Source organism: Acipenser ruthenus, chromosome 5 (genome assembly GCF_902713425.1).
Source record: "Acipenser ruthenus chromosome 5, fAciRut3.2 maternal haplotype, whole genome shotgun sequence".
Taxonomy (NCBI): Eukaryota; Metazoa; Chordata; class Actinopteri; order Acipenseriformes; family Acipenseridae; genus Acipenser; species Acipenser ruthenus.
This window is the reverse complement of record NC_081193.1, coordinates 24,584,158-24,707,211: the sequence shown is the minus strand read 5'-3', so window position 1 is coordinate 24,707,211 and position 123,054 is coordinate 24,584,158. Positions and strand designations below refer to the sequence as shown.

Genomic DNA, 123,054 nt, shown 5'->3' with positions numbered 1-123,054 from the left:
TATTTTATTCCCAATTCACTATGTACACGTCCGTCATGTGCGATGTTAACAAACAGCAATACACAAACATACCATAATTCCTGAATAAAACGTTTTCATGTATTTAATGTCATTAGGGTACATTTATAACGTTTTATGGTAATAATAATAATAAAATAATAAGTTAAAAAACTGAAAAGGTGAAAATATAGAACACAGAAAACAGATTTATCATTTTTCATCATCTTGTAGGTGACCCAATTTACCACTAGGTGGAGCCTTACACCACATATTTCAATAAGGAAGACAAGCAAAAAAGGATTAAAGTCAGTGTTGACACGACAGCTGCTGCTCTTCCCTTGTGCATTGTAATAAAGCTTCTTGAACTGCTGCCGATTGGAGTCATCAGACATTTCATATGACCGGGGTTTTACCTACTACAGAGCTCAGTTTGACTACTTCAAGAACATTGTGCTCACAGAATGAACATTAATATAAACCTGGCCTGGACACTTAGCACAGTCAGTTACTGTATCTAACAAAAATGCCTGCTGAAGAAAAATATTCTATGGAGCGTATTCACAATTAAAAAGTACAAGTAACATTACAGAAATTGTGTGATCTGCCTGCCTTTTGTTAAAACAGGCTGTACATTTAGTTTAAAGGACAGCAGATCCGTATAGTAAAACATTTTGGACAATTATTAATTTGACCTAAATTATTACAATTACATTTCGAATCAATAAAAGAAAAAAGAACACACCAATATTGGTCCCACAATTCTATGTGTAAAAAAGTGCTACCTATTTTCTGTTCTGAATGCCCCTTTCTAATCTCCATTTGTCATCCCTGGTCCTTGTTTCTTTTTTCAGGTCGAAAAAGTCCCCTGGCTTGACATTGTCTAAACCTTTTAGAATTTTGAATGCTTGAATTAGATCGCCGCGTAGTCTTCTTTGTTCAAGTCTGAATAGATTCAATTATTTTAGCCTGTTTGCATACAACATGTCTTTTAAACCCGGGATAATTCTGGTTGCTCTTCTTTGCACTCTTTCTAGAGCAGCAATATCCTTTTTGTAACGAGGTGACCAGAACTGAACACAATATTCTAGGTGAAGTCTTACTAATGCATTGTAAAGTTTTAACATTACTTTCCACTTCTCACAATATATCTGAGCATCTTGTTGGCCTTTTTTTGTAGCTTCCCCACATTGTCTAGAATGCTCTGTCCCCTCACCTCCCGACCTGCTCGCCCCTCCCCTCCCCATCCCTGGCTCTCCTCTGCGCTCCGCTCTGCAAGAATCACACTGCGATCTGCTGAAAAGAAATGGAAGAGAACCAAACTCCCTGCTGCTCTAGACCTTTACCGCACTCTCCTCTCCTCCTTCTCCTCTACTCTCTCCTCTGCTAAATGTGCTTATTTCCAATCTGTTATCCAAGCCTCCACTAACAACCCACGTAAACTATTCTCTACCTTCTCCTCCCTCCTAAACCCTCCCGCCCTCCTCCTCCCTCCTCTATCTCCCCTGATGACTTTGCCTCCTTCTTCTCTTCTAAGATCTCAGATATCCGCAAACTCTTTAACACCTCTCCCTCCCCCGCACCCCCTCCTGCTCCAACCCCTACACCCACTACATCCCCTACTAACTCGCCCTCCTTCTCCACCTTCTTGCCCCTCTCAGACTCTGACCTCTCCTCCCTGCTCCAGGGTCACAAACCCACCACGTGTGCCTTGGACCCCCTCCCCACTCACCTCTTTCAAGCTGCTGCTCCTGCTCTACTCCCCTTCATCTCCTCCCTCCTCAACACCTCTCTACTTTCTGGTATCTTTCCCTCTGCCTTCAAAAAAGCCTCTATCACTCCCCTCCTCAAAAATCCTACCCTCGACCCCACCTCCCTCCAGAGATACCGTCCTGTCTCCCTCCTACCCTTCCTCTCCAAAACCCTCCTATGGTTTCTCATACCATTTCTATGCTGATGATGCTCAGATTTTCCTCTCCTTCCCCACCTCTGACTCCACCATCTCCTTCCGTATCTCTACCTGTCTGTCTGCTATTTCCTCCTGGATGCACTCGCATCACCTCAAACTCAACCTCTCTAAATCTGACCTCCTTTTCTTTCCCTCCTCCTCCCCCTCCTCTGATCTCTCTATCTCTGTTCCTCTGGAATCTACCACACTCTCTCCCTCTTCCTCCGCTAAGAACCTTGGAGTCACCCTGTACCCCTGCCTCTCTTATTCCCAGCACATCTCCACTCTGGCACGCACTTGCCGATTCTTCCTGAGCAACATCCGAAGAATCCGACCCTTCTTCACCAACTACGCTACCCAGCTCCTGGTCCAGGCCCTGGTACTCTCCCGCCTAGACTACTGCAACTCCCTCCTGGCTGGCCTCCCTGCGTCCGCCACCCGTCTGCTCCAGCTCATCCAGAACTCTGCTGCCCGCCTGGTGTTCGCTCTGCCTCGCTTCGCACATGCTACTCCACTACTCCGCTCGCTCCACTGGCTCCCGATCACCACTCGCATCAAGTTCAAGACTCTTGTACTAGCCTACAGATGCCTTGACCAGACTGCACCCAGCTACCTCCAGACCCTCATCTCTCCCTACACCCCCACTCGACCTCTCCGCTCCGCCTGCACTAGAAGACTGGCTCTACCTCCTCTACGCTCCCCTGCCTCCAGAGCCCGCTCCTTCTCCACCCTTGCTCCGCAGTGGTGGAATGACCTTCCTACAGATGTCAGGACTGCCCAGTCCCTGACCACATTCCGGCACCTCCTTAAGACTCACCTCTTCAAACAGCACCTGTAGAACTCCTCTGTTTGTATCCTGGGACACTATCACCCTTCATGTAAATGTGCTTTATTTTGCTCTTATCAGCCCCCTATTTTACTGCATTTAATCCTGTACTTCAGAATACTGTAATCTGCCAAGTGTTTAACCTGTAGTGTTTTGTATTTAATCATATCCTGATGTAACTATCACTATTTAATCATATCCTGATGTAACTATCACTATTATCTGCTGTATTATTGAATTGTGGTTTGTCACACTTGAACAAAAGTTATTGTATTTCTTGCTCTTATTGTATTACTTGTATTGTAACACTTGAAATGTATTTGCTTACGATTGTAAGTCGCCCTGGATAAGGGTGTCTGCTAAGAAATAAATAATAATAATAATAATAATAATAATAATAATAATAATAATAATAATAATGAAGACATTTCTGAGGCAACATAAACTTCTAGGTCTTTTTCATAGATCCCTTCAATTTCAGTATCTCCCATATGATATTTGTAATGCACATTTTTATTGCCTGCGTGCAATACTTCACACTTTTCTCTATTAAATGTCATTTGCCATGTGTCTGTACAATTGTAAAAAATATAGGTTGTAACAGTGAGGAAACTACAAAAAAGGTGTGAGCTCTTTAAAGACACAAAGGTGTGAGCTCTTTAAAGACACAAAGGTGTGAGCTCTTTAAAGACACAAAGGTGTGAGCTCTTTAAAGACACAAAGGTGTGAGCTCTTTAAAGACACAAAGGTGTGAGCTCTTTAAAGACACAAAGGTGTGAGCTCTTTAAAGACACAAAGGTGTGAGCTCTTTAAAGACACAAAGGTGTGAGCTCTTTAAAGACACAAAGGTGTGAGCTCTTTAAAGACACAAAGGTGTGAGCTCTTTAAAGACACTGCCTCTTTCTGATAACGATCTTGCTTTGATATGGTTGGGAATTTCTAATCTTGAGAGATGTAGTAAACTATGTACAATGACAGTTCTCACAAACTGTACTATACTTGTACTGAAATACACCGGATAAGATGTAGTGGAATTTTGACAAATACTTCACTGTGATTGGTTGATTTTTGATATGTGATTTAGAATGAAATGTAAAATGTTCTTACCTTGTGTGCCATTTTACCAAGTGGATGTATTCAATCTTTGGGCCCAGTGATTCTTCAGAGACAGCAAAAGTGTAATCTGCTGAATTTCACAGGATATTGGCTTGAGCCCACACCTTCAGCCCAGTCTGTCTACTTTGCTGTTTGTTTTGAGGACCCTGATTTCATTTTGTTTTAGTTTCAACAGTAAAGAGCTGTGATGAGTGTCCTCACATAAGGGAAGCATTTATATACCGTGCAGTTGCTGTAATGGTATACTTGTGTTGACTTTCTTGGCTTACACTCTCCATTCTAATACAGAAAGAAAAACCTGTATTAATGTTAACCTGGACTAGGGCACCTGAACCACGCAGCCACTAAACTGCAGAGAGGATTTTGTAATTTATTTTATAATAACTAGAATACTGTGTCTGTTAAGGTGCTTTGTCTTCAGTTTTAGGCTAGATCAGCTAAATGTTTTTTTTTGGGGGGGGGGGGGGGGGGAGTTGGCACAATCATTCTAGGGCACATCCAATGTCCTTTTGTTCTGTTGCCAATGCACTGCGGTGCACTGGATGGAGCTGGTGCTCACTTACATACAATTTGGCTGAGATAGACTATTTTACACAAGTCTGCATCTAGCAGGCAACTAAAACTGGTACACCATATAGCAAACAGTGACAATGGGGTGCATTCCTCCAACTAAAAAAACAAGTTAACTAACAAGATAGTTACAACCTCTCATTACATGATATACTGCACATCTGGTATGCTCAATTGAATTCAGCTCACAGTACTTGACGTTTGCTTTGCCTTCTAAAATATGCATCTTTGCCAGTGCCTTTAATAAATCCCCACAGAGGGAGGGACTTCTGTGACGAAAATGTCTCTGCAGATAGTGCGTCACAGACTTTATAACTATGGCCATCATAAATACCTCTAAGCAAACAGTATAGCCTATAGGCATGACAACGCCAACAATAAAGAAATACTTACATTCTCTAGGTTTGGTTTTCATAGCTACAAAAAGTCATTCTTTTTACATACTGTATATGTCAGAGCAATGTGTCAAAGTACAGTGTTTGACCTTTTTGTGTTAACGTTTGAGCCAACAGTAACATGAAAATGTTGATCACCAAGACCTGTACAGTTTCCACTGCATGCAAAATTGACGTACAGACAGGGTTTCTACTTATGACCCCAGATTCTGAAACTTAGCCTAATAAATGTTTTCTCTAATGGAAAACGGATTCTCCTTATATTGGCATCCATATACACCAATATATGGATCAATTCTAAAATAGTGGCAGATTGTATCAACTCAAATAACTGTAGTGATGAGCTCAGTACAATTTTTCTATGTTTTAAAAGTACTGCCTCAAATGTCAGACCACCATGTATAGATCCCATACTGTACAATGCAAAAACAAATACTACTGTTAATACAAACAATGATGCACCATATAACTAAATAGTAAGAATCACACCAGATAAATGTTCATTCAAAATTTATTTCTAGTAAACAAAAGGAAAAACAGAAAGGAGTGCAGAATTCCAGTCTTCAAATCAAAACATGAATGTTATTGTTAGCACAAATCTTGCCACCAGCAGCCTTACCAACGGTCAATTCCACAAGCATAGTACAGTTTAACCAATTGAAAAGAATAAGGAATCTCCTTTGTTGAGCAAGTATAAAAGTTTACTTTGAAAATAAATGTACCAAAAATAAGAACATAAGAAAGTTTACAAACGAGAGGAGGCCATTCAGCCCATCTTGCTCTTTTGGTTGTTAGTAGCTTATTGATCCCAGAATCCCATCAAGCAGCTTCTTGAAGGATCCCAGGGTGTCCGCTTCAACAACATTTAAGACATGTGTCTTAATAAACATGTTAATGATAATTCTCTACCACCCCCTCCCCGTTTAAAAAGATAAAGGAGAGAAGTGTCTACAAGGTGCTCAGAAGAGATCGTCTCCAAAAGCCACAGTTAAATTGCAAGGGACAGCCACTGTGGGAAGAATAAATTGTATTAGATTAATGCAGTAACTGTTTGACTGTACAGAGACATTACTATCTATCACATGAACATAGAATATAGTGCTCCATTTATTGCAAAATGTATTGCATAATGGAATAAATGTGTTATTGGTAATTGTATTTAGCGATAGTTTTAGTGCTAAATGGAAAATGCCTAAATAAATACCCCTGTTGAAGCCAAGTTTGATTGAGCACAGCCATGGATTCATTTTCTCCAATTCCGGTTATTGAAATGTGATGCGGTTTAGGTGTAAAAGGACATGTCTCAACTTTTTTTTTTTTTTTTTAGTTCCATTCGCACAAGTGTTGAAACATATAAATAGCAAGCATGACAGAGAAAGTTGAAAAGAAAAGCTTTTATTTTGTCATTTACATACCTGGTTAATATTGAGTTCCACAGTCCCACTTTCATTATGATCAACAGTCTTAAACATTTCTGTTAATGAAAACATGTATTTATTATATGTATTTAATATAAATCTCCATCTGCAGCCAAGTAACACATTTGTATCAATGATGAGATAAAACATTTACATTGATGTTTTAACATTAGTTAGAATGATTGTGCCAGATGCAATTCTTTCCAAATATTATTTAGTAAATATTAGCTTTTTGAAAATGTAAGTAAGGTTAGCCCAAGGTATTTGACTATGGATCATCAGTGTAAACCTGTACCATTTGAGGTAGGAGATAATGACTGTGTTCACATAGATACTGTTTACATGATATCCGTACAGAACTGGAATTCTAATTCATCTGTGTTTACACGATGCATTTTGGTATTCTGAATACTCAGCACTAGATACAATAATGAGCATGTTTAATGACTTAACCCCCATTAAAGTCATAGTTCTGGTAGACTTTGGCATTTAGAGACATTTAACAAACTGCTTATATCAGGTGAAATGGTATTTATGGCCAATTGTTGCAGATGTGAGCTTTAGTGGGGAAAGAAAAACTTAAAGTGTTTTAGGGGCTCCTGAGTGGCACATCCAGTAAAAGCGCTCTGCGTGGAGTGCAGGATGCAAAGTATAGCCTGGAGATCGCAGGTTTGAATCCAGGCTATGGCACAGTCGACCGTGACCGGGGGTTCCTAGGGGGCGGTGCACAATTGGCCGAGCGCCGCCCGGGTAGGGAGGGCTTAGGTCGGCAGGGGAATCCACTGCTCACCGCGCATCAGCGACCCCTGTGGCCGATAGGGCGCCTGTGGTTTTGCAGTGGAGCCATCAGATCTGTGTTGTCCTCCTGCACTATGGGTCTGGTGGCCTTGCTGTGGATCCGCAGTGTGAAAAATGACGGATTGGCAGCAGCACGTTTCAGAGGACGCATGTTCCATTTTAGCTCTGTGAAGATGTGCCCACTGATTGCCATTACATTATTTTGGTTTACAACATTTAGGAAGCAAGTAGTATCCTCATTGCTCCAGTAGTAACCCTTATTTCTGTCACTGTCATGATGCTCAGCTTGTTGCTAAACAACCCAAATGCTGGTGGGTGTCGGGACTCAAGAATAAGCAAAACGCGAGCACCGATTCAATACCAGATTTACATGGGTTTCACTTTCGGTATCGAATCAGAATTGAGTTGGGTATATTCCATCCTATGGATTCCAACACCACAGATTCTGAATTGAGCTCCTGGATGCTGAATACCTGATTTACATCCCTGGTATTGGAATTCAGAATACTTAATATTCTAAATCCAGATCGGTGTTGGCCTGCATGTATACAAACTCAGTTCTGGAGGGGATTTCCCTGCCTTGTAGTGTGCAGACCAACAGGTGAAACATGAGCTAATTGACTGTTCAGATTCCAGCTGCTGGGGATTCTCCCCAGTCAATAATCTCATTAACTGGGTCTTTAAGGCACCTGGAGCCACTGCCCAGGACTTCAGCCTGAACTCCATGGGGGTAACGTCAGGGCACTCTGGCAGCCAAGATATATTGTGATGGTTATATATTCTCATGCAAGAATCAGGAAGAACGTAGAGCAAAATGTATTGGTATCAAATTAACACTTAGACTCCCTTAACTGGGCCCCTAGTCCAGTATTGTTCTGTTCATCAAGTTGGAGCCAAAAAAAAATGTTTCAATAAAAATAAAATAAAACTTACTGAACAGCATTTCCAGTCGAATAAAGCATGCCACGAAGTTGTCAAAATCGATGGCAAAGCGGTCATCTGCATAGCGACTTACAATAAGCTGAATCAAAGAGTTGTTTAGACGGAAACCTAGAGGAATAATTACATTTTTATAAAGTATTAGTTTGTATATTGTTCTATATATTTAAAAAGTAGAGAGAGAATTAAAAGCAGCTCTATATCCAAGGAGAATAAGGATACTCAATCACTATAAATACTTGATGAAGACAAAAAGTAATTAATACATAAAAAAAGGTTATGATAAATATTTAACTACAAGTTTCAGCTTCCACCTTCAGATAGTGTGGTAGAAATAGCTCGGTTGACTGACGTTGTTCAAACTTAAATGACACCAGTCCACCTATATCTAGTGACAAAAGTCCTCCATTTGTAGTAATAGTGCCATTTTCTGGGATCTTTTCCACCATCTTCTAGTGCAGTGGTACCCTATCCTGGTTCTGGGGGACCACTGCCCTGCTGGTTTTTGTTCCAACCAAGCGCTCAATTACATAATTGAACTAAATTTGCCTAATCTGAGCTTTTTAAAATTTTAAGCAGATGGAGATTTCAATTTAGGTATAGCATTGTATAAGGAACAAATTCTCCAACTTTTTACAAGCTACGCTACTCAAAAAGTCAAGTTAAGCTCATTATTAGTTCAGTTAAGGGTTCAATTAAGTAATTGAGAGCTCGGTTGGAACAAAAACCAGCAGGGCAGTGGTCGCCCAGGACCAGGATTGAGAAATAACAGCACTCCACAAGCACAGGTAAGTTTTGAACAGGGTGGTACCTGTATGTTTATTTTTACACCAAAATAAATCAAACAAAACAAAAAGCCAAACTCCTTCCAGGAGTGCTAAAACGAAACTTTTCTTCAGTTCTAACTATAGCGGATGGCTAAGCAGTTTACTGGTCACAAAACCCTAACACTTACCCAAGTAGAAGTATTAAATACCTTTTATTTCAGGTCTGCACACACCCAGACTTCACACAGGCCTTCGCCTCCACACTACACCCAAACAACAACCCCTCTCTATGGCATTTCCCTTCCTTTTATGCAGGGCTAAGTGTGCCCAGGTGTTTCCATTACTAATTAGCCCCTTAGCTAATTACCCAATTACATTCCCAAGATGGCTGCCTCTTGCAGCCACCCTCACCAAGATGGAGTAGATCTCCCAACCCCCCCAGGATTCTAAAGCCTCCAAATTATGTTATGTTTATATATATATATATATATATATATATATATATATATATATATACACACACACACACTATATTTTGAGGCAGTAAACATTATATTCTGCATTTACACACAGCACTTCAAGGCAAGTTCAAGAGGTCTATGTGAGATTGCAACATATCTGTTTTCCAGAATATTTTTACCTGCTTCTGCCAGAGCTCCTCGCATCTCATGGGAATTCATGGTGCCAGATCCATCGGAATCAAACTGCTTGAAGATTTTCTGCACACATGAAAACGGTTTAGTGTTGTCATCACTTATGCAGTTGGATTAGGTCTTCAAATTGTACTTGCTTGAACCAAAGTCATTGTATTTATCTTGCTCTTATTGTATTACTTGTACTGTAACACTTGAAATGTATTTGCTTACGATTGTAAGTCGCCCTGGATAAGGGCGTCTGCTAAGAAATAAATAATAATAATAATTGCATAATAGCAGGTCAGACTATGATAATGTTGATATGACTTTTTATTGAAAACCACCGATATATACAGAACTGTTTAACCCTGAAAAAGCTGGACTACTGCAAGCATCAGGGAATTCCCAGGTTGAAACATTCAGTTTTGTTTGTTGTTGCTGACCCTTGACCCTGTATAGATAACTTACTGGCCTACTACATGCAAGGGCCATCCAATTAGAGAAAGGCCACGTGATTATTTTTTTTTTTCTTGGCCAGGATTTCAAAACAAAGATGGAAATAAGAATCACATTCCTGGTTTTACTAGGAGTTTAATAAGACACACCTGGGCATGTTACCTACTGTAGAGTATACACTGTGGCTGATCAAGCGTATATTAAAACCTGGAAGGGGTACAAATGCTATGCAATAGGAGTCTTTTTTTCCATCCCTGCAAAATGACCGTCTATAATATATTTACTGTACAGTAAGTGCTTCTCTCTTAGGTGCTGTGCAGTTTAGCTATGGAAACCTGGAAGACCCTGAGTGAACAGTGGGTCTCAACATTTTCCTTACCAGGTATTTAATAATCTTCTCCCACAGGATGGCGAATTCCACCAGGCCTAGCTTACCAGTTCCATCTTTCTGAAGACTGTTAAGGTCAGTGTGATTAGCTAGGATAAGCATTTAAAATTGATCTGATCACAAATTAATTAATTGTCTGCAAATAAAAGTATTAATTTAGGAACTACGCCATACATAACTGAATGTCCAATGTTTTAGGGGCATATACAAGCTTGTACATTCACTGGAGTACCGGTAGTTTATTTCAGGTTTGCAACATTGTTTTCATGCACAAAATAACCAAACAGTACATGAGTTATTGCACAGGCCCTTTAGCTTACGAAGTCTGAGACAAATGGTATTGGATGGGCACAAACTGCTCCCTCCCTTATGACAGTGGTTCCCCCGGGGCAAACAGGAGGCACTTTTGAGGGCCAATGTGAATGTGGGGAAGCTCATAATACCACTGTTAGCACTGTTCAGCAGATGCAGAGAGAAGACCTCAGTCTCCAAGGCTGCCAATCAATCACCTTTTGAGCATAAAAAGGAAACTATCATATATATATATATATATATATATATATATATATATATATATATATATATAATATTTTGAATTTTAAAATGCACCAGGGTCAAAGTGATGCTCCCTGTGGGATCCCCAGAGATGCTGCCAACTTGGCATAGCCAAGAACTTAAACCTGAACCCCCCCCTCTTCAGGGACTCCTTTATCGTATTTTATAAATACAAACAAAAGAAAGAGAAAGAAAGAAAGTCCTCAAGCTGAAAAAAGGATACATCGAGCAGGCTGACTATGTGGCGGCAGGTCTCCACGCTGAAACCATCAGTCTTGACGTCAGATCCTGAAAAAACAAAAACAGAACTTCATTGATTTTGCCTTCCACATCTGTATTTGAGATACTACTGTTGACTGTCCCATAGTTCTCAAAGCGTTTGTTTTAATTAGTTATCAGTAAAAAGCAAAGTGCTGGTGGATCTGCACTGTTCCTACCTATTTCCACTCTCTGACCACATCTCCTCTCTAGGATTGAGCTCCTTAAATAATCAACTTTGATATTTAAACCCTCCCAAAAAAGTTGTTAAAGAAGCTAACAAAAATCTACAACTGGTTTAGAACAGTATCAAAAATGACAAAAAAACTCTATAAATACTGTCAACAGGTCCCTGTGCTTCTAAATTTACAAAGTAATGTTCTCAGTTGAGGAATGGGGGTAACCAAGCAAATGATGACCAGTTAAAAGCCCAAATATGTTGTACTTACTCTGTGCTATTACTTTGTTCAGAACTGTAACAAGTTCAAAGACAGACACCTCTGAATCCTGTCAAGAAATAAAAAAATATGTAATTGTAATATGAATCCCTATCACTGGGTGAGACCATTTAGACAAGGTCATTCCTAGGGGTCTGCTGATACTCCTACTCGTAATTGCAGGTGTTAAATAAATCCATTCATTAATGTGTTAATTTCAAAACAACAAAAGCTGTCCTTCCCTCACCTTTACACCTGAGTACCAATCAATAGCAATTAAGTCCTGCATTGTTTAAAAGCAAAAATTCCTCTCAACCAGGGTGCTGACATTTTTACTACTGTACCAAAAATATTAATTGGCAACTTACAGCCTTGGTATGCATTTTGGCAGTAAAAATGTCAGTGCCCCGGATGAGAGGAAATGCTGAAGTTAATTGCCATTGATTGGTACTCTGTTGTAAAAGTGAGGGAAGGATAACACATTAATTAATGGATATATTTAATACTTGCCAATAAATACTTCTTAAAGGCAATTATGAAGGCAAGTATGAGTATCAGCACACCCCTAGATGAAGAATTTTGCAGTTGCTGTCATACAATTATCTGCCTCTAGTGAACATCACACCTCCTTGCTAACCAGAGAAGGACTGCCAGCTGGCTGAATATCAGCAGCCACCAGAAATACCTCAGTACAAGTTCTTTATGTGACTCACACTTCCTGATATCTGTACAAACAGTTTTCTGAATTGGGGGTCGATTCCCTTTTCATCCACTTCAGGCTGTGGAGACAAAAGGCTGTGATTTATAAGAACAAAACAACTGTCTTGGACAGTACATACACTACATAAACACACATGACCATATTGCTAAGAGAGGTCCTGCTTTGAAGCTGGCACAATACTCGGCCACAAGCACAAAGGCTATTTGCACCTTATCATCCAAAAGCAGGCAAAACAATACCTATATGTTTTGCTGCAAGAATTATTGAACTACAGGGCAGTGGTCTGAACAACTGCATGTTAAAGTGGAGCTAAGCAATCCTTTAAAATACATTTCTGCCCCCATCCCTTTTTTCTATAGTTAAAAACTATTTGATTTGTTTGTTTTGTTATACTTGATTTCAGGCTTCCTTAGTTCTAATCACTACTACACAGGTACCAAGACGCAGCAGTAGCGATGAATTTGAAATATATAATATCCTGAATTAAGTGAAGGAACAACAGATTTTTATCACAATACAATGGGAACCAAAAATTTTCATTATGACCTACTATGAGCTAAATACCCATGGTCAACTGGTTTTACTAACTCCAGCCATTACAAATCTTCATCCCTGGACTTTTTGGGGAGATCATCATCTTTCTTAAACAGCTGCAAAGCCCTTGAAGTTGAAGCCCAAACCGTTCTGTCCCTCACGCTATCATCTACGTCCTGTAATACAGCTATATACAGCTATATTGTTGTTTACTTGGTCGTTGTATGACATTATGTGGTAAAACTTTGGTTATTTCATTTTTCATTCCTAAACTGTGCCTTAGTGAATTTGCCCATTTTCACAGGGCTGATCCTTTTTTTTCTAAACTTCTGTAACCTGTATTCTGGTACTTGTAGTCCTGCTTCTCTTAAAGAAAAGAGGTAAAAGCTCCCTAAATCCAACAGGATATGAGCTAAACACTAACTGTGCCAAACTGTCCCAGGGAAGCCGTATGATCAACTTAACAAATGGGAGACATGACTATACCACAATACATCTGGTTCTGCAGCACAGAGGGCTGCTTTTAACGAGGATACAGTTATTGTGATGTATATTACAAAATACAGCTGCATGTGGTTTATGGGTCTCTTGGCACTTCAAAGAGTTTTAACCAATTCATAGTTTAATAAGAAAAAGAACAAAATGCATTCTTTACCTCATGCACATGTGCCTCAATAGCATGATCCATGGGACTGTAAAAAAGGTGGACAAATTGATTATTTAATTATAAATATATCCTTTTTTCAATGAATCTGTGTATAGGGGGCGACGGACTCAAGATGAAGCACTTTCTATTGCCATTCAATAAGTGCAGAATTAAGAGCCGGTTTGGTGGAATTAGATTTCCAAATTCATTTGAATGGGGAATACATCCCAGGCCCCACAGGTAACACCTGAGTACATTAACCCACTGCCTGACCTAAACCACCTTAAAATAATAGTAGCTAACAAAATAATGACAGAAATCTCACCTATGTTGCACTTACATTAGCTACAGAGGTCTCAAATGCTCAAGCAAAAATCTATTTCTATTTTAAAACATGACATCTGGTACGATTAAATAAATGTCTGCTTGCAAGCAATGCCATCCAGGAAGTCTGTTACTGATTAACTTCCTTGATCATTTCACCAGAGCAATGTCTTCTGGGTAAAAGCCTGTTACTGGCTGAAAACATGTCAGTCAATAGGAGAAGCAGCTGACGGTTACTGACAGAAAAGGAGCCAGTGAAGAGGTGGGGACAATTTCCACATCCAAGTGAATTGACCCAGGAAGTGCAAGACAGTCTAAAAGCATAGCTTGCAAACAGATTTATTTAAACCTGAACAGTACCAGATATCATGTTTTAAAATGAAAATAGATGTTTACTAAAATATGTGTTTCTCTCAAAACTGCAGTTTTGAGGCCTATATAATGAGTGGACAAATTAATTAATATGCATGGCAGAGAAAATATACAGAACTATTTTGTTAGCTTGTCTACAAGTACTGTAAACCCCAGTCTTGTTGACACCCACCTTGCTTCAGCCTGCTTCTCAGAAAAGACCCGCATGACGAAGTTTCCAACTTTGTGCGGTTCGAAGGTGGACGGTATGATGACGTACTCGCCGGGCGGGAGGGTGAAGCGGGTGCACAGCTCCCTGAGGTTAATGAAGGTGTCGCTCATGCCTACAGCACGCTGCCTCAAGAGGACGTCAGGACCCAGGCGGATGTTGCTGCGGCCCTTGTACTGGGGGGGGGGGGGGGGGGGGGGGGTATTGTATCTTTTTCAGATTTATTGCATCTGTGCTCTCCCCACTACTTTTTAAAAATACTTAAGTGAGAGAAAGTAGAGCATTGTGCTGAAGAATATGTAACACATCTTTTTAACTCTTTCAACGCTGCAGACATGATTGCAGATATCTGAAGCTTATCTGTTGTTAAAGCTGCTTTGTGCTAAAAACGGAACAGGACAACGTGAAGGTTTGTTCAAGCTATAAAAACAATCTTTTCAATTTAAAAGAAATACATGACCAGGTATGAGTTTGTAAAATTGCTTTGTCTAAATACTTCTGTAAACATTCAAAACCACTGATAGATAAGAGGTTTTACACGTAACTTAGAATTTAAAAAAATCATAATTTTGCTGCACTTTAATAATGTTAAATGGTGCCTTTGATTTAAAACTCAATTTTTACATCAGTGTCAGCTAGCTTGGTATAATAACATTGCACTACAGTTGTTTTCCATGTTTTAATTTCAATATATTAGTTATCTATCATAGACATGCAGTTAGCAAGGTCCTGGGATCCAACTTAAAAAACCACAAATCTCCACATTTTATAGCACATTCACACAGATAAATGTAGATTTCTTATGAAAGTCAGCATCTATATTGCTAAATTGTTAAACTGTTGCTAACTGTTGCTTCCTGTTTTACCTTCCTGTCCTGGCTAATTGCCATATTCTAGTCTTTTGAGCCTTCATCACTTTACATACCTCATCGGGAACCTGGAAGATAAAAATAAATGTGTTCAGTGTTATGATATTAAATATCACACAAACATTACTTTATAGTTCAGTATTTTTCAATTGCCATATGTGGGCAGAGATGTCATTTCCAGTCCAGCTCTTTGTTTCAACCACATTTTAAATTGTTTAAATGCTCTGAATAAACCAGGCCTCAATGTAGTTGATTTCATTTCAACTGTTAAACCTGCAGTGCAATGGCTCTCCAGGACTGTGATTGGACAGCCCTGATCTAAACTATAGCACATCTAAATACTGACACCCATTTTCATACCAAGTTTATGAAAATCAAACATCTAACAGTGTGTGCAAGTCTCTGTAGTGCATTTCTGTCTGTAAAAATATGGAACACTCCTATTTGGTTGATAAAAAAAAGGTGGTGCTTATTTATATCAATTAAATGTGACCCTCATACATTCCCATTTCCTATAACCCTGTAACAATACCGCATAAACAGCGAAGCCGATGGTGTTCAGGTCCCGCCCCAATCTCATATCCTTCCTGCAGTTCTTCTGCATCAGTCCCACCAGGAAGGTGCAGCCAACCTCATTATCATGAGGGTCATCGTCTACCTCCAGCAGCTTGATGGCAAACTGAGGGTTGGAGCAGAAGGTGGCTGGAGGAAGGCAATAGATATCAGGAGTCAATTACCTCTCTTGAAGAAAATAATCACACCCAGTAATGTTTTTTTTATTTTTAATTGTGAAGCTGCATGGTGTTGCTGTTTACTCATATACAACAATCAGGAGGTTTTACTCAACGTCACCGGTTAAGGGAATATTTGATGAGGTTCTTGAACAATACTGTACCAGTGTTGTTCCTGCACCCCCCAGCGGTGGAGCCGACCCTCCACTGCCCCTCAAACTGGGACAGACTCCACTTGTGGACTTCATCGCTGCTCAGGGTATCAGGGGTCAGGTTACAGATCTCCAGCTTTGAATAACGGCTCACAAAATCCTTATAGGACATCCTAAACAAAACCAGAGAAAGAAGCATAATAAACAAGACCACAGGAAATACAAGAGAATCGAATTTCACTTTCTCCTTTTTCTGAACATCAGATGTGGTTTTTTAATGTTTATTCTTGATACAAACCATGCTAACCTTTGAGCAAAGAATGCTTCCTAACTTCTTATGTTGGTGCATTGGTTACTTTCCAGAAAATACAACTTGAGACAGAACAGTTTTAGTTTGGAAGTAGTTTTACCCATTGGTTCAAACAATCTTTCTTAATTACTGACCAATTTTAAAACTAGTGTACCGTGACAGGCACACTGACGCTTAATGTTTTTTTTGTTGTCCTTTATCACAGTGGATTTCCTGGTATTGCTGTCTTTTTTACATTTTCCTTGGTTTGCATCATAAATAAATTAAGTATGCTACTGAAGATCCCACATGGTTTTCAGCAGCTCACCCTCAAGCGCAATGCACCATTGCACGCCACCCTTTGTAGCTTAATTATTAAATAATTCCGTACTGTACATGAGCAATAGGAACAAATAACAAAACACAATGCAAAGATGCGTGCCAACCAGTATACATGAAATAAAAAAACCTTTTTGGACATAGCAGTGTTGCAGTAAATCTGCAGTAGGAATCCAGTTTAGCAACTGCATTAGCAAGTTTTGTTTAAATTACAGCAGACAGACTATACAAAAGTTTGTTGTAATATTGCAAAGCAGTTATTGGTAGGGCAAATATAAAAAATGGACTGTATATTGATCTAATAGGAACTTTAACATTTTTGGACTGGCTAAAGCAGCGTGGGGTGTTAACTGCAGCACTCAGTGTGGCAAGCACTGTCCCTTATTATTTGTCTAATTATCAACTACAACAAACGGTTCATTAAAGTTAACAGGATCTTAAACCAGCTAAACAGGATGTACGAGGTTGGGAAATAATGTTAGAATGTGTAAGTTATTTATTTACATATATTTATATACTGTGACAACTCTTCAGTGCTTTCATTTCTATCTATGAAAATGGAACCAGGAATAGATTTAGAAAGGATTTTTTTTTTTTAAATAAACAAAACACATCTTACCAGAATTCTCCATCTTCTGCTTTATTATCCAGCTTCAGCTTCTCATCGGGTGAAATACAGTCCCACTCCCCTGAGCTAACAGAGAAAGGGTCTTCAGTTCAATGCTGTTCAAGGGGCTATGGCTATTTGACAATCATACAGTGATGCCAGTTCAAAGTCCTGCACATAAATTTTAAATATCTCAGTGATTTAGATTTTTCCTAACTAAGCAATGGTAATATGCATACAGTGTAGTTACAGTAAAATAACCTAAAATGCTTTTCCAATGACAAGCAAAGTTTGAAATTCTCATTATAAGTCACCTCCCCATTGTAACCAATTAGCAGCAACGACACCTATAATTTCACCGACAGTATAGCGCTCACACTTCAAATGTCAATGGCAAAGCAATTGAAACGTTGAAATCACAACTGGTTTTATAAAAACAGATTAGGTATGTTAATATCAGGTTTTCGTCTGTTTTCTATTCAGAGTTAATCACTTATAATAAGTTTGGTAGCTACCTCTGATGAAGCTGATCGTGTATTTTGTCTTGCACTTTCGCTCACAGTCTGACACTGATTAGAGGTGGCCACCGAACACTTTGAAACATACATTAGAACTCTTCTTTACTAGGCTGCTGATAATGCATTCCACTTTGTAGGCCTACACTTAATCTGCAGGGAAACCCCCTACTTGGTGAAAGCATATCAAACTGTAGTTAAGCAGTGTAAATGATAAGTTTCCATGGTAAACTGTTATAAGGGGACAGTGATGCACACATTAATTCATTAGAAACTCAGGCTGTCTTCCCTCCCCTCTAAATGATATTGTTTGATAACAGTTGTGTTTGTGTTTTTCCTCGTCTTTCTTTAAAACCAAATTTATCATCATCATCGTCATAACAATTTATGACTGTGTAAAACCTACTTGTCGCTCCAGGCTCCTGTCCACTCCACCTGACCCCAAGGATTTCTGATCCGGACAAGCCTCTCTGTCTGTCCTTTATAGATGACCTGTTTGAGACACAATGCAGTACTGCAGTGAGCCCCATACCTGAGGTGTCAGCTACTAGCAGACTAAGGACCAGGTGTGTTTTATTAAAAAAAAAATTGGAAATGAATTTGTATCAAATTCTGTTCCTACTTCAAGTATTGTTGGTATTATGTTTCAAGGTGACATGGTTTTTTCTCCACGCTATGAGAAATCTGATACTGTGTAATAAGAATTACAGGCAAGACAGCAAATCAGTCTTCTATGTCAGTACACACCTCGAAGAATTACTGCAGATTAAATTGCAGTCTTACCTCTTCGGCTCCAGTCATGGAGTAAGCGTGGCCCTTCACCAGTTTCTCGGAGGTGACAGCTTCAGAATCGTATGCACTGGTGATCTGCAAACAAAACGCACAGTTTGTAAGCTCGACAAGCTTCAGGTGGCAAAATCTATCCTCCAGATTGTCCACGGCAAGCCATTTAACTATTATTGTTCAGCAAGTTTGAACTACAACAAAAGAAAACACTCTTTAAAACCTAGGTTTGCAGCACTCCTTTAAATCATTGAAAGTTAATGGAGGGCTTGATTTGCTAAACAGCTGAATGATTGATTGTTTCTGAAACGAGAGGGAGTCCATTTTTACAGGCGCCACACTGTAAAACGTCATTCAGGCATTTGGCATCTCTAATCTCCATTACGAAGTCTTATTTCTCTTACATCAATCGAGCATCCGAGAAGGGATCCTGATTTCAAGGCTTTCTGGATGATTTTGAAGAGGGTTGGCGGGGCTTTCTTCAGCTCGTACATCTCCGCAATGCCACCGGTGAAGTCCTCAAAGCCTTCAGTGGTGGACCCGCCAGACAGAGCCTCGTAGCAGCCATTGACCCTGAGCACAAACCAAACAAGTGTAAATCACTATTGCTTTCTACATCTCATACCAGCAAGAGCTTTGCCTTTACCCATCTAAACAAGACCTACCAGAAGATAATACAATACTAGTGTTAAAAACACAACATTTCCTGCAACCATTCTGGTATTTTACCAATGTGACATTAACTGGCACCTCAAAGATTGCCCGTATACGGTGAGCTCTGGCTCCGGTCAACGAGAGTTCACACACTACCTATTGAGTTTTTGGGTGAGTGTGGGCATTGATTTAACACACTTGACTCCTAACACACCGGTGTAACTGTGATAAACTCTGTACATTTGTTGTTGTTGTAGCACAATCGTTCCAGCTACAGGGGTGGCTAATTTCTGAAAAAAACTTGTTGTCCAAGGGACAAAATGCTAGAAAAATCTGCTTGTCCTTCTTAAAAATCTACTTGTCCTTCTTAAAAATCTACTTGTCCTTCTTAAAAATACTTGCCCCCTCCCCGTCGCACAAAATACACACAAAAAAAGTAGTATATAACTACAGCATGAGCCATATTGCAGCAGTGATGAAGAAACGTTTGCTCTAATCAACATTTGGGCCGACAGTTCAATCCAGAGAAGCTTGGATGGAAGCGTCTGTAACAAACTGCTTCTGGGGCATTGATATGTGCATTGTTTACTTGCGTCTGTCACCCAGGTCAACCCTGCTTTATCAAAAGCAGTGTGAAATCGCGTACCCGACCCGCATGACACCGGGTCCTTCCCAGGTAGGTTCTGACCCGGGTAGATCATGCTAGTGTGAAAGGGTTTTTTTTTTTATATGTCTGTACTGTACAACAATGACACAAATGACACACCAGTGAGGCCTACTTACTTGGCGTAAGCCTTCTCCAGCAGGGCGCTCCAAAACTCTGACCCCTCGGCTGAGTGGACAAACAGCAGCTCTCCGTCCCTTGTGGGCAGCCTGTCATCAACCACCACGTCAACCCACTCTCCATACTGCCAGAACTGAAAGTAGGAAACATATGAGTAAACTATTAGTATGTTAGACATATCTATTACAATATTTATTTAGGTAAACTTCCTTGTTTTATATTATATATGTTTTGGCTATGTAAGAACCTGTCTGGTTTTAGAAATAGATCTGTTGACTATTTATTATTGTCAATGACCTGTTAAATTATTATTAATCTAATACACAATGTGATCTTTCAAGAAAAAGGCACTGGATGCTACAATAAAATGTATTCCAGCTGTCTAGTAACCCCCCCCCCCCCCCCCCCCTTTACATCATCTGACCTGGAAGTGAAAGATTCCAGCGTAGTCCTCTTGAAAGCTCTGCCCGCTGGGAACAACTCGGGCCAGGATCTCCTCCTGCAGAGTCAGAGAGGCAATGGCTGCCAGGAGCCAGCAGTCACCTGAAGGAGGCACACATGAATGAATAGTCAAATATTAAACAAATGTTAAAACATGAAACATGAGAAACATTTTCAAATAAAAGTTTACTAAAAAAAATATACATTCCATCAAAATGACTGCATTGATTTTATACATAGTACATGTATACTTTTTAGACACAAACATTTGTTGTATTTAATACAGTTTATGTCCATAGTGAGACCTTTCCGGTTTTACAGTTTGTGTGTTCTGTACGATTCTCTTCTGTTATTTCTGCTTAGATGCAGCAGTTTAACTGCAGCGTTGTCTAGTTACTAACGCTTCCATCAGGAATGGCTTATGAAATGACTCTTCACGGCTAATTGTGAGCAAGTGAAGTAGGGAAGTGCATTAGTGTTGCAGAAGTTTCAGTACACAGTGCTTCACCTATGGGCTTCAGTGCACACAGTGCAACGATAATATGCTTCCTCATCACACCTCACCACAATTAGCCTTTTGCTGCAATTGTTAGTAAACATGGCAACAGAGAAATAGAAAATCATGCATAACACACATAATAGGAGACTAAACAGGTAAGAAATTAAATAGTAAAGAGATGTATATATAAACTATCCCTTTAATATTCAGTACAATCATGGGCTGTTAACTTCAAATCTTAAACTACTTTTAAGTAGTCCTCAATTGAACCTAGTGTTTTTAGTTCACTTTGCACTACTCATCTTTTTAACCCTACCCCAAATATTTCCATGCATGTTTACACAGCAAATATTTATTTTATTGTACGTGTATTATAGTACCATTAAAGAATCAGTATGCAGGGACAGTTTCAAAATAAGCTGTAACTGGAAACAGAAGGCAGAAAGTACTTGTCACAACCGGACAAACAGGCTTTGTTATTTTAAGTACTTTGGTGTCGTATTGTTAAAAAAAGATTAGTACTGGTTGGGGAGAATTACTTTATGGAAACAATTAGAGTCTGCATTAGACTAACACTGATGAATGTTTCTATCTCTTTTGGAAGTTGAGTCACTTGCATGAAATAGGACTCACCTAACCCCTGGGGGAGGGAGGTGAAACTTTGTGGAAGAAGAGATTAAGCAACACTAATATAGCAAAAACCCTATGATTCAGAGGAAGATAGAACAGGTATTTACACATAACCAAACAACAGAGTAACAAAGGCTCACAGTCAGTCGTTGTTTGTTGTTCTGTGCAATGCAGTCACACTGTTGTTACTCCATGCCCTAAACCCACCCAAGGTCACACTGACAGTAGGAATGTTGTCAAAAAGGGACATTTAACTGAGAACACTTTTATATTGTGTATTCTGCTGCCAGAACATGAGAGTCTGGACAGTAATGTCTGAAATTAATTAGCTCAGAGGAACATTTCATATGCACAAACCACCCTCCCTTGCATCCATTTTGTAGAGGCATGGTACATAACGTATGGGGTGTATTTGGGGTGTCCACCTGTGTCTGGAGAATTGATTGAATAGCATCATAAAACTGGTACATAGTGCAAGTAAAAACAAAGTGTTTTATGATTAAATCTAAAATGGGGGGAGGGGGTTACAGTAAACAAGGTAATAACACCGTCTCCTGAAGCTAATGCCAACAACATTCACTTTCTGACGAACAGCAAAGAAAGCTGACCTGTGGATTAATGCAACAAACAGTCATCAAGGAAAGACTTCATTTTTGTGTAAAATTTTTACCATCTTTTGCAATCCACAGAGAGTTAGGGTTTTTCATGTACTGCTATGTTTTGCGTTTTTCACTTTCTTTCATTAAAATGTCCCATTTAAGGTGCATACTGTATGCCATTAAGGTATACATTTCATAAAAGGAAAATATGAAAATAGTGCATCCTCATAATCTAGTAATAAACGTAGGCTACAGTGCTTGAAAGGTTCATTTATTTATTTGTAATAAAACTGAGAGCTTATCGGATTATAGCCAAATGCAATCTGTATCATCTATAAACGTCCAGGAGTGTATGATAAAAGTTTAGTGATGATTTGAGCTGATTCAAGGGAGTTATGATGTCCACCCTGTAGAGTATAACAAATGGACAGACAGACGAACACGGTCAGTGCATGAGGGTCCCTATTTTTTTTAATGAGGACCCTAAAGAGGTGTAATTAAAAATGTCATGATTTGTAATAAAAAAACTATAATTTTATTCTAAAATTACTTCCGGTTTGCACCCAGGTGCAGGTGGAAGCTGAAGAAAGGCATATTCCGAACCGAGGGGAGAGAGCTTTTTCACGGAAAGGGTGGTAAACCATTGGAAAAGGCTGCTGTACAGAGTTGTTGAAGCACAGACTATTGGATCCTTTAAGAACAGACTGGATGCTGTCATGAACAATACTGTATGACCCTCTCTGTGACCATAATAAGACCTTTAGCTAGCCACCTGGAGGCAGGGTGGTCCCCTACTAACTTGGTTAGGGTTGTTTGTTTTTCCTCTCCTGAGTGTTAAAGGACCACGCTTGCATTAAGCGAGCGAGCAAAGGTGGGCCGAATGGCTTTTCTCATTCTAAAATTTCTTATGTTCTTATGTTCTTATGTTCTAAAAGGGGATTACAAAATTATAATATTGGTACGGCTTCTATGTGTTACAAACAATGTTGAATCAATTTATATAGCAATGCAGCTTTCAGATAGTTAGCTAAGGAGCTAATTCATATAAAACATGCAGGTGTGATTTACACCTCTGCTTTCCTTGTTTCCATTTACACAGCAAGATAAGGTTTCCTTTTGTAAACTCATATGCACCTTCCATGTCACCTGATACAGTAGGTTTGACAAAACATGGACTCCCAGTGTTTACAAGATTGCTGACTAGGCTGAGACAGCAAAGTCAACACAGGAAGTCAACCGATCAGAGTATTCGATTTATACTACATACACATTAAATATCTACACACTTCTTGTAGACTCACTGTTTGGTTTTCTCTCCCTAAAGCTCACGCCACATAGGCTTTTGCACTCTCCCTACTGCCCCTGTTTCCTGGATTAAATATCGTCCTTAAACATAGATCCTAAATTACTTCACGTGTTTCTCATGAAGTACCAATTACCAGGAATCTTATAAGTCAATGCTCAATCTCTATGCCTCTTGTTGTCAATCCAGGAACTACAGGCACCTGAGCAAAGCCTAAACTGGGCTGCCACACCACACAGGATAATGATGAGTTCATCTTTTCTGATTATTATGAATAACAGCAGCGAGTGGCAAAGAGAATAGTTTTATCTTTAACAGATTTTCTCAGCTGAAGAAGGGAGAAGCGGTGGTCACACAAGTTTGTTTATGTGACAATGTTGTGCCAAAAAAAGTTTTGCAAAAAATAACTAATTTCAACTACTTTGGTCTAAAAAAAAAAACTATTTAGTTTGACAATTTAAAAAAAAAGAGTGTGATCAAGTTTGGAAGCAGCACATTTTCATGACTGCACCAAGCACAATGTGAGCAATTCAATACTTGGATCCCAGTGTACTCTTTTTTATCAATGTAGCTAGTGGTACAGTAAACATCACCAACACACATACTTCTATTCCAATCCACATAATAATAATTCACAACATAAGAATAGATTCAGCAGCATTGTTAGATGAAAACTGGGACTTTACAGCTGTAGTTCCCTGATCACATTGAGGTAAATATTGGCAATGGTACAAAGTACATCACAATGGCACGGCTAACAATGCATGCCTAGATTATAATTAAAACCTTGATAATTCTCATAAGAGCTACCATATGGCAACATGTACAGGAGTAACTATGTTTGATTGACAAGGACTAGCTGAAGATAGGATTAGATTTACCCAAGGCTCCTTGGCAGATGTCAGTCCTTGTGGCCCCTCCAACAATAAACTGGGGATTGGAGCACAGCTCCTAAAAAAAAAAAAGAAAAAAGAAAGCTTTACTCCATATGGAGTTACTCCATAACAATCTGTCTCTGCAAAATGCTTTGAGGAAGTGACCCTAAGAGTCCATTTGAAATATAAAAGGCAATATGAAATATGAAAAAAAAACCCTGAAAAATAAATATAAATAAATACATAAAAAAGCTTGATATTAGCAACCAATGACTATCAATATCGTCAGTTGTTTTATTTACATACAGTATAAGGGTCATTCAAGCTCAAGCGCACCTGTTTGAATGGAGGAGTTTCCTCTATTTGTGGTTGATGTCACATAAACCCACGTAGGATTGAGCAAAAGGGGTGCCACGAGCCCCACATGGTGAGAAGGTGTCTGAATATGTCCCCTTTTTATGACCACATTTATATAATCTTAAAGCACGTCTCAATGGCTTGACAACAAAAAAAAATGGATTGATGTACGAGGTCAAGTCACCGCTGATCTTTGACGTGTGTGACCAGAGTGGTTTACCTGTGCAGATGGAATATGTGGCATCCCCAATTCAATACTGAAACAGTGTAAGGGAACTTTTTACAGCTCAGTTTTATGGTGGAGATGGAAACACAGCCCAACCATTTGGCACTTAAAAGAGAACTTTTCGAACAAATTATTTTTAATGATTGTATTTTCTTAAGAGCATTCCTTTTTGTGTGCAATTAGTGGGAGGTACTTGTTTCAGGCAATGGTAGACTAAAACATTTAACAATATTATTGTGATACACAGTGGGTGTCAGAATCTGGTGCAATGTATAATTGCTTCATATTGGTTAAAAAAAAGACCTTCTCTATGACAATGACTCACATAGTTTAAGGTTTCCACTTTTTGTATGTTACTCATCCTTAAGATATGTAATTTACCTCCATACAACACCACAGGAAAAGCACATCACTGGGTAGTAAGTCAGCTGCAGGATTCTCCATAGACTCCATGTCAGAGAAGCACAGTGATCCACTTCGTGTTTTCTAACAACCCCATACTAGGTAAGGCTGATGTAACCAGACTTTCCGGTGGCAAATAAGCACACCTTCAGGTACTGCCATCAGTCACACTTGGTTAGAGGCTGTTAGAAAACAGTAAAGGGAGTGAGTTTCTCCTTCCCTGACATGGGTGGTGTATTCATTTGAACTCAACCCCCAATAATCAATGGGAAATTATTTTGTTCCCTCTCACATTAGAGAAGTTGGTTTAAAGTTAAATATAGTGCACTTTGAGATGCACTTTTGGTGTTTGGTATTAAGCCCAAACCTCAGCTGCTGCATGTTATTTTGCAATTGAGTCATGCCTAGCAGCCAGAAGCTTCTCATAGCGTGCACATTAAAACACACCCACAGTCCAGGGGGAACCTATAAGTTTATAGGGATATTGGCTCCTTATACCCCAAAGCGATCCTTAAAAATTATTTTAAGTAAGCAAAAAACATCCAAAAGGCACAAATGTTGAAGTCTAATAATGTTTTTATTTATTTATTTTATTTTATTTTGTTTATTTACCAGCTTTGTTGAACCAGGTAATTAAGAAATCTAAATGCCTCAGGCTCCATAGCCCATTGAAACCTGGGAACACCATCAGATTCAATCTGGAGTCACCTCACAGGTGCATTCTAAAGAAGGACTTCTATACTGTTGACCTTGCAACAAAAGCCAACCCAATTAACCAACAATCCCTATGGAAGCCTCAAAGGGACCAGAAAGAAGAAAAACAAGTTACAGCTAGCGGTAGGTACTGTAACAAAACAGGACAGAACTGCCTCAATAGGACTTGTATGCTTTTTTATATGCATTCGACTGAAGCATCTTAAACAGCTGCAGCTGTAAAGAATATTCTTTCACCATGTCCTTCTAAATGCAATAAAAAACTAAAAAGCAAAGGAACTTCTTTGATGTGAAAGGTATAAATATACAATGTATATACATTTTGTTTAGCAGGTAAATATGTGGCACACAGTGGTTTCAAGGAGGTGAGTTTTCAACAAAGAGCTTATAAAGTTATAAAATCACTAAATCAGGGGTGTGTGTCCTCCTATTTGTCAGTTTGATTGAATAGTGCCTTACATCCCACCTCATAATCATTTTAAAATACAGGAATACAGGAAACCTGGGCCACGTGCTGAAATAGAAAACTCTTAATTGTTCCAGTAATAAAGAAACTGCATTTCACATCAAACCTGAATATTCAAGAGGTACAATCTCACTGTTTATTCATCATTCATCATTCCCAGTTTCCTAAATAAAGAAAGGGTCTATAGTGGTCCCTTCTTTTTAAACAAAGGGATCTGGGCCTGGACCTATACATTACAAACCATATTGGATATCACCGTTAAAATGAATTATAAACTAGTTCAATTTTAACATTCAGGAACGTCATCTTGTTTTTGCGGCACACTACACCATCAATAAGAGGCGAAGGTCATTGTCGCTCAACTGTGTACTGAAATAACAGGTGGTAACTCCCTCTGGAATGCAAGGTGTGCCCAATACAAGACCACTGTAGGAGTTGCACAGTCAGTACTGTACAGAAAACACAAAGGCAGCAATCCCCTCCTCCAGGAACCTCTCCAGCAGCTTCTAATGAATTTCAAACAATCATATTGAGACTTACAGGTAGTCAACACCTTACAGTTGACTGCTTTTGTGATTGTTTATTTGCCTGGTAATTTCCCAGTTGCAGTTTTTCAGTGCCCAATAAAACATGCGTTTTCCATTATTTTGTGTGTATTGGGTGGAATCATATCAATTATAACTTCTGCATCATATAAACATATGCGAATATTCAGTACACAGGGAAGGCTTACGCCAATCCCCTGTACTCCCACTAAACAGATGTAACAGTTTCTTACCTTTGGCCTCATCCACTTCACTCCCCGGGTCTTTGCTGAATATGGCCCCAGCTCATTGAAACCCAGAGACTCTGGACGAGCAGGGAAGGTATCATCGCTGAAGAGAGATCCAGACTCAAGACACCGCTTCTTGATCACTTGATAGTCCTGCTTTAGGTACTTCACTGCCTGTTCGTTTGTGCCATGGCCGTCCTCTCGAGCCTTACAACTGGCAATATGACATGCAATCCCTGACATGCTGGTTTCTCACGCTGGCTGTTGACTAACAGTGTGTGTATGTTTGTGTGTTGTATCTAAGCTAGGCTATCCCCTGCTAGTGTACCTGTTCACTTATACTGCTTCAGGACTAACAGTAAGCACAGGGGGTGGAGCCAGTCAGGTAAACTGAAAGGTCAAGGAGAGGCTTCTGCTGTTTAGCTACAGGGCTGTCAATCTGTAAAAGCCAAGCTGGAAGACAACAGTGTTAATCTTGTTATTAGTAAATTGTATATCTACCTTGTGAGGTGCTTTACCACAATACATCACAGTACATTCTTGGCACATGAGTCTTTCGTTTGGGGAGGCTATTCCACACTTTTACCCCTGCATTTATTCAACCCATAGATGTACAGTAAGATACACACACATTATATATAACGTCCTGATAATTGATTTGTAATCAATTATTCTACCTTTTTTAAGTACCTGAAATATCCTTTTCTCTTTTTTATATTTAAGACTTGAATTTTTTTATTATTATCATTATTACTCTGTTACTAGTGAGTTAGAATACTAAGTTTTATTCATTGTGTTGAGTAATCCGGATTCATTCTCCTGCGTCTTTTTGAGAAGTTGTATAATAATTTATAGCACAAAACAGACCTCAAAACCACTCAGGGATGCTCCATATATATTTGACATGTTTTTTTTTTCCAACATATGGCGGCCAAATAAATGAAGTTTAACATAGCACTAGCGTGTACTTTAAAACATGTTATGCCTATTTAAGCAAATTAGAAAAAGTCAGGGTAACAAGCTGCACTGTTTTTTTAAACCTTTAAATCCGTTAACCTGTTCTGCAGTCCTACAGTACCCACACCAATTTCGAACACCATTTCCATCACTTCACATCTGGCGGTTGCGCAGTAGGAGAACGAGAAATATGTTTATTAGGCCTGCTTTTGCTTTGTGTTGGTCAGAACAATTTTTTGTGAGGTTTTGGGCAATTTATTTAAGTCTCTAATGCCCTGTTCACACTAGCATTTTATACCGGTATTGTTGCGGAACCATACCGAAACAGTACCGAAACGCAGTATGGATTGGCTGAGCTTTATAGCAAAGCTGCCGATAGGCCTCTGCGCGAACTGCTGCGTAAGCCTGCCCCCCTGGGAGCTTCACGTAAGCCTGCCCCCCTGGGAGCTTTACTATACGCAGCGCGCAGAGACTCTCTTCCTCTTTTGTCTTCAGCATCGGTAGCGGTAGGTAATAGAGCTGTTAACTGATTGTACTCGCTAAGCTTAGGCTTGAGAAGCTGGTTATTGCCCCTTCTCTGAGTTTATTTCAGTTATACTTTGTTATTAAGGATTATATAAATTGTTTTACACTTATATATTTCCTTCACGCTTTGCTTCGGCATCGTGTTTGTCTCGTGATCTCCGTCTTTCCTGTGTCAATAATTATTTTATAATTATTAGTGTTGTGTTTTGGGTTTTTTTGTAAATAAATTGTATATATTGTGTATATATATTTTGTAAAGGACGCGCGTTGCGTTGGCCTTGGCCGCGTGCGTATCTGCAGCCCCGGTCTTGCCTTGGCTAGACCACGTGTGTGGAGCCTGCACTGCAGTCTCCCACATACTACCTCTGTGGTGTGTTCCACCAACCGCGTGGTAGCTGTACTGTGCCCACATATCATTGTACCCCAGTCACATATCACTATCATATAGTGCTGCTGCAGCGTCCCAAAAAAAAAAAAAAAAAAAAAAAAAAATCCCACTCACTGCACAGAGGAAGACACGCTCCGGCGTGCTGCGCTTCGGCGCTTTGGTGTCAGCGCTTTGCCGCTTGGTGCAGCACTTCGGCGCTTTGTGCAGCGCTTGGTGCTAGCGCGTCTGCGCTTGGGGACTCGATGCTCGACAATTCGAGGCTCAACGCGCTTCCCTCGACGCACGCACCGTCGATGCTCGAAGCTCGGTGCTCGACACGTTGGTGCTCGGTGCTTGACGCGTCGGCGCTCGGTGCTCGACGCTCGATGCTCGACGCTCGATGCTCGGTGCTCGACGCATCGGTGCTTGACGCATCAGCGCTCGACGCACGCACTTCGGTGCTCGACGCTTGGCGCTCGATGCGTCGGTGCTTAATGCGTCGGCGCTCGACACACGCACTTCGGTGCTCGGCGCTCGACGCATGCACTTCGGCGCTTGACGCATCGGCGCTCGACGCATCGGCGCTCGACGCACGCACTTCGGTGCTCGGCGCGTGGCGCTTCGGCGCTCGACGCACATACTGTCGGTGCTCGACGCTTCGGAGTTCGACGCACGCACATCGGTGCTCTTCGCTTCGCTCCGCTGCTCGACAGTGCTTGCAAATTTCAAGGCACTATGTCGGGCTTTCACCGATGTGTGACCTGCCAGGCCAAGTTGCCTGCCAGCGATCCGCACGATGACTGCGTAGCGTGTTTGGGGCCGGAGCACGCCGCATCTGTCTTTGCGGATAAGGCATACTGCCATCTATGTGTGGGGTTCCAGACATGCACCCTTCGCCAGAGAGCAAGGAGGGCGGTTGGGGGTCATTCTCCATCCTCGGGGTTGTCCCATACTATCTTGGCCCCGCTGTCATCTGTTATGACGCCGCCGGTGACGTTGCAGCTCTCCAGAACTCCCAGCTTACAGCTGGTCAGAGGTCCCCAACCAGGCGTGCTTGGGAACATTCCCGCAACCCCTCCTCTCGCGGGGCACGTCCCCGTCGGGAGCCCAGGTCGAGATCTCGATCGCCTCGCTGTAGAAGGCACTCTCGCTCCCCTCGACGGGGCAGGCGACATCAGGACAGATTTGGAGTGGCTGAGCTCACCTCTAAAATGTCACAGTTTATGGAGGTCATGATGGGACATCAATCCCTCCTCATGACCCTAGTGAACGTGGCGCCTCGGGTTCCAGAACAAACAACCGGGCCCATCGCTAATCAGCCGGTGGCTCTTCCACCAGTGGCTCACGGCCAACCCCAGGAAGTGTGGGACGTCGATGCGGTCTCAAGGGACGCATCCGACGTAGAGCCCTTATTGGAGGAGGAGAGCACAGAGGCCGAGGTGGCATCCCAGCACTCTGGGCAGGACGACCCTGAAGTGCTGGACACTAATGACCCTATGTAGTCAGTGGTGGAGAGGGCAACCCGTCACTTGGGCGTGGACTGGCCCATGTTAGAACCAACACGACGCTCCCTATTTGAGTCGCCGTCAGCCCAGCCCCTTCAGTCCAGGATGCTACCGGCATTCCTGGATTTTATTAAGGAGGTGCAGTCCACCTGGGGGGCCCCGGCCTCCGCCCCTGCAACTTCTCGCAAGGCTTCGGTCTTCACCATGCAAGGGGCGAGCGAAGTTGGGTTAGCGTTCTTCCCACCGGTGGGTGCTGCGTTCGTCGCATTGGTGAAGGCGCCAACATTATCGGGGCTGAATAAGGACCGTTCGTGCCCTAACAGGCAATGTAAGATTACGAAGGCCCACCTACAAAAGGGGTACGCCGCGGCTACAGAGGCAGTCAGACTGTCTGACGTGGCCAGCCTCCTGACGGTCTACCAGGCGGCGCTCATCCGGGATCTGCCTGAGTGCCCCTCCGTTGCCCTTAGGACCGAGCTGGGCACAATTGCTCAGCTGTTGGTGAAGCTGGCTCAATTGAATACGTGAGCGCAGGGCAGGAGCATCCCTTCTCTTGTAGTGGCAAGAAGGCAGCTCTGGCTCTCGCAGGCAAGGGTACAGGAGCCTGATAAGGTCCCATTGCTGGATGCTCCAATATCACCGGGGCACACGTTTGGCCCAGCGGTCGAGGAGATGCTGCAACGCTCCGTCAAGGCGCGTGAGGCATCGCAGCAGTTGGCAAAGATGTGGCCAAACAAACCTTTCCAGCCAAAGCAGCCACAGGAGCGCCGGTGGCGCAGGGCACCGCGACAGCAGCAGGCACAACCACGGGGCAATAAAATCGCCCCTTCTGGTGCATCAGCACGCAGCCAACCCGCGTTTGCAAGACCGCATCACGGAGGGTGGCGCCCTAGAGGAGCTGTCCCACAGCTCCAGTTCTGGCAACATTGCACCGACAACATCTGGGTGCACAAAACTATACTCACCGGGTACACCCTTCAGTTCCGGTTACCCCCCCCCCCCCTTCCGGGGAGTGGTGGTAACTGCAGTGAAGGGCTTGGTTCAGTCCTCGGCTCTGAATGTGGAAATACAGGCATTGCTCAGGAAGCGTGCCATCCAACAAGTAGACCCTGCTCTGACCGACCAGGGGTTCTATTCCAAATACTTCCTGGTGCCCAAGAAGGATGGTGGGCTCCGTCCTATTTTAGATCTGCAGCTACTGAACAAAGTGTTATCGTTCAGGATGCTTACGCACAGGCACATCATCCAGTCTGTCCGACAAGGCGACTGGTTCACCACCGTGGACCTGACAGATGCGTACTTTCACGTTCCCATCTGCACGGGTCACAGGAAGTATCTGCGGTTCGCATTTCAGAGCAGGGTATACGAGTTTTGTGTCCTTCCATTCGGCCTGTCACTAGCTCCTCGAACCTTTTCGAAATGTATGGATGCTATCCTAGCCCCTTTGCGGGCCCTAGGTATCCGACTGCTGAATTATCTGGACGACTGGCTTGTCTGCACGCAGTCGAGGGAGCAGGCGGCACAGCACACAGTGATGGTTACAGATCATCTTCAGCGGCTAGGTCTGAAGGTCAATTCAGAAAAGAGCCGCCTCGTGCCAAGCCAACAGACCGAATTCTTGGGTCTACATCTGTACTCAGTGTCCATGGAAGCGACCCTGTTGACACAAAGAGTTGTCTCAATGGAGCGGTGTCTCTCCCTATTCAGGTTGAGAGAAACATAGTCAGCATGGAGCTGTGTCAGCGCATACTGGGGTTGATGGCTGTCGCCTCGCAAGCCCTTCCTTTGGGCTTACTACACCAGAGACCTCTGCAGGCCTGGTTCAATGCCTTCGCGCTGCATGTGTGGAGAGACAAACACCGAAGGTTGAGGGTATCCCGAACCTGCTGGGAAGCACTGCGCTGGTGGAAAGTTCCGTCGAACATCCGCCAGGGAGTACGCTTGGGTCCCATCTTCCGAAGGAAGGTTATCACGACCGACGCTTCCAACCAAGGTTGGGGAGCAGTCTGGAATGGGTCAGGGACCCGCGGAGTGTGGTCAGGACCTTGGAGGTCAGCCCACATCAATGCTCTGGAACTCAGAGCGGTGGACCTCGCCCTCCGGCACTTCTTGCCAGTGCTTCTAGGCAAGCACTTGTTAGTGTGGTCAGACAACACCACAGTTGTGGCATATATCAACCGCCAGGGCGGCCTACGGTCCTTCGGTCTTCACCGGATGGTAACACGGATGTTGCTATGGGCACAACCGCGTTTAACCTCTCTGCGTGCAGTTCACCTACCGGGCAGAGTCAATTACGCAGCGGATCGCCTATCTAGAGGAGGCCCTCTTGCGGGCGAATGGCGTCTTCGCCCTCAGGTGGTGGAGCGCGTTTGGAAATGGTTCGGCACAGCGCAAGTAAATCTCTTCGCTTCGCGAGAGGCCACGCACTGCCCCCTATGGTTCTCGGTGAAGGACCTCGACAGCCCCCTAGGAGTCAATGCACTAGCTCACGAATGGCCGCCAGGGCTCCTATATGTGTTCCCACTGATTCCCATGCTCCCCGCCTTCTTAGAGAAGGTCAGGGTGGAGCAAGCGACAGTGATTCTGATCGCTCCTCGGTGGCCTCAGAGGATATGGTTCCCGAGCCTGGTGAGGTTGCTGCACGGTCGCCTGAGAGAGCTTCCCCTGCGAGCGGACTTATTGTCCCAGGCCCAAGGAGGGCTTTGACACCCGAACCCCAAGCTCATGCAGCTATGGGCTGGCCCCTGAGCGGGAGCGCCTGTCAGCCTTAGGGCTTCAGCGGCGGTGATTTTGACCATTCAGAGCGCCAGGGCGCCCTCTACTAGGTCGCAATATACGTACAAGTGGCAGTTGTTTCAAGATTGGTGTCTGGTTGAGGACCCAATATCCTGCCCTATGACGGAGATTTTGCAGTTTCTACAGAAACTGTTAGATGAGGGGAAATCTCCCTCTACACTTAAGGTGTATTTAGCCACCATATCGGCTTGCCATGTATGCATTAACGGTTTGTCACCAGGTTGCCATTTTCTGGCATCTCAGTTCCTGAAAGGCGCAAGATGCTTGCGGCCTCCAAGGATGACCAGTTTACCGTCATGGAGCCTTGACGTGGTGTTAGAAGCCTGTTCAAGCCTCTCCACAGCGTGGATATGAAGTTTGTGTCTATAAAAACCGTGTTTTTGCTATCAGTGGTATCAGCCAAACGCATGGGCGAGTTACATGAACTATCAGTACATTCATCATGTACTCGTTTCGCAGGAGACGGTTCTAAGGTCTCCATGCGTCCAAATCCGGCCTTTTTACCCAAGGTCATATCCCTGTTTCATTTGGACCAATCAGTCGAGTTGATGGCGTTCCATCCTCCTCCTTTTTCTTCCCCAGAGGAAGAACGGTTACACATGCTCTGCCCCGTGCGGGCATTGAGGTGTTATATTGACCGTACAACGATTGTGAGGCAAACAGAACAGTTGTTCATATGCCATGGTTCTAGGACTTTCGGTCAGCCGTTGTCTAAACAATGCCTTTCCCATTGGATAGTGGATGCTATTAAATAGGCATATGAATCTGCATGCCTTCCACCACCAGGGCAGTTGATGGCAAATTCCGCTAGGGGTATGGCAACACCCTGGGCCCTCTTTAGAGGGGTGCCAGTGTCTGACATTTGTGCTGCAGCCAGTTGGGCTACACCGCATACTTTTATGAGGTTCTACCGTTTAAATGTACTGGAATCCTCTGCTCAGTCATTCGGAGCATCTGTGTTACACTCTATGACTCCCTAGTTGGCGGTCATATTGAGTATTGTCTCGATATGGTGTTGATTATTCCACCTTAGGACAGGTGTCACTGCGAGCATAGACGCTGAGGCGCAGATGTGCTGCCTACGCAATTGCGTTATGACGTAAGTCTGACCTACTGCCGAGAATCCTCCCTCGCGACGGCTTGGGTACACTGTTCTCATACTTGATGGTTATTTTCGACTTGAAAGGGAACGATAGGTTGCTGATGCAACCCCGGTTCCCTGAAAGAGAAAATAACCCTCAAGCCACGAGGTCGCTCCGGAAGCCTTCATGGCCTGAAGAGCAAAAGAGGAAGAGAGTCTCTGCGCACTGCGTATAGTAAGCTCCCAGGGGGGCGGGCTTACGTGGCAGCTCGCGCAGAGGCCTATCGGCAGCTTTGCTATAAAGCTCAGCCAATCCCTACTGCCTGACGGCAATATCCCATACTTGATGGTTATTTTCTCTTTCAGGGAACCGGGGTTGCATCCGCAACCTATCGTTCTTATTGGTGACGTTGCGATACTGTATCGGTACGAAACGAAAGAAAGAGCAGGTTTCGTACCGGTGCTGTTTCGATACGACTCGGAACAGCTTAAGTGTAGACAGGTAAACCGACACGTTATCGATACAGTTAAGTCAATATTCAGAAGCACGCGGATGTCTTGTTTTACAGTTTAAATACTTTAAACAGCTTTAAATTTTACGATGAGCAGTGCCTTTATCATGGCTACACCAAAAAATGCTAAAATAAGTGACAAAATATTCTCCACAAAATTAGTGATGATGACTATGAGGTCAAACGAGGGAATATCAAAAAGCAAAAGGAAAACACAAAACATGCTTTCCCAAAGCCGTGATGCAAGCCTGCTGTCTTTGCAACTTCATGCTTTTAAAGACAGCTACTTGTTTTCGCCTTTTTGTTCGTCTCATCCCGTTCTGCTCTAAACAAAATACTGTACATGGACAGGACGTCAAAATATGCTGTACATAACAGTGAATCCATTTCTACAGATGTGACTGCGGTCGTCATGGAATCGAGTTCAAAATCCGAACACTGTTGATTTAAAACATACATGAATGTGGACAGGTATATCGCAACTGTAGCGGTACTGTACCGGTATTGAAAAGTGAGTTAGGACAGAAAGTGGTTTCGTACCGGAATATTCTATACCGAAACAAACTGTGCTAGTATTGTACCGATACAAGGTGAACAGGGCTTTGTAGGCTGTTTGGAACTGCCGTTCCTGATCACTAAATTCTATCTTGTGAATACATAACAATGACATCTAAGCAAAGCATTGAGTGGTATTTCTTTACCAAGCAGGAGAAGACAGAATTTACAAACTCTGCCAAGGAAATTCAAAGGAGGAAGCAAGAAGGAATATTTGCTTATTTATTTTCAAATAAAGGTTACTTATTTTATCTTTTTGGTAAGAAACAATATCTGCGCAATAACTGTAGATAAAGCATTCCGTATTGGAAGCCACAGGATTATTATTAATGGATCACAGAGTTATCACTGACATAAACCAACACGTTGTTGTTATGTTGTTTTTGTTCCGATTTAGTTCCTGAGAAGTATAGTCGCTGCAGTTATTATTATTGAGGTGTACTTGCCGCTCGCTGTGTGTTATTGTTTTCTGTAAAACATTGATATCCTGTCAGTTAAGAAAAGGCTTAATGCAAAGCTTGTTTTAAAGTTATCTTTATTACAACGGCCAGAGACCCGCACTTACAACTGTATTCTCATATTTTCTACATTTTCGTTAAACTCTCAGATTAATAAATCTAAACCTGGGTAATAAAAAGAGACCCGGGTTGGGTAATTTAAAACCAGACGGGTACCCGGGTTTTCGAGTACCCGTGCTGACCTCTAATTTAAATAGTAGATTTGTGTAATGTTACTGTCTGAGAATGTAGAACTGTATACCTTTGTGATGATTGCTATTTGAGGACTACTTTTTATATATTACCTCCTACCACTGTCAATTGTACTTAAGTATAGCATTTAAAACTCCTCATCATTTTCTGGTAGCAGCTGAAAACACCTGTATACAGTGTCTCTGTATGTATGGATTGTATTAAACATTTATCAATCCATTATGTCTCAAGGCACAGTGACTGTATATGCTTTTAGACCTCTTTGTATTAGTGCTTCATTATTGAGACAGCCCTCTGTAGCCTTGATAATTGTAGCTAGAAACATCCAAAAAGGTGTGGTGGAGTTGAGCATTTCTAGTTGTTTGGTAAATATTACTGGAATGTGATCTATGGTGTCCAGTGTTTGTAGTTTATACTGTATTCTGTTGTTAGGCTTAACTGAGCCCATGCAGTTCATAAGAATTAGAAATGGAATTGTCCCAACTGTCATTTTATTGCTGCATGTCCCACTGCCTGGCAGCCAGCGGAGTGGGGACCCTTCTACCCCACCTGGGGGCCGACCTTGGTTTTCATTGTCGTGCAGGGAGGCCGCCCATTGGGATTCAAGGGGGTGCAGGTCCGGAGGTGGTAGGTGGCCAGGGGTAAGAGGTCCTCAGGGCTCGGGTTTTAGGGGGAGCACTGTGCATAGTGCACAGAAGTAGTGGCAATGGTAGTCTGCATTCACTAGCAATTTTTGTAATGGCTGTTGAAAGTGGTTACCAGTTATGTTTAGGGAGTCATATACACTGGGACAGCTATCATACAGCCAATAATACCCTCTTCAAAATGTAAATATGTCCTGTTTACATTTTAAATATACAGTGTATCAGCGCTGCATTCAAATAAATGAAAGTTTGCCGAACTACAGCTATGTCCAAAAGTTTTGCATCACCTAGAATTTTAGGTTAGAGACATAAGTAAGAAAAAGTCTGCTGGAAGCCATACCAGTAGTACTGTATTTCATGTTAGATTTAAAAACGTCAATTTTTTTCGTTAAGTATATGGAAAACTGCAAAGCGATATGTAATTCAATATGTTAACTTAATATTATTCAGCAGGTTTCATTCGACTTTATGAAGCAAATTAATTAATTCTATAGGGTGATGCAAACCTTTTGCCATAGCTGTACCTCCCCAGTATGTTAGACTAGAACATTTCAGAAATGTTCAGGAATGCATGCTAGGTAAGCCACTGATACGTGTTGTCTTGTTTACTAGGAGAAAAAACAGAGACGGATGGAGAAATTAGATAATTCAGAGGATTAAAATTGTGTCTAGCTGCCCAAACAAACTGTGCATTGCTGTGCACTTAAAAAAAACAAACAAGTTAAAACATGCTTACAGAGCTCAAAGAAGTGTTACTTGTAGCAGTTCTGAAATAGTTAATAAAACTGTTTTTAGGAGGTGTAATCAAGTTGTAGACGATCTGGAGTAGATTATTTATTTATTTATTTATTTATTTATTATATATAAGCAACAAAGTAATTTTCCAGTATTTGTATCTATCAATAGCAAAGAATGATTGTGGGGGGTTGAGGGTTCTTCTGTTGTTGACAGACATGCGTTTTTTTTGTTTTGTTTATTAGTATTATTTTTATTTGATCTGTTTTGTATGTTTTAAACAGTCAGTCACTTCATCACCTTTGTTATCCCCTTTTGAAGTTCGTTTTTTTCTAGACAGTGGTTCCCAATTTCACTTTGACTTGCAGCCTTTGTTCATAAGCCTCACACCTGCCTAAAAGGAGCACCAGGTACAAACATCCAAACATCTAAATACAGGCTACAGAATACACCATTTCCAATTCATTTGCATGCATTATAATAATACTCAGACTTCTAAATCCAATCGTTTCTACATGAACATCTACAAACGTATTGCTTGTATGTGCATAATAGCAATAGCCATAGTATTGCTGTGTACATTTTGTGTACATCATCCCCATGCATGCTTCCTTTATTTAGTAAGGTGCTCAAATTAAAGTGATCACACACTTTACAATACAGTACATTGTTTATTCACTGAGCATGCAGGGCACGGTGAGAGTAGTAATATGAATTATAAATGCTAAATGTTCCTACTCGACAGGTCTCTTGAGAGCGACTGTATTTACCATGGCAATGGAAGTAATCATTAGGGCATCAAAATGGGTAGTAGGAGGAGAGCGCTTGGCTTCTGGAATGCGACTACCACCAATTCGAGCATACATGGATGACATGACAACCATGACTACAACAGTAGCCTGCACTAATCGATTATTGGGCAAATTAACCAATAACATTGAATGGGCACGAATGCAATTCAAGCCCACTAAATCAAGGAGCATCTCTATAATTAAAGGCAAAGTAGTAGATAAAACATTCTTCATTAATGGTGAGGCAATACCAACAGTGTCTGAGAAGCCAGTGAAGAGTCTTGGGAGATGGTACGACGGGGATCTAAAGGACACAGTTCGTGTGGGAGAAGTTAGACAACAAGCAGTGGAAGGGTTGAAGAGCATAGACAGCTGCGATCTACCAGGTAAACTAAAACTCTGGTGCTTTCAGTTTGGTCTACTGCCGAGGTTGCTGTGGCCACTGACTGTGTACGAGGTTTCTTTGACAACAGTAGAGAAGCTGGAAGCTTTAATCAGTTCATACATCAGGAAATGGTTGGGAGTTCCACGCTGCCTCAGCAGAGTGGGACTTTATGGTAAAGGAATACTGCAGCTACCAGTCTCTGCTCCAACCGAGGAGTTTAAGTGCGCCAAGGTCAGACTGGAAATGACATTAGTAGAGTCACGCGATAAATGCGTAAGGGAGGCAGCACCTGTGTTGAAAACTGGAAGAAAGTGGGCGGCAAAGAAAGCTGTGGAAGATGCAAAGGCTGCCCTTCGAATTGGTGATATCATGGGGCAAGTTCAGCAGGAAGAGGGGGTCTTGGTTTCAGTTCAACTCCTCCTACATGGCACAAGGCGGCCCCAGCTCAAAGGAGGAAGATGGTAGTCAACGAGGTGCAAAAGCAGGAGGAGAGGATGAGGTGTATAAAGGCCATTTCCCAGGCCAAACAGGGAGAATGGATGAGATGGGAGAGTGTGGAACAACGCAAGATTGGCTGGCAAGACCTATGGTCAATGGAACAGAGCAGGATCAGTTTCCTCATCAGGTCAACATATGATGTTCTCCCATCACCACAGAACCTAAACCTCTGGGTAGGAGAGGATCCCTCATGTCCTTTGTGTTCATCACCTGCAACATTAAGGCACATTTTGACAGGATGTAAGGTGGCTCTTAGCCAAGGACGGTTTACTTGGCGCCATGACCAGGTGCTGCAATGTTTGGCCTTAGCATTGGAAGACAAGCGTAACATGACCAATAAGTTGCCACCTGTTCCATCAAAACATTACACACAAAAGACAACATTCCTCCGCCCAGGAGAGCAACCACCAAGAAAAGGTGTTAAAACCAATCCTCGCCCAGGACAACTGGAAGCTGCTAGAGACTGGAATATGCTGGCAGATGTTGGTCAACGGCTTATTTTTCCACCTGAGATTGCCACCACTAACCTTCGACCAGATATTGTCTTGTGGTCTGGATCAGCACGCCTTGTTCACCTGGTAGAGTTAACAGTGCCATGGGAGGATGCTGTAGATGAGGCGTATGAGAGGAAGAAACTGCGGTATGCTCAACTAGCCACTGAAGCGGAACAGCGAGGATGGAGAGTTCGGGTTTACCCAGTGGAAGTGGGTTGTCGAGGATTTGTGGCACACTCTACAACCCGGTTTCTCAGAGACGTCGGATTCAGTGGCCAAGAGTTGCGTCGCACAGTGAAGAACTTATCTGAAGCAGCAGAGAGGAGCAGCAACTGGCTGTGGTTGAGACGGAAAGATTCTGGCTGGGGACAGGTAAGTAAGCTGGGCTGAGTTGAGTGGGGGACGGAGGGGGGTGATGCTGGGACGCCAGAATCACCGTCGAGCCCTCTTGAGGTGTCGTGGGCTAGTCGACGAAACACTGAGGATGGAAGGTGCCCACTTGAAAACCCCAGAGATGTACCCTACTTAGCTCAATCCAGACGGTTGTCATGCTGATGCGCTGGGGAGGCCGCACTTTGGTTGATCCCCGGAGCCAGCATCGCAGCCGTTGTGTGTGCTGATGCGCCAGGGAGGCAAAATAAGCTGATCCCTGGAGCCAGCATTACACTTCAGCCATTAACACCAGACAGAAGGATATCTACATCATCATATGGAAGGAAACGTAAATGGAGGGAGACACATATGGATCACATTAGTTTACTGTAAAGCTACGTCTTAGTTGGTGCTTATCTTGGCGAGAGCCGAGTTCAAATCAGCATGAAGTTTTAACATCTACTCTCGTGTAATGGAAATCAAAACAGACACACCTTGAGCACAGTTGTACTGTAGCTGAAGTTAAGAGATCTCAGGGCTATGAGTTGTTATATACTATTGAAGAGATTAGAAAACATAACTATTTTATTGATTCTCTTACAGAATTGTAATACTTTTCCTAATAGGTACACAATGGATCACAGTGATTAAAATTCATATTAGGGTATTAGGTTCAGACTGACAGATACTGTCCAAATGACTTGCATGCAGACAGTAATTACTTCAGTTGCTTGTTGCCGTTTGTGGGTTATTGCTTCACCACAAATGGTTTATTTATTCTGGCAAATAACCACCTGCTCTGTGCCTGAGCTTGTTATGCAGTTAACATTAAGTGTGTTTCTGCTGTGGGGGCGTCGGAAATTCTGGTAATGCTTCATGTTTGTGCTCACTATACATTGCATGGTACAGTACAGTACATTGGGGTTATTGGGTAGTATGTGGTTCTCCCTAGAATGTATGCTAGCTCTAACATTTGAATTTAAAGAAGCACATCATTAATACATTGTGGCAGAGTGGTTAACAGTGTGCAGGTGCAGGTGATCAATAAACAGACAGACAATTATAATCCAGGTGCAATGTTGTTTAATGGTTGTATTTTGTAATCCAAATGCCTGATGGCGAACAAAGTAAATAATGACATTGTCAATGAGAAGCAATACAGCAGCTTGTATTGCTTATTTGTAATCCGCGGGTTGGCCCCGAAATAATAAGCCCTGTTTAATTCACCCACACATAACACATACACAAACACAAATATCAGTCCACAGTGCATGCTCTAGTGCTCGTGGTGAAAATGCAGTTCTTTAGTGAAAACAAAGTGAAGTGTTGTCCAGGTTCATACTGGCCTTTAGCGACAGCTCCTGGATTGTGTTTAGCCGTCTAAATAATAACACACAAGTATAATTCAGATATGACAATAAACAAACAAAACACGATTTTCTTACACAAATCACAGGTCCTTTCAGGTTGTTCTCTAACCAAAACGAAGGAACAGATTACGTTGCTTCGTCCCCTATTTATACCGTCACACGTGACCCCTTGGTAAACGACTGCAGTCGCTCCTCCAATCCGCGTCTGCCACATCATTTCCCTTCCGGGTCGATGAGTTAGTGCACCGAAGCCCTGCCGCCTTTCTAGATGACCGACCTCCTTTTAACCCTGGGAATGAAGTGTCAGGCCAAACAGTCCAGGGTACTCTGTTCCCATTACTTAGCACCCTCACAGGTCGGGAGGGAGATTTACCACCAAGAATCATTGTCTTTCTGTCACATATTCCACTGTTCAGAGTGGAGTTGAAGGAACACTCAGCTGAATCTACCTTTCCCATTACTCCCCCCTCCTGGGAAAAATAATCCACATTTTGGTGGTCTTTCACCGTATTTTTAATATGTTATACACTTGCTGTAAAGTATTAGACAAAAAGTTGTTTCCATGAGCAGTCAAAATCTCCTTGGGGATCCCTACATAATCGGCACTAATTCTGTAGCTATCGCAGCGGCACTAGTGGACCTCAATGGATCTGCTTCCGGGTATCGTGTTGCATAATCTACCACCACTAATATATGCGTATACCCAGAATCAGAAGGTTGCAAAGAGCCCACTATGTCCATTCTAATGCATTCAAAGGGAGTGGAAATAATCGGCAGTGGGACCAAAGGGGCAGGGCGCACTCGACCTGGCGCTACTCGCTGGCAGTCTGGGCATGTGGCTACATATCTCGACACATCAGTATGAAGTCCTACCCAATAGAATCGAGCCAATATCTGTTCCCTTGTCTTGTCAGCTCCGAGGTGCCCCGAAAAAGGGATATCATGCGCCAGCCTCACGACCTCGGACCGACAAGATGGGGGAACCAATAATTGTGTTACAGGCTGTCCTATGCCTGCAGTTAGGTTTACCCTATACATTAATTGCCCCTGTATACTGAAATGTGGAAATACTAGCGCCCCGGGGCCGTCAACATCCTTACCTTCAATAGACCGGACCTGTCCCCAAGCGTGCACTAGTGACGGTTCATTATGTTGGCTCCACACTATGTCCGCACTTGAGTGCCACATGTCCGGTATATTGAGAGGGGCGGGAGTAGCATCTGCCCTAGAAGGCCCAATAACCTCGCCCTCTTGGTCACAATGCGTTCCGACCCCCTTTGACTGTCATTTGTTACCACTGGAGCAGTCTCCCACCAAACCTCATAGTACATTTCCCCGCCCTCAGCTGACTGGGTTCAGCTAGCTCTCTTTCTATGAGCTTTTGACATTGTGTTTTTAACTTGACCTTGTTTTTGTAGTTTCACTGTTTTTCCCAGGATATCTTGTGACTCTCCCCCTCTCCCTGCACCTGGCAGTTTACCTTATGCAAGCATATTCTGGTTTTGCTCTTAATATAATTTTAACCCTTCAGCCTTCTGTAGATACAGTACTTCTTTAGATACAACTATTTTGACTTTTTTCCTTTAAAAGTCTGTTTTTTAAAATACATCTCCTTGCATTTGCCACAGACATTAACATTACTTTTAATAATCATTTTTCATGGTACTGTACACAAGGGTTGAGTTTCTCTGGCTGTTTCATTATAAAAACATCCGCTTGAAACAAAGACAGGTGTACATGTGATTGCTTCTGTACAGTATTGTAAGCGACTAACTGCCTGACAGCAGCCTGAAACCCAGGCATAACAGGGAAATATAGTGAGCACCACTTTCCTAAGTCCAAAGCCACACTGAGCAAAGCATTTTGAATGCAGGCTATAAGGTAAGTCTTGTTTCAGAAACGTGTCAATCTTTTTTTCAAACGCCATGTGTCTTGACCATTCAAATGACATTTTCCTTGCCTGTTATACTGTCCCTGTGGCAGGGCAGAAGCCCTGCCAGTATAAATAGTGTGGATGGTGTGTTTTGCATTTGTTTGGCAGGGATTGGGTTAATTCCATCCCTGCCGAATACACATGTGGAATGTGGCTTGGTCTTTATTGAATAATTGATCATCAATCAAGACCAAACCACAGGGTATAAAAAGGGGAGAAAGCCTTTGTTTGGTGAAGGGAGTTTAGGTTAGTCTATATAAGATGTGTACGATGTGTAGTGAAGGCGGCTGCCCAGCCTGCAAGTGTGTATTCTTTTCTTTGAACATTTTATTTTGGCCCTTGTTTCTTTGTGTTTTGTGTATAATAAACATGTGCAACAGTGCTTAAAACTGCAGCTTTCTGACTCTGGATTTGCTTTCCTGCCGCTGACCAGCCTTAAGAACATAAGAACATAATAAAGTTTACAAACGAGAGGAGGCCATTCAGCCCATCTTGCTCGTTTGGTTGTTAGTAGCTTATTGATCCCCGAATCTCATCAAGCAGCTTCTTGAAGGATCCCAGGGTGTCAGCTTCAACAACATTACTGGGGAGTTGGCTCCAGACCCTCACAATTCTCTGTGTAAAAAAGTGCCTCCTATTTTCTGTTCTGAATTGCCCCTTTATCTAATCTCCATTTGTGACCCCTGGTCCTTGTTTCTTTTTTCAGGTCAAAGAAGTCCCCTGGGTCGACATTGTCTATACCTTTTAGATTTTGAATGTTTGAGTCAGATCGCTGCGTAGTCTTCTTTGTTCAAGACTGAATAGATTCAATTCTTTTAGCTTGTCTGCATACGACATGCCTTTTAAACCCGGGATAATTCTGGTTGATCTTCTTTGCACTCTTTCTAGAGCAGCAATATCCTTTTTGTAACGAGGTGACCAGAACTGAACACAATAGGTCTTACTAATGCATTGTAAAGTTTTAACATTACTTCCCTTGATTTAAATTCAACACTTCTCACAATATATCCGAGCATCTTGTTGGCCTTTTTTATAGCTTCCCCACATTGTCTAGATGAAGACATTTCTGAGTCAACATAAACTACTAGGTCTTTTTCATAGTTCCCTTCTTCAATTTCAGTATCTCCCATATGATATTTATAATGCACATTTTTATTGCCTGCATGCAATACTTTACATTTTTCTCTATTAAATTTAATTTGCCATGTGTCTGCCTAGTTCTGACTGCTGTCTAGATAATTTTGATTGACTTTTGCTGCTGCAACAGTGTTTGCCACTCCTCCTATTTTTGTGTAGTCTGCGAATTTAACGAGTTTGCTTACTATACCAGAATCTAAATCATTAACCCTTTGCGGTCCATTGTCGGACCTGGTCCGACATTGCAATTATTCCTATCCGGTCCATTGTCGGACCCTGTCCGACATCATCAAAAAAACGCAAAAAACGTGTTTCTAGTCGTTTTTTCTCCGGAAAAAGCAGAGAAAACCATTCAATGGCCAAGTGGGAGCGACAGGAGCCGAGACAAGCTGATAAAAAAAAATAAAAATAAAAAAAAGGCGTACCTCATGAATAGTCATACTTGCCATTGGCATCCCATATGGGCGGTCATAAGGAAACAAGCTGGATGTTACTGTATCAGCGCACAGAGACTATTACGGACATTTGCAGAGCTTTTTTGAGATGTTATAGTAATAAAATAATGTTTTGGATTGCATTATTGAGGAGTTTGGTGATAAAACGAGTGATCAGGAGATGATTGATTGGTATGTACGACTATTAGTATTATTATTATTATTATTTATTTCTTAGCATATGTGAAAGCGATAGCAAACGAAAGGGTGGGGCAGGGCTGGAGATGCCAAGTGAGATCTTTGTTGATATGCAGGGCCTTTTAAACCTGTTTGACTTTGAAAAAAAAATACTTTTAAACAGCGCATCTAAAATTAACTGCATGTGTGAAAATAAATTGGACCTGATGCGCACTTAATAAATGGACTGCAAAGGGTTAATGTAGATTAGGAATAGCAGAGGACCTAATACTGATCCCTGTGGTACACCACTGGTTACCTCGCTCCATTTTGAGGTTTCTCCTCTAATCAGTACTTTCTGTTTTCTACATGTTAACCACTCCGTAATCCATGTGCATGCATTTCCTTGAATCCCTACTGCGTTCAGTTTGAGAATTAATCTTTTATGCGGGACTTTTGTCAAAAGCTTTCTGGAAATCTAAATAAACCTTGTTGTATTCTTTGCAATTATCCATTTTCAATGTTGCATCCTCAAAAAAGTCAAGTAGGTTAGTTAGACATGATCTCCCTTTCCTAAAACCATGCTGACTGTCTCCCAGGATACTGTTACCATATAGGTAATTTTCCATTTTGGGTCTTATTATAGTTTCCATAAGTTTACATTTAATAGAAGTCAGGCTTATTGGTCTGTAGTTACCTGGTTCGGTTTTGTCTCCCTTTTTGTGGATCGGTATTACGTTTACTATTTTCCAGTCTGTCGGTACAACCCCTGTGTCAAGAGACTGTTGCATGATCTTGGTTAGCAGTTTGTAAATAACTTCTTTCATTTCTTTGAGTACTATTGGGAGGATCTCATCCGGTCCAGGGGATTTGTTTATTTTAAGAGCTCCTAGTCCCTTTAACACTTCTACCTCTGTTATGCTAAAGTTATTTAAAATTGGATAGGACTGGTCGACATGTGGGGCATGTTGTCCGTGTCCTCCTTTGTAAAAACCTGTGAAAAGTAATGATTTAATATATTTGCTTTTTTTGTTTTCTTCATCTATGATTTTGCCATTTGTGTCTCTTAGACATTTAACCTCCTCTTTGAATGTTCTCTTGCTGTTGGAATTGGTTTTAGCCCCCTTAGCAACATTGATTTACATCTCTCTCTTGGCCTTTCTAACTTCCTTTTTGACTTGTGTTTGCAGTTCCAAGTACTCTTTCTGTGTACTTTGTTTTTGGTCCCTTTTAAACGCTCTGTAAAGTGCCTTTTTTCGCTGAATATTTTTTTTAATTGATCTATTAAACCATTTTGGCCATTTTGTTTTAGATTTAGATTTGTCTACTTTTGGGATGTAATTGTTTTGCGCATCTAGTACTACATTTTTAAAAAACAGCCATCCTTTTTCTGTGGATGTTTTTTCTATTTTACTCCAATCTACTTCTGTTAGTCTCTGTTTCATACCTTCATAGTTTGCTTTTCTAAAATTGTAAACCTTGGCTTTAGTCATTACTTTTGAGGGTTTAAAAAATACTTCAAATGAGACCATGTTGTGGTCTGAGTTTGCCAATAACTCTCTGACCTCTGTTTTAGTTATTCTGTCTTCATTATTTGAAAAGACTAAATCAAGGCATAGCTCCCGTCTAGTCGGTGCCTTGACAAATTGCATTAGGAAGCAGTCATTTGTCATTTCCACCATTTCAATTTCGTCCGTCGTGCTCCCCACCGGGTTCTCCCATTTTATACGGGGGAAGTTGAAATACTCCATTAGTATGGCTTCTCCTTTTCTACACGCATTGCGAATGTCATTGTATAACAGATTATTTTGCTCAGCGTCTGAATTTGGATGTCTATGGCATGCTCCTATTATTATGCCCTTTGAATTTTTGTCCATTATTCTGACCTATATTGATTCTGCATTGTTTTCTTTGTCCTGATTTAACACCTGGGCTTCAAGACTATTTCTTATGTATAGCGCTACCCCTTCACCTCTTCTGTCCTGCCTGTCTTTCCTATACAGTGTGTACCCACTAATATTATATTTGTCTCCATCACTCTCAGACAACCAAGTGTCTGTAACACCTATCACATCATAGTTACTTGTTAGTGCAGTAGCTTCAAGTTCTAACATTTTGTTTCGGAGACTTCTAGCATTAAGATAAATACATTTAATAGTTGTCTTACGTGAGTTGTTGCCCTTGTTTTGTTGTGGTCTCCCTTCTGTTTTTTTGTTTTCTCCCCCCCTTGACCACAACGCTACTCTGCTACAGTCCCCTTTACCTTTTTTTTTACATTTTTGGTAAGTCTATGTTAAGGTACTTGACTATGAATTCAGAAACGGTGAATGTCGTTAACAAAGCAGATGCGTTATTATTTGTGTTAAAGCGGTTGCTGTGGTGGTTTGATTTCTCATCTTTCAGATGGTAACACCCTAAACTTAAATATGCTCAAATAAACCTATTGGGGTGTACCTGTAAATGATACACCTTTACAACCAATCACATCGCTCCTTTGCCATAAGATATGGCACGATACACTACAACTTTTTGATTTCTGTAGTGTGAAATAGAAAATAAGTTGAAAGTTGAAAAAAAAATGTTTCCATCAGTACAGCAACCATGTATGTGTATTCAGGTATTGTGCTATACAGTAACGGTGTATTATAGCGATGATTTGTTTGTTTTTTTAAAGTATGAGATGGGGCTCGTCGCTGATTAGAATTCAGAATGTTTACCTCCTTGTACACTACACTACACTACACCACTTAAAAACAAATTATCGCTTAAATATAATTGAAGCGCAATAGCTCAGCAGCTATTGCACAATATTTTGCAACATTATTATCAACATGCGGCCACCAACAGCTGGGCGAGTCATTTAATTATTTAAGCCTCCATCTGACAAATTGCATACAAGACATACCAGACTATATCATGTTCATTTTGGTTTTCAATGCTAATACTATGCATTTGCATTGATTCTGTGCTTTATCCTGCCTTCACTTTGCATTTACTGTGACTTATTGTAGTTTTGGTACTAAAAAATATTTTATACTGTACATTCTGATTGTATGGCTAACCCCACATAATACTCTGAATATCTAACAGCCGAATGGAATTTTTTAAACTGGGGTTGAACCCAATTTTATCTGAAAAAATAGAGTTAACTGGATAGAAATTTCAGAAGAAGGATACACCAGAATCAAGGTATTTTTTAAAATCATTACACCTATTTACTACGTTACACCACTGTCAACTTTTAAAAGGGTCTTTCTATGAGTACAGGAAATATATTTCAGTATCTTTTTATTTGGTATTTTATGCTAATCTTACATTACAAAATGTTGGGCAGATACTGGTAATTGCTGAGCCTTTCTAACAATGTACATCCCAAAGTACAATAGGTGGCTAAAAACTGTCCCCTTTATAAAAAACGTAATTGTGTTTATGGCTATTGCATGGTTATAAACCATCTATAATGCTTTATTGACACTTTATAACTTAGTTATTTAGCATATATTATATATTTATAAAACATTAATAAGCAACACCTTAATATAAAGTGTTACCAGTGTATTTATTTTTCGTGTTTCAATGGCCAGTTTGTAGCAGTGATATCACACTAGCAGCTACGCCAAGCTTTGAATTCAGCTCCCCCACAGCATAACGAGTCCCTATGACAAAAATTAATTACTAAATGAAATCTATCATCATAAGTAAATGATATTATTTGATGTATTGAGTGAATCCCGTCAGGCATTCTCAGTGCAGCATTTTTGCATACAGGAGCTTATCTATATAAATAATTGCAGAGCCCAGACAAGGAAGTAGCATGCTTTGTATGCTTTAGGGACTTTGCATGAGAGGAAGAGAAACTATCTGCAATGTATAAAAACAGCAGAACAAATAGCTTGTAGCTTATCCTGGTTATAATGCATTAAAGCACAGTAATATGTATCTCTGTATAAATGAAATTCCCTTTTATCAGTCCATATGATGGATAAAAACATGCCTTTGGAAATAAGATATGTAACCGTAGTGCCATCTGCTGGTGACAAAATGGTTGCAATATGTTATCTGGTGTAGCATATAATTAAAACCATTATATAGAGCAGGCATGGCCAACCCTGTTCTGGGAGAGCCACAGTCTAGCTGGTTTTATAGTACCCCTTAAATCATCAATTGAAGAATGTAAGATGTTGATCAATTCATTAAGTTAATTTGTTCAATTAAATCAGGGGTGGTCAGCGCTGGTCCAGGAGAGCTGCTAGGTGCTCAGGTTTTAATTCCAGATTATCTCTTAATTACTTAATTGAACAAATGTAAATGAAAATGTAACTGTTCCAAGTCTTTAGAAATTGATGATTAAGGGTAACCTATAAAGCCTGCTGAATTGTGCTCTCCAGGACCAGGGTTGGCCACCCCTGATATAGAGAATAATCAATACATGGGATAGTGTGTGATATGAGAATTTAATGCTATCCAAGCATCCCACCCCGAGGGTGGGCATTACATTCTCATTTATCACACACTACCCCATGCAGTATTTTTTATAATCCCTGGTGGGCAATTTTTTTCCCCCAACTGAGAAGCAAGCGAGAGAAGACAGCAACTATGTGAGATATGGTTGGAATTCCTTTCAGTTTGGCAGCTCGCGCTGGGGTCGCACTCTGTTACCGGGGTTAATGAGCGTGTGTTTCTCATAACAACCAGCTGTGTATTACGGGAAATATCAACTGTATGATTGGTTAGTGGAGTCAGAAATGCTGACAAATAACCACATTCTGTTGTAAAACAAAACTACTGCGAATGTGAAATTTGATTCGTATTCTTTGCACAAGATCGTTCAAGGTAAATCTAGCGCCCCACTGGCAGCTACACTGGGACAGTACTGTGCAATTATCATTCCAGTCACATTTACCCGTTGGGCAGATCCATGGTGGTAAATATGCATATAGATCCCATATGTTCAAAGATGGATTATACTGTATAAAGTTACCAGTTGCTATAAAGATAAAACCAAAGTTGTCCCCTGCCTGGTTTTCCTTTGCCTTTCACTTTAGTTTTTGAGGAACAGAATTGGTGTCTCTCAATGTAAACTACTGCCTCTCCTCTCCAAGCCTTAGTTTCTCAGATACACTTTCCCTGCCATCTTAACGGAGTGCAAGACACGGCTAACCTGGCGCTAATAAACACAACATTATATCAAGAAGAATACAGTAACTACACCTTTAAACAAAATAAATAATAAAGAGTGGTCATGAACACTATTTGTTTTTACTAGATCTAAAAAGAGGCCTGGTATTATTAACTTCCTGTTATGCAATAATGAGCTTTGACCAGTTTGGACCAAAGGTGTTTTGAAGAACAAATATGGATAGGATGTTTTTAGGATTGAAGCTTTAAAGAAATACACATATTTATTTGTTTTCGTAATGGTCATAGATTTTTTGATGTCAGTAAAAATAGTACGGGTTGGCAGCCCTGGGGACTAAAATTAAGTTGTTTCTTTCTATCCACAGAGCCTCCCCACTTTGACTCACAACCTGTCCTGCATGGACCCAGGGAATGGGATTGAGGGAGTAACGGAGTTACCATGGATACAAGTTATTTTCAAGAAATCAGCCCCTAGATAAACTTATCCAAGTATCTTCAGAACCACTTGAACAGATAAAATTATTATTTAGTTTTTATTTAGTTTTTTTTTTTTTTTAAATAAAGCCGAATTACAGTATGCAGACTTGCTCACTTTTGAATAATCCTATCTAAATTACAGTATGTTTGTCCATTGGTTACAATTTATGCTTTTAATAAAAAAAACATTGTTTATAGGCACGAAAGCATGATCTTAATTACTGTAGAATACTTGTGGTCTCAGTTTCTCAGATAATTATGAATCTGCTTGACACTGTAATGTAACCCATGTGTTTACAAAGCCTTGCCAGTCCTCACAGCCATGTGGAGAGTTCTCATGTTGGTCTACAGCAGGGCCACTATCTTAATACTTCAGTACTGTGTGTAAAGTGACTCATCCTGTCCAAAACTTCCACAACAATGTGGCATTACAACGTTATTCATTACACTGCACATATGTGGCGGATCAATAATAACACTGTCAGTAACATTTCATTGTCAACGATCTTCTATTTTAAGTGAACACACTATTGCTGTATATAAACACATGTTATCAACCAATCTGAATTTCTAAGCAATGTTGATGCTGAAATTGTAATAGAAATGCTTATTTTTCACTATGTGTGTGACACAGACTTTCCTGTAGAATACTTTGCTATGTGTGAGTCTGGGAACATGTCTACCACAGATTTGCTGAATAGTCACACATACATGCCAACAGTCCCTATATCGTTGGGAAAGTCCCGATTTCCTAGCAAATGTCCCCCGATGCATAGGAAGAAAGTCCCGATATTTACACATAGAAAAAAATTAATTTATTTTGCACAATAGACACCGTGAAAACCACACGCCACGCTGTGCTCTTCGTGCGGCTGACACATCTGCTGATCACTAACTTACCTGTATACAAAGGTAAGAACGCTTAATTGTGTCTGTTTTTACTGCCATGCCGGTCGTGCGGTGTTGATGGGATAGGTCTATTATTATATGATAGAGTATATTTTTTGCGTATGACCCCTCCCATGTGTATGATGCGTATAACACCCCCCCCCCCCCCCCCCCCCGTCTTTGCATGCAATATGAAATTTAAAACGTCTTTACTATTTTTGCTGTTTATATCTGTTTATATTATATCAAAAAACTTGTCATGAACAGCACAGCAAAGTACTAAGAGAACATGACAGGGATGGCATCCAAATTAGCCGAAAGAGAGAGCGGCGGCCGCTGGCTTTAGAAGCAATTCGAACGCAGTAAAATACCTGAATCAAGACGTTGAAGCGCTCCGAAACCAGCGCCTTCAAACTGGGATATATATATATATATATATATATATATATATATATATATATATATATATATATATATATATAAACACACACACATATGTGTTGTCCATACTTGCTCTAAACAAGATTATTGGTTTGTAGTGTATGAAACATTTTTGTTCTATTATTGTTCAAAAAACTATTTTGTCTACATCAGTCTTTTTTTCCCGTATCTTTTACAGTACATTCACAAATATATGTCCTACTGCTGATTAGCTTAGATTACTTATCGTACAATGAAAACGATTCTGCTACAGGGTACTGGGGTGAGAATTGGCACGGCTAATGTTCACCCTCGCAGAAGAGTACTGGGTGAGAATTAGCCTGACAGAACTGTACATGACTTTTGTAGAAATTAAAGGTCTAACAGTAGTTTTTAGCAAAATACGTGAGAAAATCTGGCCCAGCAGTTGTCCGGGAGAAGTATTCAAAAACGGGAGTCACGGCAAATAAGTGAGAGCTGACAGTACTGCAACATACAAGTTCAGTCTTCCTGTATTGTTTTGAAGACATTATTGCAGTGTTGAAAAGTAAATTAGCGGTTCAGGTGTACCTTCTTAACCGACGCTGTATAGTAAAACGGGTACGGTTATGACATTTGCTAGAAGGTTACTACAAAATAATGTGCAATTAAACAGCAGGCGAGCCAGCAGTACAAACTTGCTTAATGACCACGCCTATACTTGCATTAAGGGCGGTGAAGAATGTAGCTTTAGGCTCATTTAGTTGTTTGTATTTTGCAGAAGTGCTGAAAGAGACGTGGACTTCATTTTACTTTTACAGGTAAGTGTAGTGAACACAGTACTAAGAGAACATGACAGGGATGGCATCCAAATTAGCCAAAGAGAGAGCGGCGGCCGCTGGCTTTGGAAGCAATTCGAACGCAGTAAAATACCTGAATCAAGACTTTGAAGCGCTCCGAAACCAGTGCCTTCAAGCTGGAAAACTGTTTGTAGACAACACTTTTCCTGCAGTACCCGAGTCCTTGGGATTCAAAGAACTTGGACCTAATTCCTCCAAAACCCGTGGAATCCAATGGAAAAGACCCGGAGTAAGTAATATTTGGCTATAGAGTCGTAGTAAGCGGCTAGTGGTTTACTGGGGTTATTTCAACGTCAAGCTGTATCAACATTATGGATCTGTACTGTCATCTGTGCATACAAAATATAATTACTTACAAAGAAAGGAATGCTGTAAAATACACTGGGCATCAAAATCCTGGATTTTTTTTTTTTTTTTTTAGTGGGGGTGATGCGGTTTACAGTAATGTTTAAAACATGCATATAAAATGACCTAAAAGGCCCGTCAGTGAGCATGTATAGGCTATGTTATTCAAGAATATTCTTTTTTTTTTTAATGTTTATAATTAATTATATTTATTTTACATATACAATCTAATAACAATATACAGTTAATCTGCCTGCATGCAATCAATACACATTAGTGTGTCACAGTCAACAGATAGGCCTACATATTTTAACTCCGTATGCTCCTGTCCTGGTATGTTGGAACAGGAGAAAAGTGAAATGATACAATACCTTCGGGTAGCTCATATATAAATACATATAGGTACAGTGTATTTATAATGCGTCATCAATTTAAAACAAAAATAATAATTAACAGTCTAAATGATTTTTTTTTATAAATTGAAGACGCCCTTTCAAGTTATTGGGCAGCAATGGGGTTAAAAAGTTTCTCTGGCACTGGTAATATAGTCCGCTAGAATGGAATTGAAACCAGGCCAAGTTTATTAGTTGTCAGCTCAATATATTTCTAATTCCTTGCGAAGTGGAAAGGTCTTCACATTGAACGCATGTGTTAAGTATTTATGCTTATAGAAATTACAACAACCTTTACAGTTGCTTTTTGACGTATACGCCCTGTGACCGCCGGATAACTAACGCGTAGCTGTTGGGTACAGATACCAAGTACCGCCTGCTGATGATGTTTACGATAAAGAGCAGAACAGAACAGGAAGCAAAGCCGCATTAGCTACTCTCGCATTTGACTACCAGATTCAAGTCCTGGATTAAGCGTGAAAACAGTACACACGGCACTGTATACTCAAATTGAGGCATCACTGTATTGCATATACTTATCTTGCAAGTTCAACATGGTTGATTAAAGAGGCACACTTTTTATTATCTCATGCATGCTTGTGTTGTATTTTGAGTTTGCTTATGTCACAAAGCAGTCATGTGCATTTTAGTTAAACTAGAATGCTAATAATAACATTTTGAATTTTGCGTGTTTTCCAGGACTCCTTAACAGTGTAGTGTCCCGCTTTAAACTTTTTAAAAGTCAGACTCTTGTTGCATGAGAAGCCCATGTTGAAATATGAATTTGATGTCAGCATTGTAAACACACTGGACTATCAATAATGGCCTTTCTGACAACTATGTTGTAAACAACCACCAGTGAATTAAGGAGGATTATGGGACACTGCCGCTTCAATTTATCATTAATTAATTTTTTTTTTTTGTGGTTCCCTCCAGTGTTGTCACTGTTGATTTTTTCTACATTGTAACAGCAGATTTCTAATACCCTAGCGTCTATGTAGCTGTAACTGTGTTCCTTTGTGGTCTTTTATCCAGCATCAGTCTGATGTTTTGTATTTCTATCTTTTTGTTTGTTTATCAACAGTTTTTTACATTTTACATGCCAAAATTAGTTTTATTTTAACAGTAATCTTTTACTGTTGCACTGGACACTCATTACTAGCCTACTGTCTATACTACCAGATCTGACCAGCAGCACACACATACACAAATGGGCTTTTGAGACTTGGCTTGTAAACACAAAAGAGATGCAGATGCTTATCATGAGCGGACTAGGCTGATCAAATCAACCCTATATAAAAACACAATTAGAGCAACCTTGAAAAGCCATGAAAAGGCACATCAGCACACATTACTTTCACAGTGGACCTCTAGATGTTTGTGAAACTTGCATAGAACAATGACAGGGTATCCACGAGGGATCCGCTATATACAGTATTTTACATAAGATGTTTAACATACAAGAAAAAAAAGCTATGCATTGTTATTAGGAAAAAAGGTAGATTTTCATGTCTTAATCTAATGTATTTAATTTTTAGCATTGTACAGAATGTGTCCATCACGACACCACCAGAATCTTCACCCTGTTTACTCCCAGTATGCAATGAAATATATATTGAAACTTGTTTATTTGCCATTTGTTAGGAGGTGTGTTCCAGTCCCAAGTTCATTGATGCTGGTGCCACAAGAACGGACATCTGCCAAGGAGCCCTGGGTAAGTCAAATGATTCACTTGATGTACTGTAGGATGCTGTGACGGGCTTACTGTCCTTGAATATAATGGCATTAACATGAGTGATATTAAGCAGGTTTGACTGCATAGAAAACCCAGTGTGACAACATGCCCTGCCTGTTTTAGATGTTGCATGAGTATATTTATTTTTCAAATAAACACTCTCTATTAAATCTGCCCATTCTCACATCACAAAATTCTTTTATGTGATCAATGATACAGATGTTTTAAATACGCTAGGGGCAGCAGTTAGAAAAGGAAATGGTAGCACAAGGGTAGCTAATTGATAAAATGGTAACGCAGTGGTAAAATGTTCACATTACAAAGGAATCATAATGGTACAAATTAGGGGTTTTAATCTAGGCATTTTCTTTGAATCGATTAATCACCCCATCTGGATGATGAATTGATCGATTAATCTCACCCGTTTGCTATAACATGCAATTGTAGTGAAAGATAACTAAAAGTAACACTTGGTATTAATGCTATCTTTTCCAAGCATTAATTAATGACACCTAACGTTTTACAGGCAACTTTAATTTAACAATTTGACAATAAATGAAAATGTTTACTTGCATGTAATCTGAAGTTAACAGAAGCAAGTCTTTTAATATAATACATAAATACTGTGCCATGCATTACTGTACATTAGCAGCTGTACTACAACCAATACTGTGTTGGATATGTTGGGCCGTTGTTGTAATTTATTGAATTGAGTGCTGTTTTGTTTTAGTTTAATTTAGTTAGTTGAATATGTCATAATTAAGACTTCGACTTAGGCTATAGCTGTAAATGTACTGCTATGGTACAGATTCAAACTAATAGAATACATTGTTTAAAAGAAAAATCAACTTACTTGCAACTCAGATGATAAGATAAACTTGTAGTACTGCCGTGAAAGGAAAGCCCCGAAGAGCAAATCTTGCAAGTTGTCTTTTTTCCTTCCTTCTGAGCCAGTGGTTCCCAGCCTTTTTTTATGCACCCCCCCCCCTTTAGAGATATTTTATTTTACAGTTATGTAACCCTCGTTTTTACAGTAAGCAATAGAACCATATTACAGTGACAGCATGCAATGTCATAACCAGTTTACACTGTACAGCAATGTCATAACCTGTTTACACTGTACAGCAATGTCATAACCCGTTTACATCTTAATGTGTCTGACTGTTGCCATGGTTAGTTACTGTACATGTTTAATTGTCACCAGAGCAGGACAATAATGACAGGTTCACCATGGTGGGGGAAGAGTAGCATTATGCTAATTTAACTTGAATTAATTTTATTGCTTGTATGTGTTGCACCAATGGCAAATAATTTAAACGGCCTGCGCTTGAGAATAGGGTTAGAATATGGCATGAAGGCAGTCTATTGTTCTCTGGGTGAATAACTTTTACTACATCCTGCTAGAAGAATGAGTCAGACATGAGTTACCAAAAAAAAAAAAAAGACTGGGTGGGGCTTGTTTTCAAGCTAAACAGATATACACTCTTGAGTTACTCCTGGAACACAAGGTTATGAAACAAGGCAAAGATTGATATGAATTATTTGTATTCTAGTGGGGGATGAATATCCCTACAACAGTGTGGCCTACCTTACAGTGGGGCAGTTTACAAGCAAAAACTGAAAAGCGTGACAACGATCTCTCGCGCTTTTATGGTCATGACAGTTCTGCTTCCACGTTTACGTGAGAGTTTATTTTAGAGAGAGAATTTAGTCGTCCAAATACAAACACAAAAATATTGGGAGGGTTTATTTAAATATCACCAAACACGCTGAAAAGAGATGCTGTGCGATAAAGGATATCGTTCAAATAATGCATAGGGGTTTACATGAGGCTTTACGCGCTAGGCAGAGATGAAGAGAAGGTTACCCCCATCTGTCTAGAATGCAAAGGGCTTGCAGTTAAAACGGTTCATGCTGCCAAGAAGAAGAAAATAATAATAGTTATTACTATTATTGTTTAGAATTAGTTGTTCTAGAAATGGTAGAAGTAGCATGTGTACAAAAACCAACAGCACTCACCAATTCCCATTACTGCTTTTCTTATGCTTCTTAAGCCCGCTGCACACAGCCCGACTCAAGCCATCCCAACTCATCTCATCTGAGTATGCACAGATTCTGCGATCAGTTGTGCTCAGTTTTGGTTTGGTGTCACAATTGAGTTTTTCCCGACTGGGTGTCGCACACTGCTAAGACTGAATTAGACGGACCACAACTAGATCCTGGTGATTACTATGTATACAAATGCAATTAATACTGCCCTGTACACATTTTTGTATTAACTTAGCCCAACATAGCAACCCTAACATTATGCATGGCATCGTATGCTGATTAGACAGCGGAGACAGCGCCGCGAGGCAACCAAAAGAAGCGCTTAGCCTATTAATTAATTTACTATTTACACCGTGCAAACGTTTCAGGCAGTGTTTGACTTTTTGTATAGCTTGTCTACTACACTTTTTTGATTGTTGATTTTTTATTTGACTTTGGTGTTTTTTTCTCAGCGTGTGGATCTTGGAGCTTGTGATTTGTGACCTATTGGAGATCGACGCACCGGTAACTTCTGTTTTAGCGCAGTAAGAAAATATAGGCTGCCAGTAGATTGATAATAAAATGGTAAATTGATATTTTACCTTTGATTAGTAAACGCCTAAAAAAAACACTATTCAAATGTGCACATATCTGGTATTTTTTAATTCGGGGCACTCGGAGCAATTCAAGACTAATGTATTTTTACCTGTGGAACTAAAGCTGTCAATATTCCGCCATCTTGTATGACAAGTTATATGACAAGCTACGTCACTTAAACCTGCTTCACCATTGGTTGACACCCTTATGACTAATCGGTCTCAGTCAGTCTTGGTCGGCAACCACCACACACAGACAGACTGATCACATCTGAACGAAACTGCGTCTGAAAAAGATTCAACATGTTCAATCTTCAAATCTGAAGACATCTGAAGACTGAAATCTGCATAATCTTTGTTTTAAGTGCACACACACTGATACAATTCATCCAGACTGTGTACGGCCAGTTGAGATGAGATGAGTCGGGACGGCTTGAGTCGGGCTGTGTGCGGCGGGCTTTAGGCTACTGATGTCCTTTCACACACCCATATATATTAGTCTTAGCCAACTGCGTAACTGTTAATGTGCTAAACAAAAGTATCATGCGTTCAGTAATCACAAATATGCCTTAATGTGGAACAAATATATTAAAAACAACTAATGATGTGTTGGTTTCAAACACAGGTACTTTGTTGAAATATTAAAATTAATTATGCAGAAACTGTGGAAACTTACACAAACGCTGTTAATATAATAAATACATAATTTGTGTGTATTTGCTAATTAGTTATAAGGGTATATAAAACCATAGGCCTACTTACAACGTAGTTGCAACAAAAATGGATGGAGAAGATGCAGAGAAACACTGGCTAGATTAAGTCTTGTATGGGAAGAACTCCTTCAGTCCCATGCAATGGGTTTCCAGGAAAGGAATCGTGCATCTATTGCTTTCTTATCTAGAGCTTTCTTTCCAGCAGACACCCTCATCCACTTCGTCCCTATGTACAGACCTATATTTGTGCATCTGCACGAAAAACCAATGCGGGCGCATCATCGTCCCTCTGTTTGGTGGGAGGAGGTTGTGCTTCACGAGTCTTTCTCTGACAAACAATGGATTAAAACATTTCTAGTCATCCGAGCTACGTTTGACCACCTGCTGGAACTTGTACGGGTGGACAAGGAGCAGTCACCAATACATGTCCGTACACCTGTGCCTCTGCAGAAGCGAGTGGGTATTGCTCTGTACAAACTTCTCGGACTGCTGCTTCTGCAGAACTGTGCACAGCAGAACGGGTGTCCACCTCAGCGGGAGCTGGGGTAGGCACTTGCAGTTCTCTTGTAATTGTGCTCAGAAATTCGGCGTGCAACGCAAGCACCTCTTGGTGCTGTTGATCAGCGTGGTCCAGCCTTTCCAAGCAGTGGCTGTATTGCCGATCCTGCCTGGCAGCGGTGCGTTCAATCAGACGGTACATCCTTCTCTACTCCAGGTGCATCAGACGATGCTCCTCAGCAGCTACAGCAGCTACAGCGTTCAAACCAACTTTAATTTAAAGAACAACAGTTGTGAATTGGTTCACAGCTTTTGTTTTACATGTGAATCCTAAGAATAATGTGTGAAAAACAAAACATATTGCATATGCGCACACACTTAGTCTGACATGCGTAAAATGGCTTGATATCCCCAACCATTTGTTTTTTCACAAATTATTATTAGGATTCACATGTAAAACAGAAGCTGTGAAACAATTCACAACTGGTCTTTAAATTAAAGTTGTTTTGAAAATGCTAGCTGCTGTGGGTGGGGATATCGAGCACTTTTAATTGACGCTGGGACGGTGTTGTGTATATGCGATATGTTATTGTATTCACAAATTATTCTTAGGCTTCACAGGTAAAACACAGACTGTGAAACAATTCACATTTGGCATCCTTTAAATTAAAGTTGGTTTGAGCGCTGTAGCTGCTGTGTATAAAGTGTTGTTACGCGTGTCAGGTAGGCTGTGTGTGTATATGCGGTATGTTATTGTTTTTCACAATTTATTTGTTTGATTTACATGTAAAGGAGAGCTTGTGAAACAATTCACAATTGGTCTTCTTCACATTAAAGTTGGTTTGGACGCTCTAGCTACTGTGGTTGGGGAGATAAAGCACTTTTACGGGTGGCTGAGGCTAATGGGCGTATGTGCGGTATGTTATTATTTTCCAGAAATTATTCTTAGGATTCACATGTAAAGCAGAGACTGTGAAACAATTCACAATTGGTCTCCTTTAAATTAAAGTTGGTTTGAGCACTCTAGCTTCTGTGGTTGGCGAGATACAGCCATTTTCATTCATGTCGGGTTAGCTTCAGTCGAATATCAAACGAATATCAAACGTCAAGCTATATTTACCGCGGTAGCAACATTATTCGTAGTATTATTATTATGATAATAATGGTGGTCATAACGATCTAGTAGTTCTCATGCATTGTTCATAATACACTGAAATGAATAAATAATGGTATAAATCAACATCTCTATATGCAATTTATATATGGATGGATGGATATTTAACTGATTTGTATTAGAAAGACTGGGATAAGGAAAATCTTACTTACGCTACAGAGGAGGACAGAAAGACCGTATCCCAGAGAAGAGCGTTCTTTTACATAGGGGAAGTGGAGGAGGTATCGTGTTATTTCATGAAAGTCTATCGTTAAGTATTTTGCACGACTGTGGAGTTTGTTGCTATGGGACTAATTAGGCCAATTAGCGCGCACTTTACCGTGCTTTACCAAAGTGTAATGACACTTAAGTCACACACTTTTTTTGCCGTGCACTTTTGGAACAAGCACAATCATGCGTCATTTGCACGTGACACGTCATGCATGCACTATAGTAGCGCGATTAAAACTGTAGCATGTAAACACCGCCAGTGTAGTTGCATCTATATTCAAGCACAACTTCAAAAAGTCAAAATACTGTATAGTTTGAGACTGTAATATGACATAATTCAGAAAGGAACCGGATGTAGGGAGGAAAGCTGGTTTACAGAAGTATGACTATTTTGACAGAAGTCTTATCTGTGGGTAAGCAGTGCCAATTTCATGTCATGTTTTTCCTCCCTCTGCGTTCACGGTACACTATATGACCTATGGTTACTATTATTTCCTTCAGTATTCTATACTATTCTGTTGTAAACTCTTGTAAAATGCACGAATTATGTGCTGTAATTATGTGCTTTAAATACTGCAAAGTGGTTATTGCATTCTTCAGTATTTACTATGGGTACTATACAATACTTCAGTATTTCAAAGTATACACCAGTAAACTGTGGTATACTGAAGTAGAAACTGCAATACTGAAATTAGCAGCAGGATCAATGGAACTGCCACCCCAGTAGAGCTAAGGACAGCCCTTTAGTAAACATTTAGAGATTCACATGAACAATTTCTGGTTCTGATCCTACCTTTTGTTTGTGTGATTTCTGTTTCCCGTTCATTAGTACCAGACCAACACAAGATGAGGTTGATGTCTGTAATTCAACAGAGACGGCATGTGGGCTTCCAGGATAAAAGGGGTTATACAAAGTGGGTTGTGCCAGGAACGTTTAATTGCGGATAAGTTTAAAAAGCTTAAATTTGTTCCAGATGCAGCCTGGCACGAAAGGATGCGTGTCTCCATTTTTGACTATTGCTTTATGCGTTAAGTGACATGTTTCTCAGGGACACGCCTGTTGTCTGGAGAAAAGACAAATATGCAGGCAGTGAGCATATTCATATACTTGGGGGTAGGGTGGTTCAAAGGAGTTTGCCCCGTTGCCAAATGCAACCTTCAATTTTAACGTGGCCAGTATGGCTACTAAGCATTTACAGGATATAGAACAGAACTTTGGTTCTGTAATGAAGGCTTTCTGCTTAACTGTCAGAATCTGCACCACCCTGTTGATCTCACAGAGCCAGTCCTTTTGTGGAACCAGCCCCTTTTCCTTGTTTCCATAGTAACGCACACCAGCCAGTCAATTTATGGTAGAACAACTGAAATTATCATTCATATTCATTGTGTTGTCTGCAGTTCGGAAGACGACTATTGCCAACTTAAAGAAAATTAAGAAACTAAAAAACTTTAAAAGCGAGTAGATTCCCCTCACCCCATGGGACGAAAGGAGTGTTGAGGTGTCTGTGCTGACTTATTGCACAGACAGAGGGGGTTAAAATAAATACACAGCTTAAAAAAAAAAAAAAACATTTTCTCAAAATATCTCTTAATTACCCTAAATATAATGTCAAAGAAACTGAAGCAACACTCAAATCGATTTGGATTTGGAAAACTCCATAAAAATGAGACTGTAACAGAAGATAAAGAAATTGGTTCGCTTCCCAGGATTTTCTTATATAGTTATCTTCTCTGGTATTTGATTAATATAGTTCTATTTCCTGGCATTTTATGTATAACGTTCCCTGGCATTTTATGTATATACTTCATTTTATGCACACAGAAAATAGTTCACTGCCATTTAATGTAAATAGTTCCCTTGCATTTTATGCTCTGAATATACTTCCCTGAAGTTCTCTGGCACATCGATTGTATGTAGTTCCACCCCCACAATTTACAGATAATAAAAAAACACCTATTGCATGCAAAAGCAATGTGTCTGCCAATATACAAGAAAATGTTGGCCACCATTAACACTTTGTGAAGGTTTCACTTCCTCAAGGAACATTTCTGTTTATTCTGTTTAGCCCTCTTTCTGTTGCTTGAGACACTCCATGAGCCAGATTGCAGCAGGGATGTAGAAACATTTGCTCTAATCAACATTTGGGCTGACGGTTCAATCCAGAGAAGCTTGGATGGAAGCGTCTGTAACAAGCTGCTTCCGGGGCATTGATATGCGCATTGTGTACTTGCATCTGTCACCCAGGTCAGCCCTGCTTTATCAAGATAGGTTCTGACCCGGGTCGATCATGCCAGTGTGAAAGGGGCTTTAGATGTAGCTAAAAGCATGCTAGTGCTGTTTTTACTTAAATAGTAATTACAGCTAACCTGACAGAACAGGGAAGCCTCTGCTTTGCTCACAACCTGAGAGCTTGGGGCGGTGTGCCTAATTAAATAAATCTGTTTCAAGAGGGATCTTTTGTTTCTTTAGCGTGAAGGATTGCAGCACTACAGTACTGGCAATATTAGGTTTTGAAACAAACATAAAAAGGCTAAACCAGTTTCTCCTGTCCTGTAAACCTGTAGGTTCAGGATTTACAATGCGCTGCCTCTCATTCTCTGCTGTTCATTTACTTGTTGCTGTCTAGCTCTGTTGGTTAAATAACATATATTTGAAGTCAGAGGGCTTCATATTGTGTAACGGCATTTTTACAACTTTTTTCACAGTCATACATACATACATTTTAGTATGCTTATTTATTGAGCATTTAATATACCAATATTTCATATATAGCCTGTGCTTGATCAATAGTTTTTTTCTTGTATATTCTTTTAAACAGTGTCAGTGTTACCATAACTGAAGCACATTAAAACAACAGGGAATAGGTATGAATGGAGTAGTTATTTCAGGATTTTTAAACATTTTTTTTCTAATAATTTTTAACTTAGGCCTACTGAGAAATAGTTCTGTCTAAAATGTACAGTAATAATGCTAGCTAAGACAGTTATCTGAGGTTGAAGTTCTGAGGTTTGTAATAATAATTAGGGCTTCTGTTTTTCGTTTTTTATTCATTTCATTTTTCGTTGCTTATTTTTTAGCTATTTTCAAGTTTTATGTAAATCGTTTTTTTTTTTTTTTCCGGGGCTTTCGCTTTTTATATAATGTATGAAATTATTTTTTTCGGTTACTTTCCAAAATGCTTGGGCGTTTTTTTCTGTCACAATATCTATAGTAGTAACTCGACAGTACTTGCACACTTAAGTTGTACCTTCTTTCCTTTGCTGTCTTCCACAATGAAATCCTTAAGGCCTGGTCACACGGGCAACTTTAGTCGACGGCAACAAAATGAACACATTATTTGCCTGCATGTTGCCTTGCAGTTTGCGGTTGGTCACACGAGAGACAAGCATGCAGTCGCCAAGCTGGCAGCACACAGACAACAACCTAATGCAGCCCAATCATAATACACGTTTTTGTCACAAGACGTAAACACATGCTGCAAAGGATAATAGAATTATTTAGTTGGTAGGTCTACATATGTAATATGTCAAACATAATAAATATATTGGTATTCATTTTTTAAACAATGTTTTCACTACTGTACTTTTAATTCTAGGCTTTTGAGAGCAAGAAGGCAGACCTGAAGTTTTTCTTTCACTTTGTTTACTGTTAAAATTAAATATGTTATGATTGCGAAAATTAAATATGTTATGATTGGGGGTTAATGTAGGAATGACAGGCATACTGCATACATTGGAAATTAATATATTTTATTATTGTAAGATAAATGTATTCATAGTAATGTTATAGCTTATTGTAATTGTGGACATTAACATTCGCTTATCCACATACACACTGTATTGTATATCTGTAGCCTATATAATTAATTGGATGAAATGCAGGAATCAGAATGTATCATATACGCTGTCTGTCTGACTTGTTGGTCTATCCTTATTATCATGTGACACTACTATCAAATTTGACTGGCTGGTCACTGATTACTACTGTTTTTCTGTTTCAGTAAAAAAATAAAAAACAACAACAAAAAAACACTCCAGCTTGCAGTCGGGTGTCTCTTTTCTACTGCATTGCAGTTTAAAAATAAATAAATAAACGACAACCACACGCTTCCTCCATTGGGCCTTAGTGTTGAGCAGACCGTGCACATCACCACTCACCCATAAAGCGGTGTGTTTGTCTATAAAAAAAAAAGGTGTGTGTGTTTCTTTTCTCTGTCTGTTCTTCCCCCTTCTCCAGGTCTGTGACTGCACTACCCTGCTGCAAGCTACACGCTGCACCAGCTACGTGCTTCATGCGGTCCAGCTGCCATTTTGAGTGCTCCACTCTACTGCAAGCTTCGCGCTGCACTGGTCGTGTGACTGCACTACAATTGTCTGAAGGCTCCACACCGTTGCAAGCTACGCGCTGCCCCTGGTTGTGTTACTGCAAGCAGCCCAGACAAAGACACTCAGCCCAGTACCTTGGTGCTTTGCCCTCGATACTTCGTGCTCGGTGCTTCGATGCCCCAGTGTCTAGGCCTTGACGCCCGTGGTACCCTCGGCACCCTCAGTGCACAAAAGCCTCGATGCCTCGGTGCCTTGGCACCTCGGCGCCCTCTGTGTTAAAACACTTCCTGACATCGTGGCTTCGTGCCCCAGTGCTCTATAGCCTCGGTGCCTCAGTGCTTCGGCATCCTCGTGCCTCGAGAGCTACACACCTTGGCGCTTCAACGCCTCGAGGTTTTTTGGAGCCTGTGCAGCGGCGCCTTCAGTGCCACGCTGCCCCAGACCCATTTTCTAAAGGGTGCTTGGCGGTTATGTCCTCCTATAAAGGACAGCCTCCCTGAATGGAGTCTAGACGTGGTACTCGAGGCTCTCACTAAGGCCCTGTTTGAGCCCATAGATACCATAGAGATGAGCTAAGTGGGTCAGTGAGCTACAGGCACTGTCCGTGCACAGTTCCTGTATGTGTGTTTGGGACGAAGGAAACGGTTTCGTTGCGCACAATTCCTGCTTTCCTCCCTAAGATGATTGTTTCATGTGAATCAATCAGTGGAACTGCTTTCCATCCCCTTCCCTTCGAGGAGGAGTCGGATAGGAGATTAAATTCCCTCTGCCTGGTTCGGGCATTGAGATGCTATGTGAATAGAAAGAGAGCGCTGCGTAAGTCTGACTTTTATCATGGCGAACGGACCCGAGGTCAAGCCCTCTCTAAGAAGTGACTGTCCCATTGGATTATGGACATGGTTTCGACTGCATATACTCATGCCGGCCTACCCCTACCTGGGAGGGTGGCTGCGCACTCAACCAGAGGTGTGGCTACGTCATGGGCCCGCGTCAGAGGTGCCTCGTTGACCAATATATGTACTGCGGCTAGCTGGGCTACTCCGCGTACATTTACCAGGTTCTACCGACTTAATGTCATAGATTCCTCTATGCCTTCAATAGGCACTAGGGTCCTTGAGGTTGCACGCTCACACCACCAATGCTAGATGGCAGTAGCAAGATGTCCCACCGATGCTGTCCACTCATTCTCCTTCACGACGGCTTTGGTATACTTTCCCAAAAGTATCATTGCCGGTCATCTTCGAATTGAAAGGAAACGATAGGTTACGGATGTAACCTCGGTTCCCTGAAAGAGAAGATGACCGTCAACCTTGTGAGGTCGCATCACTCACATTCCCGGGGTCAATGCAAAAGAGACCGATATCTACGCACAGTGACTATTTATTGCATCGGTGAGGCGGGACCGAAGACGTCACTCCGCGGGGGGGCCTGTCGGCAGCTTTGATATAAAATGCTCAGCGCATACCTGACAAGCAGACATATATCCCAAAAGTATCATTGGCAGTCATCTTCTCTTTCAGGGAACCGAGGTCCGTAACCTTTTGTTATGTGCTGCCACTCAGTAGTTGGGGTGGGTTTAAAGTATTCAGAATGAATCGATGATAGATACAAGTCAGGGAGGAGGGACATTGCCCAGCTTGCTGCACTGGGAAAGGTATTTTTATTTTTTGTAGTAGGTTTTTTTTTTGTTTTGTTTTTTTAATGGAAAGGGGTGGTCAACGTGAATTGAGTAACCATTTCCAGTTTTTCCAGTGTTTATTGGCTATATACCGATTACATCTTTTTGTATCGGGTGTTTTATGGGTTTTTATCGGTTACAAACGAAAACCAGAAGCCCTAATAATAAACTATAAATATTTTCTCAATTGCACTTTTTGGTTTTTCAATCAGGGGACTGCTGGCTCCTGGCTGCCATCGCCTCTTTGACCCTCAATGAGGATGTTTTGTCCCGAGTCGTTCCCAGCGGACAAAGCTTTAAAGAGAACTATGTTGGAATCTTTCACTTCCAGGTAAAAGAGAAAACACAGCGAGTGACACTGTCATGGTTTGGAGTGTTATCTGTAAATAGTTGTGGCAATTTGACAGGCACTTACCGTGAAGCATTTTTGAGTCCTCATTGAAAAAAACGAACACAACAAAATAGTCAATACCAAAACAACCAACAATGGCCTGCAGATTTAAAGTTGTATTTGCAGAAGACGGAGAAATTTGTGGAAGAGTAGAATAACACAAGTACTCTTAGAAAAACAATAAGTGACATAAATACAGTAAGAAATTCCCTCAGCCAGATGCCCTCTGTAAAAGCAAAGGCTCTTGAGTGACAAGGAAATCATCCAACTCCACCCTCCAAAAAAGCAACGTGAATATTTACTCTGATTGTTAGTAATAATACATTACCCGCTCTCCCCACCCAAAAAAATGTATTCTTAAATTATTTTAAAAATGTTAATTCTGTTTTCCAATGTTTTTCTCACAGTTGTTAAAAGGAAACTATTTTAGTCTGTTATTTTGCGGTGTATTATAACAAATAATATACACCGAAAGCAGTGCTAGCACTCTCGTGATTTATATGTCACCAGAAACCCTTGATAGAATTGAAGCCTTATTGTGCACAGTTGGGTGTGTGTTATTACTTATATGTGTGTGCAGTGGGTTGTGTAGTGAGCTGCAATGGTTTTTCTAATTTGGTGATTTCCTATTTCAGTTCTGGCAGTTTGGCGAGTGGGTTGATGTTGTTGTTGACGACAGGCTGCCCACAAAGAATGGGGAACTGATATTTGTGCACACAGAAGACAAGACTGAGTTCTGGAGCGCGCTGCTGGAGAAGGCCTATGCTAAGTAAGTAGGTCTCCCTGGTGATTTGTGTTAAGTCAAGTCAGAGAAACACTTCTCACTTTGAAAAAATAGTATAGTTTAGAAAAAAGCTAGCCTGTGGAGTTGGTAAGATCTGCATCAGTGGACACAAGTGAGAAAAGGCTGTACGTGTACTTCATACAGGTAGTGGGATTGAGTCTGTTGGTTAATTAGTTTATATGTTACGGTAAAAGCCTGAATGTGGTCAATCTTACATTTTACCGGTAATGTCAACATTTACCAAATAAGGTGGTACATGTCCAAAATTATAAAGCAATAAATTGCTTTTCTGACATTTACCGGTTAATCTTATGATTTATCAAAGCTTATTGGTAAATGCAGGTATATCATCGAAGATTGTATTTATTCCTGCATATACATTTGTTAAACACTTTTATAAGCACCATTAATCATGGCTTGTTTATTCCATCTTTAAAAAAAGCTTTCACAAAAAACTAGAGCCCCACCTTACAGAAATATGCCCATTTCCTCAGAGCCCATCCTAGATGTAGCTAAAGGCATGCTAGTGCTGTTTCTACTTAAATAATTAATTGCAGCTAACCTGACAGAACAGGGAAGCCTGTGCGTTGCTCGCTTGGGGCGGTGTGCCTAATTCAATAAACCTGTTTCAAGAGGGACCTTTTGTTTCTGTAGAGTGAAGGGTTGCAGCTGTAGTTATGGCAATATTAAGTTTGGAAACAATCATTAAAAATAAACATTTATAGTAAATTTACTCACGATAAAGATCATACTTTGATACAGTGGTCCGTGTGCAGTAATACCTTGGGTGGTAGCTGGTTCAGCTAAACCAGTCTGTCCTGTACTGTAAACATGTAGATTCAGGATTTACACTGCACTGCCTCACATTCTGCGTTGTGCATTTACTTGTTGCAGTCTAGCTCTGTTGCAGAGCCGTAAGTAGGCATTTTAGTGCCCGGGGCCAAGAGTATATTGCTGCAGAAGGAGGGCTCCCATAGCGTAACTCACACAGGGTAGCTCACACAGGGTAGCATCCACAGCGTAGCTCCTACAGGGTAGCTCACACAGGGTAGCTCAAACAGGGAGCTCACACAGCGTAGCTCCCACAGGGAGTTTACACAGGGTAGCTCACACAGGGTAGCTCACACAGGGTAGCTCACACAGCGAGCTCCCACAGGGTAGCTCCCACAGCATAGCTCCCACAGGGTAGTTCACACAGGGAGCTCCCACAGGGTAGCTCCCACAGCGTAGCTCCCACAGGGTAGCTCACACAGGGTAGCTCACACCGGGTAGCTCACACCGGGGAGCTCCCACAGCGTAGCTCCCACAGGGTAGCTCACACAGGGTAGCTCACACAGGGGAGCTCACACAGGGTAGCTCACACAGGGGAGCTCACACAGGGTAGCTCACACAGGGTAGTGCTGCGTGTGCAACTCGTAATTTATGCAGTGCTTCATTCACCCTCAATACCCCTACCCGTACAGACCTCTCAGAACTACTTTTCCAATCATCCTCCTGCTCACTGGTAAATCCATCTCCATTACATATGTGAGCAGGAGGATGATGGGAAATGTAGTTCTGAGAGGTCCATGCGGGTACATGGGAAGCCATCTATACTCTGTTGGTTAAATAACATTTATTTAAAGGGTTGCAGTTGCATTTTGAAACAAATGCAGGTCTATCATAGAAGGTATTTTTCCTGCATATAAATTGTCAATTAACAAAATAATCAGTAATGGCGAAGAATATATTTATTTCTGCATACACATTTTCCATTAACAAAATAATCATTAATAAGCTTACAGTAATGCACAATTGAGCAATTTAAACTAGTTCATGGTACTGAACAATATTGTGATCCACTTATTTAGAACAACCAACATTCTGGTAAATTTGCTTTTAAAACAATTCACAATGGTTTTGAAGGATATTGTACTCCAAATACGTAGTAGTTTGATGAAAAATAATATTCGGTTAAATGCAAATCAAATCATTTAGGACCTTTGTTTTTTCAACAGAAAATGACACTTTGGTTATGACATGAAACAGCACAATGACAGACAGTGAATAGATATATTTACTTACTTATTGCAGCATTGTAGACTCTTGTGACACTTGGAGTTACACAGGACTCCTGAAGCCTTACAATGTGTGAAAGCAAGACATTTGTCATTAGCCAAAGCCACTTGGTTATTAAGAATTACCGGTTAATGTCCGAAGTAAAGCCTTATCATGTTTATTTCAGACATTTACCACTTTGCTTGGTCTGCCAATATTATGACTTTTACCGTAACATATACATAAACTGGTAACCACCTAATTCAAGTTGTGTCCCTTACTCTACAGAGACTGACCCAGTTTCCTAAATATCGCATTTACCCTTAGTCATACTTGGAAATGTAAAAACCCACATCAGTAAGGTTAGGTGCCAAGAGATTTGTTCGGTCAAGAACCAACCCCTTAAAGACATGCTGCCCAGTGCAGGGAAACAGGTCAGCACAACATCTTGAAGAACTTTCAAACCTTTGTCTTGCAGGTTGAATGGCTGCTATGAGGCCCTGTCCGGGGGCTCCACCACCGAAGGCTTTGAAGACTTCACCGGTGGAATTGCAGAAATGTACGACCTGCAGAAAGCCCCAAAGAACCTTTTTCAGATTATCAGGAAAGCCCTGGATTCAGGATCTCTTCTGGGATGCTCCATTGATGTAATTCTGGATTTGTTTTACACATTTAATCCTTAGTGGTTATATGTCGGACCTGGTCTAACATTGCAATTATTCCTATCCGGTCCAATGTCGGACCCTGTCCGACATCATCAAAAAGACGCAAAAAACAGGTAGTCGTTTTTTCTCCGGAAAAAGCCGAGAAAACCATTCAATGGCCAAGTGGGATTGACAGGAGCCGAGACAAGCTGAAAAAAAAAAAAGGGCGCATCTCATGAATAGTCATACTTGCCCCTGGCATCAGATAACGGCAGCCATAAGGAAACAAGCTGGCTGCTACTGCATCAGCGCTCAGGGAATATCACAGACATTTGCAGAGCTTTTTTCAGATGTTATAGTAATAAAATAATGATTTGGATCGCATTATTGAGGCTGGTGATAAAACGAGTGATCAGGAGATGATTGATCGGTATGTACAACTATTATTATTATTTATATGTGAAAGCTATAGCGAACGAAAGGGTGGGGCAGGGCTGGAGATGCCTAGTGAGTGCTTTGTTGATATGCAGGGCCTTTTAAACCCGTTTCACTGTGGAAAAAAATACTTTTAAAGAGCGCATCTAAAATTAACTGCGCGTATGAAAATAAAGTGGAGCTGACGCGCCGGAGACGCACTTAATAAATTGACTGCAAAGGGTTAATGTTTCCCAATTAACTTTTAACTTGGGTAAGAATATGTTTTAGGAAAATGTAAATTCAAGCAATAAAGAAACCAAATATAGAGTGGTTTTTGTGCTTGATGTTAACCTTATCTGCAAACATTATTGGTCATTTCTTGTAATTTAATTACCGGTAATGTATAGTGCACACTTTTTCCTGCTGTAAAATAAACTTTTACGGAAGCTCTTAAAATTCTACATTTTTACATTTTTAAATATCATATACATACTTTACTGCCACTTCCAAATCATTCTTGATAACTAACTGTGATTTTCTTCATGTAGATCACCAGTGCATCAGACAGTGAGGCGGTCACTTCCCAGAAGCTGGTGAAGGGACATGCATACTCACTCACAGGTGCTGAAGTGGTAAGTGGTGAGCCAAGTGCTTCATCTCATTGTAGTGTTTTACTTTGTATTTCATATTCCCCTGCTGTTTTACACTACCCTTATAAAAGATTACCACTGTATTTTTGCAGTTACCATGCTTTTCCCATGATTATACTAAGTGTTTGCCATAGTTTACCCTGGTTTGCCATGTTTATTAATATTTACCATACCTCGCTATTCTTTACAATGCTTAACTATTTCTCTACCGGGCTTTCACTATGCTGTATTACACTGCTATGCTTTTACTATGGTACATGTTTATAAGGGTAGTGTTCTAGACTTGTAAAAAAAAAAAAAAAATGTCCCTCCATTACCATCTAACAATAACCCTGGAGGGACCCTTTTCATATGTTCTTCAAGACTACACCAAATCTTCATTTCCATTTTGCGATCTTCTTTGAAGTTGTTGCTAATTTGAAGACACTCAGTGTTATGGCCTGTGCAAAGATAAATAGTTGTATTAAAGGTTTTTTTTTATTTTTTTTTAATTCACAGTAAGTTAATGTTTTCTATTTTGGTGTTTTTCAGGTGAATTATCGAGGTCGTGCAGAACAGCTGATCCGAGTCAGGAATCCATGGGGTCAGGTGGAGTGGACCGGTGCTTGGAGTGACAAGTAGGTTACGGACTGAGGGAACATTTTTAATTGAGTTTCAGAAAAAATGTCACAATGTAAATATCGCAGAAGAGAAAACAAACTATAAATATGTAACAGGGGACTTCGAAAGCGTGTTAGGATTAACACTGCAGATGAGCCTCACACTCACCTTTCTTCACATAAGACTGTGTGGTGTCAGCTGGGGTCCTAAATGCACAGGAAGTGAACTTGGACAGAATGTGCATCATTAAATTAATGGGCAAACAAAAGTCAAAGTGAAAACATATTAACAGTGAAAACATTTATAGCAAAACAACAAGGGACTTGGGAGAAAATGATTGTAGAGACAAAAAACTGCTCATTTATTTTAAAAGGGTTGGTTATTGCTATGGGCCTACCAAAATCTTAAATTTCACGGTTTCAGCGGTGGTGTAACAAAGTATGAACATGTAGTTAAAAATGGCAAAATATAAACATTTAAAGCCCTGAAGTTAACAAAAGCACGTGACTAACAAAGTAGAAACGCTAAAAGAAAATGAAACTGAAATCCAGAGGATTGCTCTATGATTGCTGCGTTTCTGTTGTTGTTAAAAAAAATAAATAAAAATACCAACGTCATTATATGCACAGTTACTCAAAAACTATTCTGAAATGCTGAGCATTAACAGGTCACCCTCTTTACTAAAGCCAGGGGTTGAATGTGAGCACGGAGCGTCCTGCAGCTGTGTTTTTCTTCATTCCCTGTCTCTGTGGTGTAAATACCTGTCCGTGTTTAGACACAGCACTTCTGTGTATCCACTGAGTTTGTTGGAATTGACAGACAGCACTGAGCTAGCCTTGTGAGCAAGCCTGGGCAAAGAACAGGTCTGTAGCTAGACAATATATCCAGACAGAAAAAAATCTATGCGTGAAGTCTGAAACTACTGGCATATAAATTTTTTTTTTTTTTTGGTCTTGTAGTTGCTTTTAATGTATTTTTCTGCTGTACTACTTGGTATATATTTGGCTTCCAAATTCTATTACATGATCCGCTGCAGTAATGATTGTAGCACTTTTTGATGTATTTGCGGACACTCATTTTAAAATGCAGGTCTAATTTGACTCGCCTGACGGTACTACCAGTTGAGCTCCGTAGGTCATACTAAACTCGCCCCGATGCCCGTGTCTACCAATCAATGAGTATAGCCCAATTATTGGCTGCTGTCAAGTGTCAATCAGTAAATCCTCTCCAGTTCATGAAAATTGAAACAAGCTAATAATTGCAACAGGAACCTGTGACAATACATATAACTTCACTGGATTTTAGTGCAGGGTAAAAGTACTCAAACAGACCAAATTTCACAGTGCAGAATGAATTCCACAGTGCATGTCACAATATTCACGGTCATTGCTCCTTTAAACTTTTAAATTGATGTGAAATCATGATAACAGCTGAACGGGGTGTTTATAATCAATCACCAGATTTCCACTTGTTTTGGAGATTTCTTTCTGGCTGTTCATCCAAAACCTTTTTTCTCATGTTTCACCCTTGCAGCTCCTCCGAGTGGAACTACGTGGAGGCTTCTCAGCGGATCAACGTAAAATCAGAGGACGGAGAGTTTTGGTGAGACGCACTTTGAAACTTGGGTCTTTTTTATGCTTAAGCACTAGTAGCACAAACAATCTTTAAAAGTAGAGTAGTACAGTATGTACATTATAACTTTGTTTCACACTACAGAAAAAATATTATTATATATCAAGCAATTTTCTATTCTGTATATATAAAAAGACTTCTTTGTTTCTGGTCTTTGCCAGGATGTCGTTTTCAGACTTCATGAGGCATTACTCCAGGCTGGAGATCTGCAACTTGACCCCTGACACACTGACCAGCGACAACTACAAAAACTGGAGTGTGTGCAACTACCATGGAACCTGGAGATCTGGCTCCACAGCCGGGGGCTGCAGGAACAACCCGTGTAAGAACCCCAGAGAGCATAGAAACCCTTTCTGACCAACACAGCAGTTTACTACGGAAAGAGTTTCTGCGTGTTGATGGGAATACAATGAGTCATAAGAGGTGGAGTTCTTTAATCTGGGCAAGAAACAGGGATTGGCATGCTTGTTTATTTTTTAACATCTTGTACCATTCCCCATGAACACAGAAAGCTGTGAGCTGCATGTAGAACAGAGACGTGGATGCCGTCATTAGCTTTGACGCCAAAGTAACGTATGATGTATAATGTGCATTACAATCATGTATTCAGCATGAGGGGAGCTTGCAGGAGTTTGCAAATCTAAATTTCTTCTTTCATCTATGTAGCCGACAAATGATTGATTGTTGTTGTTTTTTAATTACTTGGAAGCCTCTTTTAGCTTTTGGTTACATTTCCTTTGTTGTTAAATTATAAAACCTGACTGGTTGTAAAATCTGCATATATAGGTTTGGACTGCCAGAAATATATTTATCTCCTTATTTTACTTATGTTTCTCTGCTTCACCACAAGTCACCATAAAGCCCACGTAAGTGGCAATTATCTATGCATATTCTCTGTTCGAACATGCAGTACATTCTTGTTAAAAAATACTGTAGCGATGCCTGCAGACTCACACAGCTTTTACAGGTTCTTGAATGCAGCGGTTTATTAAGCCGGGACTTGACACTTAACAGGTAAAGCATGGTACAGCTACAGCTGGCAGCGTAGTGCTTCTCAGACTGTGAAAAAATAAGAAAAGAATGGCCAAAGCACATTTAATTGGCCATGTGCTACAGCCAACTAAGTTCTGTCTCCGGTTTCTTTCTTGGTTCTCTTAGTCCCGCTTTTCTCTGGTTCTTTTTTGCTGTTCTCTCCAATTCTCTCTCTTCTTCAGCTCTCTTTCGTCTCACACCTCATTGTTCGTCCAGCAGTCCGCTACTTATCCCCCTGTCTAGGCCACTCCCCCGGTGCACCAGCCACCAATCACATGCATACACGGCTTCCCGCTCTTGATCCCTTGATTGTTGCAACATCTTATTCCCTGATTTGTGACAACAATGTTGCAACCGTGTCCCGCTCGTGCAGCAAGCCGAGCTTCTGACTGGTGTCTCTGACGTCCCTGAGCACCTGCTGCAGTTGAACCTTTGACTCTGGGTCCCAGAACTTTCCCGAACGCAGTTACAGCAGACCCAAATAATTTGTTGTGCAAGCAACCTGTGTCGACGTGAAGATTTATCATTGCATCTTAAAACAAATGCACCAGCCCTCCCCTAAGGGAACCACATGCAACAAACTAAGCAGCTTTCCCCGCCTTTGCTTGTATCTGCTGCAACAGATCATGACAGGCACCAGAGAGCTTCCTCTCTGAACCAGTTGGGACCGGATTTATTGATTCCCTTATTAACAACAAAAAGACACTGATTAGAAGTATTATTAATATATTGAAAGATATGTCCAGATCATTAAAATTGACATGATAATGTTTCATTTCTCTCTGCCAGACGAGGGTCTTGTATGAAGCTCATATCAGGCACTTGAGGAATAGGGTGCAACAATGATTGTGTATCGCTGAATCATGCTACCTTTATTTACATCACATATTGTATCGTAATAAAGGTCTGTATCGTTTGTATTGTGATACAAGAACAAAAACACAACAGAGATTGTAATCATGTAATCATTTATTCAATTTTCGGTTCCAGCCACATTCCCCACGTGTTATGACAGGGAGAAATGTAACCCCCCCTCTGTCAACCTAATATACACAATATACACATGTCATCCCGGCAGGGCTTTCGTTCTGCACAGCATCATACAAGTATCCAATCTTGACCATTACATGTATCGTGATACATATCGTATTGTGACATTTACTATATTGTTACACCCCTATTGAATCATCAGATACCTTCTGGACGAACCCCCAGTTTGTGCTCAAGCTGGAGGAGGTGGACGATGACCCCGATGATGGGGAGGATGGCTGCACCTTCCTGGTGGGTCTGATACAGAAGAACCGCAGGAGGCAGAGGAAGATGGGAGAGGACATGCACACCATCGGCTTCGCCATCTACGAGGTACATGTATTGTGCTAACTCTGTACCTCAAGCAGGTTGCATGCCTGGAAGGGGCTTCTATAGAGCAGCTCAATTAGAAAGCAAGATGTTACCAAAAATGTTAAGGCCTGTGAATGCTCTTGAAAGGAGTCTGTGTGGTCCAGTGGTTAAAGAAAAGGGCTTGTAACCTGAAGGTCCCCGGTTCAAATCCCACCTCAGCCACTGACTCATTGTGTGACCCTGAGCAAGTCACTTAACCTGCTTGTGCTCCGTCTTTCGGGTGAGACGTAATTGTAAGTGACTCTGCAGCTGATGCATAGTTTACACACCCTAGACTCTGTAAGTCGCCTTGGATAAAGGCATCAGCTAAATTAACAAATAACAAGTAATTTCCTTTGTCTTTCTCTTCCAGATTCCACAGCAGGTATGCAGACTGGCTGGGAGGGAGTGCTTCTCACTCAGATAGGAGCAACAGGGTATCCCCATGATGAAAAAGCAGAGGCAGTCTGTATGACTAGGGCTTTATTAGTATGGCCCTCAACCTTTCTGTGAATCTGCATGGTTCACAAAGTAGTCTTCATTTGTAGACTATTCTTAATGAAATGCCAGTCTTGGACACAGAAGCACCCACATTTCTGCACGTGCAACTTGTATTAAATAAAGTGTAAATGGCATACTATTTCATATATACGAGGCATGTTTTTCTGATCACAATGAAGGTTTTTTTTATTTATTTTTTGCCCGACAGTTCCATGGTCAAAGGGATGTTCACTTGGATAAGAACTTCTTCCTGACTCACGCCCAGACTGCCAGGTCCGAGACCTTCGTCAACCTGCGGGAGGTGTGCAGCCGCTTCAAGCTGCCTCCCGGGGAGTACCTCGTGGTGCCCTCCACCTTCGAGCCACACAAAAACGGAGACTTCTGCCTGCGCGTCTTCGCAGAGAAACAGGCCGACACGCAGTAAGTACCGCGGTCCTGAGAAACGTAGGGCAGTCACAGTTTGATAAAGCCTGGGTCATGTAATCTGTCATCACTTAACAAGCAATTTGGGAAATTACAGAACATTTATAGACACCTTGTCAAAACTAATCTGTCATCCATTAGTATGTTTATTTTAAAACCACTGAAAAGATCCAGTTCTCCCCCTGTATAGCTCATTAACCCGTTCCACACTTTGTATGTAGGACCAGTATTATGAACTGTAATTATTTCATTTTAGCCGTTTTTTTATTTTATTTATTTGATCCGAAAGTCTGCGTTATTCCTTTTTGTTCTCATGTCTTTCTTTAACTACAAAGGCATTTTTTTGTTTTGCTTCCAGGTTGTGTGAAGATCCCGTTGATGCCGTCCTTGAGCAGGTTCATTTTGTTTTGCTCTCACTCACCAGATTGTTTTTCTTTTTTTCTATTTCCTCCATGTTGTAAGTCTGTTGCTTTACAGTAGCTCCATGCATACAGATACAGTAAAAAAAAAAGAAGCTTATTTTGAACTCAAGCTAGTACCATGTTGGTGTCATGAAGGTGTGCTCTGGGCTGGCCTAGGGGAGCTGAAGAAATCCTCCACAATAATCACCATCTGTAGTGGCTACTGCTTCCAACTTTTACTTATAATCAGTGTACATATAATGATAAAAAAATATACCATTAGCTTAAATCAGTTTGCTTTTTTGTGTCTCTTTTCCCCAGCATCAGTGCTGTTCTTGTGTTATAGCTCAGCATATTATCACTAAAGCACTAATATGTTATTTATTCTCTTTTATTTCTATTTTTTTAACCAGGGTTTGGTTTCTGAGGACCAAATAGATGCAAGTTTCAAGAACTTGTTTGTCAGACTTGCAGGGGAGGTGGGTGTAACCAATGCTGGACATATTGGGTCAATTGCAACAAACTAAAAGGAGCGTACTAACTGGGGATTATTATTATTTGTTTATTTAGCAGACGCCTTTATCCAAGGCAACTTACAGAGACTAGGGTGTGTGAACTATGCATCAGCTGCAGAGTCACTTACAACTACATCTCACCCGAAAGACAGAGCACAAGGAGGTTAAGTGACTTGCTCAGGGTCACACAATGAGTCAGTGGCTGAGGTGGGATTTGAACCGGGGACCTCCTGGTTACAAGCCCCTTTTCTTTAACCACTGGACCACACAGCCTCCTATGATGATCCCGTGGTTAGTGTGGAGGACGGTACTAAACTAGTACGCAAATGAATACCAATTACAACAAACTAAGCAGCTCAAGATAGACCCCAGCTGTGTATTAAAAATGTTCTCAAGTGCAACGAACCCAAAGTAACTGCTGTTGCCCTCTAGAGCAGTGTTCTTAAACTGGAGGTCAGCGGACTATATCCGGGGGGTGGGGTTGAGGGCGAGGGGGGCGTTAGAAGGTTTAGGATTTTTAATTTATTTATATAGTTTTAATTACAGCGCACATCTTAAGCTAGGCTATACTGTATAACAGGTGGATAAGTTTGTTGGGCTTTATTGTCTATTTTGATTGGATTGCTAATAATACTTCCACCAATCATGCATTTAGTTAGTTATGCACTTTTCCTTACTGCCCCTGATCACTTGTTGCATTTTTTATTCACAGGACAATGAGATTTCTGCCTCAGAACTGAAAACTATTTTAAATAATGTGGTGTCAAAACGTAAGTGTTTTTCTTTTTTCATTTTGTCGTTGTTCCACAAAAGGCACAACATTAAATTCAGAATATAGCCTCATAGAAGACATGTGAAGTATTTAAACATATTTTATTTGTATAAACAGCCTTTTTTCCATGTTATGCATCACACAAGGTGGCTTGTGGTCTTTGATTTCCTCATTCCAAACAGCCAGTGTGTGACTGTGTCCTCTGAACGTGTGTTTGCTCCACCAGCTCTATCAGAGATGAAAGAGCAAAGCTGCATACAGCTTTATGAAATGAAGAATCAAAGACAGTACTTCAGCAGTCAGTCGACGGTTAAACCACACTTTTTCTTTATTATTTATCTTGTTTTTCAGGCTCTGACATTAAAACAGATGGTTTCAGTCTGGAAACTTGCAGAATCATGGTCAACCTCATGGACGTATCCTATATTTCTTTAAGAATAATTTTTTTTTTTTTTGCTTAATGCAGTATCCCAGACTATATGATTAAGCATCAGTCATGCTTTATATACATGTCAGTACAATAGTATTTGCTGCTGCTGTTATAAACAAAACCCCAGTACAATTAAAGGTATTTGTATACCCCATGGGAGATGAATATCACAACAAACAGATATCCAGCAGACCTGTCAAATCTCCCTGGACAACTACCGGGACAGATTTTCTCCCATATTTTGCTAAAACCTCTACTGTTAAACTGCTTTGTCAGCAAACCTTCATTTTCTGCAAAAGTCATGTACAGTCTGTGGCAGGAGCACCCCCAGAAATCGTTCACATAATACGCACAACTGAAGCACACCAACATGCCTTCTTATGCCGATAACGACTCTGCATCACCATGCTGGAAAGTGTTTCAGCCAATCAGAGTGCTGCATTTTTGTTCTTTCCTGAGTTTCACAGCACCTACACTGTCACATTAGAAAACTGCAATCAAATTGCATCACTGTTTCCCTTTCTAAAAATAAATAAACACAGCGCAGTGCCATCGAGATAAAACAGCAACTACAGTCACAGCCAAATAGTCCACATAAAAGCTACAAATAAATCTATTTGAAATAGAGATTTAAACTAGGGGAAAAACTAGCTCACAAATCTGTATGCTGGTTCCATTTCTAATCATTTGACTCTCAATCATTACAAATAATCATTACTCATCCCCTAAGCATGGCGTATAAACATAAACCTTTTTTTTATGTTACACATAACAAAACAGGCAGTTAAAAAAATAAAACATCAATAACAATAATATAAGGAATAAACTCTCGTGGCAAGATAAATGACAAGACCAAAGGTGGAGGATCCATGTCACCAGAAGCCTGTGGTACAATTACAGGCTTTTTATTGCACACCATGGTGTACTTTATGTGTTATAATTAGTTGTAGCCGTTTACAATAGCTTACTGACCATTTCCCTTCCCTTGTTTTTTTAATGCATTTGTTTTGTCACTAAACTTTGTTTTGTTTTTGTGAAGTCCGTTTGGTTACCGTATTAAATAGAACTTTTATATTTGTGTTGTGTTAAATACCTGTCGATGCTTCCCAGTATTCCGTAATGTTGTCGAGTTGCTCTGCTGGTATTTCATGGATTTTCCTGTTTTCTCCATTTTCTTCCAGTTACGCTTTTAGTAAATGTCTTTTTTCTTATGGCAGCATTTTCCTGATTTTCAACAAACACGTCTCTGTTTTCATCAGTAACATTTTGAAATCTGTTCCTCATTTTCATTAAACTGCCAGTTTGTATGCTGTGGTGAAGTCAGTTAAGATGCCCACGTGACCTGTACATAATTAAACAATAAGGACCGACAGGCAGGGCGTGCCTCGGCTGGGAGAGTTGAAGGCCTGAGGCGTAAGCCAAGGCGTTAACGGCCAGGAAATTCCTTACCTGTCGGTCATTATTGCTGTTATAAACCGTCTTGATAGTTTTAACAGCAATAACATTAAGATTTATAACCTTTTATTTATTTTTTTCTAAATGCTCGTGCTCATCCCGTGCCTCTGCAGCAGTTCTTCGACGGACAAATTCCTCCTTTGAACAGCAAATATAACTATTTTTTCTTAACAAACAGACCAAACATTAAAAAATCTAAATACAGACTATTTTTTATTTATTTAAGGCCAGGAAAACATTTAAGACCGTTGTGTTTCGTCTGCTTTTTTGAAAAGAAAAGTTACAGTTTTAAATAGGGTAAATATAACAAACTGATTCTGTAACTAACAATATTATTAAACAAATTAAATTATTCTTAAAAGAAAGTAATTAAATTAGTAATTTAAATATCTGAGTTATTCATTTTGTAAAGTTCATATTTTGTTAAGTTTATTAATAATTTATAAATAAGTTGAATTGCGTGTTTCCTGTGAAAGTGCGTCCGGGGGGAGCGACCCCTGTAGGCTGGCCGGGCGTCTGCGGGCTTGCCTGTAAGCTGCCCAGAGCTGCGTTGTCCTCCGACGCTGTAGCTCTGAGGTGGCTGCACGGTGAGTCTGCAGACTGTAAAGAAGCGGGCGGCTGACAGCACACGCTTCGGAGGACAGCGTGTGTTCATCTTCGCCCCTCCCTAGTCAGCGCAGGGGTGGTAGCGGTGAGCTGAGGCATTTCAAATTGGGGAGAAAATAATAAAAACTAATTGGCAACGACTAAATTTAAAAAAAAAAAGAATCTTGTAGTTAATGGTGACCTCCTTGGCTCTAGAGTTCCTCCGGTGTGGTAAACAATGTGTTGCAGTTCTAGCAGAGCAGGTTACCCTTAACACAACCACAGGACAATGGAAACGGCAAACTTGGAATGGCGGAATTTGCAACTCTATGGAAAAAAGTTCAGAAATATCTGGTAAGAATTACAAACAGCAACGAGTTCAGATTTGTACTTTTTTATTTTGGGAGGTTTCCTATACTGTATTTAGTCCATTGTAACATACGGTTGTGTAACAGGATGGAGGCAGGGCAAGAATTTACCACGAACACCACAAGCAGTGTCCTAACTACTGCACAACAGAGCCAGACTCATGGTGCAAAAAGCAGTTTTAGAGCTTTTAACTGCATGTCACCAGCAGTACTTCTAGCTTTAGAAGAAATTGCATAAATAATACACAGTTTAAAGTAAAGAGATTATATTTGTGTTTAATAAGACATAAAGTATTTAAAGACAGCATTTTCTGAGCATTACGATGTTTTTCTTTTCAGTCTGAAACTGCAAGAATACCGTCAACGAATCTATATTAATGTAATAACATTCATTTCACAGTTTTAATTTTTTTTTTTCTAGAAAATATACAAGGATAACGATCTAGACCAGTCTGGCACCATGGGCACCCATGAAATGCGAGCAGCACTGAAATCAGCAGGTAATTCTTATGGGGGACGGGCTTATTCCATTTCATACAGCCTTTTGGATTGTGGGTTAGGTTATAGATCATCACCATAAAAGTATATATTGCTTAGGGTTACCAGACATCCCATGGAAAACTGGGATTGTCGTGGGACTTCAGCCTTAATTTTTTGTCCCGGTCGGAAACAGTAAAATTGTTAAGTCGGCACAGTTTTGCAATTTTACTCCCTTTTTTTTGTAAAAAAAACTGTAATGGTGTGCTCAGCAAATTAACAGCAGAGTAATTTATTAGGTTATGTTAGCGCCATTCCAAAATACAATAAACAATCTTATGGATTATTTGTTTCATAATTCTGATTGTGTGTATATCACATTTTTAAATGGTAATCGCTGATGTATTTTTTCTAATCTGACTTTTTGTACATTTAAAATATTTTGATTAGATGATAATAGAAAGAAAACAATGAGTTGTTATGATCTGCAATAAATACACCCGATTTTTAATTTTAAGTTATGATTGTGTTATTCTATACTGTTATTTTAACGGCTTTAAAGTTGCCACAGTGTCAGTGAATTGAAGGGGGAAAAAAGTCCCTGCTTTTCATTCTGAAAATCTAACCCTAATATTGCTTAGTATTTTTAGCCCTTTTTAAAAACAGGTAATCTTAATGACGGTAAATCTAAACACACTGCACCTTGCTTTTTATAGGTTTGTTTAAAAAAACAAAGTGAATGTGGATGATGGTTTACTTGGATTTGATTTACACAAATTGAATGGCTGGTTTACTGTGATAAACCCTTTGTCTGTGTCTCAGTAGTTGCCAAGTGGGAGATGTTTAATGCCACACCTTGGAAACCCAAGTGTTTTACATGCATTCCTGAGCTGAATATGGTTTAAGACAACAGTGGAGCTAACTTTCTTCTTTTGACCAGGTTTCAGTCTGAACAACAACATTCACCAGGTTATCGTTGCCCGTTACGCTGATCCCGACATGACCATCGACTTTGATAACTTTGTTGCCTGCCTGATGCGTCTGGAAAGCATGTTCAGTAAGCACTTTGCAGTATACTCAAGCATTCAGTTCATTTCATTCTGAGGTCCGTTGAACTGTAAGTGGCTGAGGCACGCAGAGCAACCTTTTTGGATAATGCCTTCACCAGGGTTGTATTTTCAGTTATTTAACCAGAGGAGCTTCAGCTAAGAAATCCTTAGGTTATTTTGGGCAGTTTGAGCATAATCAATTTGCTGTAGAAACAAAGTGTACTCGGATCACCACACAGACAAAATCTAGCTTTAGAAATGACACCAGGGGGCTCCCTGCGTGGTTTACCAAGTAAAAGCAGGGCTGCCTAGTGTGCAGGGTGAGTTGTGCAGCCAGGGGAGTGTCAGGGTGCCATTCTTTGTTGCAGATTCCACAGGCAGCGTCGCACTGGCTCTGGCGCTTATGCAGGTTAGGAAAACCGTGTGAGCAGGGTCTGAGGACATCCACTGACCTTCAGTTCTCCTGAGCTGTGGTTGGGAGTTGCTGCGATGAGGGAAACATAATTGGACATTCTAATTTGGGAAGAAAACCAGGGATGAGAGAAGGAAAAAAAAATGACACAAGTTACTTCTAGTCTGCCACGGGGCAGTGATTTCAGTACTTACAGTTATACAATACGTATTCTACCATGCCTCATTATTCAATCTGTTTGTGGCAATGGAAACCTTTAATGTTAATGGCCAGTGTATAGAAAGTGTGGTAAACCAAGGGATTGTTATGTTTTTGTGTTTGTTTTTTAGGAATCTTTAAAAAGGTGGACAGTGCAAACACTGGGTTCATGGAGCTCAACTATTTCCAGGTGAGCCACCCTTTGATTTATATTGGATTGGTTTCCCTTCACACATGTTCTTGCCATCTAATGGGTTACACAGGAAATGCAGCTGTTAAAATTGCATTGTACAAATGTAAAGTGTACTGTTTTTTGCTAAAAGGCCAATCAGAAGGCAACATATTTGCATTGGTTCTATAATAACCAGACATCTAAAAGCCAATAGTTCACTATTAGAAGATCAAAATAATAATTCACTATAGTTGAATAAAAGGCCAATTTTTCCTTTAAATTCAGTGCCCGAGATCACTGTTAATAATAGCTTTGCTGTCCGACAGTTTCAACACCATCCACCCTGTACAGCTCAAGATTACCAGGAGTGGTACCCTGTTTTTGGAACACAATGCAAAGTTCAGGATCTCTTATAGCAGTCAGTTAAATCGAGATGTCTTAACATCCTACTGTTTCTTTTTTTCTCGCAATCACTCTGACTTCACAAAATAACAACTTTTTCAATGTTCTCTATTCCTAACACTTTGCGGTTGTTCTTTTTCTGTTTTCCCTCACAGTGGCTGTCTTTCGTCATGATATAACCATTCAGAGGATTTAACAGGAGTTACAAAGCAAGAGGAACGCAGAAGACAATATTAAAATTTATAGAAAAGTTTAGATTTTCCACAGTATGTAGCCATTATTTTCGATGTTTCATTATACAGTATGTTGGGAAGAAAGAGAGATTGCCGATTGCATTGGTTGTGGTTTGCTGTGCCTTTTTATATCATGATGGGTCATGGTAATAAATATTATTATCACTTCTAAATTATGAGCTGCCTTCTGTCTTTTTTAATTTATTTATTTTTTACATTGGTAAATATACTGTTTTCAGTAATCAGTTATTCTGAGGTGGTAATGCTTTCTGAATACGTATATTTCTATTTTTGTTCCTAAAATTGTAAAATACCTGGTGTCTGTCTGTCAGTTCAAAAAAATGATATACTCATTATAGACTGTATTGTATTATATTGTCCCAGTTTATCAGAACAGAAACTTTCACTTCCTTCTATAGTTGAGTTCAAATTCTTTCCCCATGTGAACATCGGCTTCTGAAACAATGTCACATCCCTTTGGCCTGTATGATAGTTGGAATATGGACAATTTTCCTTTTTTACAAAGGGACAAGTCTGCAACTGGGACTGGAGTCAAAACACTCACTACATTGCTGGTCAGTTGCTATAATGTCTAAATTGTGGGGTTTGATTGGTTTTGAGACTAAAACCTGCATAGTGGACCCGTACCCATAGTGACATCTCAGCGTCCAGACCAGACAAGGGGGCTTGATGTATGTGTAACAGGCAGTACCTGAGCTGTGTGATACACTGCGCCTGCTGATGATGCTTACCATCACAAGTGAGATATGGAATTTGGCAGTGTGGGTCAAAACAACTTTGAACTTTTGGAAGCTTGAACGTGGGTGATCATTTGTAAGCAGAGTGGATTTATCTTTCTTTGTGTGCTTTACCGTGAAAGTGATAGGTGTTATATGAAATTAGACACTGTATAGATAGATGTTGATTTTTTTTTTAAATTGAAAAAAGGATATGATCCTCCAACTTTAGTTTCATCGGACTCATCACTATTTACAACGTGAACAATAGTGAATGAAACCGACTTGCAACATGGAGATGTGGATTTTAAATGCGTTTCAGAATACACGTCAGTGATTTCTATTTTCATAACAAGTTATGTCGTGAGAGGACCGACAACGTTTTACACACGTGATAGTTTTTTTTTTTTTTCTAGTCGTTTAACATTTTCAAAAGTATTGGAAAAATTCAGCAGAAAGAATGGTTCAATACAAAGCATCACAAGATTAAGAATCTTTTGCAAACGCTATGCTGGCTCTTTAATTACGTCAATTACACTGTAGTGCCCGTGCCTTTGTTTTCGCCCCACCCCACGCGCTGGGATGGGCTCATTGCATTGCTGCAGACAGGTCATCGCGTCCATAACTGTTTCACTGTACATCTTGTCCAGAAAACCCGACTTCCTCCACCTGGAAAAAGAAAGACCGCAGCGTAAAACGTCATTATAAACAGCTGAATTGGAATCGTTTCTACGCAGTAAGATTTATTCCCAAACCTAGTAGTAAACAGCGCCTGCCAATTCTATTTTTTGTTATTATTTAGTTCGGGTAACAGTAAGTGATGTATGGTGCATATATCATCTGTGTTGCATGAGCAAAGACACACAATTGTTTGTTTATTTATTTTTTAAGTGACATAAGCTGTAAGTATATAATGCATGTAAATGATCGATTCAATATGCTTATAATATTTAGGATTAGTGATTTATTTTTCTTGTAATGGATGTTTGTTTGTTATCTACCTGCACTGCAGTGTTTAACAAGTTATCAGATTATATGGCCTAATAGTTGACGTCAGATCACTGTATATTTCTAGTTTTAAATATTATTATAATAAACACTTTGTTTATACAATTCATTCAATGGTTTCTGAAGCAGTTGAGTTTTATTATTGAGTTTAACCTAGAGACTCGTTTGAGTAATCTCGTCATACCCTGTTAATTATGCATTAGTCAGTGCAATCAACCGGGAGGCTGTTTCAGGCAATGGAAATTGGTTAATATAAAAGGAAAATATGATAAGAGTGTATACACTGCAGAACTTCTGGGCGCCTGTGTGTAATTTAGGAAACGTTACGCTACGTACTGATATAACTATGCCAAGATAATGCGGTGTGTGTGCGCAGAGCGATTGAGAATAGAAATGTTAAAACCTGGTCATATCTAAAAGGTTTTTTTTCCCCCTCTATTTGCAAGGAGACATTTATCTAACACAAATATTCAAAGTTAATAGTTCTGTCCACTCTGTATTTCTGCAGTTTTCTATTTTAAATTACACACAATGTAGGTTTGTTTCTAATTAAACATTTAATTTAAGAAATATATATTTTGGACCCTGACACTTGCAAAACAACAGCTTGGCTGCTCTTTTTAAACAAATAAAGCATAAAATGCACACTGTGTGTATGTGCGCAGTAACCTTTTTGAGAGGTTTAAAAATACAGTACACATCTACAGTAGTTGCACTGGGGTATTGTAATACAATTATTGAACAGTGAGCCAAAATAAATAGGAGGATTTCCAGATAATGGGCCAGATTATCTGTACATTCTCAGTGCTGCATGCCTTTCCTCTCTAATAAAAGAAAATCTGTACTGTGTTTCTGCAGTGTGATGCATGCCGGAGGCCCCCATATCTCCTGTCTGTGTCTCACAGTTAAGCATTATTGCATCTTGATTATTGGTGTGGAACCAATGGGCCAGTTGCAGTGGTTAGAGATGAACTTAATATCCCAGAGGAGGTTTGAGTTTAAAATCTTGCCACAGCCCCTGGCTTAACAGTGTGATTTATGGACATGCTCATCTCTAAAACCAATTGGCAACATGGCCTTAAAAGGAGAAATGGGGTCAGTTGGTCTGCCTTAGGTAAACCAGGTTATCATATACTGGGTAACATGTGCTAAAAAAAAGGCTCTTAGCAAGTTCCGTCACAGTTGGATTCCCTGTCAACTCTATCCCTGTTTCCAGGGATATGCATCACAGAAGCCACAAAAGTACCGGAAAACAGGATTTTTTTTTTTAAATATATATAAACGTGTGTCCACAGAGATCCTTCCCCAGCAGATTGATACCCTAAAAAATAACCAGTCTAGTGATTTGAAAAAAAAAAATGTAAAAGTTTATTTCGTTAATGTTTACAATTACTTTGGAATAAAAAAAGAAAAAAGAGGTGACATTGGAGTCTTTGTTAAATGGTAGATTACGACAATAAAATACAATCCTGAGTAAATCAAGCTTTGCTGAACTATAGGCTACTGACAATGTATCTTGATACAATGAAGCTACAGAAGAGTCTCAAGTAAATTGTAATTAACGTTGGCACATGGATGCCAGCTTACAGTAGGTCACAGAGAGGGCAGGTGCTGCTTTTCAAACACAGAAGCCAGGTAGTAAAACTTTATTTTATCAGAAAATTAGTAATCATCCTTTTCTTGACGAGTTGTAATTGCCTCAAAGATTTATTGAATTAATTCACCAGATAAAGCCTCCTCTAATAGGTACACTTAACCTCCTGTGCTCCGTCTTTTGGGTGAGATGTAATTGTAAGTGACTGCAGCTGATGCATAGTTCATACACCCTAGTCTCTGTAAGTCGCCATGGATAAAGGCGTCTGCTAAATAAACAAATAATAATAATAAAAATGAAAGAACTTTTAAACAGAAAAACTGTAAATAGTTATGATATTGACAGCTACCCGCAGAGACATTGGTACATCTACAGCACTGATTTTCACGTCGTGAATGGGAGATTTTCAAAAGAAAACGTTTCAAAGCTTGTATTTGTCTATTTCTAATACCATTATTTATACTGTGTACTGTTTTGCTTGTTAACTTTGTTAATCTGAAATAGTTACACTGGAAAATAACTATTTTGATGCAATATGTAAAAACGCAAATTTTGAGATGGTATGCTTTTTACAAATGCGCATTCCTTTAAGGCTAGCGTGACTTCTGCATCTCATTAAATGGTCACACAACTTAGTTGTGTTAGCAGAGTATCCCAAACATTACTTTCTTTACTTTTCTTTCTTGCCGTCTTACCTTAGAAAATAATTGCCAGACATCAGAAGGCATTGTAGCTCGGTCATACAGTATTTGTAATTCTAGCACAACGCTCTTAACTTGCTCTGTTACTTTGAAGACTCCTGCACAGATGCAATGCCATCAGTAAACACTCACAGGGGGGAGAAGGTGAGCTCAATCGCATGCAGATTCAGTGAGTCAGGCCTGAGGGGAGCAGAGAAGCTCTGCAGCTTAATGCAAAAAGTAATTGCAGATTCCAAATTTAATACAAAAATAAAAGCTTTCCTTTGCTTAAACCCTTTACACAAAAACGATGCACAGGCTTGACTATAGATAGTCAAACGATGCGATGCATCGCCTCAGCCTTACTGTCAGCCCCACCTACTCCGTGTGTGTAGAGTAGGTGGGGTCGTCGTCTTCTTCTTCTGGTTAATATATAGGGCGCATTCCATCTATTATTTTTAGATGATTTGCGCCGTCTATCTGTAGTCCTTTGTCTGTCTTTGTTTTACTTTATTTTTCTGTCATCTTTATTTATTATGACTTCCCTTCTTTTCCTGTTTCCTTTATATATTTCGTCAGTATCCTTTCTCTATTCAGTCGCCCTTCCTCTTTCCCTTTTCCCAGCAAATTCTTTTCATTGACTTCATATACCTCCATTTCTCTCAGCCTCCTCTCCATTTTCCTTCTCTGCTCCTCATATTTCTCACACTTTAATAAATAATGTTCTACTGTTTCTGCTACTTTACATTTTTCACACTTTCCATCTTCATGTTTCCCCAGTCTTAAAAGATGTTCATTTAAAGAACTATGCCCAATCCTTAACCTATCCAACGCTCTTTCCTCTTTCCTTCCCAACTCTTTGTTCACCCAACTGTTGTTCACCTCTTTCTGGATATTGTGATAAAACCTTCCTTCTATGCTTTCATCCCATCTCTTCTGCCATTCTTTTACTATCATTTTTTTCACATAGCCTCCCATTTCCTGCGATCCCAGAGGAATCACCATATCAATTTCCTCTCTTTTTAAGCCATTTTTTTGCTGCCAGATCTACCATCTCGTTGCCCAGAATGCCAGAGTGACCAGGAATCCAAACTAAAATCACTTCGATCCCCATTATTGTACATTCCTTATATTGTTGCATTATTTCAAACATGATATCTCTTCTATTATTAAACTCCCCTTTTAATGCAATAAGAACACTTAATTAATCTGAAAATATGACCGCTTTTTCAGGCTTTATTTCAGCTATTTTAACTATTGCAAATAGTATAGCTACCATTTCTGCAACAAATACCGATAAATGGTCAGATATCCTCACTATTTTACAGATATCTAATCTGGGATATCTAAGCTTATATCTGGGATATAATATGCCATCGCCACTCTTCCTGTTTTTGGATCCTTGGATCCATCTGTATGTATGCATAGTGCCTCCATACTTTTCTCCTCTACAAAAGCTTGACTCTTTCTTTTCAGTTCCATTTTTTCCCCTCCTTTCTTCACTTGCTCACTCAATTTTATACAACAGTTTGGTTTTTCCATCATCCATTCCGGAAACACATTCATATTAACATTCTTTACCAACTTCAGATTTTCCATTCCCAATTCCTTTATCCATTTTTGCATCCAATACCCCAACGTGCCCCCATTTGTTTCCCACCTCTTCTTTTTATAATGATTAATCCACCTATCTTCCATGCTTTTTCGAGGAGGAAATTCTGAATGCATAGAGTTAGCCTTTATCCAATATTTTATACTTAACCATTTCCTCCTTAGTTACAATGGCATCTCATTTACTAAAACATGCATAGCATTTATTGGAGCAGATTTCATAGCTCCTATACATACCCTTATTGCTTTAGCTTGCAAATTATCCAATTTTTCCATCTTACTTTTACAAGTTCCCACTAGAATCTGACTTCCATAATCTATTACACTCCTAATTAACCCTCTGTATATCATCATCATACAAGTTTTATTTGCTCCCCAACTTGTCCCTGAAATACTTCTTAGAATATTCAATCTTCCTTAACATTTATCTATTATAGAATTTATTTGTTTTCCCCAAGTTAATTTTTTATCAAACCACACTCCCAAGTATTTAAATTCCTCCACCTCTTTAAGAATCTTATCTTGGTATAATAAATTTAACTTCTCCTGCTCTCTTCTTCTTCGTGAAAATAATAGCACCTCTGTTTTTGTTACTAATATTTTAAAGCCCCATTTATTTGACCACTTTTCCAGATTATTCATTGCCTCCTGCAATTCCCTCCTAACTATTTCAATATGTTTATTCCTTTTATAAATAACCCCATCATCAACAAACAGACCTACCGATACTTTTGATCCTACTAAAATATCCTCAGATAGATCATTTATCATTATATTAAATAGCAAAGGACTAATAACACTTCCTTGAGGAGTTCCATTTTGCATCTCAAATCTTTCAGAGAACTTCCCCTTAATTTTAACTTTAAATCCTCTTTCATTCAGAAACTCTCTGATCCACCACAAAGTCCTCCCTTTTATCCCCAATGATGCTATTTTATATATTAAACATTCTTTCCAGACCATATCATACGCTTTCTCTGTCAATAAAAACTGCCCCAACCACTTCATTCTCACTTAATGCCTCCTTGACTTCAGTAGACAATCTTACCAACTGATCAGTCGTCAATCTATTTTTACGAAAGCCACTAATCACTCAATCATTTTTTGGATTCCAGAAAATACCACATTCTCTCACACACCATCCTTTCCATAATTTTACATATAGTAGCCGTCAATGCTATTGGTCGATAAGACCCCACTTCACCCGGATCCTTTCCTGCCTTACTTATAGGAATGATGACAGCATTCGAGTAGGTGGGGTCGACAGAGTTGAAAGGTTACATTGTCATGTGATTTGAAAGGAATGATGAGGAAGCATGTTCAGTCACAGCACAGGCCAGGTAAACACATGTTCAGAGAAGCATGATAATAACTCTGTGATGGATTAACACAACACATAAGCACTCAGAATGATTGCTAACACCATGAAATAGTGATCTAACAAAAAAAGGATCCCTGTTTATTTTTGGCCACGTTTTTTCTGACTACCATATGCTGCACTTCTATACTATAAACATTTGAAGCAGTATTAACTTGGTTTAGAATCTAAGTGGACAGCCAACTACAGTGCTGCTGGGCTCTGTCAATAGGTCTGAATGTAAACACACTGCAGATAGAGTCTCCCATTATGCATGTGGTATATAGACAGGAATGTTTGTGTGAGCGGACAGTGGTTGGCATAAAGAATAGCTGATTCAGGTCAGTGATTCATTAATGAAAAGAGGCATTGCAGTATGCTACCACTGCACAGAACTCTGGCTGTGCTGCACAATTAACTGAATGCACTTTTTGTTGATGTATAACAGCCCTGCCGTACCTTGTCTTAATGATAAAGTACTACTCGGCAGAAAAGGCTTTTCATTCAGGAAATGTTTCAAGTGCTGTGTTTTTCATTTAACCCTTCAGTGAAGACAATCTTGGTTGTTTCCCATTGTTCTCAATTTGAATGCCTCAGAGTCAGTAAAACATAATTTTCAAAACAAATCGGCCTGGCAGGAATAAAACAATGTCTAGATAGTGCTTCTACAGATGTCTCTGTTGTCTGTATGCAATGGCAGTTTGGCAGTCTGGCCTTGCGATTAACGTTATTTATTACAACTCTGTATTCAACCTTAAAAATGTTTTACGCCTCAGTTACTGTACACAAAAACATACTTAATAATAACAAGCCCCTTTATCCTTTTGCTTTAGATGGTTCAGTCTTTGACTTGGCTGAAGCTTGTTCGTCCTGCCACAGCATAGCAAGCCTGTCTTGCTAAGGTCTGAGCTGCTTCTGTGTTTCCTGCCCATGTTTCCACAAATCGTCAGAAAGCAATTTGAGCTTAAAAAGCATTGATGTCTGTTTTAGTGTGTTTCATTCTTAACATTTAAAATACATTTAGGGAACCGCTTTTCCAATTGTGATGAAACTTGGTAAGGGCATTCTTTTGCACAATTTATCATCCCCGGTGGGGGATGCATATCCCCAGCAACAGCGATATAGTAGAGGTGCATGTACAGCAGACCTGGGGTGAATTACAATTGTAATTGCCCAATTCGTAATTAATAGTTGAACCAAGGCACACCTAAACTTAATTGTAATTGTATGCGCATTGTATACTTGCTTCTGTCACCTAAGTTGACCTAGCTTCCTCAAAAAGCAATGTGAAACCACATAGCCGACCCACATGATAGTGGGTCGCGACAGGGATAGAGCATGCCAGTGTGAAAGGGGCGTAACATGATTACTTCCAGATATTCCAGAGGGTAACTGGAGGTGCTCCAGGCTTTCATGTGCAGTTTACATTTTGGAATGTTTCTCTGACAGCTGGGATCAACATTTACATTGAAGGAATTCTAGCACCCTCATGACACTGTAGTTATGCAGAAAAATAACCCTGGAGTGAAATAGTTTCATTCTTAGCCTTAAAATGTTTCATACATGTATTTGACCAGTGTTCTGCTGTCTGCGTTGCTGTTGGAGTTTGTTTGATTGTAATAACAGGCTGCTGTTTTGAGAAGACTTATCTTATTCTTAGGGCTGGAAGTTTTCAGGTTTTCTTTTTTATCCCTTTAAACTTATTTTGAGCCAATTCTGTTTCCTAATTAAACTCAGAAAAGGCTGTTAATTAAAAAGAAAAAGTCACTTGTTTTTACTTTCATCTCTTGACTGCGTCTGATTCTGTATATCGCTTAATTTCTGTTTCAAACAGACGTGACAGATTATGTTAATTGCTCATCACTGTTCCTAATTGCATTTCATTCTTGCAGTCGCCTAGTTTATCGCTGTGCTTTAGTTTTTTTCACTTGTTTAACAGAGTTGTCCTGACAGATTTTCTTTTCAGCATAAAATACCCATTACGGAGTGTACACTGAGAGCAAGTCCATCATTTCAAATCTCCTTGATTTGTAGCAAAGAAAAAAAAATCTTAAACCCAGTCTTTAATTAGTCGTTTTCTCTTTATTAGGATGCAGTGACAGCTTACCAACTACTAATTAACATTTAAATGGAGGTAGAGATTTGGAAAATAAAAAAAATGAAAAGTTCAAGCCCTACTTATTCTGTGAAAAGAGTTTTGTAAGCCATTTGGGGAAATAAAAGAATAGTGTTTTAAGTGATATACATACTTGACATGCTAACCCTTCTACGAGTTTACTATAGTAAAAGCATACCAAAGTGTAATAAAGCATAGTTTTAAGCAAGGTAAAGTATAGGTAAGCACTATATGGTAAAGCATATTAATAAAAATGGCAAATCAAGGTAAGCTATGGTAAATGCATAGTATTAACATGGGAAAACTGCAAAAAATACTGTGCAAAAATAGTATTAATGTTAATATATATTGACAGCAATGGCGTAGCTAGGGGGCGGTTTTAGGGGTTTGAACCTCCCCCCAAAGAATTATTCAACTACGTTGGACAATAACAAATATCAGCCATGTGCAAAAATCTCGATCCATCACCAGCACCCCCCACCCTGCAGAACAAAATCCTGGCGCTCATTCATCGCACCAGTGTCATTATCATCAAAACATCTCCATCCACCCCCAAAAACAAATCCTAGCTACGCCACTGATTCATAGATAGATAGATATGTGTGTACTGTAACATGTTATTGCAAATATATGTGAATACATGACAAGTGACTTCTGCTTTTTTTTTCAAAGCTGGAGCATTTTAGGGACCTATTTCAGGTAATAAATCCATGTGTGTTTTTTGCTTTATGTTGACAAAACGAGTGTTGTAGGAGGCTCCAAGTTCAGTAACTTGCTTGTAAAAATGTGCTCTCGAACCAGTCTAGTTCTTTAAGGAAAAAAATACTTTTAAAGAACATGCCTGCAAGCAGTAAATCCTCTTGCAGGATGCAAAGCGTATAAATCATCAGAGATATTAGTAATTTCTTATTTCATGTTTTGTGCTTCATTTTTTATGTTCTTTTGAGTTTTGAGAAACTGCATAACAATGCATTCTGCACAGCTTCTAAACACATATTCCTTTTTTTTAATGCAGTACCAGTCTTTCATGTTGTACTGTGTGTCCAACCCAGTTGTGCATTGGATCAAAATGGATACTGTATGGGGTACCACAGCATGCATTGGACAGATTACTCATCAAAATATTGTGCTCGTATTTGGAGATGGGTCAATTTTAGATTCAGGGCTAATGCCCCACTCTCAGTAGTTCTGCATTCCTAGAAAATTGATAACATTTTGATGATACCACTGGCTGGTTTAAATCATCCCCATGATTTCCTTTGCATCTGTCCCAATACTTCTTCGAAGTATGCATTCCATATTTAGGCTGAAAAGTAATTTCATGCTGTGGTTGTGCACTTTTTTGTTTAATGTAGTGGCTGAAGAAAGTGGATGAACAGCTGTGAGATTTAAAGTGTAGGGCTCATGTGTGAGAGACATGGACCTGAATTTTCCACTTTCATTTATTAAGTTGTGTTAAAGATTTCCCTTCATTAAAGCTACACATCCCAGTTTAAGGAATGTACAATGTGAAAAATATATTGTAAGAGTAAAAGAAAAAAAATGTGTAATAATACTGTAAGACATGCCTTTATGTAGGAAAAAGGGTCACATTGTCCCTACCGTTTACAGAATTGAACCTGCTGTTAAATTAGATTTTCTTGTATGCTTGAACGACTCTAGTATTTCATGGCCACCGAGAAAGGAGAGGAAAATAAATAAAATTGTTTTATGTCTGATTCCTGGGAATAGTGCCTGTGAGTCTGAAGTGTAGCTTAGTGCCGTGATCAGATTGTGAAAAGGCCACAGCTGAACAGGAGCTATTAATACCCAGTCTTTGTGACCGCCCACTTTATTTATACCGTCAGCAGCATGCTCCAGTTTGGGGGGATCTCGGCTCGCATACACAAGGACAGGCTGAAGGCAGAAGGCATGGGCACCAACGAGAGGGCTCTGAAGCTTCTCAACCAGGACTATGAGGCCCTTAAACAAGAGTGTCTGGAGAGCGGAACCCTGTTTGAGGACCCCCACTTCCCAGCCCAAGCTTCCTCGCTGGGGTTCAAGGAGCTGGGGGCCCACTCTTCCAAAACTCGCGGGGTGGTGTGGCAGAGACCCACGGTAAGATGTCTTCTTGGTATGGCTACAGATAATGTCATTTAGCTTTTTTCTTTCTAGCTCGATATTAGGGTCAACCCAAAATTAAAAATGTACATTTTTACCATGATAAAATTATGTGCAAACCATGAACATTGTTCTTAAAAGATCATTCCAGCCTTAACAACCTGTGAATAGACCTGCGTACTGTAAAGGAGTCCAGCTGGCATCCTCTAGTTTTAAATGGGTAAACCCAGCTATAGAATAGTTAAGGGCTAGCCTGGAGGAGCCTCAAGCTTGCAGCCTGTACCTGTTCCCTGTATTATTAAACTTTAACTGAAGGATTGCTTCCTATAGCTCTCTTAACTTGGTAGTCGTTGCCAATTTATTGACTTCCTTAGTTATACATCTAGGTTTGTTACAGTCTATTTTGATCAGAGTTGATTTATTCTGCAGGTCAGTTGGACAAGAGTTGAAACGTTTCTATGGCAAGCCAAATTATCATTGAGATATCTCAAATTGCATTTTAAGATATCTTGATATATTAAGAGATATCTGTAAAACATTTCGAGATATCTCAAATTCAACTACATATATCTTTAATTGTGCAGTTTTTAAGATATCTAAAATTAATTTTGAGAAATCTGTAAATCAGTTAGAGAGATCTGTAAATCAATTAGAAATGTCTAAAAATGAAATCAATATATCTCAAATTGATTTACAGATATCTTTAAATACTATGGAAACCATGTGGATTTTGCCAAACTGTCATTTTAGAGATACAGATGAACCTGCTTTATATCATAAAAACATTTTTTGCAGTTAAATGCAAATAAAACAGAATTTCTTTTAATTGGCTCTAAAACAGCATTAAATAAAATTCCACAACCAATGACCTTTGGGATGGCCTATTTTAGAATTTTGTTAATATGTATTTTATTTATTTTATTTATTTTTCTCATTTGATTTTGGATGTTTTTTTATATGTTATTGTGTATTATATTATTGTATAGTATATTTATTTGTCACGTGAAGTGCTTTGGGATGCCTTGGCATGAAAGGCGCTATACAAAATAAATTTGATTGATCATGATTGCAGTGCAGGCATAATTCGTGATATAAAGCCGGTCATGATATAAACCGGGTTTCACATTTGCCTATGACATCACATTATGAGTGCGAGAAAAAAAAGAAAGAAAACTAACGGTGAATTAAAGAGCAGTGTTTTAATACTGTACACTTAGTCATTCTTTACATGTAAACAAATGCATAGTTTACTACAGGACAAATAAGCTTTGTGTCATAAACTGGAACGAAACTGTTTGTGTCATTATCTAAGAAAGGCATGAACTGTCGACTGATAAGAGCTATCAATTAGGTGTTGACCTTGGTGTTTTTTTAAAAAAAAAAATTGTGAATAGGATTGTTAATAAGGAAAAAATTGGTGACCATGGTGTTTTGTAACTGAACTGTATCCCGTTAAGACCGCCCACGCAACATTTGACAGGCTGCACAAAACATCAGTTTATCAGCCAAGATGATTATAGGTTGTTAGTTGCATTGGAAATTAAGTCTATCCTGTGGTTACTTAGTAAAGCCCAGCCACGCAGCATTTGACAGGCTGCACAAAATGTGACAATAAGGAGTTTTGTGAGATGATATTAAGAGAGGTAATTTCTCAAAGAACCTATGGTGCATGACAAATGCTTTTTGAAAAATTGTGATAATAAATGGGGCATGATATTAAGCGAGGTGATATAAAACGGGTTAATTGGTATCTCTGAATGAGAGTTTTAAAGATATCTCTAAATCATTTGAAGATATCTTGAAATAACTTTCTGATTATTTAGAGTAAATTGTGTAGCCTAAATAGCTGTTGTTTATACAAGCTCTGCAGCATTTTTTGTCTGGGTGCAGTTCCAAGATATCCCACTCTGCACCTCTGGGCTTTATATCAGCCAACATGGTGTAAGCAGGAAAACTTTATGAAGAAGTCTTTAAAGATAGAGAGGGTTTGAAACAAGAATTGAACGGTCAAGAATGCCATACACCCTTTATTTTTGTTGTTCATTTTATCAGAAAATGCTTTTTAACACATCCGTAAGCTGTAGAGGGAAATGCTATACATATTTTTAGAAATAGTGTGTTTGTAGTTATTTGCTTGTGAAACTTTGTGTTGAGCAATAGTGTGTACATTACTCCACCTGGCAATGAAAATCACTTACGAGCATCCTTCTATTATTATCATTCCACTATTAGCCATAAAGTATTGACGTATTCATTTATTAATAGGCCTGGTACAAGCTAGTTATTCTGTGTCTGTTTGAAAGTGTCTGGGTATGTGTAAACACAACTAGCATTACAGACTGCTCAGAATTCTCAAATGTCAGAGTCATGGTTGTTGCTGTAATCTGGAGAGTTCTTTATGGGTGTGGGATCAGGGTTGACTTTCCAAAGCTGAGAACAGTCTCAAGCCCCTTTCACACTGTCATGCTCTACCCGGGTCAGGACCCGGTGTCATGCGGGTCAGGTACATGACTTCACACTGCTTTTGATAAAGTAGGGTTGACCTGGGTGACAGACGCAAGTGCACCATACGTATCAATGCCCCGGAAGCAGCTTGTTACTGACGCTTCCATCCAAGCTTCTCTGGATTGAACCTTCGGCCCAAATGTTGATTAGAGCAAATGTTTCTACATCCCTGGTACAATCTGGCTCATGCTGTGTCTCGATCAACATAAATATAGCTAAACAGAATAAACAGAAATGTGCCTTGCGGAAGTGTGGGTGCTGAATGCCATTGAACAAAACTGTAACCCCTGTATATGATGGAAGCCATGCACATTATAGTGGGGGTGCTGAACGCCATTGAACAAAACCGTAACCCCTGTATATGATGGAAGCCATGCACATTATAGTGGGGGTGCTGAACGCCATTGAACAAAACTGTAACCCCTGTATATGATGGAAGCTAGCAAAGCCAGGGGGTGCTGCCGCACTGCTAGTTCCAGCGCCCATGCATGCAGGTGTGGCTGTTTGTTATTGCATCGGCTCACGACGGCCGTCAAGCATTTTGTCTCGCTCAACCCGAGTCAAAGTGCGTCAACCCACATATGTGGTTTCACACTACGCGGGATTGTGACCTGGGTAGCCAGGACACAGGGGCTTCAGTGACAAGGTCAGGAGGGGCAGGGCATACAGAATGCTCAAGCCCAGGAAATCAGAAGTAAAACCTGGGTGGATGTTTCAGCTAGTTTGTATCAGATGGCTTGTATCTGATAGTGTGTATCGAATCAAAAATATAAGTCCTATTAAGATTAGATGCACAGTTTATTATTCATATATTATCTACCAGTATATATTATCAAATATCGGAAACTGGGCTGTAAAATCCAAGCGGATTGTAACCCCATTCATGGTTTAGGAAGAACACTCTGACCGCTCATGGTGTGGATATCAGCCTGTGTCATACAGCATCCTTTTCTAAACAGCTATTCTGAATGGCACCTTGTCATGTGTAACATTTTGTATTATTTCGTAGGAGTTCACAGATGATCCCCAGTTCACTGTTGGAGGTGCTACAAGGACTGACATCTGCCAGGGGGCCCTTGGTAAGTTCCACATGTACAGGACAGGACTATACCCTTCTGGTGGAGGTGGCATTAACATTGAACTGCAGCTCGCAAACCGATCGACCATTATCGTAAACATGGCTGTGTGGAATAAGTTGCCAGAACAGTTATGTTAGAAAATGTTCCTTATCGGAGGATAATGGCTAATGTTATGGGGAAGGTGGTCAAATACTATTCAGAACAGGAATTGGCTGAAACCTCTCTGCTTTAAAGAAAGGTGAGGTGCTAAGCCAACGCTCACGGTATTGGGATCTCTGCTGAGGTATGCAGAGTCTTGGTCTGCATTGCAGCCTCATACTGTGCATTTGTCTGCACTGTGATTACACCAGTTGGTTAGCTTCTTTTAATGAAAGTGTTTGTTACTCCATTGGTTCTTCTTCGTGGGAGATGAATATCGCCTGAGACAGTAAGAGTAGAGATGCCTTTGTACATATGTACAGTTACATTGAAAATGATGTCATTTGTTTAGAATTGGGGAATGAGGCTAGATTACTGACATGATAAATCTGTTTTAAATTACTTAGGGCCTACATTTCTATGTGTTGGCTACTATAGGGAGTGGAGTTTTGGCTGGATCCGATACATACAGAGTTTGGGAAAGCAGTTCTGTTTGTGTACACATGTGAGATTACAGGCTGCAGAGAGACAGAAGAGATAACACTCTGGAATTAGACACAGCTGCGTTGTGGAGCAAGACCTGGTGACCCTCTGTTTCTTCTGAGGGATTGTTATTGGCTGTCCTTAGGCCTGTGTATGCTGGTAAATATTTGGTAAGTTTGAAATACAAACAGTAAGGACAGAACAATTGGAGTTTCCTGCAGCTGCAGTGCATTGTGTGAAGTGTGTTCACTTTAAGGATTACAGCTATCACATTATGTTAGGAAAATTAATGGGGAAAGAACTGGTAACTGCATAAAAATGTGGATTGTATTCCTAGAGATTTTAAAACAGCATAGAGGTGCTTCCAGTGATATGGTGTAACTTGTACAATGTTGTATGATGTTTCTCCAGGTTAAATGAGTACATCAGTGCAGCTCCTGGCTTTTTATCACGTACGTCACTCAGGTTGTAGAGATCAATGTCTATTACCTGTGCTTCTTGAGAATATGGCCTAGTGCAGTATTTTTGATTGGTTTGTTTGTGAGGTTTTTCTTGTTTTGAGTACACCTTACAAGTCATATACAGTACTGTACCTGCATACACATACACGTTTTCACTAAGCTCTGCTGTTTTGAAGAAGCAAGCTTATCTGTAAGGCAGGAATGTCTCTTATAATTCTGAATATTTATTGGTCGACTACAGTTTGCAGTGTAAAAAGTTTAGTTTTGGCCACTATTGATGTACTGTACAATTTACATTACTGTCTGTACCCTGGGGTCCAGTTGAAAGTGGGACTAGTTCTGAACTGTTTATTGTGTTAGTGTGTTAAATAATTAAGTAAAGTTATAAGGTAGATAGACATCCTGCAAGAGTTCTACCCTAATGAACGTTTTCGTGGGTTGCTGTTTTGAATGGAATAAAATCCCTCATTCTCCATGTGAGCCTCATTCTAAGCAGTGGTTAAAAAAAAAAAAAAACTTATTACACGTTTCCACAAATAACAGATGTACTACTTGATCGTTTTATGTTAATTATTTGAATGTAAATATTCTTGTACTGTGCCATTATGTGTTTCATTTATAATGGTCAGGACCCCACACACACGCTGACATTGAACGAAGTGCGCTGTTAATGTTTGTAATGCCACTGCTGATTTTGAGACTCTCACAGAATATTATAGCTCTCCTGGATCAGTTTTCTTTTTTGTTTGTTAACAACCTTGAGAGACAGACATTAACAGGAAAAGGAAACCAGGTTTGTTGCTTTTGTAGCTCTTTCCGTATCCTTAGCCTAGGCTATAAAAACAAAAGGCGAGTCTCTCTCTGGTATTTTCGATGGAACTTTACATAGACACTTGTTACCATTTGTCGTATTTTATTCTTCAGCATTTTTGCATAAATTAATGTTTCACAAGCACATTCTTACATTTACATGCTGTATTTACATGCATCTGTCTAGTATTGATGAGCAGTATTTTTGAGTTTCCACAGATACCAAAGCCAGGCAGTGATTGCTTGAATTGGAGGCCCAGACAGCCACAAATTTAAAAGGAGAATACAGTCATTTCACATGTAGATCATAAATTAAGTAATGGGCTCAATACAAGATACCAAAATAAAGCCACTATGAGTACAGGATATTTTAGACAGCTGCTCTTTTGTAATAAAACTGGAGCACCTGCTGAAAGCCTTAAGCCAGTACGATTTCAAATCTGAAAAGTCCACACATTGTCATTCTGCGTATTAACTCAACAAGATTCCAGAGTGAATTACTCCTTCATTTTATTTGCTATCCTGGGCTTTACCCTGAACTCCCGAAGAATCTGAAAATGGCCTTAAAAAAAGATTTTGAGGAATGTAAACAATTTATTATTCCTTGACCTTTCAAAATACATTTTAAATATTAGTGTTTTGAAGATTTACATTTTGGGCCTCAATGTTAAGATCAAATGTGCCACAAGGGGCACTGTTGTGATAAATATGAGCAATGATGCCTGGTCCCCCTTACCATTCTCTTCCCCAAAGTTACTGTTGCTACCTGCCAAGTTTCATTGCTCTACAGAAATGCATACTGTACTTACATACTTGTTGTGAGTGCATGATAAGTATAGATCTCCCAGTTCCGTTAATCATTCATTGTGGGAGGGCACCAGAGCTGTATCCAGGCCTCTGTTTCTGTAATAAAGCTGTCATTCTGTGGCTAGGTAAACAAAGCGGTTCAGATCGCCTCCAGCACAACAGGCGTTTTATGTCACATGGTTAAATTGACCGACTTGAAACGCTCATTCCAGGAAATGAATAACATGGTGTTGACGGGTGTGCTTTGTACTGTTTCCTGATCGGACACTTTACAGCTAAATGCACTGTGATTTTGACTCTACGAAAACGGGCACATGTTTACAACTGTCATTGAGGACAAGTCTAATTATAGAACTTCTATTAATTGGGTATATTTTGTAAATTTCTGTCTGTGCATCCTGGAGACACCCTCGCAGGATTTCCTGTGACTAGTTTAAGTTACCTGATGTACTTGATTTATCATCTTCAAGTAGTTACTGGAACGCTAAAGAATCATTTTAGGGAAGTACTGGACATGTCATCCACTGCCCCTGTGCTGCATGCCAATGATGGTGCAGTGCTGATAGGGTTAGATAGCCTTGCCCTACTCTGGCCACACACGTTTCTTAATCCATCAAGACCTTGATTCTCTGCTCAACCCAAACACTTTGACATTGCCACAAGCTTGAAATTTGGTTTCGTTGTCAAAACAGATCAATCAATATATACATAAAACAGTATTTATGGGATATTGCCATGGGAGCACAATATTTGAGTTGGTTGCAATGTGATCTACTCCATGCATAACCAAGACTAGCACCATAGCCCATGCCATGGCATCACACATCAAAATATTATGGTTCTGTAGTATACAGAGCATCAAATAAGAAACTAAATACAAGCTAAAGAAAGCAAATACCCTTTTAGCCTTTGAGTGGCATTTAATTACACAGCAAATCGAGAGGCTGCCAGGCTTTTTGAGAAAGCAGAATGGAGCTGTGTCCGGCACGCACATGAGTCTGTGTCACCAAACCACAAAGGCTGGTGGGTTTTACAGGCTGGCTCTGCTGCAGTGTATGTGTGTGAGTCTGTGTATGTGAGTCTGTCTGTGTTTGTGAGTGCAGAGACAGTGAGTTGTGCTCTGGAAACCTGGCTCACCCAGTTCCACACACCGCATTGACATGATAGTTTCGTGTCCAGCGGATCCAAGCAGTACTGGACACTTTGATCTTCAGTTCTAATATCATGGCTACACCAGCAAAACATTGTCATTGTTTCATATTTGAAATTACCAGAGCCAAGGCACTTCATATTCAATAGGCTGATCCATTTAAATGTAAAATACTATTTTATACAAGAACTGCTTTTAACCACATGCACAATTATAATACTCTTGTCTGTATGTAATATATAATATATTAAAGTTGGATTAAGTTTTGATTAACAATAAACCTTGGTATTGTTCTAAAGTGACTATATTGTAGAAGAAAGCCTTTAACACCATTTATCAGCTTGAAAACTGATTTATTTATTTGTTGTTAGAGTTTGTGAAACATTTGCATCCTATTTAGAAATAGATATTTATGTGGTGTGTAGGGTATATAAATTTAGCAGTAGGACAATGTATCCTCATTCTTAACCATATTCATGTTATTTAATACAGGGAATTGAAACCAGGGTGTATGACTCCTAATTTTAGTTTTCAGCTCTATTAAAAGAAGTGACCAGTGTTTGTTTGAAGATATCTCTCTCTCTCTCCTCTCTCTCTCTCTCTCTCTCTCTCTCTCTGAGGCCTCTGTCTCAATAGGTAAAGCTCCTGGTTTCATAAGTAAATAATAATCTCTCTCCCTCTGTGTGTGTGTGTGTGTGTGCTGCAGGTGACTGCTGGCTCCTGGCTGCCATCGGCTCCCTCACGCTCAATGAGAGGCTGCTGCATCGAGTCGTTCCTCACGGACAGTCCTTCCAGGAAGACTACGCTGGAATATTCCACTTTCAGGTAAACAGGTCGCCCATCCATAAAAAACATTCCTGCAGGGGTGAGACTAGCCCACTATAACCCATTTGTTCTTTCGGGAAATCAAGTGTAAAACTGTACAATTTAGTTTTGATTTTCTTTATCCCTGCCCCAACACTGTAGCTTCACTGCCTGACTCACCTAACACCACTTACTGCAGTCCTATCTGGAGCAAAGGGAGATTCATGTTTCAGCTGGGGTCCTAATACTGTTGCACAGGGAACAAGGTCCAAAAATTGTGTTCCCTAGTCATAACTTAAAATATTTCAATTGTTTTACATGCAGTCATTTTTAAAAAGAATAACGCACTAAAGAGCGTCAACATGCGCATGAGATGGCGAGTGGTAAACAAGAGGTCGTCCTTTTATCTATTGTGTCACACTCTGAAATCCGATTGTGTTTCCTTGTTGCAGTTCTGGCAGTTCGGAGAGTGGGTGGATGTTGTTATTGATGACAGGCTGCCCATTAAGGACGGGGAGCTGGTCTTTGTCCACTCTGCAGAAGGAAACGAGTTCTGGAGTGCTTTGATTGAGAAAGCGTATGCCAAGTACGTGCAATTAATAAATACACGGCTGGAAGGTGGCAATTGAAATTTATCAGACTTTTTGATACGTTGATACTATCTATCCCTCTATCAAGAAGAAACATTTAGGAATCTGTCAGTAGAAAGTGTAATAATGGAAGTCTGCGGGTGATGTTGTTCTCTACAGGTTGAACGGCTCCTACGAAGCTCTCTCTGGTGGCAGCACGACTGAGGGGTTTGAGGACTTCACCGGGGGCGTGTCAGAGATGTACGAGCTGCGCCAGGCTCCCAGGGACCTGTACAAAATCATCCAGAAGGCTCTGGAGAGGGGTTCTCTGCTGGGCTGCTCCATCGATGTAAGGAAATGAAGGAATTCATTAATGAATGTACTCATTCATTTTTATAATGTGTTTTTTTTATAAAACAAAACCAAGCAAAAACTAAAAAAATGAAGATTACTGCGTATGAACTAGATACACAAAAGCAGACTACCCCTATTTAATAATGAGCGCTTCACACCTACATAGACAGATGTATAGGAAAGATCAAAACAACAAACTGCTATCATAATAGAACATTTATATTTTGACATTGTAATTTTAATGATCCTGTCTACACACTTGGTGTTGAAAGCTTTTGTATAATTATCCACCTTGAGGGTGAACAGGGATATAGTGGCAATACCCGTTCTTGCACACTTATATCTACCAAAGTCTAGGTTTATACATGTACGTTTTTAACTTAAGTTCAGACGAAGGACTGTCCACTGCAAATTGTCATCTTTCTGTCATAAATTGACCTGTCACTCACCCCTCTTATCATTCAATTGATTCACATTCCTCCACCTCCCCCAATCACCACCTTTCCTCAGTTACCCCATGGTCAACCATGGGGGATCTATTGCCTCACCCAAACGGCCAGGACATGGACCCTCAAACCGAGTGGGTTTGACGTCAAATGTTTATTCTTGAACTGTAATCAAATAAATACCATTCATTATAACTTCTGTGTTTGTTGGGGTCTGTCCTTAACTGCTGAAAACAGGCTTTTTCTCAAAGGTATTTTTTTTTTTTTTTTACATGAACCATTTATTTTTCATTCCAGATCACAAGTGCCTTTGACATGGAATCTGTGACGTTTAAGAAGCTGGTAAAAGGTCATGCGTACTCTGTGACTGGACTGAAAGAGGTGAGCAGATCCCCTTCTATACAATTACAAGTGCTGGAGAATACATTACCAACAGTGCTTCCCTTACTATATGAGCTTTGTTGAAAGAGCAAGTAATTATTTTTAATTGTTGGGAACAATAACTGTATCTGAGTTCTGTATGAATTACTAACAACTGAATTATACAACTTTAAAGTTACTTATTAAAAATCTATTTTAAAGATGAATACAGTAGTCAGTGTAACTTGTACTGCTAGACTAAATTTGAGTTTACAGGAATTACAAAATGAATTCCTATACGTGTATAAGCTCACCTTGTGGTTTAACCGCTCCCACCCTGACAGGTAGGTTACCGGGAGCGCACGGAGCGCCTGATCCGCATCAGGAACCCCTGGGGTCAGGTGGAGTGGACTGGAGCCTGGAGCGACAGGTAAGCCTGGCCTTAATGCTCAGCCATCAGCAGCCATCCCAGCGGCTTCTTGGGGGTCTCCCAGCCAAACACTAACCCACCCCCTCCTAGTTCAGATTAGATTTTCCTTTATATAGTGATTGAGATGTGTCAGTATTTAAAAAAATGTTTATTTCAGTATATTTTTTGTATATTTTACTCAAAACTTTAAGGACTATTTTAAGGAATGTTTTTTTAGGCAGTTTTTAACACTTTTTTTTTTAAAACTCTTTAGGTTAGTTACTTTAAAAAAAGCTGAAGAAATATATATAATGAACTGGCTTTAGTTGTTCAAAATGTTTAAAAAAAAAAAAAAAAAAAACTAAAACAAATCCTTCCTTAAAACAGTCCTTAAAGTTTTATGAATAGTGGACAAATCGCTAGTACTGTGTAATTTATCAGCTATTTGAGACTAACCAGGCTGACTATAACCATGTTTTTTTCTACACTAGATTCCTGTACATGCATTGATGGGTGCTTGCAAAATGTTTGTGTTTATTGTCTTTTTTTCGAAATGCCCTAAATGATGAGTGATGTTTTTTTTACCGTGTTCTTTTGCTCTTCTTAGTTCCTCAGAGTGGAATGAAGTCGACCCTTCTCATAAGGAGGAGCTTCAATTAAAAATGGAAGACGGAGAGTTCTGGTACGTAGTAGTGTGAGAGATGACAGCACCACAGATCACTCCTGCAATCCCTGCGCTCATACCAGGGCTCATAGCAGAGGACGACGTATAGAAATCGTCAGTTCCCCTGCAGCTTTATTTAAGTGCATCAGCTCAGAGAACACATCAGCATTTCCAGCAACTAATTCAAGTGTTTATCACATCAGCTTATAGAATGTCATGGGCAAACTAAGCGCTCTGATTGGTTGTTAGTGATCACATGACCATGCTGGAATTTTTTTTGCAGTACTGCACAGTTTTGTCTCATCACGTTCTTAAAAGATATATTAACTGTATAAAGATCAAAGCATGTTTGAGTCAACAGCTTTTAAAAGGGAATTTCATCATCATTATAGGTTATTAAGAACTACATGCCACTAAGATATTGAACATTTTTCATAATTATACATTAGCCAACAGTGTCAGAAAGTAAAATCAGATACATTGAAACTGTTGAATCAATTTCCTTGGGTGTTTTTTTTTCATCTCGAAACCTTGATCTGGCCTGATACACCTTGGAGCGCCCCGGGCTTTAGTACCAAGTGCAACCAATCAGCAGTTTCTAAAACCGGAGTAGAGCGTGGTTGCATCATAGAAGAGCTGAGAACTAGTGCACTCTTTAACATGGTGTATGTGCAAAAAAGGAAGAGCAAATTTGTGTTTACAATTTTACCAAACAGATCATTTTAAGACAGTCCTGGTATTGACTGCAGGGTGTCTACCTGCGTCTCATTAGAGATCACAGGCAAGTTTGTCACCCAATCAGATCTGAAAGTGCAAAGCCACTCAGCCGCTCGTCCCTCTCCTCTGTGCAGGATGGCCTTCAATGAGTTCCTGAAGCAGTTCTCTCGCCTGGAGATCTGTAACCTGACCCCTGACGCCCTGAGCGAGGAAAGCCTGAGCTTCTGGAACACCGTCAAGTACGACGGCAGCTGGCGGCGCGGGAGCTCCGCGGGAGGATGCAGGAACCACCCGAGTGAGGAAACACCCTTTACTGCAGCGCTTATAAATCCCTTACTGTCAGGCCAGCGCAGTCCCCTGGCTACTTAACTCCCTGCAGTCTTTACTGTGTAATCCATCCACTTCTACAAATACCCCCCACAGAAACTGCTTCATGGAAATAACATTATTTCAACATTAGGAGAAGAAACTAGTTGAAATGCAATCAATGATTATAAATACCTAAACCACTTCAAATTACAGTTTTCACTCTTTTTATTACTGTACAAAGCACACTGAATCTTGCCCTAAACAGCTAACTGCGAACGGGGGGTATTTGCAAACTAGACCCAAGTTTAGGGATAACATCTGTCTTAAGATGGCAAAGTAGGAATTCCCCAGAACCACTGGTATACAGAATTTAAAAAGCCTTGTCCTATCCTTTTTCAACACTAGAGGGTGCTCTTAGACAACAAAAGTGACAGCAACTACTGTTTTGAGAAATAAGGTTGGTATATGAAAAGAAACATTGTCAGGTGATTGACTTTGCGATATAAAGGACCTAGAACAGTTAGCTTTTAATTGGCCATAGAAATGAGTGTTAGATTTAGCAACTGGAAAGTTTTTTGTGTGTGTGTGTGTGTGTACACCTTTAATTATTTGTAATGGGTTGTTTTGCTGAATTTCAAATTTTATGACATATAGTTTTGCATGGCATGACCTTTTTAAAACTATTTTTATAAGCCCAGATGAGTCTGCTGTGTCTGCCTGCCTCCTGCAGATACGTTCTGGATCAACCCGCAGTATAAGATCACCCTGCTGGAGGAGGATGATGACCCCGATGACAACGAGCTGGCCTGCAGCTTCCTGGTTGCCTTGATGCAGAAGGACAGGCGGCAGTACCGGCGGCACGGCCAGGACATGCACACCATTGGCTTTGCCATTTACGAGGTGAGGAGAGGCGGGATTACAGGAACACGCATGATCCAAACCTAGAGCAAAATGCTGATCTTCAAAACCCTCCCTTTAAAAGTTTACCACTGTATCTTTGCACTGTATTTTTGCAGTTTTACCCTGTGCATTTACCATAGTTGCTTTATCATGCCTCGCTATGCTTTACCATGCTTTCACTCTTCTTTATTACACTTTTCTATACTTTTACCATGGAAAACTTGTATAAGGGCTTTAAACAGTTGAATCTGTATGCTGTCCCGTTATAGCATTGTCTAGCATTTTTTCATTATGAAGACAAGATGACTGTTTTGAAATGGCTCAGATGATGTGGATTTGCTCTATTCTAACACCCTTTGTTAAATCTAACAAAAGGGGACTTTGAAGCTGAGATAAAGTGTGTTATCTGCTGGTAGTCTTTAGTCAAGGCAGGATCGAAACTTTATGAACATAAGTAACATTATGTGAGAATTGATTTCTTCCATTGGAATCTCTGTAATTTAAATATAGATATTTTTTCTTTTTTTCTTTTTAAACAGGTTCCAGATGAGGTATGTGCAACAGTTTTTTGTTTTTTTTTTTCATATAGATTACTATGCTCCAAGGTTCTCTCTTCTTGGTTCTTAATACTGCTGGTGAAATAGGCTGGTTGAATTCCTAATAATAAACTTGAGTTATTCCTATTATTTTACTTAGTTATCTAATTTTGTATGAATTTTCTGTAAATATGCTTATGCAAAGGGATATATGAATGTATACATATTTACAATTTGAATGTGCATAAAAACAAATACATATATTTAAACACAGGTTGACAACCTTATGTCCAGTGCTAAAGCCACTACAACTGACATCCACCCACACACCCCACCCCCCACCCCCCCGACACACACACACGGAGTAAAGTTTTAATGATTGTTTCAGTACAAGGGTTGCCAGAACGTGCACCTGAAGAAGGATTTCTTCCTGAAGCACTCCTCGTGCGCTCGCTCTGAGACCTTCATTAACCTGCGTGAGGTGAGCTCCCGACTGCACCTGCCCCCGGGGGAGTACATCATCGTCCCCTCCACCTTCGATCCCAACAAGGAGGCCGACTTCGTCCTGAGAGTCTTCACAGAGAAGCAGTCAGACACCCAGTGAGTCCCATTCTCCTTTCCTGCACAATCTGGTTACCTGCTTGAGAAACCGGGTGTAAAATTTTGTTTAGGGATCCAGAAAAGTAATACTTACATTTTGTTTTTCTTCCAGAGAGCTAGATGATGAAATCGGTGCTGATCTAGAAGATGAGGTGGGTTTTATTTGATTATTTTTTAGAATCAGACAAGAGGTAACAAATTTAAGCGTAGCACTGTCAATGCTTGACATCTCAGCCCATTGAACTGAATGAAGAGGCAAGGGCTGGAGTTATTAACTCATCAGCCGATAGCATGACACTGATTGCAGAATGTTCAGAATGGAAAGTGGAAAGCACTGTTTTGATCTTAGAATAAAAACTGCATGGAAGGAGAGGGTGGAGGGTGGAAACATGTATGCTTGTTTTACAATATGGCCCTGAATATGTATTTTTAAATGCATTTCAGGAGGAGATCTCAGAAGATGATGTTGACGATTCCTTCAAGGTCATGTTCCAGCAGTTAGCTGGAGAGGTATTTTGTTTTGTATTTTATTTAAGTCTCAGCTGAACTGCCAACCATCTGGTATGGCTAGTGTGTACACATCTAGATCTGTTAAATTTTCAAAGCCTGGAGAAAGCAAGGCGGTGCACACTTTACTGTGAGACGCTAATGTTTTCTAGGACATGGAGATCGGCGTGCATGAGCTCAGGACCGTCCTTAACAGAGTGGTGAGTCGACGTAAGTACCACAGATTAATAAAATAAAATAAACACAGTTTACACATGGTGTGGAGAAACTAAAAGATGTTTTAATAACCATCAGATTGCATGCTTTATTACATTTTTATTCTTTATATGTTATCAATGTATAAGGTTATCATACCATTCTCAAAAGAGCTGGAGTTACGTATGATGGCATGATAAGTAACTGTTTAATCACAATGACATATTCTTTTGTCTCGTGGTGAACCTTTAATAACTTCTTTATGTGCTCACATATTTGCCTTTTCATTCCAGATAAGGACCTCAAAACTGACGGATTCAGTATGGAGTCCTGTAGGAGCATGGTCAACCTCTTGGATGTATCTTTTGCAAAACTAAAAAACAAAAGATAGTTTACACATTTTTAGATTAACTACTGAATAGTGATGTATTTTTAATTCATGCTCAATGAGTGGCTCACCTGGTAAAAGCACAGCCGCGTGGAGTGAAGGGTGAGTCATACAGTCAGGGGAGCGCAGGTTCACGTCCTGGCTGTGTGAACTCACCGGTGTTGGTTGGGGATTCCAGAGGGAGCTTTGCATTGGACTTGGTGCTCCTGCGGATTAGGGAGGCAAAACTGGAAGGGATTGTTTATCCTCCTCTCGTTACAGTGGACACTACCGGTCAGGCACCCAGTGAGCTCAGGCGGACACCTGCAGGGCTGGCCGGTAGCTCGCTGACATCCACTCTTGAATTCCTGGGTGTAGAAGAGGAAGCTGGCTTGCTCTTGGGATTGGAGGAGTGTAGGGAATCGCTGCGGTGAGGAGAACAAGTTAGAATTGGGCATTCTAAATTGGAGCGAAGTTAAAAACATAGGGCACTCAAAATTTCAATAAATAAAGAATTACATCTACCTGATTCTCTGGTGAGTTGGTGATGAAAGCGTCCTTAACCAATCCGCCACACAGAAAGATGGCAGTGCTCGTCTAGGATTGGTGGAATTCCAGATTCTGTGGAATAAGATCAGAAAGTGGCTGGTAAGACAGCATTTATCCTGTGAACACAAAAATGTGAATGAACTCATTGTAACCCACATAGTTGTGTTGTTTAATGCTAAGCATGTGTTGTGAAGCTATATAGATTGCACCTTGAAAAGTATCTTGTGTGGGCACTGTCACACTTCTTCACTGACATTAAAATGGTCCCCTGTTAGCTCAATTTAGTCTTGTTCTGTCTAGTGATCTTTTTTATTTCACTTCTGTTGGGATGGACTTCTTTTTAGATTCCACATCTGCATACGGCTCATCACTTTATTCTAAGCTGTTTTATACTTGTACGTTATGTGAGCAACATGCCCATCAATTCACGTTTTTAGCATTGCAAGTTAAAGAACCCCAACAACCATTACAATATCCCATTCTGTCTGTTTTTTTTAATTTTTAAATTGTATAACATTTTGAAATTATTTATATCAACTCTATGTGGTATGAGAAGTTGTCTTGCCAAGACTTGGTAAAAAACGTATGTATTCAAAGGTAAAATAAAGAATCATGATACAATTATACATGCAATGACCAAAGAAGATATAAATAAATTATTTGATGAAGGGAGGGGTGACTGTCTAGGAATTTTTAGTCTAGGAATTTTTAGTCCACCAAATTATGATTAGGCTTACATAATGTGTTCTGTTTTGTGATGCACAAATGAAGTTTTTTATTTGTCTGCCCAGACCATCTTTAGGCAGTACGATCTTGACAGATCAGGAACCATGAGTGCTTACGAGATGCGTCTTGCTCTTGAATCAGCAGGTAACAGCCTGGTTTGGTTTTTGTTTAGCATTATATTATATTAGCTTCTCAATGTTGTAGTGCTAAAAGTACACTTACATGCTGAATACAGTAATTACGTGCCCTTTCTATGGAAAAACATGTCCAGCGTAGATTGCTTCATATTTTCCATGCTTTTCTCGATGCAAGCTGTTTCAGTCTTGTTACCTCCTCACGCCTGTTGCCATGGTTGCAGTTTGTGTGAAGATGGCAATGGTTGCATACGTCACACATGATTCATACTACAATAGGTTATCTATGAATCAGCCTTATCTTCGAATTAGCCTACCAAGGTCTTTGTTTTCACTGAGAGAATAACAGATTCACACTGGAGAAAGTTCAGTGTCAGTCGCTTCCGAGATCGTTTTATCCGGGTAGATTTTGTAAAAGTGATCATTCTAATAGGGCTAATTTCCATTGAAAAAAAACGTTCTTGCTGCTTGGATCATTAAAACAGGGGATTTGTTATAAGAAGGGTACATTATAGTGAAGTTAGCCTGTATATCATTTTTATCATTGTTTCGTGTTTTCTGCAGGTTTCAAACTCAATAACAAATTAAACCAGGTTCTTGTTGCAAGATATGCGGACAATGAAACAATTGATTTCGATAACTTCATCTGCTGCCTGGTCAAACTGGAAGTCATGTTCAGTAAGTGTTTCTAAAGTTCATCGACCGTTCAATGAAAAGTCAAAATACAGTCAACCTGATTCAGGAGCTTGTTGAAAAGTGTTGCTTTTTTTTTTTACCTGTTTGTTCCTGTTTTGCAGGATCCTTTCAGCAGCTGGACAGAGATGAAAGTGGCATTGTTGAGCTGAATCTAAATGAGGTGAGAGGCCTTGAGTTGATATTGTCATCGCATACCTAGCCAGGAGTTGCTGACAATGGGGAGTATTTATTAGCTTGTAACCAGAGCCGTACTGTAGCTGTGAGGTTCGGGGGAGTGAGAGTTGAGGTGACACCCTGGAATTTGTCATATATGAGGATCACTACCATCTGTTACTGTTTTTAATTAGTTTCAGAGATATGGCCATTATCAGTGGGAAAGACAACATTAAAGGGTACAGAATTTTTAAAGGTTATTACTCATGTAAAGGGTACATAAGGACCTTTTTTATTTTATTGTGTTACATGTTCCCATGTGTTGCTACAACTGTTTACGTAAGGTGTGTGTTTAAATTTTTTTTTTTTTTTACATTTTGACCACTTTTTTAAACTTTTAAATTGCATTCCCTGCCTCAAGATGGCTTCACATATACCCACATGGACCTCTCAGAGCTACATTTCCCATCATCCTCCAGCTCACATATGTAACTGAGATGGATTTACCAGTGAGCAGGAGGATGATGGGAAATGTAGTTCTGAGAGGTCCATGCGGGTACATGTGAAGCCGTCTTGAGGCAGGGATTTTAAGTTTAAAAAAGTGGTCAAAATGTAAAAAAAAAAAATAATAATAATATAATAATACACACACCTTACATAAACAGTTGTAACAACACATGGGAACATGTAACACAGTAAAATAAAAAGGTCCTTATGTACCCTTTACATGAGTAATAACCTTTAAAAATTCTTACATCCCAGTAGCTTTCTTGTCCTTTGTCATTTTTTTCTGCATTTTTTAATTTAAATTTTCCAGACTTTATTTGAACCTTGAATCTGTTGGCAGCTATAGCAGGTATCCCAACACCGAACGTCTTCTGAGCAGCAAAGTGGGTTTCAGGTCTGGTGTAAATATAAGCTGCTAAACTTAGCAGTGGAGTTAAAACATGTCTGGTAATAGCTCCTGTATTCTGTGTAACAAATGGTTTTCTTTTTCCTTTTTCAGTGGCTGTTGATGACGCTGTGCGGATAACGATGGAATTAGTTGTAGGAGAGACATCAAGGGCCTGTCCATCCTGCAAGTGCCTCCCACCTATACCATATCACATAATACCCTTTAAACCTCCCTTAAACTTGCTATGAACCCAAAGTAATACGCCTGCAAGATCCAGAAAGGATTTTATGCTAGCCAGGGTCTTACATTTTGTATGCACCATTCAGGGCAGGATGATATTGAACCATAATTTCACCATTTACTGAAGGTTAATACTATCTTTGCATAGATACACAATCACCACACAACCAAACTAGCTAGCTGGTGTTAATAAAATTGTGTTATATTGCATAAGACATGGATATTGAAATCATGCAGTCTAGTTATGAAAGATTAACTTATTTTGTTTCCCACATTTAATCTTGTACTGGTAAAACTCAATAGTGTCAGGTGGTCTGATTTTCTTTACAGGTTGAGACTGGAAGCATTCAGCAGGTGGCAGCATCCACACGTTTGTTTCTTTACTACACCACAGCATCCTTTTTGAATTAATGTTTTATGTATAGTCCTTCTCACCAAAATGTGCTGAATGTGCTGTGCTCAGAACACAACATGATAACGCACAGTATTCACAACACCACACAATCGTTTTGAACCCTTTAGATATCACATCACATATTTCCTGCCTCTTCACCCAGGTAACAACAGAACTTTAGATGTGTCTCCTGAAAAAAATCCTTCCCAAGCGCAAATAATATATCCAGATTGAGTTAGCAATATCTAATAAGCAGCATGGCTATTAAATTACCTTCTCAGGTGTTACATATGCATTATACAAACTGAACTTTAGGTAAGGACAGTTCTTGTGCTGCTGTAGGCAACTATACATAGGTGACAGGGGTGCTTACTATTTTTGTATCACTGCAAATTTTACTGTTCCAGACACTACATAATAGAGAAGGTTGGATGTTGATCTGAGAGGGAACTTACTAATGTAGCCAACAAGTTAAACAGCGGTCATGCATGCTGTTGTAGATTATTTTAATTCCCTTAATAATAATCAAAATTCATCCCTTCTAACTGATGTCGGTGTAGGCTACTTCACAGTAGTTAAAAAGGCAACCTACATTTTATTAGCGTGGATTTCTTGATAGCAGTATTGTATGGTTAGTACTTTGAGTCGAAGACGATGATTTTTAAAATATTATTATTATTATTATAGATCTGTTTTATTGTTTGCCATTCTCCATGCCAGTACTATAATGAAAATGAATAGGTACAGTTACTGAAGAGTGTTTTAAAACATTGGGCTGATTCCTTTTGTACTGCATTACTGCTATGAGAAATGTCTACTCAATAAAGGACCAAATAAAAACAGGATTGCGTTTACTGTGTCCATTTATTTAAGTGAAACAAGAAAGTAACTTGTAGAAGAATGGATTTGATGGTTTATTACCTTCCTGCAATTGCTCCTCGTAGCTGTGATATGGCTGCATTCACAATGGGTCAGTTTCAAACAGACTCGGTCTGGTCCGTTTAATTTAAAACAATGTATCAGTATGCTTGCTGTTCACACTTATCTGTGAGCAAAGGGACCAAGTTTGTTTGTATGCAAACTCAGGGTGTGTTCACACTGGGTCCGTTTATAGGGTTTGGTCCGCTTGGGAATGAACCGTACCGAGACCACCTAATGAGCTGGTCTCGGTCCGTTTGGCAAACGCATGAGTCTAGTTCGCTTGTTAAACCTCAATGTGAACAACTGCTGGACTCTGTCCTTTTTCACATAGAAAACGAATTATAAAGGTAACCTGACTTGGAAGTAAACATTTTGCGTGTAGTTTAGTTCATATTCTGAGGAAACAAGTAGAGCAAAAAACAAAAAATGTCTTTGGGAACTACATGAGGGTTACCAGACATCCCGTGAAAACTGGGAATGTCACAGTTTCAGCCTTAATAACTCAGAAAACAGTAAAACTTAATCATCCCAGTTTTGCTAATGTATTTTATTTGTATTTTATTAAGTACAAAACTGCATCAGTATGCTCTACAAGTTAATAATAGCAGAGTAATGTATTAGGCTGTGTTAGCGCCATTCAGAAGTAAAATAAACAATCTTATGGATTGTTTGTTTAACCATTCTGATTAGGTGTATACCATATGTTTAAATGGTAATAGCTGATCTATTTTTTAAATCTGGCTTTTTGTACATTTAACATGTTTTGATATATGACAACATAAAGAAAACAATGGGGTGTTATGATCTGCAATGAATTCAACTGATGTTTAATTTTTAAAATATTATTGTGTTATATACTGTTATTTTAACGACTTCAGAGTTGCTATGGCGTCAGTCAATTGAAAAAAAAAAATATCCCAGTTTTCCACTGTGGAAATCTGGACAGTGAGAGATTGAAGCTCTGATGGAACTTTCATCAGACACCAAAATCCAAGCCGAACTGGACAAAACTCTTTTCTTAAATTACTTTAATGAATCATGCCAGATTTGTGTAAACTGCATTATTCTCCTACTGTAGGCAGTCAATACATGTAGGTCTATCATTTAAATTAGCTAAGTGCTCCCCCAGTGCTTTCTTCCACAGCAATATGTAATAATCTAAAACATGCTATATTAAAAAAACAGTGCAATACATCAATAGCTGCCATCTTTAAATATGCCTTGCAGGATATTGTAAACATCTGGTTCACACACCATATAAACTAACCAAGTTCACTTGAAAGCTGCATTTTGCCCGTGGTGATGTGGTGATGGACCAACCCAGCTCGTGCAGTCCTTGGACTTTGGGGAAATCAGGCCTCAGACTCTCCCAGTATGTGGCGGAGCTTACCGTCAAGCCCCTCCATGCTGCGCAGCGGGCTGTTGGACTGACATGCGGGTGGTTGTCTGGGCGGTGGTACTGGCGGGTTGTTGGACTGGCTGGCGAGTGGTCCAGCCATTGAGTTGATGAACTGTGTCTTTTCGTTCACATAAAGTCAGAAAAAAACAACATATGAATCCAAATTAACATGTATTTATACTAAAGTAATACAAAAATGACTACAAAAGATTTAGAAGTGAGTAGTTTTTCGAGATTTACGATTATACTGTAAATCACTTTCATGAATCAGCCCCCAAATGTAGTCTCCCATCATGTTCTCGTTATACTGTCCTTCATTGACAGCTCATCCAGGAGCCTCAAAGCCGTGCTGCTCCATAATGGTAACAAGTACCCGTCTCTTCCCCTGGCTCACTCGGTGCACCTCAAAGAGGATTACAACAGCATCAAGACCTTGCTGGACGCCTTGAAGTATGATGAGTACGGCTGGGACCCCCGGAAGGTGCTGATGCCACCACTGCACATCAAATTGGGCCTTATGAAACAATTTGTCAGAGCTCTAGATAAGGAGTCGGCAGCCTTCAAGTACCTTCAAGACTTCTTCCCTAAGCTGTCTGAGGCAAAGGTCAAAGCCGGTGTGTCACGTTTTCACTTTTCACGTTCTCTTTTATTATATTATTTGCTCTGCACACACTCTTAACTCAGGGGAGACGTTAAGGAGGACAGAGATGTTTAAAACTCCTAGTGGTTTATGTTCGAGCACTGGACGAGCGGTGTGTCCTTAAAACCTTTTTATTTAATCAAGAAAATCACTCAGACTCATTTATTCAAAGTTTTACGAATCAGAGCAACATCAGCGCTCCTTCGTTTTATTAAAATGCCTTTAATATTGGTTTAGTAGTTTGCGCATACCACTAAAACCCGAAAACATGTAACAATAATTAACAATAATAACAATAAGTGTAATAACAATAAGTTTATTACAAGCTTCAGCATTTAATACTTCAATAACATAATACAATTATATGTATTCAGTGCAGCCCTCAGGCTGGCTAAGCACAAAGCCTACAAGCACCCACTGCTATGTTTCAGCACATTCAATATAACACTCTTAATACTAAAGCATAGTTTCAAAACCTCATAGCAATATAACCAATAAATGCGAGACACAATAATACCATTAATATGCTTACCTCCTATTATAAGGAAGAGTAGCGTGAACAAAAGAGAAGGACTGTTCTGTGGAGATCTGCAAAGGATGGACCACGTGGCTCTGCCAAGCTGAGTCTTGATTGTGGTGCCCTAGTGTGATCAGCCCAGGGTTTTTATACAATTTTCGTCCCATTGAAAGCAATGGGAGGCCCCAATTAGCTCCAATCATCAATCTATATTGACAGTCCTTATCTCTTGGCAAACAGTAATCTCTAAAGAAGTTAACCAACTCTTCAGACTCAATTGGAGTCATATGCCAACAAATCAACACTAGCCCATGTTCTCATCCACTCATTCTTGGCCCCCCTCCTTTCATCTGAAAAGTTAGGTGAAGCAGAGTTCACAAAATCCCTGCTACCTTGATTCACTACTTAATATGGGTGCATTGTAAAAAGGAGTGGTGTTTTAAATATATGCAACACCAATATAAGAAAAGTGGTGTTTTTTGAATATATGCAACACCAATAGTTATATCATAATATAGCAGTTATAGTTATAATGATTATAATTGATTACATGAACTTGGCTTTCAAAAATATATTCCCTCATGTCATCTCACTCTCAAATTAATTTCATTCTTTCCTTACAGGTGTGTGTTTAGCAGGTATTATAGGGAACTTCTATCTTATATCTTTTTAATGTAGAGTTTTCTCCTTATGGAAAACCTAACTATTTTACTGAGCTGTAAAGCTGTAATGTTTTTCTCCTATGGGCCCCTGGTAGCTTGAACTTAATTGACATCCAGATGACCCTGTATTTTTCAGCTATACACATACTGGCTAAAACCAGCTTGCTGGAGACACCTCTTTTCTTGCCAAGTTTAATAGTGATTAATGTTCCCTAGAACTTTCCTTACACCTGTATCTTACGTGCTTGTTCCGCCCGGCAACTAACTATCTTAGGTGCTAAGACCATCCGTTCTAACTCCCTATTTTTGCAGTCCGGCCCGATACTATAAGCCTTCTGATAAAAAAATTCCGGCTTCTTCCCACCAAAGAGGCCTTCCAGCAGCTAATATTAATTTCTCCAAGGGCAGGCTGATAGAGAGTTCAAGAAGACAGGTCACATAGAGTTTACTCTCCTAAAACCTATCTCCTGCTTTTATTCTTCATTATTTATTCAATCCTTTTATTTTGTATTTTAAACACAACATCTTTTTATGCTGCGTCTTTTAACTTCAGAGTCAAACTAGTACCTTACTCCTTATAGCGTATGGCTGCTAACCTTATTACTTTCTGCTAGCAGCAGTATATCCGCAATATTACAATAGGATTTTATTCAATTTTTCTGCTCTCTATTTGTGGTGTATCTTCTGACAATGCTTATTTTTCTTAAGTTATAGTCTGCTTTTACTCTAGGTTGTTCTTACTCACCTACTTATTTTAAAACTGAATTACAAGCAGAAACCTACTCAAAGCGAGGTCTTTTAATCCTTTTCTGTTTTTCTCTTTCCCTTAAGAATACTCCTAACTCCTTTTCCCTTTATATTCAGAAGTTATAATTCTTGAATGTAAGCACACAGTAATTCTTTTCATTGAATTAGGACTCAGTTTTTAACTATGCTCATCTTGATAGAAAACAGCTTCAGGTATGCTATCATATTAAGCAAAGTGAATCATATGATCTTATACATAAAAATTGTTCATAGTATTTCATACTAACAATAATTATCACTACCTATGATTATATGTTACCACAACAATCTATACCTTTTAAAACAAGCATATTAACATACATCTATTAGTACAGCATTATTCTGTAGTCAAGCTGAAAAGTCTTAACAGAGATTTCAGCACTAAATTCTGGGAATCGTGCCAATTTTAATAAGAGACTGCTCAAGGCCGGCCAGTGTATCAAGTTGTACCAGATTCTGTTATACGGTCTTACAGAGAGAGCACTTTACAGTATTTGTTACAGACTAAAGATTATTCAAACATTACAAATGGTTACAGCACATATCATCTCATTAATACATTTCATTTTTAAATCATCCAGTCCATGTCCAATGTTTCAGCTCGTTCCCAGCAGGACTCCACTTCTGTCTTGGGTTCAGCTCGGGTCGGCTCTGCAAACACCACAATACCTATTTTGCTCTACATTATTAGTGGGCAGACTTAATACAACTGAATCTGAATCAATCGAGGAGCCGTGAACTCTAGCCACTGAAATTCTCCATGCAAAGGAATCCAATTTCTTACTACACATAATAACTGGTTCGAGGTCACCCGTGACAGGTGTCTTCGTCGGACCACAGATAAAGAAGATCCTGGCATGCAATGAATTCCCCAAGAAGCTCACTAGTAAGGAGAAAGAGGCTTGGAACAGCTTTGTCGCAGTGGTTTGGGGCTTCCTGGGCAATCACAAGGCCGAAAACTATGTGGAGCTGGTTGAGACTCTGGTGAAGAACTACAGCACAATGGGCTGTAGGATGTCCCTCAAAGTCCATATCCTTGATGCTCATCTTGATAAATTCAAGGAGAACATGGGAGCATACTCGGAGGAGCAAGGCGAGCGCTTCCACCAGGATATACTGGACTTTGAACGCCGCTACCAAGGACAGTATAACGAGAACATGATTGGAGACTACATTTGGGGGCTGATTCGTGAAAGTGATTTACAGTATAATCGTAAATCTCGAAAAACTACTCACTTCTAAATCTTTTGTAGTCATTTTTGTATTACTTTATTATAAATACATGTTAATTTGGATTCATATGATGTTTTTTTCTGACTTTATGTGAACGAAAAGACACAAATTCGCCTGTTTTCTCATTGGAAATAGGTAAATTTCAAAATATCACTGTCCTGGTCACAAAAGCAAAGTTTGTGGGGAATAATAGCCATTTTCTATACTTTTGAGGCATAAACAATTAGGAAATAACACTTACTACCCAGGAACCAAAAAAAAATAAAAAATTGTTGCACGGTGTTATCAGTAAGTACACACGTTTCGATATGAAAGCTGAACATTACTATCAGCAAAGATTTTAATGAAAAAAATATTGTAGCCAACTTAAGTAAAATCAGGCTTGTGTGATTTTGAAATGCCACTATTTGATATATTTACTACTGCTTAATCTAGTGGGAATTGGACTTGTTCATGGCCCCACAGCAACATAAACCTGCTAACTTATTTCATTTTAATAACTATCTGATACTCTCTTCCTTACCTTTTTTCTTTTAATAATGGTCCGGTACTCTCTCTTCCTTAAGATATTTTTGGGAGTAATAGAAAAAAAATATGTGCTTATAGTTAAGTATTAATATTTTGTTGAGTCGCCTCTCCTGACAGCCAGCAGAGTTCACATTCACTTAATAAAGCTTTTTGTTAGCTAATTTTAACCACGGTGCAGACCTTGAGTTAAACCAATATGTTCGTGTAGGGATAATTTATTGTTACTGTTTTTAAATGTGGCATATCCTCTGAATACTTTTCCATTTTTATATTTTATTTTTATTAATTTTTTTAAACAGTCTAATATATGTAAATTGAACAAAAAAAAGTGCAAAATATATATTTTGACTCCCCATATTCAAAGTTGGGGGGGTGGGGAGCGTGCCCCTTCTGCACCATGGGTTAGGCGCCTATGGTAGCACTTATTTATGCTTTTGTAATATATATTAAATCTTAAAAGCAAGGGAACTTACTAATGTAGCCAACAAGTTAAACAGCGGTCATGCATGCTGTTGTAGATTATTTTAATTCCCTTAATAATAATCAAAATTCATCCCTTCTAACTGATGTCGGTGTAGGCTACTTCACAGTAGTTAAAAAGGCAACCTACATTTTATTAGCGTGGATTTCTTGATAGCAGTATTGTATGGTTAGTACTTTGAGTCGAAGACCATGATTTTTAAAATATTATTATTATTATAGTCGTTCATCCTAAACCCCAACTGACCGATATACAAAGTAGCTTTAAACACCTGTTTATGGCCAGTCATAGGATGCACTTCTGCTGTCTTTGTCGTCAGCATTTTTACTAAAAAAAATAGTGCTGTAGTTTGTAACAGGAGTCCTGAATGTTCTCTTCATTGCATCACAAGGACGACTGACTGAAATCAGACAACTGTGTGGGAGATGTGTGTGACTCTTGACTGCAAACAAACACGCCGGTTATCAGACTGATTCGGAGTGTATCATTAAAACTGGTATGTAGGTGGACACAGATTTTGTTCCTAGTGCTTATTCAATGGAAAGACTACTGTAATTTGATTTCCACACGGAAAATAGATCACTTCATTGGTGCCCAGGCACCGAAATTAGAGCGGTCGGGCGCCATATACACATTTTCATAACAAACCGGTAAAGATTCTTAAGTTAATTCTTAAGCCAAGGTTCTGCCTATAGAAAAAAAATAGGACGTTCCAGCTTGACTACACCACTGCCCAAAAGTCACATTAATGGTAGGAACTGCACATTTATTACTATTAATTATATTTGTTATTCAATTGAAATAGTAACACTGCTTCTATTTTAGTCACTGAATGTATTGTTGATTATTTCTTCATGTATGTATTTTAATTGGCAGGTTCTGGCATTTGGATGTGCTGTTGGGTCTGGTGGCTCTCATGGCTGTTTAGGGCCACATATGCACACCTTTCAGTGATTTCAGTTGCCCACCACTGATCTGAGGGGTATGTTTGTAAAATATCCGGAAGCTAAAAACAG

The 123,054-nt window shown here is 39.9% G+C and overlaps 3 protein-coding genes across 6 annotated transcripts; 2 read left to right on the top strand and 1 right to left on the bottom strand.

Moving 5' to 3' along the window:
* Positions 1-5,345: 5,345 nt before the first annotated feature.
* LOC117403377 (calpain-2 catalytic subunit-like) lies at positions 5,346-27,669 on the bottom strand. The gene is made up of 21 exons (XM_034005490.3): positions 27,322-27,669; positions 24,385-24,454; positions 20,456-20,574; positions 20,031-20,164; positions 18,998-19,166; positions 18,594-18,677; positions 18,217-18,302; positions 17,308-17,382; positions 16,073-16,233; positions 15,710-15,879; positions 15,234-15,245; positions 14,273-14,484; positions 13,414-13,450; positions 12,217-12,282; positions 11,516-11,573; positions 11,032-11,096; positions 10,245-10,313; positions 9,415-9,493; positions 8,002-8,118; positions 6,268-6,326; positions 5,346-5,861 (listed from the first exon to the last, which is right to left on the bottom strand). The coding sequence occupies exons 1-21, from the start codon at positions 27,556-27,558 to the stop codon at positions 5,841-5,843; spliced, it is 2,100 nt and encodes a 699-aa protein (XP_033861381.3). The 5' UTR covers positions 27,559-27,669; the 3' UTR covers positions 5,346-5,840.
* Positions 27,670-52,844: 25,175 nt separating this feature from the next.
* Positions 52,845-84,887, top strand: LOC117402852 (calpain-2 catalytic subunit-like). The gene is made up of 21 exons (XM_034004432.3): positions 52,845-53,285; positions 55,438-55,507; positions 66,964-67,082; positions 67,778-67,911; positions 70,442-70,610; positions 71,573-71,656; positions 72,206-72,291; positions 73,808-73,876; positions 74,068-74,228; positions 76,131-76,300; positions 76,692-76,703; positions 77,028-77,239; positions 77,601-77,637; positions 78,057-78,122; positions 78,871-78,928; positions 79,282-79,346; positions 81,686-81,754; positions 82,190-82,268; positions 83,186-83,302; positions 84,036-84,094; positions 84,634-84,887. Exons 1-21 carry the CDS (start codon positions 53,049-53,051, stop codon positions 84,655-84,657), a joined length of 2,097 nt encoding a protein of 698 aa, XP_033860323.1. The 5' UTR covers positions 52,845-53,048; the 3' UTR covers positions 84,658-84,887.
* Positions 84,888-85,913: 1,026 nt separating this feature from the next.
* LOC117402957 (calpain-1 catalytic subunit-like) lies at positions 85,914-115,716 on the top strand. Of its 4 annotated transcripts, none has more exons than XM_034004689.3 (23): positions 85,914-86,184; positions 94,487-94,513; positions 95,662-95,911; positions 99,429-99,498; positions 104,054-104,172; positions 104,604-104,737; positions 104,901-105,069; positions 105,818-105,901; positions 106,225-106,310; positions 106,897-106,971; positions 107,805-107,965; positions 108,710-108,879; positions 109,419-109,430; positions 109,804-110,015; positions 110,128-110,167; positions 110,460-110,525; positions 110,675-110,732; positions 111,011-111,075; positions 111,664-111,732; positions 112,425-112,503; positions 113,058-113,171; positions 113,291-113,349; positions 114,349-115,716. In XM_034004689.3, exons 3-23 carry the CDS (start codon positions 95,666-95,668, stop codon positions 114,373-114,375), a joined length of 2,115 nt encoding a protein of 704 aa, XP_033860580.1. In that variant the 5' UTR covers positions 85,914-86,184; positions 94,487-94,513; positions 95,662-95,665; the 3' UTR covers positions 114,376-115,716. The 4 variants fall into 4 exon arrangements, with proteins under 4 accessions (XP_033860580.1, XP_033860582.1, XP_033860579.1 ...); XM_034004688.3 differs by having other exon boundaries at positions 85,915-86,184; positions 95,665-95,911; XM_034004691.3 differs by lacking the exon at positions 94,487-94,513.
* Positions 115,717-123,054: the final 7,338 nt, after the last annotated feature.

Coding starts and splice junctions, on each gene's coding strand:
- LOC117402957 (XM_034004691.3), top strand. CDS start 95,666: ATGCTCCAGTTTGGGGGGATCTCGGCTCGCATACACAAGGACAGGCTG. Junction 95,912..99,428: donor TGGTGTGGCAGAGACCCACG/GTAAGATGTCTT, acceptor ATTATTTCGTAG/GAGTTCACAGATGATCCCCA. Junction 110,168..110,459: donor GTGCTGATCTAGAAGATGAG/GTGGGTTTTATT, acceptor AATGCATTTCAG/GAGGAGATCTCAGAAGATGA.
- LOC117403377 (XM_034005490.3), bottom strand. CDS start 27,558: ATGTCAGGGATTGCATGTCATATTGCCAGTTGTAAGGCTCGAGAGGAC. Junction 13,451..14,272: donor GAGAAGCAGGCTGAAGCAAG/GTGGGTGTCAAC, acceptor CCTTTTTTACAG/TCCCATGGATCATGCTATTG. Junction 10,314..11,031: donor ACATAGTCAGCCTGCTCGAT/GTATCCTTTTTT, acceptor AACAGTCTTCAG/AAAGATGGAACTGGTAAGCT.
- LOC117402852 (XM_034004432.3), top strand. CDS start 53,049: ATGACAGGGATGGCATCCAAATTAGCCAAAGAGAGAGCGGCGGCCGCT. Junction 72,292..73,807: donor ACCGGTGCTTGGAGTGACAA/GTAGGTTACGGA, acceptor TCACCCTTGCAG/CTCCTCCGAGTGGAACTACG. Junction 78,929..79,281: donor AAATAATGTGGTGTCAAAAC/GTAAGTGTTTTT, acceptor CTTGTTTTTCAG/GCTCTGACATTAAAACAGAT.